This window comes from Panthera pardus, unplaced genomic scaffold (genome assembly GCF_024362965.1).
Source record: "Panthera pardus isolate Hobbes unplaced genomic scaffold, ASM2436296v1 HiC_scaffold_2, whole genome shotgun sequence".
NCBI classification, from domain to species: Eukaryota; Metazoa; Chordata; class Mammalia; order Carnivora; family Felidae; genus Panthera; species Panthera pardus.
Window position 1 is genome coordinate 95,901,016 of NW_026526765.1, and position 133,016 is coordinate 96,034,031.

Genomic DNA, 133,016 nt, shown 5'->3' on the forward strand with positions numbered 1-133,016 from the left:
ACAACACTTCATACACAGTCCCTGTTTATCAATCAAACACAGAGCTGCTGTGGTTGGAGCAGGGTGAAGGGCCTATAGATGGGGTTTCCCATACACTAGGATGAGATGGCTTATAATTGGGAAATCTACCCAGGGGGTCCTTGGGTGGATTTTTAGAAACTCTGTTTAAAAACCCTGGAATAGGGGTGCCTGGGTGGCTCAGTCGGTTGAGCGTCCGACTTCGGCTCCGGTCGTGATCTCACAGCTGGTGAGTTCAAGCCCCGCGTCAGGCTCTGTGCTGACAGCTCGGAGCCTGGAGCCTGCTTCGGGTTCTGTGTCTCCCTCTCTCTCTGCCCCTAACCCACTTGCATTCTGTCTCTGTCTCTGTCAAAAATAAATACACATTACAAAAAAAAAATTAAAAAAAATAATTAAAAAAAACCCCTGGAATAGCGGGCAAATTGTGTATATGTATATTTTACACTGCATTTTATACCCTTTTGTTAAATTTTGCCAGAAGGCAGTGACCCAACTCCTTGCTCTTAATCAATTTGATATTCTTCTATGCTTCTTAAAGCTGCAGAGCTTCTCAAAAGCATAACCCCACTTAGACTCACATGGGGGCAATTAATATGGATTCAGATTCCCTATGCCACTCCAGATCCAGCAAACCTTAATTCTTTGCTAATTCCACTGGGTACAAGAACCACAATTTTTGGCATAGACTTTAGTAGGAGAATTAGTCCACTTAAAATAAGACAAAAAAAACTCAAGAAACAGAGGGCCAAGTGATAAACATGTTGTTTCTGCACTAATAAAAGTAAAATCAATATCAGAGCAGTTTCTCTCAAACTCCTCTAATGCATAACTTAAAAAAAAAATGTGACTTATAAAATTGAAGCTTGTGGTTTAAAAAAATTTTTTTAATGTTTATTTATTTTTGAGAGAGACAGAATGTGAGCAGGGAAGGGGAAGAGAGAGAGGGAGACACAGAATCTGAAGCAGGCTCCAGGCTCTGAGCTGTCAGCACAGAGCCGGACATAGAGCTCAAACTCACAAACCGTAAGATCATGACCTGAGCCAAAGTCGACGTTTAACCAACTGAGCCATCTAGGCGCCCCTCAAAGCTTGTGGTTTAAATAAAAACCTTCTTTTATTTACATGGCAGAGTTTGCACAAAGGTAGCTTATCATTAATATCAGCTTGGCTCAAGAAATATTCATTGAGTTTAACCCAGCAAGCTGACCTTAAGAAACAAACCATAGAGGGGCGCCTGGGTGGTTCACTCGTTTAAGCGTCTGACTTCTTCAGCTCAGGTCATGATCTCATGGTTTGTGGGTTCGAGCCCTGCTGACAGCTCAGAGTGTGGAGCCTGCTTCAGATTCTGTGTCTCCCTCTCTCTCTGCTCTGCCCCTGCTCGCACTCTGTCTCTCTCTCTTAAAAATAAATAAACATTAAAAAATAAAATAAGAAACAGACCATAGATATATTTTAAAACCTCATTCTTGTATCTTAATTATTCCATTGTGTTCCTTAAAACCCTTTAATGGCAATGCTTCCCAAAGCATGGTTCACCTTGCTATCACCTGGGGACAATTATAAATATGCAGGTTCCTGGACTCACTCACAGACCTAATAGATCCAAATGTCTAAGTGGAGGCTGGGAACCTATAATTTTTAACCGACTGCTGGTACAATAAAAATTTGAGGACTACTGCTGTTTTAGCTTCCCGAGCCTACTGAATTCCTCCCTCCCTTCCTTCTTCCTTCCTTCAGGGGTAGAACACAGCATTATTTCTACATTTATTTGGAAATATGAAAGTTGTGTATATTTTCTGGGTTTAACAGTGTGACTATAGCCCTCTTCCTTTGAATACTATTTCAGGATAGTGTGATTTGAACACAAAATTTCTGTACTTCTCTAGCAGAAATAGAGAAGTTATTATCTAGATATTATATAAGATATTATCAAGAGAAGAAACAATGAATTTAATAATAGTTAATACTTGTAGTGTTTAACATGCATCAGGCACTATTTTAAAGACTTTATATACAACTTATTTAATTCTTATAACCTTTGAAGTAGATGTCAATATTATCTCAGTTTTATAGAAGAGGAATCTGAGTCCCAGAGAAGCTAAGTAATTTCCCCAAGGTCACACAGCCTAGTGGCTGTCAAAATTTGATTCAATTAGCCTGAATCCAAAATCGGTATGCTTAATTGTAAAGCTGTACTGTCTCTCAGTTTATATGCTTTGTTAGTTTCTATCCCTTATCACTGAGTTCACTGAAATATGCTCTTTAATAAACATTAAAGACAACTGTTCAATCTGTATAATATTCACAAGAAATTTTCCTCCAGTTTCCTCTGAAAGAGTCCACTTCTTTCACAGTGTTGACTACTGTTAGCTGTCCTCTGAGACCTTCTCTAGGAGGTGCCCTAAGCCAAAGGGTGCTTCTTTGCCCAGGGCCTAAGCTCTCTCCTACAAGAGGAGAGGGTTGATAGTTCGCATGCAAAGCTTGGTCTATTGGTAAGGAGAGAACAAAGATCCAGCTCCCCGGTCTCAATTTGGGGGTACTCTGAAGCACCTGTCCAACTCCAGAGCTTCCTGAGGAATTGGCCAAAGCCTCTGTTACAACTGCATTACAGTGTAATTCCTCCCTCTGCCCAATCCTGCTTCCCTCACTCCCTTAGAAGTGTTATTTCATAAATGCACTCCTCATTAAAACTCCTGAGCACAAATCTCCACTTCTGGCCAGCTGGTAATGAGTACCTAGCTCATCATGGGCGACAGAGTTCCCAGCATGCTCTAGTGGTACAATTGTTTAAAAACTTTCACCTGTGGTGAACTAGAATGAGATGCCCTTAGACGGGAATGTACTACCAGGTGTACTATCTCAAATGTTTGAGAGGTTCAGAGGAAGTAGTAATTATAAAGACTTTAGAATCGGATGGCTATTGTTGGGTACCACCAACATACTGGAGAAAGGCAATGAAAGGTTAAGGGTGATTCATCACCAGTTCAAGACAACGTCTGAAAGTCTGAGGATCTCCTGGGTGGTATATAAAGAAACACCTCTTGTAGCTATAGCAAGCAGAAAAGCTGAGGATCTGGCCCAGGACTAAATTATACAGGGAGCAGAGAGTCAGAGAGGTTGAATCATCAACCACAGAAGGCTTCTACTGCCACAGTCAGGGTCTGATCAGGAAGACAAAGGACCCTGAGATTGGGGTGAAGACATATGGGTGGATTCACTCATAACCTTAAAAACCCAGATTCCTCCCTGAACTCTCTGGGACTGCAGAAGTGGCCCATTTCTCTCTTTTAAAGATTAATGTTTGGGGCACCTGAGTGGCTCAGTTGGTTAAGGTTTGACTCTTGATTTTGGCTCAGGTCATGATTTCACGGTTCTGAGGATAGAGCCTCGCATTGGGCTCTGTGTTGACAGTGTGGAGCCTGCTTGGGATTCCTTCTCTCTCTCTCTCTCTCTCTCTCTCTCTCTCTCTGACCCTCCCCTGCTCTCACTCTCTCTCAAAATAAATAAATACACATTAAAAAAAAATAAATGAAGGCTTCCCCCTTGCTTTAGGTTGATGCAGAAGCCTTGTAAGACAGCATTATCTCCCTCATGTTCCATCTCACCTCCCCTCTTTGTATGTCCCCGTAAGAGATCTGTGGTCAAAAGAGTAAAGTGAGAATAAGGTACATGGGTATGGGTGCAGGGCAGGTAGATAGTTGAACTTAAATAGGATGGGGCTAGTATATAATGCATTTAACTAGTTGGCAAACGTACAATGGAGGAGGGCTTATCTACCAGACGGTGAGTGATGCCGTGCCATGGAACTTAAAGTGGGTAAGGAGGGGGGATGAACACGTGGGGACAGAATAGATAATAAATGCTGACATGGAAGGGATGAAGGACTGAGAATCTTGGTGAGGCTGAGGAGTGGGAGAATTAGAGTCGGCAGGAAAGATAGAAAGAAGGTGGTGGTTAGAAAATGGGGCCCTCGTAATTGAGATTTCCAAAGCAGACAGCTAGGGGTGATGGCAAGGTCTAGGAGTGCATTGCTGAGGTGGAGGGTGGAGGAAACGTTCAACTGGAGATGAGATCAAGGCACTAACAGGAAGAGTTCTGGACAGATCATCTGCATGGACACTGAACTCACCCCAAGTGGTGAGGGAGGGAAGGGCAGAGAGGAAAGCAGTGAGCCAGGTTCTACACTCACCTAGAGCGAGGGGCAGGAACCAAGAGGCAAACACAGGTGACAGCCACAGGAAGGGCCATTGCGATCATCCAACCTGTGAATCTATACTTACATGCCTAGCACAGTGCCCAGCAGGCAATAATGAATGTTGGACAATGTGCCACGAATGTCTGTGTTTGATGGCATGCTCCTACACTGGTCGATGTCGCATTCTTTTATGAGAACTTAGAAGAGAGCTATATGCACCAACCTGCCTCTGGGTGTTCCACTGTGGCTTCTGGGGTCCAGGGGCCTGCCTTCACATAGCCCCTCTTCTCCAGTGCAAAGACAAACCCTCCATCTCCAATCACAACTTCTCCAGCATTTAAACGTTCTAGGATGCCCTAAAATTACAGATGGGGGTGGGGGGCAAAGGAAGGGAGTTACTTGAGTTTGAGACAATTTTCTATTTTTAGTACTTTTGCTATGGTATTCTTGAGAAGTGTGATTTCTTTAGAATTCACAGAAAGTACATGTATTTATAAATCCAGAATGCTCGTATAATGAAAATATGAAAATATGTGTATACATGTGCTAGGGGTGAGGGTCTTTCAGAACACAATAAGAGTTTTGAAGAATGTGGTGGGAGGATGTTATCTTTGAAGAAATAGCTACAGAAGGATTAAGTGAAAATATTTTATTGTAAAGCCTCAGATGAATACTTAAGCACACATTCTTAAAACGGTGAAAGCTAGTTTTATTCTAACAGCCCCTACATTTGGCCTGGCCCCATCTGTCTGTCAGTCCCTGGGGCCCTCTGTCAGCCAGGCGGGGGCAGGGTACTTTGACACCCAAGGGTCAAGTATATTGCTTCCTCCCTCCAGCCCCAACCATAGTCCCACAGTCCGTCTGTTCCTCCATCCATCTATCCATCCACCCCCCCCCCCCCCACTCCCCAAACTAGCCCAAGGCAGACAGTCTGGACTGGAACGCTCATCCCAACTAGGAAAGAGATAGGCTTGTCGTTAATCAGGTGGTGCAGTTGCTGGGTTTTGGTTTTTCAATCTTTTTAACATCCCTTACTCAATACCTTACAGCCCCTGTGCCCATTTTTTTTTCCGAGGCTTGAATGGTTGATTTTATTGTGATCACAGAAATCACACTGCGGGTGCAAACTTACCATGGCCCACCCAACGCGTGAGCCTTGGGGCTGCGGCGGGACCCGGACGGCGGCGTACCCCAAAACGCGGCAAGTAGGCGGCCCCGGGGCCCCGCTGCACCCGTCGAGGCGCGGGCACGAAACGGTCTGGCAGCCGCGGCCGCGCGCCTCCCTGGCCTGCCCACGCAGGGCGCAGAGGGGCGCGCCCGGCGGCGCGGGCAGTGACGCGGGGTGGCCAGGGGAGCCGGAAGCCACCAGGAGCTCCCTAGTCCCACCAATGTCGGGAAGAGAAGTCGTGCCTGTGGGTCTAGGAGCCACACCTCTGAGGTAGTGCTCTGGTGCGGGACTCAGAAAACGTTGGGAGTCTTGGAGCTCTGGGGGTGTCCCCCCGGGTCACATAGATCTAGGGCGCGCTCTGGATATGGGCAGGGGTGTTGGGGGGAGCTCAGAGGCACCTTGGGGTCCTGCCCGAGAAATTCTGAGAGCACCTGCTGGTCACAGCCGGGCTCTGGGGACCCCTCTGCACTTCCTGACGCTGGGTCGCGGGGCCGGTGGGTCGAGCCTCAGAGCCACCGCTGGGATGGAGAGCGCCCTCGGGTCCCCTGTAGACTCACCCTCTTGGCCTTTTTGCCCCCAACGGGTGCCATTTTCGAGGTGTCCGGTGGATAGTAGGCACGGATGCGGACAGACGAGGGGAGCTTTACCCCGCGCGAAACCGGGAGCTGCCCCACCGCCGCAGCCAGGCTCTTTATATCCTGTTCTGGGCGCGGGGTGGGTTTCCCCAGCCTTGGCGCGTCCAACGCGGGCCTTGCGCATGGGAACACGCCCCCCCCCCCCCCCCCCCAGCTTTTTTATTGAGTCCCGCGGCTCGCTGGGAACTTGCCCTGTGGAGGAGAGGATCGAGATTGTTCTCTCAAATTGGTGAGCAAACAGACAAGTAAAATAAAATAACGAGGTTGCCACTCGCTCAGGTTTCTAACCTACCAATGCACGGTACCCCCCCCCCCCCCCACCTCACCCCCCTCGCTCGCATCGAGGGGTTCCGACCCTGATTTATCTCTCTCTTGTCTGGGATCATGCACCGTTACCCACTTAAGTCACCAGAGTTGGCCCCTAAGAATTCCATTCATGCACAAATATTTGTCAAAGGCCAGGATACAAGGTTATTGAATGAGGAGGCGATGCCCTGGGAAGAAGTTCAGTCTGAGGTGTGATCTGGGCGAAATGCATCCGGGAGTTATGTAACGGAATACAAATACAGCATTTACAGAACGTCTAATACTAACTCTGAATTAGTGGGTATGTTTAAAATGACCTTCTGCCATTATATCCAAACATGCCGTGCAGTTCCTAATAACACAGTAGTTTTGTAGTAAGAATATCTTTGCAACATATAACCAGGACAGACTTTTAACATCTATATATGACAGTGGAAATACACCTTGGACATTTCAAAATTCAGTTCGAAAATTGTGTAAAGACATACAGGTATTAGAAGAACTGGGAGGAAATAGAAATGTTAATAGTAGTTATCTGATGATGGTGGAATTAGGGCTTGCTTTTATTTTATTATGCTTTGTTGTATTTCCCAAAATATCTCTACACTAAGAACACATAGATTTTAAAATAATAAAAGCATTAGTTTAACAAATGTACACCACCACAGTAAATATCCTAGAGAACAGAGTTAAAAATCCTGAAACAGAGTTCAGAACCTTTTACCCAAATAAAAGCACATAAGGAAATTTTGTATGTGGAACAGTAACTTCCATTTCAACACATGCAAAGAAGGAAATTATTGTAGCAAATGATGAGTTAATAGAAATTTAATTTTTAAAATGATGTGCACTTGAGATACAATTGAGAAAGTAGAAAAGTCCTTTTTCTTGTGATAATTGTCGAGTTTAAAATGGGAAAAAAATGTAAGGATGATGGATGCATATATTGTAATTTAAATAATCGAATGTTTCAGTTGCCCAGCAAGAATGAGGAATGAGGTGAAGTCATCCTTCCCAGGGTTTAGATTTTCGACCATTAAAGCATTGGAGTGTCTGAGAAGCTAATAGTTTAGTTAATGAATTAACTACTTATGGTTGTACCCTGATGAGTATTGGAGAAACACAGGTTCAGGGTGAGCCCGGCCGTGGCTGCAGGGAGTAGCTGTAGTGGCGGGTACCAGGCGCTAGGGGGCGGTATCAGGGCTCTGACAGTAAAAGCCGAAAGCCGCCTTCTGCAATTTCACACGGTTTCAAATTTAGCAAAATTTAGGAGAGATCTTAAACCATTAGCACTTAATTTAAAAATGAATTGTGAATTTTTAGTAGATAATGGAGATACAATGCAATAAATACAATACAATAAAATTTTAGTCTTTCCCTAGCTACTATTCCCAGTACAAGCGCTTCCTGGAGGTAACCACTTTCCCTATTGTTCCAGAGGAACTCTATGGATATATTTAAGTATATACACATATACCTAAGGATTTGCATTTAAATGGAGGACATTTTAGTTATTTATACATCTGTCCACCTCTACCTTTTCCAAAATGATTTATGGGCAGTTGTTGAAATATTTTTGTTTTTTCCACAGCTTCTCAATTTGCTATCCTACTTCTCCACCCCCATCCATTTAGGGCTGTTAATAAGAATGCATTCACCAAAAAAAAAAAAAAAAAAAAAAAAAAAAAAAAATGCCTTCGCCTACTATTTCCACAATAGATAAATAATAGCCACAGTTCACTGGGTGTTTACTATGTACCAGGTGCTACATTACATCTTTTACATACGCAATATTATTTACTCCTTACAACTCTGTGAGGTGGGCACCCCCACTTTGCATTCAAGAACCATGAAATTAGGAAGTACAGCAGTTATCTGCATGACGTCTAAAGTTCCTTTGCCCCATTCCCAAAGGACTAAGTCCGCTTGGATACCACCTGGGGAGTGAGTTCTGTAATAACTGTTCTTGGGAGGCTGCCCATGTCCTCTGTTGCCTGCTAGAGCCATGAGATGACGAAGGTCATAATACTGAAGTCTTTGGCCTTTTACAGGCTCATTTGGGGTTAAAAATAAATCCTGAAGGGAAGAAGGAGGGTTAGAGCTGAAGATCCACCCTCCTGAGTTTTATGACTTCCAAAGAGAGGCTGTCTGTCTTCTGCTGGTGCTTTGCTTTACTTGTAACCCCATTTGTTCATTTAATAAACCTTTAAATGTTTCATTCATACAATGTTTCAAACACTATGCTTGCCGCTGGAGGTACAGGATATCTCCTCCTTTTTTTCCAAGCGGGAGATAGAAACCATCTCATGTAAGAGTTAAACTGTCCCCTTTATCGATATGTAGATGGGAAAATGTGAGGACTTTTCATTTTCCGTTCACTTGGTATCGTCTTCAAAACGAAACTGTCTTTTCTCAGGTCGCTTCAGAGTAAAAATGTTGCATTTAGCCTTTAAGCCTTTGAAGATGTGTCATGTTTTAACACCATGTAGAGAACAGTGTTTACAAACTGGTGACATGGAAATGTAGCCAACCTCTGTGTTTCCTTTGGCAAGGCCAGTGTTTTTAGAAAATGGAAGTTCCTTTATGTAGAGCCTTCCTGTCTGCCAGTCCGCCCCACATGCCTATTCTCTTCTTGTTCACATAGTTACCTTATCTTGAAGGCATTTGAATTTTCAACTCCTGCTGTCAATAGAAGGTATAGTTGGGGTTATTAAAGACTTATGAGATGTTCTTCAGTTTGAACTCTCCCAAATGGTCCCCAAATTGAAGATTTGACTTTCATTCCTATTTTTCCATGGCTATAACCCCCAGCTATTTTCTGTTGCCACTGCCCAGGATCAAAATAAAGGGATGGTGGTGGTGGGTTTTTCATCTACAACCCTCTCCCCCCGGTGCACAGACTTTCCTCACTTTACGTTTTCTGGTACTACTTCATTCCCTCTGGCCTGGGAGATGGCCACACACAACACACCAGGCATACCAAATCACCTCACACAATTATCCCCTTTTTAAGAGCCTTGGTTTATTCATATGTAAAATTCAAGTTGAAACTAGGTGACTTTTCACTTTGTTTTTGTTTTTGTTTTGCAGTTGGCTTGGCATAAACTTAGCTTGGCATATACTAGAGCACAAAATAGCCTCTTCCCACGGTGCTCCCTCTGCCTTCCCCCTTGTGGTCATCAAGCATTCCCTTAGGTTGGCTCAGAAAATTCATCTGGCTCCTGTGCGTGCCCTCCAACTTTAGCCCCTTCCTACTTTCTGGAGATACAGCAGAGTATCTCTATTTTGTTTTTTTCCTAGACTATTCAGGGCTTCCTTCTACCACAAGTAAAAATGTTAGTCTCAGCGCTGGTGGATGGGCCAGCTTGTACAGAGTCTTCTGGTTTCCACAGAAGAGTCCTCCAGCCAATGTTCCTGTGAACTCTGGACACACCCAGTTTCCCACACTATCCTTCCAGCATGGTAATCCCACCCCAAGTTTTCTTTCTAGCTCTGAAATTTTCTCTCTTCTCTCTTTCTCTCTTTTTAATGTTTACTTATTTTTGAGAGAGAGAGAGTAGAGGTGCAGTGGGGGTCGGTTGGGGGAGGGGCAGAGAGAGAGGGGACAGAGGATCTGAAGGAGGGATGCCTAAGTGGGGCTCCAACTCACAGACCCTGAGATCAAGATCTGACCTGAAGTCAAATGCTTAACCTACTAAGCCACCCAGGCACGCCTCTCTCTTCTCTTAAACTTTTCTTTTAACACTCTCTTCTGCAGTCATGTGCCTTTAAAAAACAAACAAACCAACCAACACCTAGATAACTGTAACTTTTTGGGCACCTATTATATGGAGTTAGCTGTGCTAAGTGCTTCAGAGGCATTATGTAACTAACCTTCATAATAACCCTAGGGGATGGGGACTTTGCCATCCCCATTTTACTGATGACAATATTAAGACACATAGACTTAATGGTGACTTTCCCAAGATCACGTCAATAGTAAGCATGGAGCTGGGAGGAGGGTTTTAGCCTATGCAGGATGAAGCCAAAGGTCACACTCTCCAGAGCTACTCTATATTTCATTTTCAGTAAACGGATTTTCTGAACATCTTCCCAACTCTTTATAACCTCATCCAGTTCATGCCTGCCCTCTCCCCACCCCCTACCAGCACACACTCACTTGACCCAACACAGAGGTCCCTTCTCTTGTCAGGAGAAGTTCAGATTCACTGGATGTATAATTTGTCATCAACAGCAAATAGTCTGCCCTGCGCAGATCATCTCCCACAAATACACCATGACTTTAGGATTGTGTCCAACCCTTGGGTTGTCCAGTCACTCGGAAACTTTATTATTTTCAACGGGTTTCAGAGAAGAGAAGCCATGATTTCCTGAGATGATCCATCAAACCTTGGTTTCTGTCATCTTTGTGACCTACTGAAAGATGAACTACCTCTTTGAATGGGAAAAGGTGGAGTAAAGGCTACAGATCCCCTTTTTCTCATGGGGCCGCCACAGGATGTCTTTGTAGTATGTCAACTCGAGTATGTAGCTCCCGATTTCAATCCCATGTCCTGGTTTAGAACCTGTGGGGGCTATCACACCACATTGCTGGTTGTGGTGGTATGAGATAAGGTGTCCAGCCCAGGGAAGGGTTAGACAATCACAACATATTTCTTTTTTCTTTCAAGATTTTAAAATTTATTTATTTTAAATCTACTTTTATTTTTTTATTATTACCATTTTTTTTAATGCTTATTTTTGAGAGAGAGAGGGAGGGAGAAAGAGAGAGAGAGAGAGTGAGCAGGGGAGGGTCAGAGAGAGAGGGAGACACAGAATCTGAAATAGGCTTCAGGCTCTGAGCTGCCAGCACAGAGCCCGACACGGGGCTCAAACTCACAAACCGTGAAATCATGACCTGAACCGGTCAGAGGCTCAACCGACTGAGCCACCCAGGTGCCCCCAAAGTTTATTTATTTAGTTTGGAATAGAGAGAGAGAAAGGCAAAGAGACAGAGAGGGAGAGAGAATCCCAAGCAGGCTCCACACTGTCAGCACAGAGCCTGATGCAAACCCATGACCGTGAGATCATGCATGACCTGAGCCAAAATCAAGAGCTGGATGCTCAATTGACTGAGCCACCCAGGTGCTCCAATAACGTGTTTCTAAGTAGCAAAATTGGCATCACCCACTAGATTCTGAACCTCAAGAATATAGTAATATACTGTATTTTTCAACTTAACATACACGTACAATAAGAACGCCAAAGAGTAAAAAAGGGCATATATAAAAAATAAGTGTCTCTCTAACTTCCACTTCTCTAGTTTCAACTTTTTTGGTACTTATAACTTAGCTTAAAGGATTAAAAAATATATATATGGTACACTTTCCAATGATACCAGTATACATGTACCAGAAAAGCTGAAATAAAAAATATGAGCTGCTAGGGCAGATGAAGAGCCCCCGGTACTCTCGCCACTGTTGGTAGGAGTATAACTTGGTACAACTGTTTAGAAAAAATTGTTTGGTAGTATCTTTTAGAGCTGCACATATCTACATCAAGCACTTCCACTCCTGGTTGGTATGTAAGTTTTCCTCAAAAAGCGCTTACACGATTGCTCATAGCAACCCATTCATAAATGGCCCAAACTGAAAACTACCCAAACACTTATCAGTGATGGAATCCATCAATGAATTGTGATGTAGTTACACAATGGAATGCTACGTGCAGTGTGAACAAATTCACTTATAACTACATGCGGAGATATGCATGAATCTTACCAACAGTGTCGAGTAAGAGAAACCAGACATGAAAAGGCAATACAATAAGATTAAATTTATATAATGTACAAAAACAGGAGAAACTAAGCTATCCTCTTAGAAGTCACAGTATTGATTACTCTCTGGGGAGGGAAGAGTGACAAGAAGGGAATGAGGTTGGGATGCTTTTGGGATGCTGGTAATGGTCTTTTTTTTTTTTTTTTTTTTAATCTTAGTGTTGTGTACCTAAGCGTGTTCAGCTTATGACTATTCACTAAGTTGTACCTTTATGAATACACACTGTTATTTGTATGTATCTTACACTCTAATAAAAATTAAAAACAGCTTCTTGGACTTTTGTATATCCTACAAAAAGCCCAATAAACTAAATAAACTAAAAAAGTCTAAAATAAGCCAATTTAGAGGTGTCTGGGTGGGTCAGTTGGTTAAACATCTGACTTGATTTCAGCTTAGGTCATGATCTCATGGATTGTGAGATTGAGCCCTGAGTCCCTAGCCCAAGCCGGTCTCTGTGCTGACGGTGTGGAGCCTGCTTGGGATTCTCTCTCTCTCTCTCTCTCTCTCTCTCTCTCTAAATAAATAAATAAATAAATAAATAAACAAACAAACAAACAAACAAATAAACTTTAAAATAAGCCACTCTAGGGGCGCCTGGGTGGTGCAGTCGGTTAAGCTTCCGACTTCAGCTCAAGTCACGATCTCGCGGTCCATGAGTTCGAGCCCCGCGTCGGGCTCTGGGCTGATGGCTCAGAGCCTGGAGCCTGCTTCCGATTCTGTGTCTCCCTCTCTCTCTGCCCCTCCCCCGTTCATGCTCTGTTTCTCTCTGTCTCAAAAATAAATAAACGTTAAAAAAAAAAATTAAAAAAAAATAAAATAAAATAAGCCACTCTAAATTTTGAATACAGCCATTTTACTGGTCGTAGGGAATGATTCAGGCAGACAAAATTAACTCTGATTGTTTTCTTGTTATAAAAGTAATCCATTTTGAAAAATAAATTCAGTACTTAATATATACATACGGTACCCAAAATTCAAAAGGTCATTAATTGTTAATGAGATTAAGTCTACCAGCATGATCTAGAATAAACAAAAAGAAAAAATTAAAACGCTATTTCAGGGTGTCAGTTTCATTTTATTTTTAAATGACTGTTACATCAGTATTGCATAATGTGTAAAAATCCATTTTTCAAAAGTTAATTTCGTTTTAATTAATGAGTTAATTAAAATAGATAAGACATTCACTTGGTCCAAAATTCAAAAATTAAAAAAGGGCATCCTGTCCTTCAGGTACCTGATTCCTCCAGTCAACCAATGTTCCAGTTTTTGGGGTCTATTCAGAAATATTTTATGCACATACAACAAATATGTATAACCATTTTTTGCCCCCCCCCCCCCACTTAACCAACCAGTAGAGCACTGTTGCTATCTTGCTTTTTTTTTTTTTTATTAACCTAAAAACCTATCTTCTCAATCATTTCACATTAATAGACAAGGAGCTTCTTCTTTTCTTAATGGCCTAATATTTTATTGTACAATATGGCAGGATTTATTTCACCTATCCCTATTGATTGGTAATAACATTATTTCCATGCTTTGCCACTTCAAACTGAAATGAACAGCTTCCACCTATGTTATTTCATATATTTGAATAAATATCTACCTAGTAAATCTAGAAGACAAGTTAACTCTGAATCATCAATATTCATTTGCTTTCTCCACTTAATCATTTTAGTTTTGAACTTAATCAAAAGTGAGTTCTAGAGTTATAATGTTTTTCAGGTAGAGATTGATTGACCCATGTACTCCTTAATTTCTTCAGCAAATAATTATTGAGTCCTACTTTATTCTCCCTGATGAACAAAAGATGCCACATTTCCTGCTGTCCTGGTGTTTACATTCTGGTGTGTGTGTGTGTGGAGGGGTGTGAGTAGAGATAAGAGACAGATGGCACCCGAAATGAATATGTTATATACAGGTCAGGAAAGATTAAATAATGCTCTGTAGAAAAATAAACCAGTGATGGGGAGTAGGTCATGTCAAGAAGGATGTCGAAAGAAAGAAAAGAAAAGGAAAGAAAGAAAAAGAAAGAAAGGAAGGAAGAAAGAAAAGGAAAAAAAGGGGCGCCTGGTGGCTCAGTCGGTTAAGCACTTGACTCTTGATTTTGGCTCAGGTCATGACCTCACCATCATGGCATTGAGCTCTGCATCGGGCTCCATGCTGGGCATGGAACCTGCTTGAGATTCTCTCTTTCCCTCTGCCCTCTTCCCCGCTTGTACTCTCTGTCTCTCTCTGTCTCTCTCTCTCAAAAAAGGAAGAAGGGTGTTGCAACTTTAAATAGGGCCAAGGGGGCTCCTGTAGGGACTTGGCATTTGCCCTGCATAAGCTGGAGGCTGTTGCAAGATTTTCCCCACTGTTATGTTTTTTCTTTTGTTTTAAAAAATATGGTTTTTATTTTGAAATAGTTTTAGGTTTATAGAAAAGTTGCAGGAGCAGCTGGGTGGCTCGGTTGGTTGGGTGTCTGACTCTTGACTTCATCTCAGGTCATGATCCCAAGGTCATGAGATTGAGCCCCATGATAACTCCACACTGAGCATGGAGACTGCTTAAAATTCTCTCCCTCCCTCGGGGTGCCTGGGCAGCTCAGTCGACTGGGCGTCTCACTTTGGCTTAGGTCATGATCTCACAGTTTGTGAGTTCAAGCCCCACGTCATGCTCTATGCTGACAGCTCAGAGCCTGGAGTCTGCCTTGGATTTTGTGTCTCCCTCTCTCTCTGCCCCTCCCCTGGTTGCTCTCTCTCTCTCTCTCTCTCAAAAATAAGGAAACATTAAAAATAAAAAAAAAATTTTTTAAAGATTCTCTCCCTCCCTCCCCGCCCCACTGTCTGTCTCTCTCTCCCTCTGCCCCTCTCCCTCACTTGTGCTCTCTCTCTCAAAAATAAGAGACAGAGCACAAGCCAGGGAGGGACAGAGAGAGAGGATGACAGAAACTGAAGCAGGCTCCAGGCTCTGAATTGTCAGCACAGAGCCCAACACAAGGCTCAAACCCACAAACCGTGAGATCATGACCTGAGCCGAAGTCAGACACACTTAACTGATTGAGCCACCAAGGTGCCCCTCTAAAATAAAATTTAAAAAAATTAGTTTTAAAAAGTTGTAAAGACAGTAAAGGTAATTCATCTTTTCATCCTAATCATCTAGGTCCTAAGAAGAGCACAGAGCTCTTTATAACTTAGCTGTGAGGATTTCTAAAAGCAGGCTGACTTACCCAGTTTCACTTTCTCCTGATGTTATTATCTTACATTACTGTGGTGCTTTTCTTGAAACTGAGAAACCAACATTGGTATACTCCTATTAACTAAACTCCAGACTTCAAAAAGTTTTCACCAGTTTTTCCATTAATGTCCTTTTCCTGTTCCAGAATCCAATCCAGGATACCTCATGGCATTTAGTTCTTAATGCCTCCTTCATGTCCTCTTATCTGTGACAATTTCTCAATATATCCTCGTCTTTAGTGACCTTGACAATTTTGGGGAGTACTGATCAGGTATTTTGTAGACCGTCTCTCAGTCTAGATTTGTCTGATGTTTCCCTTATGATTAGAGTGAGGCAATGGATTTGGGGAAAGAATACTAAAGAAGTGAAGTGCTCTTTTCCTTACAACCTATTAGGGCCACCCGATATCCAGCCGGGGAAGTGATGCTAGCCTGGTCACTTGGTTCATGTGGATTCGGGTGGGTTTCTCCCCTATTACTTAATATTTTCCCCTTTCTATTCCTTATTCTTTGGAAGCTAGTCACTAAGTCCAGCCCACACTCAACTGATGTACATTTGAGAAGCCTTACTCTGGTTGCTTGTTGAGACTAGATTGTAGAAAGACAAGGGCAAAAGCAATATACCAGGTTGAGCTGGTGCACTGGAACCAGTGCAGCCACATGAGAAATGCCTGGCTTTCATTTCTTAATTTCTGAGCTGGGGGATTCTGAGCCAGTTATGTAAGGACGTGAGGATACATAGGAATGTAACAACAGACTACCTGAAATCATTTCATTCTTGCTCCACAGGGCTGGGCTTGGGACTTTATTTCGTTCCCTTTGCATGTTACTTGAAGAAGGTTTTCACTGTAGATGAGAGTTACTCTCCAAATTTCATAATTTATATGAAGTGCAGGGATACAGAAGTTCTTTTTTTTTTTAATATAATTTATTGTTACTGAGAACAAACTGAGGGTTGATGGGGGGTGGGAGGGAGGGGAAAGTGGGTGATGGGCATTGAGGAGGGCACCTGTTGGGATGAGCACTGGGTGTTGTATGGAAACCAATTTGACAATAAATTATACATATAAAAAATAATATAATTTATTGTCAAATTGGCTAACATGCAGTGTGTAAAGTGTGCTCTTGGTTTTTGGGGTAGATTCCTTTGGTTCATCGCTTACATACAACACCCAGTGCTCATCCCAACAGGTGCCCTCCTCAATGCCCATCACCCATTTTCCCCTCTCCCCCACCCCCTCATCCACCCTCAGTTTGTTCTCTGTATTTAAGAGTCTCTTGTGGTTTGCCTTCTTCCCTCTCTGTGTTTTTTTCCCCCGTTCCCTTCCCCCATGGTCTTCTGTTAAGTTTCTCAAGATCCACATATGAGTGAAAACATATGATATCTGTCCTTCTCTGGCTGACTTATTTCATTCAGCATAATACTGTCCAGTTCCATCCACATTGCTGCAAATGGCATGATTTCATTCTTTCTTATTGCCAAGTAGTATTCCATCGTATATATAAACCACATCTTCTTTATCCAGTCATCAGTTGATGGACATTTAGGATCTTTCCATAATTTGGCTATTGTTGAAAGCACTGCTGTAAACATTGGGGTACATGTGCCCCTGTGAATCAGCACTCCAGGGATACAGAACTTCTAAATAAATGATACTTTTGTACTTGCTAATATTATTTTTCACTTGCTCAACAATTATATATATATTTTTTGACGTTTATTTATTTTTGAGACAGAGAGAGACAGAGCATGAATGGGGAGGGGCAGAGAGAGAGGGAGACACAGAATCGGAAGCAGGCTCCAGGCTCTGAGCCGTCAGCCCAGAGCCCGACGCCGGGCTCGAACTCACGGACCGCGAGATGGTGACCTGAGCTGAAGTCGGACGTTTAACCGACTGAGCCACCCAGGCGCTCCAACTTGCTCAACAATTATTAATGGAAAGTCTATTGTCTATTTCAGGTGAAAGTAAGTAATAATTATTGGATGAAAACATAGCACAGTGCCTGGCTCTCAGTAAATACTTGTTAAATCAGCCAGAAGAAATTAGGCAGCAACTGACTGACAAAAGAATGGCCACTCTTGCCCAATGACCTTGGCAGGAGCCCCAGAACTCCTCTACTCCTCTCAAGGTCATCACTTGGAATTTCTGCTCTTCTTCTCCTTTTCCTTCTAATAGCTGCTTTTTAAGACAATCCCTTCACTTTCATCCCATGTTGGGTCAGATGGCTCTGGAGTTGGTTTGTTATGCTATAGAAAGCAAAAAGCCCTAAAGAAACGGCATCACTCATCCAGTCTTATTTTCTTCTGAAATAAAGTGAATCTTAGTTTGCTTCTTCACTTTGAGTCTCTAATAATCTTCCTCTGGGGGTGACAGAAGAGTTATTCTTTTTTATCCTAGAGAATGAGAATGAGCATGAGCTGGGGAGGGGCAGAGAGAGGGAGACAGAGGATCTGAAGCGGGCTCTGGTCTGACAGCACAGAGCCCGATGTAGGACTCGAACCCACAAACCGTGAGATCATGACCGGAGCCGAAGTCAGACACTTAACTGACAAAACCACCCAGGCGCCCCCACCCCCATGGTTAAGTTTTAAAGAGCTGGGTGCTTGTATTAGCCCCTGTATAGTTGGGGTGAAAGCTGAAACTGTTCTCTGTTCTGTTGTTCTCCTACCTACAGTGGGCTTCTTGTCCTTATATTGCTGGGAACCCAATCACATTCTGAAGTAGGAGAATGTTTGTCAAGTCTCAAAGTATTCATAAGTTTGTAAACATACTTTAGAACACAACTACCAATTGCTTATATTTTTAAAAATGGTAAGCTATAAAATATTAAAGAAATTAATATAAAGTACAGATCATAATGATTTTTGTTTAAGGTTTGTTTTTATTTTTATTTTAAGAGAGAGATAGAGAGCAAGCAGGGGAGGGGCAGAGAGAGAGGGAGAGAGACTACCCTAAGCAGGCTCCTCACTGTCAGCTCAGAGCCTGGTGCAGGGCTTGAACTCATGAACTGTGAGATCATGACCTGAGCTGAAATCAAGAGTTGGATGTTTAACTGACTGAGATATGGTTTTGGTTTCAGGTAGTTTATCTGGGACGTGACTTAAGGCAGCTGAGTAAAGAAGTGGGAAGAGTAAGACAGGGAAGGGGTAGGGTTCCTGTGTGGTGTCCTAGAAAGGTGTCCTAAAGGTGCTGCCTTTAGGCAGTGGGGTTGCATTGCCTCTTCTGTAGCACCTCCTGATAATCATTCAGAATATCTATTGGACTTCTCTGCTTGGAAGGACAGGATTCTGGAGCATGAATCCACTGGACCTGTTTGGCACCGATTGAAGGTTGCTTTGCAGATGTTAACTCCCTTACACTTTTGGTCGTTTGCCTGTGGGAAGAGAGGAGGCATCGGTACAGGTGGGGGCCCTGAGCCATAAGCAGGATGATTGGGGCAGCACTAGAGGAGGGTGCTGTTGGTGGCAGGTGAGTCTGAGGCGCAGCTGAATTTCAGTCAGAGGTGTGGAGGGAATGGGACACAGGGTGCTGGAGCTGCCTGCAGTAGTTCTATGAGGAATTGAGTACACAGAATGGTAGGCACTGCTGTGACTTGAAATTCTGGCCTGGGGCTCCTTACGGTATCAAATGGGGGAACTAGTTCTGGGTCCTTATTACTATTAACTTCTTGTACAAGGCCTCAGGTCTGATTGCATAACAACTCTGTGAGATATTCCAGGCAGATGTTGTTCTCCTGACTCTTTTTTAAAAAAAATTGTGGTTAGGGGCCGCCTGGGTGGCTCAGTCGGTTAAGCGTCCGACTTCGGCTCAGGTCATGATCTCACGGTCCGTGAGTTTGAGCCCCGCGTCGGGCTCTGTGCTGACCGCTCAGAGCCTGGGGCCTGTTTCAGATTCTGTGTCTCCCTCTCTCTGACCCTCCCCCATTCATGCTCTGTCTCTCTCTGTCTCAAAAATAAATAAACGTTAAAAAAAAAAATTTAAAAAAAAATCGTGGTTAGATATCCATAGCACAAAATTTGCCATTTTAACCATTTCCATGTGTGCAATTCAGTGGCATTAAGTACATTCACATTACTGGGTAGCCATTACCACCCTTCATTTCTAGATCTTTTTTAATTTTCCCAAACTGAAACTCCACACCCATTAAACAGTAACTCCCTGTTCTGCCCTTCCCCTATTTCCTGGCTGCCACCATTCTGTTTTCTGTCTCTATGAATTTGACAACTCTGAGCCCCCCATACGAGTGGAATTTTAAGTATTTGTCCTTTTAGGACTGGCTTATTTCATGTAGCATAATGTCTTCAAGGTTCATTGATGTTATATAGCGTGCATCAGAATTTCCTTCCTTTTTAAGGCTGAATAATATTCCACTGCATGTATATACCAGATTTTATCTATCCTTCTGTTGATTTCTACTTGGATTAGTTTTACTTTTTGGGTATTGTGAATAATGCTGCTATGAACATGGGCATACAAATATCTGTTCGAGTCCCTGCTTTCACTTTTCTTGGGTATACACCCAGAAGTGGAATCATATGATAATTCTATTTTTAATTTTGTAAGGAACCACTATACTGTTTTCCACAGAGCTATACCATTTGCATTCCCACCAAGAGTTCACAAGTGCTCCAATTTTACCACATCCTTGTTAACACTTGTTATTTCTAATGGGTGTGGTTTTGATATGCATTTCCCTAATGATTAGTGATGTTGAGCATCTTTTCATATGCTTGTTGGCCATTTGTATATCTTCTTTGGAGAAATGTCTAATGAAGTCCTTTGACAATTTTAAAATCTGGTTTGTTGTTATTTGAGTTCTTTAAACTCTGTAGGGGTGTGTGTGTGTGTGTGTGTGTGTGTGTGTGTGTGTGTGTATTCTGGATATTAACCCTTAATCAGATATATAATTTGCAAATATTTTCCCCCATTCCAGTTTGCCTTTTCCCCTGACTTTTTGTTAAAAAAATTATTTTTAATGTTTATTAATTTTTGAGAGACAGAGAGGGACAGAGAATGAGTGTGGGAGGGGTAGAGAGAGAGGGAGACACAGAATCTGAAGCAGACTCCAGGCTCTGGGCTGTCAGCACAGAGCCCGACATGGGGCTTGATCTCATGAACCATGAGATCATGACCTGACCAGAAGTCAGACACTCAATTGACTGAGCCACCCAGGCACCCCTGTTTATTTGTTTTTTAAGTGTTTACTTATTTATTTTGACAGAGAGAGAGAGAGTATGTGAGGGGGGAGGGACAGAGAGAGAGAGGAGAGAGGAGAGAAAGAATCCCAAGGAGGCTCTGTGCCGTCAGTGCAGAGCCCTACTCAGGGCTCAATCTCATGAACCATGAGATCGTGACCTGAGCCAAAATCAAGAGTCAGATGCTTAACCCACTGAGCCACCCAGGCCCTGTTTGTTTTTAAGATATTGGGGCTTAGAGTGATTTAGTGACTTGTAAAGTTCGCAAATATCATATTGGAGCCACTGGGACTTGAACCCCAGTGTCCTACCCTTTACCTAGTCTCCTTTTTTTACTGTCTCACTCCACTCCCTAACATTTGGTCACATCAACATAGGGAGTAGTTTGTCTTGTATAGGCAAAGTACCAAGTAATGCAATTCAATTGGTCCTTTGTATGACCCAGGCTCTTGCTGCTCTCCCCAAGTAGTCCTCCTCTCCCACCATCCTGGTGCTGATGCTTACAGAGAAACAGAACACACCTGGGTGCCTTTAGTTATGTTAATTAGCCAATTAATTAAATTTATTTTCTTCATTGCTTCCACCTTAAAATGCTCTATTCTGTTCCTTAAAATGTTTTTAGGAATCAGAACATGTTTTCCAGAGGCCATTTTATTTACTTGAACAACTGCTTGCTATTTTACAATGAAGGCAGCTGATGGGTTTTTCTACCACCTTTAAAGAAAAGACTTATTAGATGGAGCAAGTTTCCATACATTCCAAATTAATCCTAAAGCATTGCTGCTAATAAATGCAGGCCACTGCTGAGTAGAGTGCCTGACACAAAGTAGGTCTCCAATAAACATTTGTCAGATGAATGCCACGATGCCACAAGGGGGGAGGATTTATAGGGGGAGCAGGCTCAATTGTTTGATTTGGCAGGGGAAAAGAAGCAGTATTTTCTACATTATGGCTTCTGTGGAAATTGGTTTTATTTGTCTCATTCTTCATGTCTGAGGCTGCGGGACACAGCATCCTCAGGAGGGGGCAGGAATAAATCTCTGCAGAAGAACACAGCAAGCTGAAGTAGCCTTTCTGGATGGATGTTTCAGGGATCCTAATCGTGGGCCCTTTAGATCAAAGCGTCCTGCTTCCCCACTGTATTGTGGGAAGCTCTGAAAAAGGATTCTTGAAAAAACAAGGCAACTGTTTGGACTTTCAACATGATTTCTTTTCAACAAAGACCCTTTGAGTAAATCACTAAACTTTCCTGGGTCTGTTTCCTTTCAGCAGCAATAATGGAGTTGGACCAGAGGAGCTACTTTCCTGGGGCTCTAAGACGCCATGTTTCTAGTTTAGTATTCACTGTGCAGGAAAGTCTAGAAAAAACAACTTGAGCAGGTCTGAGAGTTAAATGTACATATTTTAATTTTTTTAATGTTTGTTTATTTTTGAGAAAGAGACAGAGTGTGAGTGGGGGAGGGGCAGAGAGCCGGAGACATAGAATCTGAAGGAGGCTCTAGGCTCTGAGCTGTCAGCACAGAGCCCGATGCGGGGCTCAGACCCAAGAACTGTGAGATCATGAGCTGAGCTGAAAATGGACGCTTAACCAACTGAGCCACCCGGGCACCCCTAAATGTACATATTTTAAATCAGTTCCAAACTGTCATGGAAGTTTCTGGAAAACTTAAACTGATCATTTTGCCTGCTTTTTAGTTTTTATTTCAACAATTATCTCCAACTTATAATCTCAGCTTATAACTTCACTTATGCGTTAAATATGATTAATATCTTATGCATATGATTATATTTGAGTGTGATAGCATCGTAGTTAGTCCATGTGAATACTTGATTTCTGTTTGTTAATGTGGTAATGTTGTCTGGCTGCCTACCTGTCTTCAAATATCCTTCCTATGTTTTGGGGTAACTTCCCACTTTAAGAGGCTTGTCCCCCCAAGGCAGAAGCCCTAACACTCGCTTCCCCAGCTTTCCAAATGGCAGCTAGGATGTGGCAGCTTTGTGACTTAGCTGCTCGGACACAGGAACTTGAGAGTCTGAGAAGCAAGCAATGTGATGGGATATGCCTCAACATTTTTTGTCAGTAAAAGAATATGACTGATGCTTTAGTAACAGTTATTTATTCATTCAACAAATCTTATACTCAGAGCTGAAAATGGTATGGTGATTAGTTAAGATACAAGCCCTGTCTCTGAAAGCTCACCTGTTTTAGTATGTATGTATGTATGTATGTATGTATGTATTTATAATGTTAATTTATTTATTTTTGAGAGTAAGAGAGAGAGAGAGAGAGCAGGTGAGGGGCAGAGAGACAGGGAAAGAGAATCCCAAGCAGGCTCTGCACTGTCAGCACAGAGCCCCAGGTGGGGCTCAAATTCACAAACTGTGAGATCATGACTTGAGCCAAAATCAAGAGTTAGAGGCTTAACCGACTGAGCCACCCAGGCACCTGTTACCTCTGTTTTAGAGCTAAGCATCTATCTTTGGGTGACAATAATTATAAAAATACTTAACCTTAACGAATATTTGCCCTGCCCCAGGCACATGCGTTAACTCATTGAATTGTCCCAACAACTCTGAGAGTAGGTACCCTTACTGTTCCCAAGTTAAGTGACTTGTTCAAGGCCACATAGCTACTAAGCAGCATAGCTGAGACTCAGAGTCAGGAGTCGGAGCCCAGACTACACATCCTTAACATCACTCTATGGCAGTATGTTCATGTCATGCAAGAATTTTGATTCAGATGACACCATTTATATTTTTCATGTTTGAAACTACTCTTTCATGATAAAATTGAGAAGGAACAGTCATAATTGAACCAGGAAAGAGTAGAGATTCCTCCCCTTTTTTAAAACATAAAACTGAGCCCCCAAAAGAATTGTAATCTTTCTGTCAATTTCCTTGGACAAAGCTGAGAGGGACTAGAACTTTGAAAAGACAATTTTAAGGGGCTCCTGCCTGGCTCAATTGGAAGAGCATGAGACTCTTCATCTTGAGGCTGTGAGTTCAAACCCCAAGTTGGGTGTAGAGATTACTAAAGAAATAATAATAATAATAATAATAATAATAATAATAAGACTATTTAAATGCTACACTTCCCTGTCCCATTGTTTCCTCTTTGTGGCTTATTCTTAACACAGCAACCAAAATGATTCTGTCCCTTCCTAGGTCAAAAACCTCCTGTGCCTTCTCATATCACTGAGGGAAAGTTGAAATCCTTGCTAAAACTGTCATGTCCTCACATAATCCAACTCCTTGTTTCTCAGGTCTCATGTCCTGTGATTCTCTTCTCTCTCACTGTGTCCTCAGCAACTCTGGCTTCTTGGCTGTTCCTTGTGCACATCTGATAGGATAGCTGCCTGCCTCAGGCTTTGACCTTTCTGGATTGCTCTTCTTCAAGAAATGTATGTGGCTATTGTTGTTATCTAATCCAGGTCTTTTCTTGAAAATAACCTTTCTAGCAAAGGCTTCTGAGGTCCCTCTCTATCTAAAATCTCAACTCTGTAGGCTCTGGCATGGCCAACATTGGCCCAGGAGAGAGGGCTCTCCCAGCACACAGGACTTTCAGTGCTAAAACTGGGTTTGCCCTGGGTAAACCAGTCCAGTTGGTCACCCTGTAGCGTCTCAGCACTTACAACAATGCCTGGCTTGTAACAGCCTTAATAAATATTTGTTGAATAGAAGGAGTAAATGAATAAATGAATGCGCAAGTAGGTAAAAGAAAGACATATTTTTAGTGGGAATATGTGGGGGGATATGTATTGCCCCTAAAATCAGAGTGTATATATATATATATATATATATATATATGTATATGTGTGTATACACACACACACACACACACACACACACACACATATATATATATTCATCATAGCAACTTGTAAGGCTTCTTCAGCATGGAAAGAAGCCCAGCTTTCATGAATGGGGGATCAGTATTTCTTTCTTTCTTTCTTTCTTTCTTTCTTTCTTTCTTTCTTTCTTTCCTTTTTTTTTTTTTGGAGCGGGGGTGGGGGGAGAGACTAGTGTTTCTTAATCTCCTAATGAGAAACATAATTGACCAATTTTGCTGCTACTGAAAGTGGTTTGGAATACAGTGTTCCACACTCATCTTTTAGAAAAAGTTAAAATGGCTGTATTGGCTTTATTGTTTTTGTATGTTAAAATGGTTTCCATATTTTAAATGGCAGTGATGCATTTTTAAATGTGCACTTTTTCCATTGCTAATGATCCCGGGTCCTAACTCCCTCCTCTATCCTAATGCTTCCTTCAGCTCTTGCAACCTGGCCCTTCCTGGGGTTGCTCCCTGAGCTATTCTGTTCACACAGCCTGCCATTCCATTTACTGATGCCCCCTATTTCCTCCCACCAGTCTCCCTAACTTCAGCTCCTTTGAATCAGCACAATCTAATAGTGGTCTGTCATACATCATGTTCTTGTTCTTCAAAATGTTTTTGCAAGAGGGTGCCTGGGTGGCTCAGTCATTAAGCATCTGAAGTTAGCTCAGGTCATGATCTCACAGTTTGTGAGTTCTAGTCCCACATTGGGTGAGCTCGAGCCCTGCTTCGGGTAAACACAAGCCCTGGGTGAGTCCTGCTTCTCCCTCTGTCTCTCTCTCTCTTCCTGTCTCTCTCTGCCCCTCGCTCACTTGCACCCTCTCTCTCTCAAAAAAAAATTTTTTTGACAAGAGAATTCAACAAGGCAGCATAAGACAGTGATGTATTCCTCTTTGCATCCCTTGACCCTACTATGGTTTATACATTCATTTATTCATTCAACACATCTTTTTTGAGTCCTACAATGTGCTAGATACTGGGAGTACAACAGTTAACAAAATATTTTCTCTGGTCCCTCAAGTAGGGTACAAGCAAGGAATGATCAAGAGAATATTGACATTACATTGTGCTTATTTATGATAAATATTGGGTACTATCAAGCATATAGGAAGGGTGCAGAGACTATCATAGGTCAAACACTAAGTAAATGTTATTTGAATCATGAATGGGTGAGTGAGTGTCTGAGTGAATCAATGAATGACTGAGTGGATATAATTGTTATGAGAGCACAGAACCCTCAATGTAAGTCAACTGCAAAGATGATTCTCCAATTTTTCTGTTTGGAAGAGGCCAGTTCATCTGTATCTGTATCATGGAAAGTACAACTTTTCTTTCCCCTTCTCTCCTCTTCTCTCCTCTCTGCTCTGACCAAATAACAGTGTGAAATGAAAGGCGCCCGCAGAGCACCAACAATGCCAGTCAGCACACCCCATCTACTTTGCTCAGGACTCGTTAATAAAAGAACTCTGGTGTCAGGCAAAATTGTACCCTTCTGAAATTCTTTTCAGCATTTTCATTATTGACTAAACAAAGTATGTGCTGGTCTTCAAGGCAGCTGATTGTACAGCCAAAATGGGTTGCTTAACTTTGCTTACGATTTTGCATAGGGGGATCAAATCCTGTCTGTGCTCATCGTGAGGTGGGAATTGTTTTTCCAGTGAACTTCGCCCCTTAGTTTCCGCACATCTCTTCCCTCCCTTACAGCTATTTGCTGGTTCACATTGTTGATTCTACTGCAGCACAGCAGGGTTTATCAGAGGGCCATCTACTCTTCTCAGTAACTCCCTAGTACAGTAAACATCTGCTGTGGAGCTGGAAAGAGCTGGTTCAAGCCAGTTTTTCTTCATTGCACAGAGCAGTCTTAACTTTTGACAATCACCTCTTTCTTAATTTCCCCCTACCACATCAGAACCTGTAGAAAGTTTGTTTTTTAAGGAAACCCTCACTTTTATATATTAAAATATTTAAAGTAAATTATAAATAGGAATTATAACATTTTAGAATGCATTCAAAAATTAATAAGTATCTCTAATAAGTGAGGACATTTTCCTACGTAGCCATGATTAATTCTGATTCCTTAATACCCAGTCTATATGCAGATTTTCCCAGTTTGTACACAAAAGGTCTTTTATGGTAGGTTTGTCAACACTAGGATTCAATTGAGGACTATGTATTGCATTGGTTTGTTATATATAGATGAGTTGTCCCAAGGTACTTGATGTGGGAAACAAAGGCAGAAGGAAATGGCAGATAAAATTAAATTTCCTTATAACCTGCAGCCCATTGACAAATACTTGAGGCTGGTAGAATAAAACTTTTCTCCAGGAACTCCCTATTGTCTTAATGCTTTGCAGGAGGGAAAAACAACTTTAGTTTGACAATGGCCAGGCCTCCAGTATCCAGCAGTCTTCTTTAGCACCTGAAAGTCACTTTGGAATCTTCCCCTTCATTTTACCTCCTCCAAACTCCCAAGTGTATAATCAGTCTCTCTTCATGGTCTGGGGCAGCTCTTCCTGCCCACAGGTCCTGTCCCTAGGCTTTAATAAAATCACCTTTTTTGCACCAAAGATGTCTAAAGAATTCTTGGGCATTGGCTCTGGACCCCACCATCACTCCAGAACCCCCTCAGTACTGACCGGTGGAACAGACCAGACCAGCTCTCCTGTAGCATATATGATTCACCTGATTGCTTCCTTCTGGTGTTATTTACCTTATTCCTATATCACTTGTATTCCCTCTGAACTGAAAGTGAAATCTAAAGACTTGTTTAGATTCTACTCAGGGACTTTTGGCTGCTATACCATCACTGATGATGCAGTGTTTCTAATTCTATGTCACAACAGGAAACTCCTGATGTCTGATGATCTTGTTGCAGGACTCTTTACCTCAATACCCGGAGTTTGTTGTCCCACCACTTTGAAGAACGAAGAGGTAAACACAGAATAAAATGAGCAGCAGGCAAAAGTTTATTGGAGTATAAGATTAGAAAGTAGGAGTAGCATGACATCTCTCTTTACTGAGAGGGGGTGTTTGAAAGTTAATGCCCAGGGGGTGCCTGGGTGGCTCAGTCGGTTAAGCATCTGACTTCGGCTCAGGTCATGATCTCGCGGTCCGTGAGTTCAAGCCCCGCATCAGGCTCTGTGCTGATAGCTCAGAGCCTGCGCCTGTTGCAAATTCTGTGTCTCCCTCTCTCTCTGACCCTCCCCCGTTCATGCTGTCTCTCCCTGTCTCAAAAATAAATAAAAGTTAAAAAAAAAAAAAAAAAAGTAAATGCCCAGGACAAAAGGCAAGGGATTTTCTTTTTTAAGGTTTTGGTTGGCACCTCCCTTCCCTTCCCCCTTATTCCTTCTCCCCTGTTTCTTCTCAGGTCCTATCCTTATTGTCTAGGTAACTCTAAATGCCAAGTCATTTCTTTTTGATTGGCTCATTTCCGTTGTATGAGGCATGGTTTATGGCCAAATCAGTCCTTGTGGGTCATATGTTTTTTTTTTTTTTTTTTTTTACATTTTTTTATTTTTGAGAAACAGAGTGAGACAAACCGTGAACGGGGGAGGGGCAGAGAGAGTAGGAGACACAGAATCGGAAGCAGGCTTCAGGCTCTGAGCAAGCAGTCAGCACAGAGCCCGATGCGGGGCTCGAACCCACGAACCGTGAGATCATGACCTGATCCGAAGTCGGACGCTCAACCGACTGAGCCACCCAGGCGCCCCTGGGTCATATGTTTTATGGTCTAACTAAAGATAGGTCTTTTGTCAAATTCCTGAGGGAAACCTGAGGGGGAGTAGGTGGTGTCCGTTAAATTCTTAAGAGGAAACTTACGCCCTAGGGGTTTTGCTGTGGTCAGATGCTCCCAGCATTGTTCTAAAATATGTTTTTCCCCACCCAGGAACCTCAGGTCCTAACTTTTCCCTCTCTGCCTATTTTATCCTATATTTTTCCTATCAATATTTATCCTCTTGCAATTAGAAATCTTGATATAAATTTTGTTAGTTTTTCTCTTTTTAAGTTTATTTATTTACTTATTTTTGAGAGAAAGGGAGAGCATGGCAGAGAGAGGGAGAGATAGAGAATCCCAAGCTGGCTCTGCACTGGCAGCGTGGAGCCCTACACGGGGCTCAAACTCACAAACCTTGAGATCATGACCTGAGCTGAAACTGAGTTGGACAGTTGGACTGACTGAGGCACCCAGGCACCTCAATACAAAGTTTAAAGTTAATTAATTTTTTTGAAAAAGTATTAATAACCACCCTTATTAACACATTAAGATACTAAAAAAAGTATCAGAGAAAAGGAAGTCTTCCCACTACACCATAGTTTTGTTAGGGTAGGCAGTAGGTTAGGTTCTAAAAGGTTACCCGGGGGCTACCAAAGAGGAGGTCATGGGCAGCTATTGGGAAAATCAGAGCTCTGTCCTGGCAGCACTCCACAAGAAGCCAGATCAAGCCAGACAGGCCCAAGATGGTGGGTGCCACGACAGGAAAGAAAGGAAAGTAAGGAAAGAAAGGACACCCCTGCTTCCAAGAAATCCCTGCCCCAGGTAATGAATATTTCATCCCTTAGTTAAAGACTGTCAGTGAAAGATAGAAACCCAAACCCCAAGGCAAGAGTTCTCTCTTGAGTTCTCCACTCACATCTTAAGAGTGTACTTTTGCTTTCACAGACTTTGTGTTGCGTGTCTGTCCTTGAATTCTTTCTTGTGATGACACCTGGCATCTCCCCAGTTCACCTGGCAACAGTTTCAGTCCCTAGTCTCCTTTTCATAGGAGGGAAGGATTCCTCCCGGAAATATCCTCCACAAACACAATAGGAGCACACTTTCATTTAATAGTATATATAGGAGATCTTTCCATTTCAGTACGTGTTGACTTAGCGCATTCTTTTAATGGCTCCATGGTTTATTGTCCTGTAGATGTTCCTTAATTCACTCAACTAATGTTTCATTATGGACATTTTGGTAATTTCCAGATATGCACTTTTGCACAAATAAGAAAATAAATATAGGTTACATTCCTAGAAATGACATTGCTTGTTTAAGAGTGCATGAATTCTTTGCCTTTTTTTTTTTTAATGTTTATTTTACTTTTGAGAGAGACAGCATGAGCTGGGGAGGGGCAGAGAGAGAGGGAGAGAGAGAATCCCACGCAGGTTCTATGGTAGAGCCCTGCCTTAAGGAATGTGGTGAAAACCTCAAGACAGGGGAGGGCAATCTGGCTCTATGTGCATATGTGACATTCCTCATAACTCTGTAACATAAATTGCCCAATCAGACTATATGTCTCTATGTTACCATGTACAGGGGACAAAGAGGTAGAAATTGTATAAAAGGTTACATATACCGCCCCCCTACCCCCAAGCTTGGGGCTCAGTATTTTGGGTACAAACCCACTGAGCCTGTGCTGGTACAAATAAAGTTGCTTTCTGGAAAGAAAAGCCTCAGTGTCACGACTCTCTGTATGAACCTCAGTCCCATTACAGTTCCACGGTGACAGCAGCAAGCCTGATGTGAGGCTTAAATCCATGAACCATGAGATCATGACCTGAGCCCAAGTCAGACACTCAATCAACTGAGACACCCAGGTGCCCCAAGAGTATGTGAATTCTAAATTTTAATAGACGTGGTCAATCTTTTCAAACAGTTTGTATTAGTTTACACTTCTACAAAAAGCCTATGTGTGGTAGTGTCTTTTTCACTATGCCCTCATAACCATAAGGTATTATCAATTTTTTGCTTTTTACCAATGGTAAGTAGACAAAGATATTTCATTGTTTTAATATGCATTTATCTAATTCTGAATGTGTTGTATATCTTCGTCAACATTTCATAGGTGAAGGAAATGTATTTCCTAATCTACAGGGTAAGGAAATTCTCTCCTAGTTTATCTAATGTATGCAATATTTGTGGCAGGATATTAGCATTCAGATTGCTTTAATCTGTAAATTTATTACCCCTTTCCCTTTTCCTGCACTGCAAAGATATAAGGCAAATATTTTCCTACCTTCAATAAAGATGTCTTTTAGGAAAATGAACCTCATTTTTCTCTTGATTTTGGTCTACAGTCCTATTATAACCCTTAGAGCAAGAGGAAAAGAGGGTTTCTCTGAAAACCTTATAATGTGTGGGCATTGAGGGAAATGGGGAGGAGGCCATATGATGTGCAAGTGGGCGGGGCAGGAGCTGAGAATTGATCCCCAGAAGTTGCCCAGCAAGGGAGAGGATCTGCTGCCTGGGGAAGGAAGAGTCAAGTTGGTCCTGCCAGGTACCACGTTATGAGATAATGTGTCAATGTTCAGAGCTGTCTGAACTCTCGGCCAGTGCCTGCAGACCCACTGCCTAGAACCTCACCTCTACCAGGTGCACTGTGCTTCCTGGGGCAGCTGATTCACATATCCTATCCTACACTGGAATAGTGATTGTCAAGCAATGGTGATGATGCTAGTGCTGACCCCAAGCTTTGCTTGGCCCCCAGCTGCATACATCTCCCTCTCATAATTCTTGCAAGTGCAAGAAAATGCGGTGAAATGGAGTTCTGGATGCCAGTCTCATAGGTGAGCCCCACCTTCACGTTATCTGCATGCATGGGGAGAGGGTTGAACTAAGATAGCTCAAGACCCAGTCCTGCAATGGCAGTTATTAATCCTTGTTACACATTATTCCCATTTGACTTCATTTTTGTTTATAAAGTATTTTGGGTTTTGTGCATACATTTAAATTTTTTGTTTGGTAAAATTTATGTTTTTCTTCTTTTATGGATTTATGTTTAAAATGTAGATCAAGCATGAACTTGTTTTAAGAGTTTCAACTTTTTCTTTCCATATGATTGACCAAATATCCATCATTACTAAACAATCCAGCTTTTCCTCACTAACCTGAAATGCCCTCTTTATCGTACATTAACTTCCATTGATCTTTTTTTAAAAAAAAGTATTTATTTTTGAGAGAGAGAGCGAGCATGAGCAGAGGGGAGCAGAGAGAGGGAGAGACAGAATCCCATGCTGTCAGCACAGAGCCTGACGCAGAGCTTGAACTCACAAACCATGAGATCATGACCTGAGCTGAAATCAAGAGTCAGGCGCTTAACCACTCAGGCACCCCAGATCTTTATTTTTTTTAATGCACATATCCACCTATGTTACATATAGCGATTATTTGGCAAGGCTACACCTTCCTCACTACCTATCTTTTTCTAATTTTCCCATAACCCCTATTTTTTTCCCCCTAATATGAACCTGAGAGTTTGCATGTCTATTTCCCCTCAATCCTGCTGATATTTTTCACTGGGATTATACAGCATTTATTAATCAATTTAGAACAACTATGCCTCTTACAATATCGTGTCTTTCTCTTTATAAGCACGTATAGATTTATTCGTATTTATGTATATTTGGTCTATAGACCACAGTTATTAATCTGCAAAGTAGATGAATGACTTTCCTCTTCCTAAAAGCCTAAATGGACTGCTCTTAGCATATATGGTTCTTAAGTGATTTTTAGTTGTTACAGACTGAGGGACCCAGGTTTAATGTCACCTCTTTACCACCTACCATATATAATTCATGTTTATTTGTTACATTGCTTCTAAACCATATGGTCTGAAACAAAATGAAGGTTTTAATTGTACGGATGTAGACCCAAGGAAGGGGCTTACAGTGAAAGATAGCTCCCCTTCCAGATGTAGCCTCTCAGTTCTTGCTTTTTGCCTGATGCCATCCACTTTCCTTTTCACATAAACTTCATCTGTCAAACAAGCTGTTGTCCAAGCATCCGCTCCTGGAGTGTGGTGTTCAGGACCAGGCACTAAATTTATGCAGAGGCTTTGATGCTGGAGTGTGGCCAGAAGAGAGTCACAATGAGGATGAAGGGATTGGAAACAAAGTCACGTAATTATATTACACTACACAGTGTACACTGAGTGCTTACTATATTCCAGACACTGTTCCTGTCTCAATCCTAACTGTTCACTCAATCCTCATAGCACTCCAATGAGGATGGTTCTATTGTTATCCTCATTTAACAGAGGAGGAAATTAAGACAGAAAAGTTAACTGTCCACTATCACAGTGCTAGTATGGCAAGGCACATCTTACAAGTCTATGCCTTCGGTTGGAGGAAATGAGGAGGAGTAAGTCTAGGGAAGCGTGACACTTACCTTTAAATTTTTGAAGAGCTATCACATGGAAGAGACCACCCATTTGTTTATAGTCCCAGAGACTAACATGTGGACAAACAGGCAAAAGTTGTTGATAAGTAGGTTTCCGGTTAATGAATACAATAATTTCCAAAGAATGAAATATATCTTAAGAAAGAATATGTGATCTTGCACGGTAGTGAGTTACTACTGGGAAAGTCCAAACAGAGACTGGCTGGTCCTGGTTGGGGATGCCAGCAAAATATTCGGGCACATATTTAGTGATTTTTATTAGTCATCCTCAAGGACCCCCAAGGCCTTGAGATGATGGTAAATGGTTCACCTTTTAATTTTCAGCATGCTGGGGTTATGTATTATGGGTAGAGTGGCAACATTTTATTTATTTATTTATAGAAGGAGAGAGTGGGAGCAGGGGAGGCACGGGGGGGGGGGGGGTGGGGACAGAAGGTCCCAAGCAGGCTCCAGACTGACAGCAGAGAGCCTGATGTGGGGCTCGAACTCACCAACTATGAGATCATGATCTGAGCTGAAGTTGGATGCTAACTCACTGAGCCATCCAGGTGCCCTAAAATGGCAACATTTTAATGAGTTCCAGGTTATCTACTTTACAGAAATAGGATTGAAAGGCTGATTCATATTAAGCAAAGCTGATAAAAATACATGAAACTTAACAACAGAAAAATTTGGATAAAAATCTGATAAAAGCAGCCACTGTGCACGTGATAGAGGTTGTGAAGTATAGTAGTTGTGAACATGGATTCCAGAGCCACACATGTAGGTTCAAATCCTAGTTCTGTCGTTTACTAACTGTGTGACCTCAGGCAAGTTAACTTAGCTCTAGTTTCCTCCTACATAAATTACTGTGTTAAAACCACGATCTCATTATTTAATCCCTGTAAAGGACAAATGAATGTGGATGAATGGATACACAGATAGATAGATAGATAGATAGATAAAGTGCGAGAACAAGAGTGAAGCAATAGCCTGGAACATAATAAGGAATAAATGTTTGCTATTATTTTCCAAAGAATGTCCATGATGTTTTCAATATTCAAACACTATCACAGGTACATTATTTTTAATTTTACTAATTGTCACAAATTGATACATTGTTTTGGAAAAAGCAGAGAGATATTGGCACATGGCAACTAACACAAACATAAGTCAAGAAAATATTAGACCAAGATAGATTAGAACAGACTTTCTCAAAAGTCTTCTAAAACCGTTGATTTATTTTTACTCATTTTAACAATCAAAAATAAGAATTTCATTGAGCATCTATTATTATGCCTAGCACAGTGCTAAATACTTTAAGGAAAAATATATGAAGCACAGCAAATTGTCCTTGTCTTTAAGTAATTTATAATTTAGCTGTTTGTGATCATAAAGACACATTTAAGAACATTCTAGATCCTAACACCTTTTTTGTTTTTAAGGACCTAACACCTTTAAGTAAAATCATTTTTGAAAGTAATCACTTACTTCAATAACCCTGCCATTGCTCAAAACATTTTTTGCTTCTCTTCCTTGGGATTGCCCTTGGAGTCATCATACAAATCATGTAAGAGAAGAAGACTCATTGTTGTTCTATCTTCCTCAAGCACCTAGCTTGGTTGCCTGAATGAATCAAAAGGTTTGGTGTTCAGTGACTTCTGGTTATTTTAAAATCTCAAATTCACCCTAAAAACAAGTTTCGCTATTATTCTTTTTTTAACGTTTATTTTTGAAATAGAAAGAACCCAAGTGGAGTAGGGACAGACACTTGAGATGGGCAGAAGATCTGAAGCGGGCTCTGCACTGACAGCAGAGAGCCCGATGTGGGGCTCGAACTCAAGAACCATGAGAGCCAAAACCAGATGCTTAACTGACTGAACGACTCAGGTGCACCACGTGTTGCTATTCTTGATGACCTTCCAAAGAATGTAGCACAGCATTACTGGACAGTAAGGAGCTGGAGGACCTCTATGCAGAGGCCCTTTCCCATCACCTCTGCATCTGCTGCAGCATCCAGCTGGGTGTTTGTCCACAGTGGGAGCATAAGATGTGTATGTTGGACGGAACCCAAGGGCCAGCAGCACATTAGCTGTTCAGCAACTGGAGACAGCAAGGTGGGCTGGGGGTAAAGGCGGGGAACAGTTCCAGACAGGGGCGGAGGGGGACTTCCTTCTGTTCTGTTATTCTGAAACAGCACTACTCCTTAGACGTCCGGCTGTGACAGTGAAGGACAGAAAGGTCTGCCCGAAGCTGGCAGCAGATTTTCCCAATACTCCCTTCTGGCCCTGTGTTTAAAAAAAATAATTAAAAAATGCGTACCTGTTTCATAAGTCTAATATGTGTATATATATATATATATATATATATATATGCGAATATAAAATAAATTAGTACGTATGCATGTATGTATTTGCCAAATACACATAGGCTTGGTAGATGATCAGGCAGAACTTCAGTTTCAACACACAGACTGAAAAACTATGTCCATCAATGCTTTTCTCACATTTCTATCAAAAACAATCACTGGGTTTCACAGCACCTCTCAGAAAAAGAATATGTGTTTAAATTTTACATGTTTTGGTGAACTACATGTATTCTGAACTTTCTAGCAGGGTCCTTCTAGCTCTACTCAATAGTTTTATATAATGACAAATATATGAAGACGGGGTTTTAAAAAAATGGTTATTTATTTTGTGTGTGTGTGTGTGTGAGAGAGAGAGAGAGAGAGAGAGAGAGAGAGAGAGAGAGCGCACAAGCAGGAGAGGGGCAGGGAGAGAGAGGGAGAGGTTGTAAGCAGGCTTCACATGGTCAGTGCAGAGCCTGACGCAGGGCTCCAACCCATGAAGTGTGAGGTCATGACCTGAGCTGAAATTAAGAGTTGGCCGCTTAATTGACTGAGCCACCCAGGCGCCCCAAAGCTGGTTTTTAATGTAAAAACACAGTGTAAGTCTTCAAAAGTAACCAGAAACCGAATACAAATTATTTTGTTAATATTTGTTCTTGTTTTTAGACAAAGAAAGAAGCGTACAAAGGTTCCTGGTCACAGACCTTTGTAGTAAATATATTTATACAGTTTTTTCCACTTTATTTATGAAGCAATGAATATATTGACATTTTTTGGATGATGAAAATGTCAGAAATCTGGGATGTCTATGGGTTTTGGTGTAATCACAAATTGTTGTGAACATCAATATGTTTGGGAGTTCAAGGTACAAGGAATGTCTGGCTTTGTTCTACAGAAAAATGTTTTCTCTTTACCTGGTAATGAATTTTAAGGATCCCTAGATAATAATTAAAGTAAGCCATATCTCACTTATTTGAACTATTTTAATCATCGCCAAAGTTTGTTCTCCTCATCTTTTAATTATATTTGTATTACTTTGTTCTAAGTATGATACCTATAAAATCAATTTTCTCTGATAAGCATCCATATCTCCCAGAAGAAATGTTTGGCTAAATGATTTCTTGCCTGCTTTTACAATCTAAATAAATTTACGCTAGGGATGTTGTTTCAGGTAAAAAATGAAGAGTGTTCTAAATCCCACTGAAGGGGCGCCTGGGTGGCTCAGTCAGTTAAGTGGCCATCTCTGGATTTCGGCTCAGGTCATGATCTCATGGTTTGTGAGATCGAGCCCTGCATTGGGCTCTGCACTGACAGTGTGGAGCCTTCTTGGGATTCTCTCTCTCCCTTGCTCTCTGCTCCTCCCCTGCTCGCGCGTGCACACATACTCTCTTTCTCTCAAATAAATAAATAAATAAATAAACATTAAAAAAATCCCGCTGAAATGCATAAAGAAATAAAAAATGGGTTAAATACATAACAGCACTGAAGAAAGACGAGGAGACAGCAGAGACTTTGGTTTCTAAAAGAGGGAAACGGGATGGCATTGTATAGAGATAGACGAGCGAGAGTCAGAGATGCAGTGATTCATAACACAACAGTCATTCAAGAGGTCCTCAGAAAAATGTCTTCAATAACAAAGTGCACTGACAAAAAGCATGATTTGTAACAATTTATAACAAATAGTATAATTTAGAACTTGGAAGACCTTAGAGAAAGTAAAGGCCTGTTATTCATCTTTCAACAATGACAAAGGAAGTTAATTAGAAGTTCCTAGAAAACCAAATGTTGTACAAAGAAAGTCACAGTCTAAGTATGAAACAAATTAAAATATGGCATACATGTGCACTACAGATGAAATGAAATATGACAGAAGGGAATTGATTTGAGCTTGATGCTTGGAACATTCTCCCACAAGAGGCTCAAGTGTCTTTAAAAAAAAATTTTTTTTTACGTTTATTTATTTTTGAGACAGAGACAGAGCATGAATGGGGGAGGGTCAGAGAGAGGGAGACACAGAGTCTGAAACAGGCTCCAGGCTCTGAGCTGTCAGCACAGAGCCCGACGCGGGGCTTGAACTCACGGACCGTGAGATCATGACCTGAGCCAAGGTCGGCCGCCCAACCGACTGAGCCACCCAGGCGCCCCTCAAGTGTCTTAAAACAGAATTATTTCTCTTTCTCCATAGTTCCATGCTTATGTCTTGGTTCTAAGTGAACATTTAGAAAATCATTAATGTATCAGGATATTAGACTGGGTCTTATTGGCAGCACCAAGATATGGCAGACATGAGGTATCAAGGTCATAAGACAGACACTCTGCAGAAGTTTCAAAGGAGGTGGCCAAGAGCCAGTCCCATGGCTCACCTGACTCTACCCTGGACAATCTAGCTCACAGACCAAAGGGCCAGCTTCTCTGATTGAGAGCAAAGAGGGTGCCATTAAATTGGGATCAGACCACACTCTCATAGTTTGTTTACATGAGGGAAGAGTGAAAGTTCCTCCAGTCAGTTGTGGCCCCCAAGTGAAAGAGAGCCAGCCTGGAGGTGTTGAAAATCCGGAGGTATTTAGAATCACCAGGAAGGACGATGAGACCTCTGAAACAGGGTGTTATTTGGAGTGACCTGCTGAAAAAGCCAGGATCTGAAGGGGGAAGTGGCAGTGAGAGAAAGCGATGCCTGTGGCATCCCAGGGGAAGGCTGTGAGGAACCATGGCAGTGCTCAGGAAGACCTGTCAGGTCCAGAAAATGCAGTCTTCCTGTTAGGCTGCTGGGCAAGGAGGAACAGTTAAGTCCCCTTTCCATCCTCTCTCTTCTCCCTTTCAATCTGAAGAGGTCAGGAATCATGGTTAGCAAGACGGGAAGGGAGGATTGAAAGCCTAAGAGAGAAAGAGAAGGACCAGCCTGACTTTCCCTAGTTTCCTGCCTATTGAAGGCAACCAATGGAAAACAGGAGGAGATGTAAGCTTCATGTGTTCCAAGTTTTGATTTTACATGGAACTGTACACTTTAATTACTGAATTAAGACTGTGTGTGCTAAATAAAGTGGTCGCAGGGCTTTCTGTTCCCTAAGACTACCCAACAAAGTCCTGGGGCATGTCCGTATTTTTAAATAGGGACAGAGGAAAGAATGAGCAGGTTTAAAGAGACAGAGGGAGACAAAAATAAAGTTGCACTCTGATTATTACATTTCATGAATCCCGTTTGTTTAGTATGACAATTACAATAATAGTGTAAATGTTATTTACTAGATTTACATTTTTTTAAAGTTTATTTATTTTGAGATAGAGAGCGTGCAAGTGGGGAAGGGGCAGAGAGAGAGAGCAAGAGAGACGGAATCCCAAGCAGGCTCCGCATCGCCAGTGCAGAGCTTGGCACAGGCCTCAAACTCATGAACCATGAGATCATGACCTGAGCGACATCAGACACTTAACCGACAGAGCCACCCAGGCACCCAGCTTTACAGCATCGAGCAGAACTCAATGATGTAACTGTCATGGAACACCTTAAAGAAGCCAAGCGGTAGATGAGGGAGAGAGAGTAGAGGGGAGCAGAAAGAGTTAATTGTTTAAAAAAAATTTTTTTTAATGTTTGTTTATTTTTGAGAGAGGGAGAGATGGAGCACGAGCTGGGGAGGGGCAAAGAGCAAGAGAGACACAGAATCTGAAGCAGGCTCCAGGCTCTGAGCTGTCAGCACAGAGTCCGATGCGGGGCTCAAACTCACAAACCATGAGATCATGACCTGAGCCTAAGTTGGATGCTCAACCAACTGAGCCACCCAGGTGCCCCGAGTTAATTCTTGTTTTGCAAAGTGGAATTAAGAGATACTGCTTTATAGCAGTGGATTAAGAAATAGATGGCTAAATAGAAAATTCAAATTTATAAAGGTAACCAAAAGAAGAAATAAAAATGTAATACATCAAAATTGGGAAAAGTAGATCAGGGAGAAAAGGGGAATATTCTGTGATTTAAATGCCTCAGTTTTTTAAAGGGTTAGCAGTAATTACAGCTTAAAATTGCTAAACCAGAAATAAGGTCTAAGATTTCAAAACACAAGGGAGGGAGACAGAGGATCTGAAGCAGACTCCATGCTGACAGCAGAGAGCCCAACATGGGGCACAAAGTCACAAACCTGTGAGATCATGACCTGAGCCGAAGTCAGATGCTCCACTGACTGAGCCACCCAGGAGCCTCTAGTTTTAATTTTATATACTTGTATATTTTTTCAATTTTTACTGCATGCATAGTGTTTCTAACAATAAATAAAATGAGATTCGAGCAAAATAGTAATGTCAATTAGAAAATTCCTACCTGGCTCTAATCCAGGGTTTGGTGTGCATATTGAAACTGCTTCCCCAACTCCCATGTTTGTCAGAAGCAGGAGGCCAAAAGCCCCTTTCTGGGGCCAGCTCCTCTGCAATCGCCCTGATGTGGTAGGGTTCAAATCCACAGCACCCGCCAATGTACCTGACCCCGAGTTTGTAGGCCTCTCTGGCATATTTCTGAATATCCCATCTGGTTGCAGCTCTGGGCTCCAGTCCTGCAACACAACCATCACAGCATTGCTGTTACTGTCCTTGTATTCAAATCACAGGTGCTCTGATGGGCATTTTTTACAATTAGAAAATCACAAACTTTAGATTCTGTTCATTTTTCATTAACATTGAACGTTTTTGTCTTATGCGGTCTCTATTTGTAAGACCGTACCATAGCTATTTATTATGGCCGTTTCCATGCTGTCAGCACAAGAAAACGCAAGGACCTCTAATATGTGGCTGGGCTTACCAGAGGGATATTCTGGGAGATCCACAAACCCTCCTTTGCCACAGTCCGGTGTATGGAAGCCTAGGGACTGCACCATCAGATGCGCCTCCAACCCTGCAGCCTATAGGCCCGCCTTCATGAGTTTCATCGTCTTCAAGCTGGTGCTGGGTCCAAATCGGCAGTTCACGCCCACAATTGCAGCCCCTAGGCAAAGAAATAAAGGACTTATATATTTTATTTATTTTATTTTTTAGTAGTTGGAAATTGCCTTAGAAATTAGTTATCCTTCTCCACTGCCCAAGTTTTAGAAATAAGGAAACCAATTCCAGTTAATTCTGTTAGCAATGAACTGCTCTCACAATATTAAGCAACCTTTGTTAAATTTTATAAACAATAGCTGAACTGCTAATCACACGATGCATCCAAATTACCTGCCTTCACCAGCTTAACGGCACATTCTCCAGGTGACACACCATGCATGTCTCCGTCTGGGCCTATGCACATGGTAGCTGCCACAGGTTTACCCAACGCTTTTAAGACTTCCACAGCCCACATGGCTTCTTCGGCATGCTCAAAATACTAAGAGAAATTTCACCATTTCTATTGGTCCAAATGTAAAGCAGATTTTGAAAGGTGGAATGCAAATGTTGCCAAATAGTTATAAAAATAAATAAATATATGTGGTAAAACTTGCTAGGAACAGGTATTTAGCAGACTAAAGAATACTTTTTTTTAAAGTTTATTTATTTATTTTGAGGGAGAGAGAGAGAACTCGTGCGAGCAGGGGAGAAACAGAGAGAGAGAGAGAGAGGGAGAGAGAATCCTAAGCAGGCTCTGTGCTCAACACAGAGTCCAACACGTCACTCGATCCCATGTCCCTGGGATCGTGACCTGAGCCAAAATCAAGAGTTGGACACTCAACCAACTGAGCTACCCAGGCACCCCTAAAGAATGCTTTTCTAAAGTACACATTTTAATTCCTTTAACAATAATATATAGATTTTCATTCGGGGATCATTGATTCAGCAAGATGATGACTGTTAGGAAAAAAACAGAAGCAAAAACCACAAAGGTTTTTAAAGTAATTGAGTATTTAAATTCATAATTTTGAAGGAATTTTATTAATAAACTCTTTTATGGAACTGGGTTAATCTCCAAAAAAAATTATGAATAGTGTATTATGCTTAATACTTCAAAGTGATTTTATATTCACTTCTAGTTAGACGTTCATAAGTGCTCCATGAAGTAGGGAGAAATATGATTTCTGCCTGGCGAGAACGCTGAGGCACAGAGCAGCGAGGAATAGCTACCCAGTTTCTTTGCCGAGGGTGGACAAGACACCTTGTCTGGTAAACCCAGGCCATTTGCAGGGGTGCTTCCCAGGAATCTCTTTAAGGGCCATCATTGAAAAGCTGACCTTAAGTAAGTGAAGAAAAGTCAGCAAAAATCTCCCTGTCTTCTTCCTTCTTGACTTAGATTCTGCAGAATCAGTGTGTGGGGAATGGCAGAGGGAGTCCACAGAGAGGTTCTTGCAAAACAAACTGGTGTCCTCATCCATCTGGAGAACCTATCAGGTGGGGTTGGTGACCGTCTCTGCAGATGATTCTTGCCAGGTGTGTCTGTCAGGCTTGCTGGCCCTGAGCCTTAGGAAGGTTGACCAAGCAAGGTCTTCAATAGGTTCAGAGAGTGGTTAGGGAAATAGCGGTTGGGAGGCTATTGTCCTTGTTGAGGGTAGAGATTTGGGTTGAGAGCTTGACTTTACACGGTAACAAAGGTGGGAAATGGGGAATGAGGGCTTTTTTTTTTTTTTAATGTTTATTTATTTTTGAGAGAGAGAGAGAGCGCAAGCCAGGCAGGGGCAGAGAGAGGGGATCCAAAGTGTGCTCTGTGCGGACAGCAGTGAGCCCAATGTGGGCTCGAACTCATGAACTTTGAGATCATGACCTGAGCCGAAGTCAGATGCTCAACCAGCTGAGCCATCCAGGTGCCCCGGGAATGAGGGCTTTTTAATTTTTGGAAGTGGAAGGAAGAGAATGTTCTCGGCCTTCATGTCCAATCAATGATCAATTCTTATTGATTTTTTCTTCAAAATATCACTCACATATCATAGCTAGAGGGAAAGCCGAGGGATTGGGGTAAGCACAGCATGAACAGAGGAGGGCAACGAAACTACTTGGTACTGAGTATTGTTAGTGGGGCCTGCATGAGCCCGAGCAACCATCTACCTCCTAAGCTTTGCTCTCTCACAGCCTCTAGCCCATGCACACAGCCCCTTCCTGCCCTGCCCCTCCCGCAGGAGAGACTGCTTCCTGAATCACCGTCCCCTTCTCACCCAACATTGCATGGTCCCCTGTGAGTCAGCTACTACAACCACCCAAAAGAACACGAAGGCTACAGGTAGGCCTGTCCTGGGTCTGCCCTTCGGCTTCACACAGAACCTAGCACACAATTGAGAGGATGTTTGCCTTGATTACAGTGCATTTAAACAAACCTTTGACCCTGTACCCTGAGGAAACGAGGGCACAAAGCAATCCAATACCCTCCTGAAAGCTGAAGACTATGCAGTTGTATTTGTCAAAATAGTGTTTCCCTAAAACACGAGACTTACCTCGGCAATCAAGAAGTCCACATTTTTCCTGGCAAAAACATCTAGCTGGCGTTGAAAGAGTTGTTTAACTCTAGCTTCATCCTTGTGGTGTGTGTACGCCGATGTCTGGCAGATCCCCCCCTGCCACCAAAGCGTCACCTTTTCCAGCCACTTCCCTGGCAAGGTCACAGGCAGCGGCGTTCACATCTTCCCACTGAAGTTGGAGAGCAAGAGTTCAGATGGTGAGCCTGGCGTTTTAGAGGTAAAATATTACAAATAACCAAAGGGGCAATGAGCAAGTAAGATGAGTTCAAGGTATGGCGTAAAATGCACGTTGGGAAGACCAGCAGAGTTGGGTACCTTCTCCTCTACTACCAGTGAGCTTATAGTTCCATGACTGGACTTGCCACACTGGATCTTAGTAAATGTTTGTTTGCCTCCCTCACTTGACTGTGAGCCACTTAGGAATCTGGTCTGTGGCTTTCTTTCATCTTTGTTTCAAGCATAGAGATTGGACTATAGCAGGTACTCAAGAAATGCTGGTTGGTTGAATACATGGGCATGAACATTTGCAAGTATTAACACTTTTCACGTATGGAATATCTCACAATACTTCCGCATTCTTCTCCTTATCTACTTTTCTCAACGACCCTATGCATTTAAGATAAATTATCTCTATTTGCAGAGAGAAAACCAATGCTCCCTGCAGTCAAGTGTCTTGCCCAAAGTCACACACCCAACAGATGGCAAAGTTGAGTATCAAACCCAATTCTTCTCATTCCTAGGCCAGTGCCATATTCCCAAGGACCACCCTGTCTCCAGATGGACAAGTCAGAAGAGAAGACAGTGAAATAAGGGAAAAAGGCATCTATAAAATAATAGCACAGAAGGATGACCATGTCCTTCCAATGGCCAATTCCTTCCCAGTCCTATCCTCCCCACATACCCCAGCTAAAGAGGCAGAAAAAAAAGCTCATTTATTTAGTATATATTCATTTACATAATAATTAATTCTTTAATAGACATTTTGTGTGGAGTTTGTAGCAAAGTATAGTAACACATCAGGTCAATTCCATAGCTTCCCGTCAAGAGGTTACTTTTTTTTTTTTTTTTTAAACGTTTATTTATTTTTGAGACAGAGGGAGAGAGAGCATGAACAGGGGAGGGTCAGAGAAAGAGGGACACACAGAATCTGAAACAGGCTCCAGGCTCCGAGCCATCAGCACGGAGTCCTATGTGGGGCACAAACCCACGGACCGCGAGATCATGACCTGAGCTGAAGTCGGACACCCAACCGACTGAGCCACCCAGGCTCCCCAAGAGGTTACTTTTATTACAGATGATCCCTGACACTTTCCTCCTCCCTCCCTTCACACCTGCCCCCACACCAAAATTACCTTGCTCTCTTTATTGTCCTCACTGGCAGAAAAGGTGAAAGTCTGCATGACATTTGATCCTGCTCTCAAGAATTCCATGTGAAGTTGACGAACTACAAGGTAGATTTTGAATTAAAATTAAGAAGATAAAAACCATAGGAGCTTTCATTTATAGCAAAAGTAGCTTACCCACTCGCATCTCTTTTAATCAGACACATTTCAAACCTTGTACTTATAAAAAATTGCAGATTACGGTCAGTAGAATTCAAGGACAGAACAAGGCAGAGTCAATACCAAACTGGGGCTATTTGGAGTAGCCTCATGTTGCCCTGTCGATGGGCCTCAACAGCCTGGTGCAGTCGCAGGCAGAGATTAAGGCCTGGTTGGCCAACTGCCCCCTCAATCTTTTGGTCTAGAGAGGGTTTATTCATTTGCCTGTGTTGTGAGGGATGTGGCTGATCTACTTATAGTCAGCACTGGGAGCCCTCAAAAAAGGATGAGGAAATTCTCAAATTGGACAGAGTGTATGTGGGTTGTGCCCCCATCGAACTGATTCAACAGCAAGCGGCTGCTAAGGTGCCATCAGAGAGCTTTTGTTGGCCTATCAGAACACCCTTTCCTTCTCTCTCTTCATCCTTGTTATTTCAACACTTTCTGGTTTAGCAGAAGAATCTTCTAAAATGAAGAACAGGGGCACCTGGGTGGCTCATTTGGTTGTGTTTGACTCTTGATTTTGACTCAGGTCATAACCCCAGGTTCGTGAGATCAAGCCCCTTGTCGGGCTCTGCGCTGACAGCATGAAGCCCACTTGAGACTCTGTTTCTCCCTCTCTCTCTTTGCCCCTCCCCTGCTTGCATGTGCTTGCACCACGTGCTCTCTCTTTCTCAAAATAAATAAACTTAAAAAAAATAAATAAAATGAAGAACAAGTTCTCCTTGGGCCAGATGAAAACTTCATGCTAAGCACCAGAGAAATAAAACCTGGTCCCACCACATAACTCTGGGTGTTGGATGAAACAATGCAAATGCCATCAGGGACTTAGGACACGTGGGACCCTTCACACCGGTTAACTCACAAGTCCTGACAACTAGCCCATCTCACACCCTCATGTGGCATGGATCAAGAAACTGACCCTTGGGAAAGTCAAATGACTTGTCCAAGGTCACACGGCTGGTCGGCAGAAGAACCAGGACAGGATCCCAGGCTTCTCAGATACACCGTGCATATATGAATAAAATCAGAGCAAACTGAAAGTTCCGTTCCCAGCTTGTATCCATTTCATTCTTTCACTTTATCTTCCCCTTTAATTTAGGACCTTGCTCTCAATAAAGAGTAAAAACAGAATTAAAGCTCCAGTTTTGATGTTACTCACCAATCCCATCCCAGTTTCTACCTCCAGCTCTTATTGTTTTTTGGGGTTTTTTTTCTAGCTAAGGGGATGAGGTGAAACTGTTTATTTCTTCACACCCCTCTCCCCCAGCAACCCCCAAATGTCTACTCTCTATGCTCTGTTAATCTGGTGGTTACCATTAATCATCTTTACCAAACACGGTTCTAGTATAATAAGCAAATTAGCCAGAAGGATTAACGTGAAGCCATAACACATGAGGTTCAGGAAACTCTTGACTATCCACAAGGTGAATATTCATGGAACAAATATTAAGGTGTATAATTTAACACCTCCTATGTATGAAGATGCAAGCGTGTGGTGGTGGGCGGCGGGGAGGGAGAGGACATTTTATTCTATGTGCTTCAGCCATGTACTGTCACCGTCCACATCTTGGTGATTCTGGCAAGGGAAACAGTCCTTAGAAAACACTGAGAATTATTCCTTTATATTCTCTCAGTCAGATTTAAGCAAACTGTCACCCAGATAAACGCCGTCGGGGCTGCTGGCACTGACCTGCATTGGGATATTCCACCACCGCTTCTGGAGTCCAGAGCCCCGCCTTCACGTAGCCCCTCTTCTCCAGAGTTAGGAGAAAGCTGCCGTCTCCAACCACAACCTCCCCATTCTCCAGACGTTCCAAAATACCCTGAAGAAAAGAAAGAAAAATCACCCAAGATGCCTCTTTTTTTTTTTTTTTTCCCCTTAAAGCAGTTTCCAATTTTAGGAAAGGTGGTCCTATGTTCTTATAGATCCAGTTCTGTCAAAATCCTTAATGTCTAACAATATTCTAGAAAGACTGAGTATACTATATTTCCTGGACATTCCAGGTACTTGTGTTGTGCAAAGTGCTGTGACTGTTTTTTCTCAAATAATGTTTACGCTGAGTCAAATTATAGTGAAAGTGCTGATTCTGCGATATACTGTTTTCTCAACATGTTTGTGGCAGACACTGATAGTTGCCTAATTAGTATGTATTTCCTCTTCTCTTCTTTGTTAATGTATTTCGTTTGGGGAGACAATGTCCTCAACTTAAAAAAAATTCTCTGGCAGAGGGGCAGTGCATGCCTGAGTGGCTCAGTCGGTTAAGCGTTTGACTTCAGCTCAGGTCATGATCTAGCAGTTTGTGGGTTTGAGTCCTACATTGAGCTCTGTGCTGACAGCTTAGAGCCTGGAGCCTGCTTCGGATTCTGTGTCTCCCTTTCTCTCTGCCCCCTCCTACTCCCTTTCTCTCTCTCTCTCTCAAACATAAACAAACATTGAAAGAAAATTTATTAAAAAAATTCTTAGGACGCCTGGGTGGCTCAGTTGGTTAGGCGTCTGACTCTCGGTTCCTGCTCAGATCATGATCTCACAGTTTGTGGGATTGATCCCTGCATTGGGCTCTGCAATGACAGCATGGAACCTGTTTGGGATTCTCTCTCTCCATCTCTCTCTGCCCCCCCCGGCTCACACTCTATCTTGCTCTCTCTCAAAATAAATAAATAAACAAAAAAAAATTCTCGGGCTCCCTTCCGCTGGGGGGAGGTGGGTATATTACATAGAGCTGGCCAATGAGACATGGGCAGAAGCCAGTTAAAGATTTCTGGCAAAGTTTTGCTTTCCTGATATAGATGGGCACTCTCTTCCATCGTGGCACTTTTTCTCTTTCCTGACTAGAATGTCAATATAAGCCCTAGAGGTATACCAGTCATCCTGCAGCCATGCCATTGAAAGTCACACACTAAGCAGGTGGAGCCGACTGACAGTTGCTGTCACTCACAGCCGCAGGTTTTTTTTTTTTTTTTTTTAATTTTTTTTTTTAATGTTTTATTTATTTTTGAGACAGAGAGAGACAGAGCATGAACGGGGGAGGGGCAGAGAGAGGGGGAGACACAGAATCGGAAGCAGGCTCCAGGCTCTGAGCCATCAGCCCCGAGCCCGACGCGGGGCTGGGACTCACGGACCGCGAGATCGTGACCTGAGCCGAAGTCGGACGCTTAACCGACTGAGCCACCCAGGCGCCCCCACAGCCGCAGGGTTTTTTTATTTATTTATTTATTTATTTATTTATTTATTTATTTATTTTTTATTTATTTTTGGGACAGAGAGAGACAGAGCATGAACGGGGGAGGGGCAGAGAGAGAGGGAGACACAGAACCAGAAGCAGGCTCCAGGCTCTGAGCCATCAGCCCAGAGCCCGACGCGGGGCTGGGACTCACGGACCGCGAGATCGTGACCTGAGCCAAAGTCGGACGCTTAACCGACTGAGCCACCCAGGCGCCCCCACAGCCGCAGGGTTTTAATGGCATCTTTGCGTAGCTGCAGCAGCCATGGATTGTTAGGCCTCACGTTAGGGGAGAAAACTAGCCTCTTTTTTTTTTTGCATAAACCACTAAACATAATCCTAAGGGGCAGAAAGTTTCATAACTATGCCCCTACATTTTCCAGCATGTTCATATATGTTTTCATTTGGTACTCCCGACAACTCTGTGAGCTAGGCAGGGCAGATGGTTTTTATTCCCATTTTATAAATGAGGAAACTGAGGTTCAACGAGACTAAGTGACTTGTCCAAGATCACAGAGCTAAGAAAGATTACAAAGCTAAAGTGGACTTCAGATCTTCTAAATTCCTAATCTACTCTCTTTCTAATCCCACTTTTCTGTTTGGCCCACCCATACTTGAATAAAAGGCTGTATCCAGAGCAGTTCTCCAAGGGCTTACAGTTTCCATTGTCTAAAATGTGCCTCCCCCAAATACCCGCCTCCCCCAAATACCTGCATGGCTCACCGTCACATGCCTTCAGGGCTTTGGTCAAGGGTCATCTTTTCAGGGAGGCATTCCCTGACCATCCTATAGGAAAACTGCAAACACTCCCATGGTGACCCCTACTCCTCTTGTAAAGATTGCATTAGCTGAAGATACAATCTTTTACTGAAAATACAAGGCCAGTTCACTTCAGCCCTGTCTACAGCTAGACACACAGCAATGCATGAGTGGGAGAGAAATGCCTCCAGTTGCCCCTTCTAACCAGCCATATCTGCAGCCCAGGAAGGTACATTAGAAAGAGTTGCAGTGGAGGCCGTCATATCTAGAACATCTCCATTTTTGTGTGGAGGGAAGTGAAATGGAATACAAACTGTGTTAGCTATATTAACCATAAACACTGCTTTGACTCTGGTTATTTTTTTCCATATTTTATATCTAAAGATGAATTTTAGTTGAATGTGGAAGAACTGTTAATATTTATTATGATTCTCACCTAGTTCTCTATTCCTTCCAAAATATGCAATTTGCTCTTTCAATGTTGTACTTTTGAAACATAAAAAAAGACTTCAGCTTTAAATTTTCATGAGAACTTTCCACATGCCAGGTACAGTTCCAGGCAAGAGGGATAAACATTGGACTAAGACAAGGTCCCTGCCCTCGAGAAACTCAAAGTCTGCCCACTCGGGGGAAGGCTGATGGGTCAAAAAATCATCACAACGTATGTAAGAAAGAAATGCTGCAGAGGAATACAGAACAGAAAATCAGAGGTATAGTCATCTGTATAAAATCTCATCTTGGAAATCTAACACTTCAATTATAAGCTAAGATTCAAATTTAATAGTATACACCAAACAATTCTAGAGGGGAAAAACACTGGCATACAGTTTAGGTGTTATAGGTTAGTATCTCACCTACCACATTCAACCTGTCTCGGGGTTATGCCAAGTGTATCTATTTAACACTTCTTAGATACATACCTACATCCTACTGTCCCTGGATTATTGAAATGGCCTCCAATTCACTCCCACAGCCCACTCTGTTGTATCTTCCACTGCTGCAGACCAAAGCCTTGCCTGTCTGACTCTTACTTGTGATTACTTCCTCCTTTGTGTTCTGCTTCATGTCAAACACCCTCCATTCCTGCATCTGTCACCTGTAGCTACAGTATCTGGTTACTTACCTGTCCCCTCTGTTTGGCTTTAAAATGCTTGAGGCTCAGGTGACAAATCTCATTTGTCTGTATCCCTACCACCTCATACAGCACCTAACAAAGAGTAGGCTCTTAACAAACCATGCCAAGAGTCAGCAGACAGATAAGATTTTTGAAACTGTCACTTGTGTCTTATGTGCTACAAGTTTAGTCCTGAGGAGAGAGAGAGAGAAAAAAAAAATGACACTCTTTAACAGAAAATTAGCTAGCTAGGGTTTTAAGAAAATTATAGTGCCTATTTTGATTGTAATCTTCATGATAACAAGTTAAGCCATTTTGATCTGTTATCTAGATGTTTGTCCAAAATTTTAAATTTTGCCAGTTTTCTTAAAAAGCCATTAGCAAAATAGCTATATTATCAAGACTTGAATTCAGAGCACCTTTAAGCCTCTCCTTCACTGCTCTATCTACCACCCTAGTTAATTACTACACCAGCTGATCTAAAGACAGCTCCAGAATGACAGGGGACTCTGTAAAATAAAGAGCAATGTAAATTAATTTGCAGTACATTTATATTTTCATCCCATCCTCCCTTTCAGTTTGGCAGTGAATCTGCCTTGGATCTGGTAGTGAGCTCTGAGAGGCATTTATGCTTCCTTGTTGCAGATATCAGTATCTAGACTTCTGGATTTAAGGTATGGCTTCAGGGCACCTCTGATCAGACAGATGAGTAGACCAACTTCATTCACCCTCGGCCAGACGCTGCCAGGGACCCAATATGCCTGAAGTTGCCACTAGGACTGCTCTTGGGGATTAATGAAGCGATTGGAAGTGTCCCCTGTGGCAACTAAATGAATTCTAAAAATGTACCTGTTGGCTGACAGGAGAGGTGAGATTAGCTGCTTCCCACTAACATTTTAACTCCCAGGTACACATTAACATGGTTATCATACGATAACCTTGGCGTTGCAAGAGCAGAGGCTGGGAAGAAATTGAACAGGGACAGCATATTTTAAAAACCTTTTAAAAAGTGAGCCAAAGGTGAACACAGTAATACAGAAAATTTAGAGAAAGAAATCAGCACAATGTCTTTATCTTTTATTAAGCTCATTTACTTCAATGCCCATATTTTACTTTTATAAAACATATCCAAAGATTTTTTTTAATTGTTAAAGTCATATTCCACATCTTATGCAACTATTACCATTATTATTTCTTTCCTTTCACTGCATATATAAATATTTACATAGTTGGGGTCGGTCTGTATAGTATAACTCCTTTTGTAACTTAACTATTGTCAAAGCAGTTTGCTTGTTCTCAAACTTAGCTTCTTAATTGGCTGCCTAATAACTTATTAAGTGGATGCACCTATATTTAGGGAGCGCACCATCATTGGGCATCTTGATTGTTGCTAACTTTTTAGGAGAAAAAGATCAGTGGTGCATACTTACATGCCTATATAGCTTCTCCCTTCCCCCCTCTGAGTTTCAGGGCACAGCTGGGTTGCTTTGAGGGATCCTGGAGATGTTCTGCGTCCAAGTTCATGCCTTTCCTAATTTTGTCACCCCTTCTCCTCACCAAGAAACGTTGGGGGGTGGGGGGACAAAGCTGACACTTGGTGAACAGAGAGGGAAAGAGGCCTAGAGAAGGAACCAGAAAGCCGGTCCTACTGAAAAGGCTAGGCAGAAGGCCGCTACCCCACTAACCTGCGCACTTCCCCACCCGCCCCCACTCCGCGGTGGGGGTCTGGGAGCATCTTGCACCCCTGGTTTCAGGCCAGCCCATCAGTTGCAGGGCCAGGCTGCTACCCTTCCCAAAACGCCAGAGAACCAAGCTCTGGGGCTAGTTGAGCCCAAGACCTGAGGTAGGCTGAGGGTAGAAAATGTGAGCGCGGCGCCTGAGTCCGGAGCTAGACTTCAAATCCCCGCTCCACCCTGGACTAGATGGGTGACCTTGAGCTAGTGGCCTTTCTGGGCCTCAGTTTCCTCACCTGAAAAATGGGAATAATTGTGCGCAGTCCGCGAAGTGTGGGGCACCGAGTCCGGGCTCAGTAAATTATCTAATCCTCACGCCAAGGCGGTATTGTCGCCCCGGGCAAGTGGCGATCGCGTATACTGAGACACAGAGCCCTCCAGGTGCCGGGCCAGGGCCGCAGAGCTCATTCAAGGGTTGAAGTGGGGTCTCAACTCAGGCGCCGGGAGCCCCGCGGCCGGGAGCGCTGAGTACCTCGCCGACTCCCGGAAACTCACCTTTTTGGCCCCGGGGCCTCCGGCCGGTGCCCTCGCCGCGGCTGTGCGGCCGCCGGGTCCGCGAGAGCGCGCCAAGCTCTGGAACCCGCCCCTCGCCCGGGGGAGGGTCCCCCAGCAGAGCCGCCGGCCCCGCTGCTCCAGGGTGCCCGGTGTCCTCGGAGCAGGCTCCCGCGCCCGCGCCCTCGGCCTTCTCGGCCTCGCCATGCTCCGCCCGGGCGCGCAGCGGGGCCTCCTGCTGTCGAGTCTCCGGCTGCAGGGCTCCCCCGGCCGCCCGCGCTCAGCCTGCGGCCGCCAAGGGTGAGTGGGGGCCCGGCCGGCGCGGAGGCCCGCGGATGGGCTGCTGCCTGGGTGGGAGCAGGGCCTGAGGCAGTCTGCCGGGTCGGGGGAGCCTGGGCCTCTGAGAAATGGGCATTCGGATTTCACGCGCTGGTGGACAAAGTGAAACAGTATCAAAGGGTTCCCAGTGCGAAGTTACTCTTACCCCCATCTCCCAGTCAACTTGTTAACAGTGTCTTCTGTATTTTAAGCAAACATAGGAAGATATACACCATATATATATATATATATACATATATATATATATATGGTGTATATCTTCCTATGGTATATAGAGATATATATTCCTCTTTGCCTTACTTACACCTTGCTTTTTACAACGTGTCCTGGAGAGGCCCATGATCCTGCTAGGTAGAAAGTCACGCAAATAAATATATGAGACCACTGAGCAGTAACTATAAAATTAGAGGAGGCTGTACGTGGTGAGGAAGTTAAACGAAGAACATTTTACTCCGTCTGGCTCTCCGCAGCCTGGAAAGCATTGGATGGAGGAGATGATCCAAGACTTATAGGAGCTAAAGTTCATAATAATGGTTTTTCATGGAATAGAATGATTATGTGTGTTCTCCAAGTAGACTGAAAAAAAAACTACTCTTTAACTCTTTTGGGGAAAAAAAAAATAGAAGTCGTGTTCAATTCTTTAGCTATATTTGTTATCTACAATGGACCAGAATTATATGGAACGGGTTTCAAAGTCCTCCTCTTTCCTCCCTTAACCAGGTTGCTTCAATCAGGGTTTAGATGCCCCAATGACTAAATCAGCGCTATGCAACCCTCATGGGCACTGTTAAAATACTAGAGAAAAAAGGAGAAGAAACAGGAAACAAGTCAGAAAAACTACAGCTACCATAGCCTAATAAAAATACCATTTACAAAAATTGTCTTCCAGAGAGGAAAACGCACCTTTGTCTGCGGAAACAAGATGGAAAGACAGAGCAGAAACTGTGATAATTGGAGGTGGCTGCATTGGTGTGAGTCTGGCTTATCACCTGGCCAAAGCAGGGATGAAGGATGTGGTCCTCCTGGAAAAATCAGAGCTCACTGCTGGATCTACCTGGCATGCAGTAAGAAAAGCCCCTCCACACCTTTTGGGATGAGCACCGGGTGTTGTATGGAAACCAATTTGACAATAAATTTCAAAAAAAAAAAAGAAAGAAAAAAGAAAGAAAAGCCCCTCCAAACCGTCACCTGCACTGAAGTGTGTGAACCAGTGCAATCAACTTTCTTCCCATCACAACTCCCCACTTTGAGCTCTTTAGAGTGAGTGTCCCTTCAATAGTGTTGGAAAGTGCAATTGCAGTTTAGTGATCAAAATATATAATATTTTTATCTTGAGCCTATAGCTTCTGGATTCACTCCTGGCTCTGCCATTTTCTACCCATATGACTTTTGGTCAGTTTCCCTTTCCTGATGTGCAGAAAGGAAATATTAACAGTACCTCGCTGACAGGGTTGTGATGAAGATTGAGTTAATATGTGTAAAGGTATTAAACACATGGTAAACGTTTAGCAAATGTTAGCTTTTGTCTGGAAGGATGTAGCTGGATGATTGCACATATAGCCAGAGACCTGCACTGAATTCCCCTCACCTGGGTTTTGTGGTCTTTTTAGTTTCATTTATGATTTTAATGCTGCACTGTGAGACAACAGCTTGGTGTCGTGAGGCTGAGAACTGTGAGGGCTGAGAACATGTGATGTTGCTTTTGTGTTGTAGTAAATTAACACGCAACCTCTTCCGTTGGGCAGACTTAATAATACAAATAATTGTTCCAGCACTACACAATAATTGGGCTTAAATGGAAAGTTACTCAGGTGAATGAAGTGACTGACACTGCTCTCATAGCATTATGCCATATCAATGATTTCTGAAGTCAGTTAAGGAAGAGAGAGGAAGTTTTTGTGACTGTCGGTACACATTTCTTTTGGAGAAGGAATTGGGCAGTGTTAGCCACTGCTCACCGTCCCTTTCTGTTGTGAGTTTTCCTCTGCTAAGTCAGGAGGAAATGCTGCTTTCCAGGGACTTTAGAATCTAGAGCCTGCTCAAGGTTTGGGGGGTGTTAAGCAATGAAAGGGCTGCCTATGTGAGATCAGGGGAAACCGCAGCCCAGACTTAAGCCCACCTGGCCACTGGGTCCTGTGGTCTCAGAGTCAGACTACACTTATGGTTGGATGGAAGCTCCTAGAAAAGTCACACCAAGCCCAGTTCCTCTTCCCTGTCTCCTTTCCCTCCAGTCCCCTCATTTCTGGGTCTGAGAGGGAGGTCCAGGCACCTGGTCCTCCCTGAATGTAATTTCAGAGCCTTTACAGGCATACTGTCTCTTGTTTCACCCTGTCCCTCAACTCACTTCCTCCTACCTGGAGAGAGGGGTCTGCGAAGCCACCAAAACTCCGGGCCCTTCTCCCCTCCCCGAACTAGACTTTCTATTCAGGCTTCACATTATCACGCAAAAAGAAGCCTGAATTTCTCCTGTAGTTCTCCTGGCACTTCTCCTTCGTGGACAGTCACTCAGCCTTTCAACAAATACTCACTGAGAGCCTATATTGTGTCAGACCAGCCCTGGTCTGAGAGGTGGGGACACAGCAGTGAATAAAGCTAAGTCCCTGCCCTCATGGAGCCACATTCTGGTGTGCTAAACAGAAGACAAACAATGCCTGGGAGTAATCGGTGCCTCGAAGAAGAGTAAACTGGGGTAGAGGGGTGAAGGAGTCAGGAGGCTACCTTGAGGAGGTGACATCTCAGCAGAGACCAGCAAGAAGGGAATGAGGTGCTGGTGACACTGTCCAGCAAAGAGCATGTAGGCAGAGGGAAATTTAAGCAAGTGGAGATATCTTGAGAGGGAGGCTTATATCCTTTTAATACTTCTGGGTTGTTAAACAGGGCATACACCTTAATATTTTAATTACTTATTTGCTCATTTAAATTTCATTGATTTGATGTGACCTACATTTTAGAATAGATTACTGGATTCCCTGCATTATTACTTCTTAGACATTTCATGAATGAAAAAAAAAAAAAGCAACATACTCTTAACCTAAGTTTTTTGGAGAAAAGTGGGCAAAGTTTTTAAGATGATAGCTTCTGGTTAAATGTTAACTGTGCCAAATATGTCTTCTTTAACCAGAGAGCTATCAGAGTGAGTGGAAAAGGCATTCTCCCGCTTTGTGCACAAGGTTTACGCTATGGTTTACAAAATGAGATTCATGCAGTGCGAGCTCAAGATGGACTTGGGCATCAGAAGCCAGGTTATTTGGCCCACTGGGAATAAAGGAAAAGGAAAGAGGGTTGCCCTGGGAAGTCGGTCCCGGGACCTTTTGCAAGTCAGGGAAGCCTACCTGTGAGGAACAACATGAAGAAATTCTACATATTGGGAATTTTTAACATAGAAATATTTGGAGCAGATATGAGAATGTAGAAGTTTGGGGAACCAGCTAAGGGAGCAGACTACAAAAATCAAGGCAGCCTCACTGAAGTATAACATGTACTTAAGGTTTATATCTGCAAAGTGCAGGAATCAAGTGCTTAGTGAGGAAGGCACAGCTTGCAAAGTGAATATTAAAAATGGAGTCACACTGGGGCGCCTGGGTGGGTCAGTGGGTTACGGCACCGACTCTTGATTTAGTGTCGGGTCATGATCTCACAGTTCGTGGGATCGAGCCCCAAGTTGGGCTCTGTGCTGACAGTGCAGAGCCTGCTTGGTATTCTTTCTCCCTCTCTCTTTGTCCCTCTTTGTCACTCTCTTGTGCTCATGCTCTCTTTCTTTCCCTCTCTCTCTCAAGGTAAATAAACACTTTAAAATAAAATAGGGGCACCTGGGTGGCTCAGTTGGTTAAGTGTCCCACTTCTGTTCAAGTCAGGATCTCACAGCTCATGAGTTCGAACCCTGCATAGGGCTCTGTGCTGACATCTCAGAGCCTGGAGCCTGCTTCGGATTCTGTGTCTCCCTCTCTCTCTGCCCCTCCCCCGCTCATGCTCTGTCTCCCTCTCTCGCTGCCCCTCCCCCGCTCATGCTCTCTCTCTCTCTCTCTCTCTCTCTCTCTCTCTCTTAAAAATAAATAAACATTAAAAATAAAATAAAATAAAAATGGGTTCACAAATCTAAAAACCCTGAGGTTTTGCCATATTTTAACAACACTGCTTTGTCAGCAGGTAACACTACTACCAATGTAGAGCATTTCATGTAGGATGGACAGAAAGGGGAGAAGATGGAGCGAGAGGCAGCTTTGGAGCATGGGATCCCCAGGAGAGGCAGCCCTTGGGGATGGTGCCAACATGAATGTTTTGGAGAACTGAGGACTGAAGATCTACAGATGCAGGATGATCTTTTTGGGGTGTGGGAAGACAATATTGGAACTTTCTGTTTATTTTTATCTACAAATGTAAGAAAGGGAGGAAGCTTTACTAGTCTTTATAAATAGCCTTTACCTTTGATGCAGGTGACATACTGGGTATGATTTCAAGGCTGGCTAAAAGAAAGGTTGGCACACCACGACAGAGGCAGCCTCGTACTTTCTTTTGTCTTTCGTCTACCTTGACATACTGCAGATCACGTGCTATAGGACATCATCGTTGCAATGCATTTTATAGAGACAGGGCTTTGAGACAGGGCTTTAAATAATAGAATTTGTGATGAAAGGAAGAGGGAATGAACTGGAAGGTGTTGTGCTCCATGGAGGTTTGTTGTTTACTCATGCAGTAATTAAAAGGGTTAGTGAAACAAAGTTTTTCTTTTACAAAAAGGCCAGTGTTTTAAATTTGGCGACCTTTATAGTGATTCAGATGGCTACCAGTCATTAGGAGATACATATAAAAAATACCACATAGCAGACACATACAAGACAATAAATGCAATCTATGCTTTCAAAGTAAAGCTGATGGTATAGGTGAGAAATGACTGCTTTTTGCAAAATAGTCCTGTTGGAAAGGGTACATTTTGAAAAGGAATATTTGGAAATGTTGGTATCATCAATAGATTTTCTGGTCAAAATGATATGCATCATGTAGAAAAACTCTCATATATACAAGAGATAAATTTTTTAATGTATCTAAAATTTTCCCAAATGGTGAGTTTAAGTGGGGTTTGTACCCATTTATTTAAAATATAAAAACGTGGGGCACCTGGGTGGCTCAGTCTGTTGAGCGGTTCCTGGTTTCCGCTCAGTATGATCCCAGGGCTGTGGGATTGAGGGCACGTGCTGAGCGTGGAACCTGCGTGAGATTCTCTCTCTCTTCCTCTGCCTCTCTCCCCTGCTTGTGTGCTCTCTCTCTTTCTCAACAAAACAAAACAAAACAAAACAAAACAAACAGAAAAACCCAATACCTTCCAATTTGCTTATAACAACTGATAGACAAGAGAACATGAAATGTTAATAGTCAAGTTTCAAAAGAAACCTTTGTGTGAGTGGTGATTGGGGTGGAGGAAGTGGTGTCAGGATGCACAGAGTACAGCCCAGAGAGTCTCCTTATCCCAGGAGACTCTACAAAGTAGACCTTTGTATCATTGACAGGTAGCGTCTTCAGCCATCAGAGCCATTCAAATCAGTCTCAAAATAAAACAAACCTAGGATTAGGCATTCAAGTTGCTGTTTTACCAAGGTTCATCCTGTATATATTTTAGTAGCAAAGCATGTTAGTGACCTAGATTTACTAAAATATTAATAAGTAAGTTGACTATTCAAAAGCTTTTCCATATAATAAATTTTAAAAACTCAAAACCTTTCTTAAATAAGCGAATTTTTAAAATTTGAAAGCTTTTCTACACGATAAATAAAATGAAAATTATTTACAATATTTAATTCATTTCAAGTTGTCTTTGTATGTTTTATGATCTCTGTTAATATAGTAATACATACTTATATATCACGTGAGAACAAAGATATACACGTATTTTAGTGGGTATGCTTAAACTTAAAAAAAAATTTTTTTAATGGTTATTTATTTTTGAGAGGGAGAGAGTGCGAGCAGGGGAGGGACAGAGAGAGAGGGAGACAGAATTCGAAGCAGGCTCCAGGCTCTGAGCTGTCAGAACAGAGCCCAACGTGGGGCTGGAACTCATGAACCGGGAGATCATGACCTGAGCCAAAGCTGGATGCTTAACCGACTGAGCCACCCAGACGCCCCTGCTTAAACATTTTTTTATTTTACGTGGGTGCATGGAGATGGCTTGAGGTCAGTCACTGGGCTTTTTGAGGTTGTAGAGGTTCACGAAAGAGCAGAAAGGATTATTAAATACATAGAGCATCATTGGCTTTAGTGACAGTTGATGGTTTTCTAATGCCATGTTTCCTTTCATATTTATTCACTGTTAGCCTACTATAAGGAAGAGATTTTTCTTCTCCCTATTTATTTGCGTATGTATTTATTTAATCAACAAGGATTCATAATTCTTATTTTATTCAGAGTTATAGTTCCTAATGATTATTCATGTCTCTGATTCATCTTTCCTCTTTTATTTTCTCTTCCAACAATAATCATTTTCTTTCCTCAAATAAAAGGTAGGCCCCTTCCTGTCCTCCTTATAGACTTGTGGCTATTCTAGCACCTTCTCTTCTCTCAGTTTTTAGGTCTTTCTCTAAATGCTCTGGCACTTAATCATGTGCTCTTGATTTCATTGTTTGGTACATGAAAGTTTCAAGACTTCAGTCAGGCCATAACATCTTGAAGGATAAGAACAATGTTTTCTTCTTCAAAATTCCCATTTAATATATCCTTGCTGAAGCCCAGAACACAAACACATTGTACCCTTCTTACATTCCATGTCATAGGATTGGCGCATAAATTAACAATAAATACCATGCATGATACTACATTCAGATATCTTACATTAGGGCACCTGGGTGGCTCAATTAGTTGAGCATCCAACTCTTGGTTTCAGCTCATGTCATGATCCCAGGGTTGTGGGATCAAGCCCCCTGTCAGACCGTTTTGGGCTTGAAATTCTCTCCTCCTCCAACTCGAATGCTCGTTCTCTGTCTCTAAGAAAAAAAAAACCTTACAATAAAAAGCACAGATATATTTGACCCCAGATTTTATTACTAATTAATTAATTAATTTTGGAGTTTTATTAAAAAAGTTTTTTTATTCTCAAGTTAGTTAATGTATGGAGTAGTCTTGCCTTCAGGAGAAGAACCCAGTGATTCACCACTTACATATATCACCCAGTGCTCATCCCAACAAGTACCCTCCTTAATGCCCATCACCCATTTACCCCACCTCACACCCTCGCACCCCCATCAACCCTCAGTTTGTTCTCTGTATTTAAGAGTCTCTTATGGTTTGCCTCCCTCTCTGTTTTTATCTTATTTTTCCTTCCCTTCCCCTATGATCATCTGTTAAGTTTCCCAAATTCTACATATGAGTGAAATCATGATATCTGTCTTTCTCTGACTGATTTGTTTCACTTAGCATAATACCCTCCAGTTCCATCCACATTGTTGCAAATGGCAAGATTTCATTCTTTTTCATTGCTGAGTAGTATTGCATTGTATATATATACCACATCATCTTAATCCATTCATCAATTGATGGACATTTGGGCTCTTTCATAATTTGGCTTTTGTTGGTAGCACTACTATAAACATTGGGGTGCATGTGCCCCTTCAGATCAGCATTTTTGTATCCTTTGGATAAATTCCTAGTAATGCAATTGCTGTGACCCCAGATTTTAAACACAGATTAAAAGAGAAAAGCTAGCTGATAAAAAATACAGGGTACAAAAACATTAGTAAAGGGACTCCTAGCTGACTCAGTCAGTGGAGCATGCGATCCTTGATCTCAGGGTTATGAGTTCGAGCCCCACGTTGGGTGTAGAGATTACTTTAAAAAATAAAATCTTTAAAAAAAATAAGTATAATTTTTATACCTGAGAAACAAATTAAGCCCAGCACTTACTTCTGACTGTCTTAGCAGCAAGGAAGTGAAGGGAGTAGGAATTGTTCGGTAGAAATAAGTATACCATTTTAGTAAGAGTGATTAACTTTTCCTTAACTAGGAATTCTAGAAGAATTTGTTCCCTAAATAAAGTTCATTGGGCTAAATGTCTTGAATAACAATTTTGCAAAAATTAACCCATGTGACTCTTTCCAATGCAAGATTATTAATTTATAATTCTATGAAGATAGCCTTCTGGGTGAGGAAGAAGAGGACTGATGTAGTGTAGATATACAATTTTTTGGTGGTCTGGTTTACCCCAGGTTAAGCTCAGAGGATCTTGAGTATATGGTGAATGGAACCCTACACCACTGCTTATGAATATCATTGTTTTCAACTGACAGGAGATATACGGAAGACTAGCAAACGGGTATCTAGCAGACACCCGAAGGTTAGGGATTCTCCATTAATGATCTGGAAAGTCTTGTATTCAAATGAGATAGCTGAGCATGTAAAGGAGACTGGAATATTTGAGAGTGAAAGAGCCTGACTTGCACTTCCGTTAGAATGGCACTTGGCTGTGAGAGCACCTTGAAGCTCAGCCAGGATCTTTCTCAAGAAAACAAAAACAAACAACAAACAAACAAACAAAAAGCTGTGCATATGTTCAGATGTATGAACAAGTATTTAATAGAAGCCCCAGGGTTCTGGCCCATAAAGGACGATTAATGAACTATCAACGGGGTGCTTTTGAGTTCAGGAGAACCAAATAACCTACCACTATCATAGAAAAACCTTATAAATCCTTCCTAAACAGATTTTATTTTGAACAGACTGTGTTCTGATGAGCTTTCCCGGGTAAATTAGCTGCAAAATGAGGCCCCAGATACTTAATTGAGAGAACCTGCTTCATATAATTGCTTAGAATTCTTTTTTTGGATACTACATTGCATTTGCCAGAATTAATAAAAGGGGTTTGGCATGCTACTATTTAGATATTTTTTGTGACTGTAATTCATAAGGATTTTTTCAGCAAATATTTGTGGCATATAATCAATGTTTATCACACAGGTTAACCTTCAACAAAAGTCTGTTCACCATTTATCCAGGCTCTAATTCTCAGGAATTTTCCAATTCTTTTGAATTTTCTTTTCCAATTTTCTTGAATTTTGGAAATTTCGGGAAAGGGAACAGGAGGGCTGTTCCATTTAAGGGAATGGCGGGGATTGGGTCAAGGAAAACTTTGCCAGTCCATGTTCCTTCTCCTCATGGGAACACACATGATTTGCTGGTTTGGGTCCATGTTATATACCCCCCTCCCCATATTCTTCTTAGCAGCATATATTACTAAGCCTCTCCTCTAAATCATCCCATTTCTGAATCTGCAAACACTCTTTCCTTAGTAAGTTTTAGGGACTTAAAATATATGTTCATTGGCTGACTCTCACATTACTTATATGGTTCAGATTGGTTCTCATAACTCTACCATGAGTTTTATGCCCCGGTGTGCTCAAACTGGAGCTGATGTGTTCTCATGTCAAAGAGCTGGCTCGTGCTTCTCAGTTTCTTGCCAGCAATAAATTACTGCTTAACAGATAAAGTACTAAAACTTAGAGAATGTTGTTGGCAAGGATATGGACAAAAGCAAACCCTTGTGCACTATTGGTGGGAATGTAAATTTGTATAGCCACTGTAGAAAACAGTATGGAGGTTCCTCAAAAAATTAAAAATGGAAATGTCATATGATCCAATAATTCCACTACTAGGTATTTACCCCAAGAAAACAAAAACACTGATTTGAAAAGATATATGCACTCTTATATTTATTGCAGCATAATTTGCAATAGCCAAGATACAGAAGGGTGATGTATATATATATACACACATATACATGCAGTGGAATATTAAGCAGCCATAAAAAAGGATGAGATCTTGCCATTTGTGACAACATGGATCGACCTAGAGGATATTATACTAAGTGAAATAAGTCAAATGGAGAGAGACAAATACCATGTGGTTTCACTTATGGGTGGAATTTAAAAAAGAAAACAAATGAGTAAAAAGACAAAAAGCAGAAACAGATCCACAAATGCACAAACTGATGGTTGCCAGACAGGGTGGGAGTAGGGGGAGGGCAAAAGGGGTGAAAGGGGTGAAAGGGAGTGAGAGATACAAGCTTCCAGATTATGGAATAAGACGTGGGGATAAAAGGTACAGTGTGAGGAATATAGTAAACGGTACTGTAATAGTGTTACATCGTGACAGATGGTGGCTACACTTGTGATGAGCAGAGCAGAATGTATAGAGTTGTGGAATCTCGATGTACACCTGAAACTAATGTAACACTGTGTGTCAACTATACCCAAATAAAAAAATTAGAGAATGACAGGTTTTTTTTAAAGTATTTTCTCTCCTTCTCGTTTTAAGGCAGGTTTAACAACTTACTTTCATCCTGGAATAAACTTGAAGAAGATACATTATGCTAGCATCAAACTTTATGAGAAATTGGAAGAGGAAACTGGACAGGTAAATGTATTTAACTTGAAATTTCTTTTAGGTCGATTTCTCAGAAATGTGTAAGATTTCTGAAGAATTTGGACTTATTATCATGTGTGTAGTGACATTAATGGCATGTGAAATGTTTGATGTGGTAGAGAAATCTAATGAATGTGTAAGGTAAGAACCCCTCGAGTTTGCTCTGTTTTTGGTTTAATTTCTTGAAGTACATTTCCCATGCAGTTCACCACTCTTCTTGATTTTTTAAATAAGGAAAGGATAAAAAGCAGCTTTCAAAAATATCTTTCATCAGTTACTATATCTAGAAACTCAGAAATCAGAGTATTTCAGCAACTGGATTACAAAGGATCTGATAGCCGTGCCTGAAGATTGTCACACAGCTTTGAAAAGTACTTCACTAAAAGCCCCTCACTTTTATTTTTATCTCTTCTCATGCTTACATTAGTATTCTCAAAATAAAGTCACAGGCAAACACTACCCATAGGCTAAGATGGAAGTTTACTTACATTTTTCATGCTATTTTTCCTTGCCTAAAACTATCAGAGGGCCCACAGCCAAAAGCCAGAGGGGGAGAGTCTTCATCAAGTGAACCCTGCTTGCCTTTCCAACATTTTCCCTTGCCACTCTTTGCTATGCTCATACGCTTCAGTTAATCTTAATTACATATAGCTCTGGAATGTGCTGGGCTCTCTGCCTGAAACAACATTTTCTCTGGCCCCATCTCAACACTCACCCTTTACCCTTCCCTGAGGTCACCCCCTTTGAGAAGCTGTCTTTGACTTCCCCCACCCACCAGTCAGGACAGCTAAGGGCACTTCTCTTGGTTCTAACAACATACGTATGTTCTTACAACGTTCCTTTAACACGAATCTCTCCCTCCTGCCCCCCCCTCCCTGTTGTGGCATTTGCTTTACTGGTTGATCTTCCCTTGAGACTATGAAAAACTTGAGGGCAAGGAGAAGATCTTTTATTTCTGTAACCTAGGGCCTAGCTGAGTCCTTGGCCAACTGAAGGACATCAAGAACTGTCGCATGAATGTTGTTTTCACTTCACATGAGATCTCATCACTGCAACATTCTGATTCTTTACATTCCTTCCTCAAATCCTTTGTCTTTCTCTTTGTCAGATAGTTTTCTTTTACTCTGTACATGAACACTATCCTGTGTTATTGTAATTGTGCTTTCAGCTGTCTGCCTTCCCTGTAGACCATAAACTCCATGCAGGCAGGGTCTTTGCTTCTTGTTTCTAACTGCATCTCTGCGGCTTAGCATGGTGTCTGACACAGAGGAGACAATTAGTAAATAGTTGCTGAATGAGCGTCTTTTTGTAAGAGGCAACTATTTGATACAGTTATCTCTTGCACGGCATAGACCATCTCTTTTCTTACACACTTGCATTTTCATCGTGCAGAAGGAGAACCATGTTTGAATGCCAAATAATGATTATGTATGTCTTGGCATTATTGTCACAGGTGGTGGGGTTCCATCAGCCAGGGAGTATCAGAATCGCTACCACTCCTGTAAGGGTAGATGAATTTAAATATCAGATGACTCGGACTGGCTGGCATGCAACAGAGCAGTATATTATTGAGCCTGAAAAAATTCAAGAGATGTTTCCGCTACTCAACATGAATAAGGTATTTATCTTAAGGGTGTTTTCGCCATCCATTAACTTGAATTAAGAGTAGAAAAAGTTACTTTAAGAAGCTTATTAAAGGTAGAAAAACTTTGTGCACATGTCTTGAATGGTGAAATCAGATGGTTAATGCTAGAATTTGGGTACGTAACAAGGTGGGCTATTACGTATGCCAAATTAAATAAAAAAGTAATGAAAAAATGTTTTCTACCTGGGACAACTAACGAGACATTTTCAATACCTTTTTATTACTATGTCCCCCAGACCTAGGGGTTTCCATACATAAGCTTCTGTTGAGAACTTCAGAGAAAACAATGACCTGGTATGATAAATATATATAGAGAAAGGTTGTCTTATTGAAACTTTTTACAAAATCAAATTTAGAGGTGCCATGCGATGTTGCTCTATAAATATCTTCTAGCTCATAACTGTACTGCCAATAGGCTCCATACCAGATATTTATCTGGTTTTAACCATTTTTTTTTTGTTTTGCTAGTCAATACTCCCGTTCGAATAGTAAGAATGGCTAACACTGTATTACATAACACTATGGCACAGATTTATGTACCAGGTACTACTATGCTAAGCTTTTCATAGGCATAATTTTATTAATATTCACAATAATATTATACAGTATCTATTATTACTAAACAGGAAACTACAGTGTAGATAGTTTACATAATGGAACCAAGCTCATCCAGCTAGAAAGAGCTGGAGCAGAGACTTGAAGCCAGGCTCTCAGACTCCCTTGTACTCACTACTCAAGTATACCACCAGGTGAGGCTGTCGAGGAACATAGAGGCTTAAAGTTTCTCCCTAGTGACTGCCTGTAACATCTTTGAACTGTAGCAGCACCTTGTATCACTGAGGGGGTGCTGGGGCTGTCTGCCCTCCTGAGTCTTTATAGGCTGCTGGCACTCTCTTGTCTATAGTTTTGTGTGATGACAGCGTGGTGGCAGAGTGATGTCGCGTTGCATCGTCTGCATTGAAATTCCACCCATGTAAGAATATGTTATATGTGTTTATATGTCACCCTCGGAGTGCTTTGCTGGAAGACCTCACCATCACAGTGTTTTCTCAAAGGTATTGGACAATGGAAATACGTGGGAAGAGTATTCTCTGGGTCTGGGGCAGGGTGCCAAATCAAATAAATACAGGATTACTTCAATGAGGACATATCCATTATAAAATACCAACATGACATTTGGAAGTCTACAGTAATATGAATTCCATTAAAATCAAAACAAGTCTCTTGCACTAAAACTATAACAAGAGATTGGATTAGTATAATCAAAAGCTACCCACAAAGAAAAGATTAGGCCCAGATGGCTTCACTAGTAAATTCCACTAGACATTTAAAGAAGAATTAGTACTAATCCTTCACAAATGTTTCCAAAAATAGAAGAGAAAACTTCCCAACTCCTTCCATGAGGCCAGTATTACCCTGATACCAAAACCAGACAAAGACATGACAAGAAAAGAAGGACATATTGTGAATATCGGTGCAACAGTCCTTAAGAAAATACTAGCAAACTGAATTCAGCAACATTTAGAAAGGATGATGCAGCACGACCAAGTGGAATTTATGCCACGGTTGCAGGGTTGATTTAACATCTGAAAATCGATCAATGTAATATGCTACATTAATAGAATAAAGGACAAACATGCACGATCATTTCAATAGATGCAGAAAAGACTCTTGACAAAAGCTCCTTGTTTGGTGCTCAGTAGACTTCTGTTGAATGGATGAGACCTAAGTATAATACCGCACAGTGTTCCTTCTATCAACTCGGTTCATCAGACTGTCATTCTTCTTTGTTTCCACATGGTACCCAGACTGAAGTCCTAGCATAGCATAGGTATTCAGGTATTAAGCTGTTGAATGACTAAATCAAGTATACATTTTCCTGACACTTACATATATTTAACAAGTGAATTTATTAACAGTATTAAACAATTCAATATAAATAATTGATCAGTTAGTATTAGATTAACTGAAAATGTTAGAAACCAAAATGATAATGCTTAGACAAGATAGAAGATAATTTCTCTTTCAGTAAAGCAGTGCAGGATTTGAATGATGGCTATTTTCCACAAAGACTTCAGGAACCCAGTCACCTTCTAGATCATTGCTGTTATTCCTAGGGTGTGACTCTTGTGTTCTTATTCCAAGATGGCAGCTAGAGCTCCAGCTGTCATGTCTGCATTCCAGACAATGGGATTGAGGAAGGGCAAAGAAGAAAGGACAAACGGCATATGCCAGTGGCTTTAAAAAAAAAATAATTCATGAAAGCTGCCACATGATGCTTTCATTTATATTTCATTGACCAAAACTTAGTAATACTTTTAGCTACCAGTTGGAACTAATAACTGCCAACTATTGGAAACTGTTCTTAGTGGCCATGTGTCTACATAAACATTCAGTTTACATTGCCATGAGGGTTGGGGGTGAGAATGGATGTTGGAGACAATTGCAAACCTCTATTAAGTAGCCTGTCTACTTAACATTCAGTGTGAATCCTGCCCTAGTTTGAGATTTGATAAAGGGAAAAGAAGTACAGATTGATCAATCTGATGCCATGATACACTTTTACAGTCCAGTTTTACACAGAATAATGGATATGTATTTGTTTAAATATTGACTCTTTTATGATCGATTTAGATTTTAGCTGGACTGTATAATCCTGGAGATGGTCACATCGATCCTTACTCTCTAACTATGGCCCTAGCTGCTGGGGCTAGGAAATATGGTGCCCTTTTAAAGTATCCTGCCCCGGTGACTTCTCTGATACCCAGGTCAGATGGAACATGGGATGTTGAAACACCACAGGGATCTATGAGAGCGAATAGAATTGTGAATGCTGCAGGTAAGCATTATATATATAATTCAATATATGTGTAATTAGTAGGTTTTTTTCAAGTGGCAAAGAAATAAGATATTTGGCCATAGAGTAATATCTAATATTTTACATTACGTACATTGTTAGGGAACACTGTAACATTCCCAAGGTGAACATTTTGTCTGTTTCTAAGCTACAAAGCCCTCCCTCCATCACTTTGCTTTTGGTGTATGAGATGCCACCCTGTCCTTGGTTACCCATAGAAAGTTGGTGTTCTTCTCCATTCTCTGTTTTCTTCTGCTCCAGATCATCTTTTGCTAATGATGCTGCTTTTTCTATGTTCACTCATTCTTTATTCTAATAGCCAAAGTCTAGTGTTCAAATTCGTGAGCATCCTTTTGTTCTCAGTTTACTTTTGGGAGCAGATCTGATCATTTGTGTGCTCTCTCATCCTTTTCTGATTCATTGACTTCAGTCAAAAAACGTTTAACTCTTTTCCTTTCAGAACATTATTAAATCTATTTCATAACCTTGATTTTTTACATTGTTCTGTTACAATTTAGACTCAGATTAGTGAAGTCAAAAGGGATATTTGAGTTAATCTCACAACCCACCCATTTTTCCACTGTGGAGACCAAGTTCCAGAAATGTCATGTTACTTGGCAAAGCAACAGAGTTATGTTGGGGCCAGGTTTTGGACCTGAGTCTTTTGATTCCTGAGTTAATACACTTTCCAACAGGTCATTTACCTGTGAAGTCATTTTCAATTATCAGACATACAAAAGTAAGCTCTTGTGCAAAGGAAAATGCTTATGCAGTCTGAACTGGACTAATAATTTGTATTTACCTGTAGTTCATAGTGGTTAATTTAAAACCCAAAGTAAGCAAGAGCCAGTAACTGATTTTCTTGTGGTCTGTTCTTGGAGTCATTACTTAAATTATAAAATGAAACCAATCTTTATTATTTATCAGATCAAATTATATTTAAGAGTTTAAGTTAGTATTTTTGAATTTTTCTAATCCATGCCCTCCATTTGAAAAGCGTAAAAATCTTATGCTTTCTTTAATATGATTTGAAATTCAAAATAATGTAAAAGGACTTGCCTACACAGTAAAAGCAAAGGAACAAAACATTGCTTTGTTTTTGAGCTTTGCCTCCCACCCCACCCCACCCCAATCCCTATCTGGTAACCCATCACCATCCTTGGGCACCACTGATCTAAATTTTGTGAGAAGATCTAAGGCAATGAAATCATTCATATTTTCTTCTGCATGTAGCAAGGATTGCTTGTAATCTTGTAACTTTATGGTCTCACAAAATTATTGTCTAAATCCATCAGACTGTTTTTATAGTGATAGCAAACGAAACAGATGAAACACACTCTGACCTCCATACCAGACATCACTAATTGATCACTGCACTTATTTCAGATGGGCTTGGGCGTGTTCTCCCATGTCTCTCAACACAGTGCTTCAGGCAGCCACACACTCCCAACTGATATTTTGAGAAATAATGTAGAAGAACTTAATTTAACATATTTTTTGATGTTTTCCTAAGATGGTAAGCTTTTATTTACATAATTCATTGCCACTGTAATACATTTTTCTTTTTTTTTAATGTTTATTTATTTATTTTTGAGAGAGAGAGAGAGAATGCAAGCTGGGGAGGGGCAGAGAGAGAAGGAGACACAGAATCTGAAGCAGGCTCCAAGCTCTGAGCTGTCAGCACAGAGCCTGATGTGGGGCTCGAACTCACAGACCATGAGATCATGACCTGAGTCGAAGTCAGATGCTTAACAGACTGAGCCACCCAGGCACTCCTGTAATAAATTTTTTCTAAACCATAAACTGTGAGGAATAAGGAATCACTGAAGATAAAGATAGAATAATTCTCAAAGACATCTGACCTAAACCCAGGGCAGTGGTTACCAGGTGAAGTTTTCTATGCAACTGTGAAATCTTGTGTGGTTGGGTGGGGGAGGGCTATGGCAGGAGGTCCTGGAGTACAGCTTTTCTGGTGCCGGCCTGGGAAAGAAATCCCTGGAATTAGGTTGACAGTGTGGCCCTGCATTTACTGCTCCATGGGACCTAATTTTCTCCAGCCTGGATTGTTCTCCAGGATGCCCTTCTTTGTTCTTTCTTCTGGAGGCGTTTTACCTGGCCACATCTACTCCCTCTCGCATCCTCAGGTTTTGGTAAGCCAAGCAGCTGCTTCTTGAAAATTGTGTGAAGAACTGTGCTGTCTCAGTGTTCAATTCTTTATCTCATGCATATCGTATCTCTGGCCCATAATCTTGTTTTTTTTTTTTTTTTGTTTTTGTTTTTGTTTTCTTCCTCGACCTCTTCTCTTCCACTGGGTAAAAGTTACTGGAGAAAATCTAACTGATTGCATATTTGTAGTCCATGGAAGGTGTAGAGAAGTGTATGTTTAATTATTTGTAAGTCTGCTTAAAAAAAAAAAAACACCTTATTTGCAGTATAGAAGGTAAGCCTCAGTAACTGAGGGCAAAGGTTTGGGTATGCTCGCTTCTAGAACTGAAATTAACAGAGATCAGTTTTATGAATAAAGCATCTGCAGAAAGCGTTGTGTTAACGTGATTTGAGAATGCGTGGCTGACAGATGTATCCCAGAGTTACTTAGTGAGACAAGGATGTCTCACAAATTCAGGCAAGGCCTTCAGGCTAGCTCTGAAATCTAATTAAAGCAACCAGGATATAGACTTGGAAATGTGACCGAAATATAAAAGACGTAAACACCATTATGGTACTCAACTGTACCATAACCTGCTAGAAGTTTCTTTATGTGAAGTCGTAACAGAAGGCAGCTGAGTCTTTAGTATATTCATGAAAAGGAAAGTCTAAAAGTAAAAATGTGTCCGTTTGGGGTGCCTGGGTGGCTTAGTTGGTTAAGCATTGGACTTTGGCTCAGGTCATGATCTCGCAGTTGACAAGTTCGAGCCCCGCATCGGGCTCTTTGCTGACGGCTCAGAGCCTGGAGCCTGCTTCGGATTCTGTGTGTCCCTCTCTCCCTGCCCCTCTCTCGCTTGTGCTCTGTCTCTCTATCAAAAATAAATAAACATTTAAAAAATTTAAAAAAAATTTTTTAAAAAATGTATCCATTTGCTGATGTGTTTCCAGCATTGTCCAGGTCTATGGGGCTCTCTGGCCCAGAGACACATGTATTGCCAGCCATGTGACCTGGGCAAATTACTCATTTGTAAAATGGAGAGAATAGTTCTCATCTCAGAAAGCTGTTATGACTGGTAAGTAGCTAATAATGTAAAGTACCCTGAACAGAACCAATACCACACAGTAAGCACTAGAAAAAATACGTCTAATAATTATGATTATAATTGTTTCCTTGAAATCCTATCTGCCCCTCCCACCACCCCATCCCGGGAACACCAGCATCAGTTTGCTATAACTTCTGGGCACAGGCTTTTAACCTTACCCACCTCCTTTCACTTGTTCCATTGTCACACAGCACCCATTCTGCTGGTACATTTGGTTCTCAAACTGATGTACATATGAATTGCTGTGGAAAGTTTCCCAGATTTGAAAAGATTCTAATTTAAGTGATCTGAGTGGGGACTCAGAAGCTCTATTTTAAGCAAGTACTCCAGGTACTGTAGTGTCTGTTCCAGATGGTCTGCAAAACATCTTTAGAGAAACACTATTACATAGATGTTCCTAGAGGAGAGAGAACGTAGTAACTTTATTCTTTTACGTTTTTTTTAACTTTGTTTTTTAATGTCTATTTGTTTTTGAGAGAGAGAGAGAGAGAGAGACAGAGCACAAGCAGGGGAGGGCCGAGAGAGAGGGGAGACACAGAATCTGAAGCAGGCTCCAGGCTCTGAGCTGTCAAATCTGTCAGGCACAGAGCCTGACGCTCAGAGCCCGACGTGAGGCTTGAACCCAGGAACCACGAGATCATGATCTGAGCCAAGTCGGAAGCCTAACTGGCTGAGCCACCCAGGCACCCTGTAGTAACCTTATTCTTGAGCAAGCAGAGCTGAAAACTAGTTTTGGACACTTCTGACCTCTTGGGATAAAATAGTCTAACTTGCCTTTGGTACCTGAAACTGCTCAGGACATGAGCAGAAGATATTTTATTATCATGTAAGTTTTTTCTCTGCATGGTGAAGAATGTTTCTCTTGACTCCATTTCTTCTTGACTCATTAAGCCTGAGATAACTTTATAAACTTCACTTAAGACTTTTCTTAATATGGTAAATCAGAAATATGATTGGATCATGCCAACGTGAAGCCCAGTGTTCGGCCAAAAGAGAATTGCTTAATTTTGCCTGACACTCTGCATCAGAGAATGCCACTGTATAAACCATCACTGTCACCGTATAAACCACCTTGTACAAGTAAACTTGTCTATGAACCTTCACTCTTCATTTTAACTCTATTTCTATTAATCATTGCATTAAAAAAAAAAAAACAGAAGCCTTTTCCAATAACTATTTTTATTGACTCTTCTGTTGTTTCTCAGGTCATAATGGTAGATTTGAGTGATTTTTCCATATTTGTCTCTCTTACCTTTGAACTTGGTGGGTGGGTAATGTAGCGAGAGTTGAATTATAACCACACCAGATTTAGGTTAACTTGCTTGACAGAAAGAGGAAGAAAATGCCAACAAACACCACCACCATAGGGTTAAACAGCATTGGGCTTGTTTTGGAGTGTAAAATCATATAGTTCTATAATACTTATGCATATGTTCCCACTGTATTTTAATGATCAAGTGCATTAATAAGCAAGCAATTAGACTCAGAGATTCATAAATATGTTTGAATAGGAAGGAATTTATTTTCTTTAATTTATGCTTTTAATTGAAATAAGTGTATTGAGGATACTGGAGTGGTTTGAATTGCTAGGCTAAATATTTTGGCTTTTTATATTTTAAATCTGCTGTGGTGCATATAACTAGCATTTATGGCTTTCCTATATTTTGTTACAAAGTCCTTCCATTGAAAATTCACTTCTTCCTACTAACAAAAATAAATTAAATCCGTAAATTATTAAAAGACCAACAAGAGGCTCTAATGCCCACAAGTAAGATTTTTGGTTTGCAAATAGACATCCGGTTAGGGGGCTATTAAACAAGTATGGCCAGGGGACCTGGGTGGTTCAGTCAGTTAGGCATCTGACTTTAGCTCAGGTCATGATCTCACAGCTCGTGAGCTTGAGCCCCACGTCAGGCCCTGTGCTGACAGCTCAGAGCCTGGAGCCTGCTTCAGATTCTGTGTCTCCCTCCCTCTCTGCCCCTCCCCCTCACCTTGTTTTCTCTCTTTCTCTCTCTCTCTCTCTCTCTCTCCCTCTCTATCTCTCTCTCTGTCTCTCAAAAATAAATAAATATTAAACAAACAAACAAACAAACACTTATGGCCAGTTAAGCCATCAGGCCAAAACAAAACAACAAAGCCCAAGGATGACGTTTAGATAGTAAAATAGAAATAATTAAAAAAGAATTTTTTTAAGTTTATTTTTGAGAGAGAGAGAGACAGAGTGCAAGTTGGGGACGGGCGGAGAGAGAGGGAGACAGAGAACCTGAAGCAGGCTCCAGGCTCTGAGCTGTCAGCACAGAGCTTGACGCGGAGCTCGAACCCACAAACTGTGAGATCATGACCCAAGCTGAAGTCCAGTGCTTAACCGACTGAGCCACCCAGGCACCCCAGTAGAAATAATTTTTGACACATAGGGTACATAGTCTGGGTTCCCAGACTGATTCATAATCGATGATCCTATATTTAGCTCTGAACCTCATAATGACATAGGCTTCAGAACTCTTTATTAGATTCCTAAAAAAAGCAGAAACAGAAATGGTTAAAAAATTGAGTGCAACCTCTAAAGAAATAACTTAAATAAGATTCTCTAATCATTTGAACAATTACTCAAAATTATTCTGAAGCAAACAAGCAAATAGAACCTCCTTCCCCCAAATAATCTGCTGATGGGTCAGGCAACACCATGTCCCTGCCAAATAATCATTCTAGATTCTAAAATACCTTTATGCAAGTGAAGGTGTCTTGGATTTTTAAAACAAAATCTTCCCATAGGAAGAAAACCAATAAGGTATGATGATTCCAAGGTCTCCCATTGTGACATTGGGCATGTCTCTTTCCTTCTCTGGACTTTAGCTCCACGTCTGTGTACTGAAGAGTCAGCTGGGGGAGAATCAAGGGTCCTTTCAGCCACAATCTGGTTTTTTCTTTTGCAAAGGTAAAAATAACATTCATCCCCACCGGTAAGACAGTCTCAGTATGCACTGTGAACTGAGATACATTCTCATATAGGTACTCCCACTTACTGGACTCATGGTTCCTTCATGCCCGTTGCAAGAAAGGATCTTACAGATGTATTCTAGCCAAGCGTTTACAATAACAGATAAAACTTACTGTGCTATCTCTCCCAAAGTATATACATTTTCAAAACTTAAGTTAACAGAACAATTCTGTATTTGTAGAATCTTAGGCATCAGTAATGTGGGGAGAGGAGGGTCTGGGGGATAGAGGGATTGACTTGGAAGGCTTTCTTGTGCACAATTATTATACCGATCAACACAGGCCCCTTTATTGTTTGATCATTTCTGTTTCAGGAGTAGGGTCAGTCCATTACTGTCTTTCTTATCAACATTTGTACACTTTATATATTTGGGTTGTTTGGTTTGTCCTTCAAATAAATGTGTTGTTGTTTTCCTGCCTGCCTCTGCTTATAGACAAAATATTTTTTCAGGAATTACAAACTCCTGAAAAACAAGTATGTATCTGTTAGATTATAGGTGTCTTCAAAACGCTGGGGCAGGTAAAATACTCTTCCCCCAGGTTCAGTTTTGTAATGACAAAAAATTTAAAGTTGTTATCACATTCTTTAGACTTTCCACGAGTACTGAAGTCTTCTCAATATTTTATCTGAAAATAAATTGCCATATCCGTGTCAGGTGTAGTATGTTTACGTATGTGGTAACATTTTAAAATGACTTTTTTTTCTTTAAGGATTTTGGGCTCGTGAAGTAGGTAAGATGGTGGGACTAGAACACCCTCTCATTCCGGTCCAGCATCAATATGTTGTGACATCAACTATCCCTGAAGTGAAAGCTTTGAAACGAGAACTCCCTGTGCTCCGTGACCTGGAAGGATCCTATTATCTGCGACAGGAAAGGGATGGGCTTTTATTTGGTCCATATGAAAGTCAGGAGAAAATGAAAGTGCAGGACTCGTGGGTCACCAATGGAGTCCCTCCAGGTGGGTTCCACAAATGCAAGTGTGTGCAGGTCAGGCACATATGTTTTGTCTTCTCTGTGGCGGGGGCTGGCTGTAGACTAAGATGACACCGTAACATTAGACTACTGGATACCTGGGACGCTGGAGGTGAGGGGTTTGAGGTCAGCTCTGTTCTCATGTCCCTTTCACCAATCACAGCAGGAAGTAAGGAAAGAGAGAAGAGGCAGTTGGTGATGGAGAAGCTGAAGAAACATATCTTCCGCTTCCAGGTAATTTTTCACCTGCCCGCACCAACCTTCTTCCTCCCCACTTTTTCCTCACTCTCTCACCTGCCTGGTCTAGTTTCCAGATTAGGATATAGCCGATATTGTGCTTTGACAGTTGGAAACATGGCTGGTAGTAGAGACAGGATATCCGGCCTACTAAGAAGGAAAGCGTCAAGAGTCTGTCACAGAGCAGGATAGGTTGCTCCTGCAAACTGATGCCCTCCCCTACTCCATAAATAAATGTAGAAAAGCCCTATGCGAAGCGGGAGGAACCATAGTTTCTGTAAGGGAGGTGGACCCGTTTTGTTTTTCATGAAACATTTCTACAGAGCTAAATTAAAGATGGAGGTTGCCTAAGGAGGTAAACAAAACAACCTATAGAAAGTACTAAAATGTCATTGGGGCACTGAAATATTATAGGGGATATAAAGAAATGGAGGAAATTGTACTTCCTAGAATTATACTTTGATAAGCTACTTGGGATAGGGACTGAAGTTCTCCCGTACTCCTCAATACACATATGCCCATGTGACCACGAATGATCACTAAACTGCCTTCCAGAGAAGTTGGGCCAACTAGCTGAAGGCTTTTGTTTTGTTGAGTTGGCTCTGCACATTTGGGCTTGCATGGAAGAGCTCCTGATCTCAGGAGGGCTGACGGCCACCTGAGAGCCTTCCTTTCTGTTCTTCCCTCATGCTGGCAGCCTCTCTTCCAAATAAATGTTTTGTTTTTTTTAAATTTTTTTTATGTTTATTCATTTTTGAAAGACAGAGAGACAGAGCACAAGCAGGGGGTGGGGCGGAGAGAGAGGGAGACACAGAATCCGAAGCAGGCTCCCAGCTCCGAGCTGTCAGCACAGAGCCCGATGCGGGGCTCGAACTCACAAACCATGAGATCATGCTCTGAGCCGAAGTCGGATGCTCAACCGACCGAGCCACCCAGGCACCCCATCTTCCAAATAAATGTTGAACAAATATTTAAATTTCCAAATTCCAAGTTGGAGGGAGAGCCAGGTTGTTAGCTGGCCCTGGGCGCGTACATGTCCTGGTCCAACCCTCGTGGTCTGCAGGCCTCCGTGCAACTGACCCAACATGCTTTTCACAGGAGGAACAAGAAGCTGGCTGGCTGCTGTGTGGGAAAGTCACCAGTATTGGTGGAGAAGTTCTTTTACAGGCTCATCTGTGGTCCTGCCTTCAATCACAGTACCTTTTACGAATGAGGAAATTATTGTGTTTCAAGACCCTGACTTTTTTCTAAGAATCTAGCTCTCAAATACGTATGGGAGTGGGCGTGAGGGAAGAGGCCTCCATGCCATTCTTTCTCTGCTGAGAGCTAAAAGACATCTAGCATCCATTATTCTAGATCCTGGAGTAGTTTTCTGTTTATGCCCTGTGTCCTGACATGACTTTGCAAGCTCCCATTTGCCCTTAACTGGGAGGATAGATCAGACTTTTAGGGTTAATTAAAAGATAAAAGTTCTCTCTTGACAAACCAATTATTGTTTGTTTTTTAAAATTATGATTGGTTTACATGTTGAAAACTGTTGATATACCTAGATTTATATTTATTATTAAGAGGATTAACTTTCATGATTTTATTATTTCAACAAAAATAAATTATTATTCTCAGAAATGTGATGGGTACTTATCTGTTGATAGTGAATATTAAGTTTAGACTTAAAAAAAAAAAAAAAGAAGTACCTTCCATAAGACCATCTTTAAATGTAAACTGATTCAGACTTAAGTCACTTTGGAATACCTGTCAGGGCAATTGTGGCATCCTGACCACAATGGTATGTCTCTTCAGGGTTTGGAAAGGAGCTCTTTGAGTCTGATCTTGACCGAATTATGGAACATGTGGAAGCTGCCATGGAAATGGTTCCAGTCTTGAAAAAGGCTGATATCATCAATATCGTCAATGGTCCTATCACCTATTCTCCTGACATTCTGCCTATGGTGGGGCCCCATCAGGGAGTCAGAAACTACTGGGTGGCTATAGGCTTTGGGTAAGTATCTCTTTTATTATTTTATTTTATTTTATTTTATTTTATTTTATTTTATTTTATTTTATTTTATTTTATTTTTCAAGAGAGAGAGCACAAGTGAGGGAGAGGGACAGAGGGAGAGAGAAAGAGAATCCCAAGCGGGCTTCACGCCGAGCATGGAGCCTGATGCGACGTTCTATCCCATGATCTGAGCTGAAATCAAGAGTCGGGTGTTCAACTGACTGAGCCACCCAAGCACCCTGAGTATCTCCATTTAATTCAACATTTATTATAGAGTCAAGTATCTTTTTTAATAGAGTCAAGTATTATAGATAAGTCTTGTCTCGTAATCTCAGTCCAAAATGGAAAATGAGAGAAGGGCAGAGTTTTCTTCCTTAAATGACCATTGAGATATGAGGAATAAGATATTTCAATCTTCGGGTGCCTGGGTGGCTCAGTCAATTAAGCGTCTGACTTCAGCTCAGGTCACAATCTCTCAGTTGGTGGGTTTGAGCCCCATGTTGGGCTCTGTGCTGACAGCTCAGATCCTGGAGCCTGCTTCAGATTCTGTGTCTCCCTCTCTCTCTGCCCTAACCCGGCTCACTCTCTGTCTCTCTCTGTGTCTCTTAAAAATAATAAATAAACATTAAAAAATTTTTTTTAAAAATTCACTTTTATGGGGCGCCTGGGTGGCTCAGTCGGTTAAGTGTCCGACTTCAGCTCAGGTCACGATCTCGCGGTCTGTGAGTTCGAGCCCCGCATCGGGCTCTGGGCTGATGGCTCAGAGCCTGGAGCCTGCTTCCGATTCTGTGTCTCCCCCTCTCTCTGCCCCTCCCCCGTTCATGCTCTGTCTCTCTCTGTCTCAAAAATAAATAAACGTTAAAAAAAAAAATTTAAAAAAAAAATTCACTTTTAAAATCCTGACTGTATAATGGTTTAATCACTTGTATAGATTTTAAAGATGATCACATAGAAGGGCAGTGATTTCCTGGAAACCTCTCTTCGCATATTTCCTGCCATTTCCATTATTCCTGTCTCTTTTCATGCTGTGTATGTTCATATTGGTCAATTTGCCCCAATTTTACAAGGCTGTTTTCATAACACAGTGTGACAAACATAATACCGAGTATCAAATGAATAACGTATATGATACCTTTTTCACCATAATTCAGGTTTATCCAACATAATTTGTTTCTTTATGATTCCTCAGGTTGCTTACTATTTACGATTCTGTTACCCATTTGATGCTTCATCCTTAATATTTGTCCCATTAATTTGTTGAATATTAATGTCAAACCCACTTTACTATCATATCACAGCTTCTAATATTCTATTTTTCTTCTCCATTTTATTTGGCCATGTATTCAACTAATATCTCATGTTTGCCAGCTCTGTACAAGGTCTCTTTGCTAGGCACTGGGCTACAGCTAAAAACAAGGCAGTGAGGTCCGGCCAGAGGTGTGTGACTGCTTGGGGTGCTGTTCTGCCAGTACAGTAGAGGGGCTGTGGTCTGAACTGAGGGAGCAGCAGCAGGGACTGAGAGATAGGAGATAAAATTATTTAGACTTGATGATTGATTGCATTAGGTCTTGAGGAAGAGAAAAAAAGCAAACGATGGCTAACTTTCTAACTTGACCCCTGGTTGGATGCTGGGGCCATGGGGACAGAGAATCAGGAAAATAATGGGTTTCATTTTTGAAAGGTTGGGTTTGAAGTGTTAAGTTGATATCTTTGGGACATCTAGAGGGAGAAAACCAGATGGAGACAGAGGACCTGGAAGGTATAAAGTAACTGAGGGTTTAGGTAATCAATAGCATCCGTATGCAGGCATGTGTATGTAGGAGTGTTTCTCGTGTACATTACTTGAATATCTTCTTTAGAGGAATGCTTATTCATATACTTTGCCCATTAAAAAAATTGATTATTTGTCTTTCTACTGTTGAGTTGTAGGAGTTCTTTATATGTTCTAGACATAAGACCTTTATCAGATACATGATTTGCAATTTTTTTCTTCCTTTCTGTGGGCTGTCTTTTCACTTTTTTAATGGTGTCCATTGAAGCATGAAGGTTTTTAATTTTGATAAAGTCCAGAATGCGTATTTTTTCTTTTTTTGAGCATGTAGTTCATATATAAGAAACCATTTTCCAGTCCAAATTCATAAAGATTCATACCTATGTTTTCTTCTAAGAGTTTATAGTTTTAATTCTTTCATTTAAATCTTTGATCAGGGGCGCCTGGGTGGCTCAGTCGGTTGAGTGTCCGACTTCAGCTCAGGTCACAATCTCTCGGTTCGTGAGTTCGAGCCCCGCGTCAGGCTCTGGGCTGATGGCTCAGAGCCTGGAGCCTGCTTCCGATTCTGTGTCTCCCTCTCTCTCTGCCCCTCCCCCATTCATGCTCTGTCTCCCTCTGTCTCAAAAATAAATAAACATTAAAAAAAAATTAAAAAAAAATCTTTGATCAATTTTGAGTTAATTTTTGTATATGATGTGAGGTAGGGGTCCAACTTCATTCTTTTGTGCATAGCCAGTTGTCCCAGCACTGTTTGTTGAAAAGACTGTTCTTTGCTCATTGAATTATGTTGGCTTCTGTGATATCTTTTTTCTGACACCACTTCTGATACCCACATTCAATTTTTCAATTTTCTAATTCTCTGATACCAACTGGGTGTCCAACAATTCAATTCAATTCTGAATTCTTAACTTCCAGAGTTAGTGGTTAAGGACTCAGTCCCACAAAACTGCCTCCACTTCAGATACCAGTTGCAAGTCCAGGGGGTACTTCTGACTGGCTGTAACTTTGTGAGTTCCTACAACCCCCTTTTCAGGCTTGACAGTTCACTAGGATGGCTCACAGAAATCAGAAAAACACTTCCTTTTACCCATTTATTATAAAGTATACAACTGAGGAACAGCCAAATGGAAGAGATGCACAGGGTGAGGTGTGAGGGGGAGGAGTGTGGCACAGAGTTTTCATGCCCTCTCTGACACACCACCTTCCTAGCACATCAGTGCGTTCAGAACCTGAAAGCTCTTTCAAGTCTGTCATTTAGGGGTTTTTATGGAGGTTTAATTACATAGGCATAATTGATGAAATCATCGACTATTGATGATTCAACTTCTTGAACCAGCCCCTGTTTAAGCCCCCAGGTATCACTCACTCCACCTTGAGTCATCTCATTAGCATACAAAGACTATAAATTCCAGAGGTTTTAGGAGCTCTGTGCCAAGAATTGGGGACAAAGACCAAATATTTATTTTTTATTATACCACAACATCCTTGACAAAAGTCATTTCACCGTATGTGTATGGGTTTATTACTGGACTCCCAATTCTGCCATTACCACATTTTTTTTTTTTAGCCTTTATTTTGAGAGAGAGTACTTGCATGCATGTGAGTGGGGGAGGGGCAGAGAGAGAGAGAGAGAGAGGGAAGGACAGAATCCCAAGCAGGCTCTGCACTGTCAGCACAGAGCCCCACACAGGGCTCTATCTCACGAACCATGAGATCACCACCTGAGCTGAAATCAAGAGTCAGATGCTTAACTGACTAAGCCACCAGGCACCCCCACACTGTTTAGATTACTATAGGTTTGTAGTAAGTTCTGAAATTGGGAAGTGTGAATTTTCGCTCTTTTTCAAGATTGTTTTGGCTACTTTGGGTCCCTTAAATTTTCATGCAATTTTTAGGACCAGTTTGTCAATTTCTGCAAAGAAGCCACCTAGGGTTTTGATAGGTATTGCATTAAATCTGTAGATCAATTTGGAGAGTATTGTTATAACAATATTAAGTCCAATTCATGGACATGGGATGTCTTTCCATTTATTTAGATCTTTTATTTATTTATTTATTTATTTATAAATTTTTTAATGTTTTTATTTATTTTGAGAGACAGAGCAGGAGCAGGGGAGGAATAGAGAGAGTGAGACACAGAATCTGAAGCAGGCTCCAGGCTCTGAGCTGTCAGCACAGAGACCAGTGCGGTGCTCAAACTCACTAACCATGAAATCATGACCTGAGCTGAAGTCGACGCTCAACTGACTGAGCCACCCAGACGCCCCTGTTTAGGTCTTTTAAAATTTCTTTCAGCAATGATTTGTAGTTTTTAGAGTACAAGTTTGCACTTCTTTTGCTAAATGCATTCCTAGGTCTTTATTATTTTTGATTCTGCAGTTGGCTGAATCATAGAATTATTGATTTAGTCAACAAATATATGTGGATCATTGACCACGAGCCATGCTCTGAACAAGCAGACAGTATCCCTGGCCTTATTACATTTATATTTTAATGGAGCATCTGTTACTACTTGCCAAGGAAATTAGGAAGTTGATTTCTTTAGAATACCAGTTACTTATTACCTAGAAATTGTATGTACTTGCATGGGGCTAATGTTGCATTCCTGCTCTGATTGTTCTGGGTAATTTTCCCAGGTTGTAGATGTTGGGAGATGGGTAGGGAAGATGACAGGTGAGGGGCAGGCAAAGTGCCTCACACTCTGACAGATTTGGTCTGAACAAAGGACTTGTTGCTATCTTGCTAAGATATTTCTTGTGTAATATGGAATGCTTACATTGGCTGCCCCTGCTGGCTTGCATCAGTGATCCATTCCCTGGTTCTGGAGGCCAGTGGTTTCCATACCTGGCTGAGCAGGAGAATCACATGCCCATGTTAAAAAATAATCTCAACCTTGTGATTAGTCACTTATGTATGTTTCATCCTCCTTTACATCGTATCTGTGTAATTCCTATTTGTCAGGAGAACCCATGAAGTTGTGTTGAATTGGAAAACTATAAGCAAATGGATTCCCAGACACTACTCCTATAGGTTCTGAATCAGTGGTCTGGGGAGAGGCCCAGGGATCTGCATTTCGATGTGTCTGTTATTCTGATACAACCGTCCAGAGAACTTGGGGAACTTGCAAACTGTGTACATATATGCCAGTGCTCATTTACCTTACTCACAGATCACCCTCAGTCAAAACTCTATTACTTTTGTTTTGTCACAATTCTAACAAAAGGTTTTTTGCTTCTAGGTGACACCATGTCAACCAACATGTTTAATGGATTGTATTGAATTGAATCTAGTTTTCTTGGCTTAGAGCACATTATAAACAGGAAACTTAAGGAGGGGAGAGTGCCATAAGATATAACATCTGACAGTTTAACGGAGTTATCCTGAAAAGCAGACACAAACATTCAAAAAGCAGAGTCACTGGGCCATTTAGAAGCGGGTTCTACAGATTAATGTTAGCGACAGAAGAACCTAACTCTCCTTTCCTTATAAAGTTCCCTTCCACTTCCATGCCACACAAATTACTTGGTATGAAAATCTTATCAACTGGGCATAGGCATACTCTGTTACTAGTTATATAGGGGCCTAACAGCAAGCATGCATTGCTGGCCTACTATGTGCTTTCAATGTCATGCCAATGTTCTCCACCAGAACCATAAAGGAAGTGTGCATGAAAGAAGACTAAAGCTCAGGGTGGTCACACAACTTGCCCATGGTTACACAGTTAGTACTGGCAGGAGTGAAATCATACCCAGAGCTCTCTTACTTTATGCTTGCTTTTAACTACTAAGCCAGGGGCTCTCAATACATGTTTCATAACACTCAGTAGTGTGGCGTTTGACACATAGCTTGTTAATGGTTAGAGAGCTGAAGTTTGTAAAGTAAACACTTTTTGAAAACAAATTATCCTTCATTCAGGATTCTCCCCAGTTGACAGCACTCAGCCCCATTTGTTAGCTCATATACACTACTGAAAGGGAAAGAACATGATGGCATAGCAGTGAGGCCACAGGAAACCAAGCACAGTCCTGGCTATTCCCAAGAGCCTGTCAAGGATGTGAACGCTGTCTGTCATGTGTGCCTTGGCTGAAAATTGGGAACTGTTGAAGAGGTAAAGTTTAGTAAGAGAGAGTGTATGCTGAAGTCAGTTGATGGAGTCTGTATCCTGACCTTTATTGCAGTGTGACCTTATTTAATCGCTAAGCGGGGACTGGCTTTCCCAGTGGTAAAATAAAATTGCTAAAGAATAAATCATCTGGTACATGTTAGGTGGAAACAATGCCTGGCAAATAGCAAGCACTCAATAAATGTCAATAAAACACAATTTCAAGTCTTATAAACAGTATCTCTAGATCTCAAAAATGACAGCTTTTGTATATCATACATTGGGCCTGGTTAAGTGAATTTTAAGCATACATTCAATAATTTTTCTTGCTTTCTTGAAACTTAGTGAGATTGTTTGTGGGTGATTTGGATGACCAATGTCTTTTTTTTTTTTTAACTATTTGGAGAAGTATATAAATTGTCGCCTTTTTATTCTACTTGAGAAATATCCTCATAACAAATTTAGTTACTCATTTTTGTAAAACGGCAATACTGGTATCTTGTGGGAAAATAGTTTTTAACATTTAAAGTCTTTGCTCAGGTGCTCCCAAGCTCTCAGAACCCGTGAGTCTGGCTGTTAAGTTGTGGTCATTCACGATACTGGAATTTCTTGCATTTTGAGGTCTGCTCATGTAGCTCCATTTCTTGGTCATCCCTCACATGACTTTCTGCTCATCTAATTCCTCAGAAGCTTGTCTTGACTTAAACCACAGATAAACCTATAGGAAAGTCCTTCACTAGGCAAGAGGGAGTGGTTAGTACTGCACATGGCCAATGTTAAACTGTGAATCCTTCATCTGATAGCAAATGATTTGCCACAGTGATGTTCTTGGTTTTAAAGCATCATCATATAGAAATAGACAACAATAGACCCTCATCACCAAGTGACCCATTAGTTGCAAAATACAGGGGACAGTGTTCCTTTTCTCTCCTCCCCACAAGCCCCTGGGTGAGTGCCTCTTCCCCTGAATGCTTCTAAGATAAAGATTCAAGGTCCTTGCACAGAGGTCATCGCCTAAGGGGACCTGAACTAAGTTGAGTCTGAGAAGAGATGTGTCACTGGGCAGTGTACGGTTTCTCCTGCAAGGTTCCCATCAGTCAGGATAATTCTAGATCAGAAGGGCTGCTAAGATAACCACATCTTCCTCTTTTCTTCCTTTCCTCCATTTTCCTAAAGTGAGCATCTTTTCTAGCTAAGAGTTGTAGGCTATTTTGCAGGTATGCGTCTCTTGAAACTGTGGAAACAAACTAGCTATCAAGTCAGGTACATTTAATTTGGATGCCCAAACATGTATTTTTCCCGAGGAAAAAAACTATAGTATAAGCATTATGTTGACTGTCTGCTCTGAAGATCACAGAACACTCCAACTTGGAGGCCCCGTAGAAGAGTTGGACATGTTTCATTATTGGAAGACAACATGTGTTCATAACAGGGTGTTTATCTCTGTATTTGAAAGATATGGCATAATCCACGCCGGTGGGGTAGGGAAATATCTCAGTGACTGGATCCTGCATGGAGAACCTCCTTTTGATCTGATAGAATTGGATCCTAATCGCTATGGCAAATGGACAACAACTCAGTACACTGAGGCCAAAGCAAGAGAGTCATATGGATTCAACAATATAGGTAAAGTGCAAATTTACTATTGTCTGTAAAGTGTGTACAGAATTGACTTGCAGTGCCTCTGATTTTAGATCTTTGTTATTCTGTGCTTTGTGGTGGGAGTACTTAGGGATTCTAATAAGCATTATGCCTCTAAGACACAAGAAGGAATCTTATATGAGTTTGTATATTTAATGTGTGGAGTGTTTCTGTGATTTTAAGTTTTTAAATTTTTTTAATGTCTGTTTATTTTTGAGAGAGAGAGACAGACAGACAGACAGACAGAGCATGAGCTGGGGAAGGGCAGAGAAAGAGGGAGACCCAGAATCTGAACGAGGCTCCGGGCTCTGAGCTGTCAGCACAGGGCTTGAACTCACAGACTACGAAATCATGACCTGAGCTGAAGTCGGATACTTAACTGACTGAGCCACACAGGCGCCCCAAGTGATTTTAAGTTGCTTTTTTTTTTCCCCAAGTGATTTTAAGTTTTAAATTTACTTTTACTTTATCCTTGGATAGCTATATGAATGACAGTCTGGCTTTTTTTACATAATTTTAAAAAATTGCAGTGTAGTTGATTATATATGTACACGTATATGATATTATGTTAGTTTTAGGTGTACAACATAGTGATTTGACTTTTTTTAAAATTAATTTATTTATTTTGAGAGAGAGAGAAAGAGAGAAAGAGCACATGTGGTTGCCTGTGGGAGCGGGGGAAGAAGAGACAGAGGAGAGAGAGAATCCCAAGCAGGTTCCCTGATGCCAGCGCAGAGCCTCACGAGGGCAGCTGGATCCCATGAACCCTGAGATCATGACTGAGCCAAGATCAAGAGTCTGACGCTTAACTGACCGAGCCACCCAGGCGCCCTGTGATTTGACATTTGGGAACATTGTGCAATGTTCACCCCAAGAAAGCTAGTTACCATCTTTTACGTAAATTTCATACATATATGTGCTTCTGGATGTTAAGAACTATGTTTTCTACTTTCTGAATCCCTTTGAAGTTTTTTACAGTTTTGATTATATGGTACTTAGGTACTAGTTTTCCTTTTCCAGTTGGTTATCCTAAAGAAGAGCGATTTGCCGGGAGACCAACTCAGCGAGTCAGTGGGCTTTATAAAATCCTGGAGTCTAAGTGTTCCATGGGGTTCCATGCAGGCTGGGAGCAGCCACACTGGTTCTACAAACCAGGCCAGGATTCTCGGTATAGGTAAGTGAATGGCATGACCTGCCTGTGGCTCTGAATGTAGAACGTGATTTTGGAAGTTGAATGGAGGGACGTCGGAGAAGCGCTGCCCCTGCGCCCCCGAAGAAGTCACTCTACCCTTTCCAAAGAGCATTGAGCCTTTTCCTACAAAAATGATTTTCTGGCAATGGAGGCATTAGTCTATCCCACATGACATTGGCTCACATCTCTAGGACCCATGTGGCCTCCAGAGTCCTACAGCCAGCTCAGGTGAAGCCTCCACTTGGCATTTTCCAGGAGCTCAGGGGAACCTTCCCCATCCCCTCTTGATCCCCACATGGCTTCAGGTGGCTCCTAAAGATGTGTCCTGCTTTAGGATGCCTGGTCGAATCATGTTGTATGGAAATAGTCTAGAAATGTGGATTTTCTATTTATCAAAGATAGTTCACAGCAACTGCTTTCTAGTGTGTGTGCACTGAGTCATGCAAAATATATGTACCATTGATAAATTAGGGGAAAGGATCATTTACTTAGCATTTTAGGTTAAGCTAAAGCATAAAGCATGTCACTGAAACAATCCTCTGAATTCCTCTAGTGTTGTTACCATTGTTATACTTGGATTTTGAGCCATTGTTGTCATTTGGGGTTAATAATGCTTATATATTTTTTTCTCATGAGAATCCATAAACCAAGAGAAAACAAATAGCAAATCCAGAAATTGTTACCTCTTTTTTTTTTTTGGACTTGTCATTTTGCTTACTAAACAGGTTTTGATGTCTACTTTAAGACCAGATCTAAATGGTACAAAGTATAGTAGAGGCCCAGTTGTTGATTAATGAATTTGGGCTCAGTAGAAAGTCTAGATTATCTGGGGGCAAAATACTGGTTTGGTTTTTCCTAAACGACTTGGATAAATGCCAAATCTGTTCTTCACCTTTGCTCTTTGGATCTGACTTGTTCCTTCCATTAGTTGAATAATTAAACAACTGAAAACTCATTTATCAGACAGAATTCTGCTCTGCAGTTAAAATACCACATTAGAAGTTGACTTTGCGGAGTGGGAAGAACCGTGAATGAGTCAGTAGACTTTTGTTCCAGGCCCAGCTCTGGCATTTACTAAGATAAAGGCCCTGGAAGTCACCTTGTACCTTTTCTCTAAAAAAATGCAGATGTTGGACCAGGTTCTTGCTTGTAACAACATGAATATCACTTGGGAGACTGTTAGAATGCAGGATATAGGTCTCCACCCCAGACCTGCTACATTAGAATCTGCATTTTAACATTTGTAAATGATGTACAGTTTCATGAGTGTTTGAGAAGCACTGGACAAGATAGCTCTACCCCGTTCTATTCTGATTTAATTAGGTCCAGAAAATGGGTATTTTTTAAAATGCTCCCCAGGTGATTCTAATATTCAACCAAGACTGAAAACCTCAGGGCTGGTAGACTTCTATGCTTTCCTCCAGATCTGAAAGCCCACATGTCCTATCTTAATTTCTAGTTAATTAATACTTCGTTCACTACAAAATGGGTCAAAGGAATAGAAGAGTAACTTTAAAAAATCAACTTCTACCATATATGTATCATTCAGAGAACAGAATTTTAGATGTTACTTCTTTTCCCAAATAGGATTTTCTAGATCTATAGGTTTATTCAAATACTCCGTAATTTTCTGAAAATGAATGACAGTTGTTTTACCACAAACATTGTGTTTTAGGCCAAGTTTTCGCCGCACAAACTGGTTTGAGCCTGTGGGATCTGAGTATAAACAGGTTATGCAAAACGTAGGGGTTATTGACCTGTCACCATTTGGCAAGTTTAACATCAAAGGCCAAGACTCTGTTAGATTGTTGGACCATCTCTTTGCAAATGTCATTCCAAAGGTAAATAACCTTATATGGGTACAAGGTTCAGGATTCCTGCCTGCCTAATTCTCCATCCTCTCATTTTTAAATTTCTTTTTTTTTTTTTTTAAATCTTTTTTTTTAACGTTTATTTATTTTGAGACAGAGAGAGACAGAGCATGAACGGGGGAGGGGCAGAGAGAGAGGGAGACACAGAACCAGAAGCAGGCTCCAGGCTCTGAGCCATCAGCCCAGAGCCCGACGCGGGGCTGGGACTCACGGACCGCGAGATTGTGACCTGAGCCAAAGTCGGATGCTTAACCGACTGAGCCACCCAGGCGCCCTAAAATTTCTTAAAATGTTTCTATTTATTTTTGGGGGGGGGGAGCAGAGAGAGAGGGGACAAAGTTTCTGAAGTGGGCTCTGCACTGATAGCAGAGAGCCCAGTGCAGGGCTTGAACTCACAAACTGTGAGATCATGACCTGAGTGGAAGTTGAATGCTTAACTGAGCCACCCAGGGAACCCTCATTCTTAAATTTTATTTATTTATGTATGTATGTATGTATGTATGTATGTATTTTAAAGTTTATTTTATTTTGAGAGTTTGTGTGTGCGAGTGAGTGAGGGAGGGGCAGAGAGAGGGACAGAGAATCCCAAGCAGGTTCCATGTCGTCAGCCCGGAGCCTGATGTGGAGCTCAAACTCACCAACCCTGAGATCGTGACCTGAATTGAAATCAAGAGTTGGGTGCTTATCTGACTGAGCCATCTAGGCACCCCATCTATCCTCTCATTTAAAACAAAAACAAAAAAACAAAAACAAAAAACCCAGTATGTTATTTTAGTCCACCTAATGGTTTCTGTATGAATGCTATAGTTCTTTCTTCAACAGACCATGAATAAATATTCTAGCTGATTTTCTAATTACAATTTTTGTTGAATGAATTGTCATCCAAGGACTCTATGACTTTGCTAAATTCTGTCAATAGAGAACTGCGAAATTGACTGAAGTGTAATTTTGATGACAAATAATTATAATTACCCAAAATTAATCTTGGGTTTAGGTTTAAAGATAGTTCACACGATTGATATAAATGATATGATTCAGATATGTTTCACTGACACTTGTTTATTTCCATGTTGTGCTAAAAGGCTATGTAAGATTTTAATTTTATATTGAGGTAATTTTAAATTCTTTTGTGTAGGTGGGTTTTACAAATATAAGTCACATGTTGACACCAAAAGGTCGAGTGTATGCTGAATTGACTGTTTCTCACCAAACTCCTGGGGAATTTCTACTAATAACTGGTTCTGGATCCGAACTTCATGATCTTAGGTAAGTGCACAGCTAATAAGAAAATTTTATATGAATTATATATTGATCTAAACTTTCACTGAGCTTTTCTTTTGCCAGTAGTTGAAAGTACAACTTAAATTCTCAAACCTTATTCTTTCCAATAAACTTCGTGTCTTTTATAGGAAATTATTTGAAGTGAGGGACCCTGTCCCCACTCCTCCAAAAGGTAATTCATCCATAGGGTTTACTGGTTCTAATATTAACTCCTGATTATTAGGCATTATCAATGTGTCAGAACTCTTTTTAGACATTATCTCAGTTAATCCTCTTAATAGACATATCTTCCAGGTATATATTATTCCCATTTTCATGTGAGGAAACTGAAGTTTGGGTTAAAGTAACTTGCTTAAGCCAGTCCTTTTGATTCTGATGCCCACATTCAGTGCACTTCAGTGAGCTGCCTCCCTGGGTTATCTTCCTCCTTTGCCGTGCCTTGTGCCCTCTGGCCCACAGCTAGATCTAAGTCTTTGAGCTGCCAAGTCAATCCTTCACATGAATCTTTAGTCTGTGATTTTGTCTACTATAAAATCTGTAGTTTTTAGTATTCCAAAAATATTTGGAACATTAATGTTTAATAAATGTCTTGCTCTGAGATCCTCACTCTGGCTGTAAAACGATGCCAATGATATCCACCAATCCAAGATGTATCTTAGTAGCTAGCTTTGTGTAAATCCAGATGATCATTTCATGTAGCTCCAGGGACTACTCAATAAATTATAAACAAACCCTAAGACTGGGTTCCAATAACTCATCAAGACTTAGAAATTGAAACCAGTCTTTAGAGTTTCTGTCGTTTCCTTGTGATTGCCAAAGCAGTTAGGTGTCTGGTGGCAGGCACATTATTAACCTTTAGCAGCACAAATGTGCCTCCATGTATAGGTATTAGAGAAAATTTGGGTTTAAATTGATTTTTGAAGATTGAATCATTAGTTTAAATGCAATAGGGCTGTCACTCTTTAGAAGAATTATATGGCAGAGCTTATTTAAATTGAAGGATCCTTCTGTACTGTGAAAAATTACCCCCCAAATTTATGAGTGGGTGGTTTAAAGAGAATCACTTGACATCTCTGGGACTCAGTTTCCTCAGCTTAATAAATTAGGTTATTATATGAAATGACACTCTGGGGACTTTCTGGTAATTCTAGACACAGAGCATGTCTTCAGAGAAATAATATGTTACCAACATGTGTTATTCAAGCAAGACTTAACACAATGTTTATGACTCAAATGCAGATGGATTGAAGAAGAGGCAGTCAATGGTGGATATGATGTTGAAATTAAAAACATAACCGATGAGCTTGGAGTTCTTGGGATTGCAGGGCCCCATGCAAGAAAGGTTCTTCAGAAACTGACCTCTGAAGATCTTAGTGATGATGTTTTCAAGTTTCTTCAGACCAAGTCTTTAAAGGTTTCAAACATTCCTGTCACTGCTATTAGGATATCTTATACTGGTAAGAATTGGAAAACGATTCTCTAAAATTTAAGAGAAAGTCTCTGAAATTCAAAAGAAGCTGCCAGAAATGAACCTGTGCACATGCGTGTGCGTGCGCATGCTCACATACACACTGACTTTTGTCAGTATAAATTTGGAGGAAGATTTCTCCTGTCCAACTCTTACAGGCTATTCACTCCTATGCTGGGAGAGTCATTTCCCAGATTTCCAGTTGTTGTTCCAATCTCATAGCTACCTACTACTGGGAAGGATGGATAAAAAAGTTGGAGGAGGATAGCTGCTAGAATAGTTGGAAGGGTTGACAGAGTATTCAGGTCAGCAGACTCTATCTAGGAACATTCAAGGTGGTCTCCCATAGATAGAATCTCTCCTAGAGACCAACTTAAATGTATCAGGCACCTGTCTTAAGGCATTACCACTAAGACTCTTTAAGTGCATTAGGGAAGTCTTCATGTAGCAGCTTCTAGACTTTCATTCTAGACTCTAAGTGCACTAGGGAATTCTTCATATAGCACTTAATCTTGTACATAGTAGGTATTTGAAATAGAGATGAATTAATGTTCTTCAGTTCCCCATTGGTGCTGTAGGCTCACTTCCAACTTCCTCTAGACCTCCGTGCTCTTTCATAGAAAGGGTATTTGGTGCCCAGGCGTTCGTTCAATTACATGTTACTCATGTTCTGGTGGTGTCCTTGAAAAACACATCACCATCAGCCCTCAACATTGGGGAACAAGGAGAACGCATAAAGTATGAAGGCTATTGCTCTTCTCTGGGCTTCTGCTGTACACTTTCTCCCTCCTTCTTTCACCTGACCTTGGCAAAATGGTGACCAGAATAAAGCATAAGCAGAATAAAAAATAAACAAGACTATTTGGGTTGGGTTTCATTTCATTTGGTTTTAGCCCACAGCTCTAATGATGAATAATATGACCAAGTGGGGAAGAAGAGGGATATGGGGGAGCATTAGAGATAATGGTTATCCCACAAAAAAGACCATATGAATAATTGTCAGTTGCCTATATTTTTAAGACTTGTGATTTGGAAGAAAGGAGTTGGGGGTTGAGATTTCTAAACGTTGAACCCTTTGTAATGATAAACTAAGCCATACTAATATGTAATTAGTCACATAACATTATGAAGCTGAGGCAGGAGTCCAGATAAATTCCTATATTAACATCTTTCTGTGTCATGAGAAAAGGTGTCCCAGTTACCACTCTCTGGGAGATAGGATGGGGCATGAATGCATCTGTGATATGGCAGGCTCCTTTGTGGGGAAAGGGGTGGGTATGGTAGTTGCAGCTTTTTTGTGAACTGGTCTTTTAAAACTCAGCAATGTCTGTATTGCATACGTGGAATCTCCATTTATTTTTGTTTCAGCTGACGCGCATTAGACCTGGTGATCACTGTTCTTACCCTAGTGTGGTACTTGTGGGTTTGTTTCAGGTGAGCTGGGTTGGGAGCTGTACCACAGACGAGAAGATTCTGTAGCCCTTTATGACATTATCATGAACGCAGGCCAGGAGGAGGGAATTGACAATTTCGGAACATACGCCATGAATGCCTTAAGACTGGAGAAAGCTTTCAGAGCCTGGGGGTCAGAGGTTTGAAATGCCAGCAACTTCATTAAAATTTTGTTTACTGTATCTGATTTTTGTATGAGGGCTAATTTTAATTGCATTAACGTTGGCTCTGACTATACGAGAAACTATGTGTTATTAGATAACCCTATTTAATTAAGTGAAGATGTTTTTCTCCTCCATTTCTCAGTTGAAAGTTCAGTGGAATTATGGCACACTGTTTATTCTGCTTTAATTCCTCCTGCATTGCAGAGAGCCCTGGACATCCATCTCTGTGTGAAGCTGTGTCTGCTTTAGTGGAGCCTGCTGACCCTACAGTATTTGAGGAGCACTTTTCAGATTCTTCCTCTTACTCTGTCGTGTTGCCCATCCCCATTTTCTTCTTATCATGTAGCTTTTGGGGGAAATAGCAAGAAAAAGTGTCTTTCTGAGGAGCAGGGTTGGTGGTCTAGGATGTGTTGGTCCAGCCTACTTCCACCATTGATAACAGGAACTAAGGGTTTCTGACCAAGTTACACACCATTTTCATATGCATGATTTATTTTACCTTCTCAACTCTTCCTGAAGGCGGTATTATTGGTGGGTGCCTGGGTGGCTCAGTCGGTTAAGCGTCCGACTCAGCTCAGGTCATGATCTCCCAGTTGGTGGGTTTGAGCCCCAAGTCGGGCTCTGAGCTGACAGCTCAGAGCCTGGAGCCTGCTTCAGATTCTGTATCTCCTTCTCTCTCTGTTCCTCCCCTGCTCATGCTCTGTCTCTCTCTCTCTCTCTCTCTCAAAAATAAATAAAGATTTTAAAAAAAAAACTAAAAAAAAAAAAATGGTATTATTGGTGATTTTTGGGCAAGGAGTTCGGAGTTGGAGGCTATCTAAATCATCCCAATTCTATATATAATCACACTAAGAAACAGTAAATAACTTGGTCCAGATAACACGAAAGTGGCCCAACTATAGTTTAAACTGTGTTCTGTTTGATCTCCAGTGACAGGCTATCTGTGGATACCTAAATTTTTTCATATTCCTACTTGTTTCCTTAGAAGTTGGTTCCTTGAGGTTTGAGGCTTGAGCAGTGACATAAAGGATATTAGTAACAGATATACTTCAGGGTGGGGTTTCTTGGGTTTGAATTTATCCTCCATCACATATTAGCTATATGGACTTAACCTTCCAGAGCCTCTGTTTACTATTCTTAAAAATGAAGATAATCTTTATCCTAGGGAGTTACTGTAGATATTAAAGTGCCTAGCATGTGATAGAATGAATTTAATTGGAGGGAAAAGTGGGTTTGAAAGCGGGGGCCCTTGGGACATTTAGACTGTGGGCAGAAACATGTGGGAGAAACAAGGTGGAGAGGCAGTGCCCTGGAGTCACTGAAAGAACAAGGGCTCTGGGGCAAGTTACCGGGTTTTATTTTGCAGGGGAGGCGCTCTCCAGGGGGATTCTCAGCCTTAACCTGGGGCCTTCAATGAGGCCGCTGCAGGGAGAGAAATAGAGGACAGCTCTGTCCCCAAACTCCTCAGGGAATGAACCGCTGATGCAGCCTTTGGGAGTTAGCCATTTCTCCACTCTCCTGCGTTTCATTTTCTCAGCTTGCTCCCCTGAGCCGTCTTCTCCCTTAGCGTTTCTTCCTCCCACATCCCTCTGATTTCCCAGCAGTGCCAGCACGCCCTCTAGTGGCGTTACAGCAATCTTCTGTGCTGTGTTTTATTTTCTTCCTGGAGAAAATCTGAAAATACAGTAGATAAAAAAATCAGTTTACAGTTGCTCAGATTGATTAGGAAATGTGAGACCAAATTTTAGAGCATATAAAACAAGTTTATATTACTCATATAATTTATATGAGTTCTGTGTTGTCTTTTAAAAAGTTTGGCTGCTTTTTATGGAGTTTAGACCAGTTCTCTTAGCACAAAAGGGAACAATAATAACAAAACAAAAACTATCAACTGCAGGTCTAGTCTCAAATAGAGGCTCTAGCTTAAAGTATATTGTAATTACTCAACCTTATATGAAAAGATTTGAGATGCGATCTCTGGTTTCCTTTTCTCTTTCCTGAACTCTGTCGAAGCCAATTTCCCACCATCTGCTTTCTTGTCTACTTGTCCTGATTTCTGGCCAATTGTAAGATAAGTAAATTACTTAATAATTTTTCAAACCTAACTATGTAAAATTATTATATAAAAACACAGTAAAGTCTTATTTCAGGGAGGAATAGCCTGTTATTTTATCCCTCCAATATTTATTATCAGTAAAAGAGGGGCGCCTGGGTGGCTCAGTCGGTTAAGCGGCCGACTTCGGCTCAGGTCATGATCTCGCGGTCCGTGAGTTCGAGCCTCGTGTCAGGCTCTGTGCTGACAGCTCAGAGCCTGGAGCCTGCTTCAGATTCTGTGTCTTCCTCTCTCTGTGACCCTCCCCCGTTCATGCTCTGTCTCTCTCTGTCTCAAAAATAAATAAACGTTAAAAAAAAAAATTATGATCAGTAAAAGAGCCGTGGAAACAAACTGAATTTTAGTGTCTAATATGCTATTCAAATAGTATTTGCTGACAGGCTACATTTAAATTTCAGAGTAAAAAAATTACTTTTGGAGACCAGTCTGTAATTTTCCTATCAGAATCTATTTTCACAATCCAAAAGTGTTCTCTTCCCTAAGAAAATAATATATGAAGGTGATGTTACTGAAATGATTTTCACTCGTCTAAGATTTAAAATGTGTGTTTCCAGGGGCACCTAGGTGGCTCAGTCAGTAGATCATGTGACTCTGGATCTTGGGGTTGTGAGTTCAAGCCCCGTGTTGGGGCTAGAGATTACTTGAAAATAAAATCTTTAGGGGCACCTGGATGGTCCCGTTGGTTATGTGTCCAACTCTTGATCCCAGCTCAGGTCTTGATCTCAGGGTTGTGAATTAAAGCCCTGTGTTGGGCTCCATTCTGGGTGTGGAGCCTGCTTAAAAAAAAAAAAAAAAAAAAAAGCTTTTTAAAAAACTGTGTGCTTCCCTTTTAGATGAACTGTGATACAAATCCCTTGGAAGCTGGACTGGACTATTTTATAAAGCTAAATAAGGTATGTTTATACTCTGAAGGGTACTTGAAGTACATCTTAAAATTATGATGCTGTTTCGTGACAGAGCTATGCTTTAAAATTTAACCAAGTGTGATTATAGGACAAATGAGTTGAACATAAATACTAAGCATTGCTCATATGCTTTGTATTAAGCTTTTGTCAAAATTAGGTATCAGTTCAAGCCATTGCAGTATGCTCATAGATGTAAGATAGCAGAATCCAGCAACTTCAAAGACTAAAGCTAAATTCTGGGATAAAAATTAGTAAGGATAAGATGTCAGTAGACATTCTTGTAAATCCTGGTGATTTGTGAAGTCACACGTTAGCTAATCACACATAGAGCATTAAGTGACTCTCCCTGGGTGCTCACAGCATAAAGCAGCCGTGCCAGCAGATCTTCCCATCTGCTTATTAAGCACTTTCATGTGTAACTGCGCCATCTGAGTGTAAGCAAATGACACATTTCAAGTGTTTAGCATAAAATGAGTATTTACTGAGAAGCCAATACAGGTATGATAACTGAAATTCACATTCCAAAGGGAACCCCTGCATTAGGAGCTCTCACCTCAGACAGATAGCATCAGCATCATTTGGGAGCTTGTTAGAAATGCAAATTCTCAGATCCCACCCCAGATCTGCTAAGACAGAGTCTCTGGGGCTCAGGCCAAGAAACCTGTGTTTCAACAAGCTGCAGGGGAGTCTGATGCATCTAAATTTGAGAAGCACCAACCTACATAATTATTGTGGAAAAGTGTATTACGAAGCCAATTTCTTACAGCCTCTTTCGTCTATACAAGTCCTGCAACTATACATGAAGTGATCCTTTTGTTATGGACTGAATGATTGTGTTTCTCTAAAATGTACATGTTTTAGCCCTAACCCCCATGTGATGATATTTGGAGGTGGGGCCTCTGGGGAGTGATCAGATGATCAGGGTGGGGTCTCCACGATGGAATTAGTGTTCTTTTGAGAAACAGGAAGACAACAGAGCTCGCTTTCTGTCCTCATCTTGAGGCTATGGTGAGAAGGCGGCTGTCTGTGAGCCAGGAAGAGGACACTCACAGGGGAGCTTAATAGGCCAGCACCTTGATCTTGGACTTACCGGCCTCCACAACTGCGAGAAATAATTTCTTGTTGTTAAAGTCACCTAGTGTGTGATATTTTGTTCCAGCAGCCCAAGCTGACTCAAATACCCACCGGGTAGTGTTTTAGTTACCGTAAAAGAACCTAACAGAGATGCAGTCAGTGGTAATATTGAAGGATAGGACAGCAGCTGCTGCTGTGTAGGATCCTTGTTAGAATTTCAAAAATAAATTGTCCTGTTTAGGTGCTAGTCAGCTAAAGTAAAGGCCGTTTTCCCATTCTATGGAAATATGTGAACATATGCATATGAATCAGGCTAAGAAAACTTTTTAAATGCCCCTGCATCAAGTTCCCAAATTCTAAGCTGAGATATTAACATAAACATGTATATTTATAGTATTAGATTTTAGGAAAACGAGCCTCCTTAAGGGTTTTAAAGGGAATATCTTTCTGCGCGTTTTCCCTATGACTTTTATTTTTATGATGTACCATCTGCCTCCAGACCAGAGAAAGCAGGTGCTTAGAATTTGGGCAGACCCTTACAGCAGATTGCTCCTTCTGATAACAGAAGTCTTCGTTTAGTTGTTTAAAATAAGGATAAAAATGGCCTGACTCTTCAAAGCACTAAAGTTCTGTTGTTGGTCACCAATAGATAAATAGGTAACTGACTCTCTTGCTTCACAGTGTTTGGGTATTATTGTTTGGGGATAAGGCATAGATAAATGAGCTCTTCGTGCTGAAATTGGGTTTTTGGAACTCCCTTTATGATTATAAGCAGGTGTGGATTGTGTATTTATTAGTTCCTTTAAATTAGTTCAATAACCCAAGCTGAGCTCAGAATTAAGTTGTTTAACAGATGATGATTTTGATTTATGGTACGTTTTTTATGATTTCTGAATTACTGGTTTTCATTCTGGTGTCACAGAGTTAATTTCTAGTGATTACGTTGGTTGACGTGTGGTGTAGCACCAGGACCTGGACCTAACTGAGCTAGTCTTTTTCAATTATGTTGACTTGGGTGGTTCATGGGTGTCACTGTGATGCTAGCTAATCTCTAAGACTGGGGAATAGGTTGGATCAACTTTTTTCAGATTGTGTATGGTGGTTTCACAACTTTATCTTTGTTTTGTAGCAGTCTATAAAATGAAACAGGTTTCTGAAAAACTAATTAACATTATAAACTAAACGATGTAATTTGATACTTCACGTTCTATGCCTAAAAATAAAAACGTTGCCCAATCTGGTTTCATACTACATTTTAAAGAATATGTAATGCCAGTTCATATTGCTTTGGAAAGTTGACAGTCTATGAGAACTGAAGCAGCAGTTAAGACAGAGGAATATTTTTTTATTCCATAAATACACCAATGAAAACAAAATTTAAAAAAATCCTGGGCATTTCACAATTGTTTAAAATCCTTTTCTTTCTCTGGCACCTGGGTGGCTCAGTCAGTTAAGTGTCCAACTTTGGCTCAGGTCATGATCTCATGGTTCATGAGTTCAAGCCCCATGTCGGGCTCTGTGCTGACACCTCAGAGCCCGGAGCCTGCTTTGGATTCTGTGTCTCCCTCTCTCTCTGCCCCTGGCCCCACTCACATTCTGTCTCTCTCTTTCAAAAAAGAAATAAACATTAAAAAAAATTGGTTTTTAATAAAAATAAAATCCTTTTATTCCTTTCTCTTTGAAGCAAGCATGTAGAATTCTCCGCTTGGCCCTTGAGTGTTTACACAATAATTGTATAAGCCATAATATTAAAAAATTGTATAGGACATAGGCTGTGTTGGAGCTAGGAGACCCCTGAAGGTGGCTCAGTACCCCTTCCTCATTTATGGGTGAGGAAACTGAAGCAAGGAAAGGTGTAGTGACCTCTGACCTCACCACAGTGCTCTCTCACCCACCACTTTCCCCAACAAAGTCCTTTGCTTCATGGGCTTTTCAACCTTGAATAACTGCCCAGGAATGTTTTTCTGGCAACATATACTAAAATATGCATGGACTATGTTTTATTAATTGATGCCTCCCACAGTCATGTTTTTGTTGTAACTGATTTTGCATTTTATGTTAGGATCAGAATAGCTGATTTAACCACATTAAGGAGGAAAATGGGTGTCTGAGGAGATGGGCCATCAGGCCTCTTTGGAGACAACTGCGTTGTCGTCAAAACCAGTGTAAAAGTAGGGAAGAGAAAAAATGGAGTATTGAAGAAATCTTAGATGCCAAAGGAAAAAGTGCATGCTGCTTGTTTTCCTTACTTCTGAGAGTTGTTTGAGCTGCAGCCTTCCCATGGTGTTGGCTGATGTTGATGAGGTTTTGGTGTGATGGTGGTGGGGGTCCAGAGCCGACAACCAAGAAAGAATTCTTGAAGACATCTTTGGTGCAAAAAGGTGATTTTATTAAAGCATGGGGACAGGACCCATGGGCAGGAAGAGCTGTGCTGGGGTTGTGAAGAATACCTGGTTTTATACTATGGAGTTGGGGAGGTAAAGTCAAAAGGGAGGCCTCCCAAGGGACTTTGATCTGTTAAAGAGGGCTCCTAAGATACCTGAGGCCTTACTATGGTCAAGCTAAGGTTGTTTTCCCTCTAGTAAGGCATTAACATTAGGACATTAGGGGGTTCCTGGAGAAATGTTATATTCTGTATTTGCCTCAAGCATTTGTCAATGGCCTGCAGGTTATAAGGAAATTTAATTTTACCTTCTTGCTTTTGTTCCCCATATCACTATGGAGGGGTGATATTGGGGCTCCAGGAAACAGTCTACAGGCTTCTGGAGGCTGGCCTATTGATACAATTGCCTTTTTCTTGTAATTTACTAAGATATTTGTGCGTTGATGGAGACCCATGTTCTGCATGACTCTGATCTCTATCAATTGGCCATTTGTTTTCTTTCCTTTGTCCTTGGGCAGCCAGAAGTGCCTGAGGAATATCACACACATCCCATTTGGTGGTGGTGATGGTGATGTGTGTGTGTGTGTGTGTGTGTGCACGCGCCCATGCGCACACTAGCTTGCACTTTGTCCTCAGCCTGCCCCACGCTCCCTCATCAATGTGAAGTAGTTGTGCACAGGCTCAGTCTCCTTCTGAGTTAACATTGAGTAAGCACCATTCATTAAATACCTTGCTAGGACACAGGTCTAACAGTTAACGACATAACTCCTGATGGCTCTCCTATCTCATGACGTTTGAAGCAAATGGCATTTCAGGAACTGAAACTGTAGGAAACATTCTTAATACTCTGAAAATATCGATCCAGGAGGATCGTTTAGCAGTACACAACAGTGCCATCTTGTGGACAGTGAGCATAGAGCCTGGAAAGGAAGCATTAACCAGAAGCGCAATACAAGTAGAAATAATTAAATTATTTCTTTAAAATCTCAACTAAAATCCCTTTACCCCCCAAAAGTTATATCATTGCTATTAGTGGTATTAGAATTTCAATAGAAGCTACTTTTTGGGAAAAATTAGTGGTTCTGGCTTTTGGTTTTTTGTTTTAGAAATAAAATGCATTAGTCAAGAGCAAAAGGAAAATCAGCTGCCTTAGAATGGAATCATAAATTTTGGAATTTTCCTCCTGGAAATACTGAGTCTATGTCCATTTAGAGACAACTTCTGCCAAGATTCAGAGACTGAAGTAACAATGTAACATGTTGAAGCAGGTTAGGAGAATTTTTTCTTTTTGATGTTTATTTTTGAAAGAGACAGAGTTCCAGTGGGGGAGGGGCAGAGAGAGAGGGAGACACAGAATCCGAAGCAGGCTCCAGGCTCTGAGCTGTCAGCACAGAGCCCGACGTGGAGCTTGAACCCACAAACTGTGAGATCATGACCTGAGCCGAAGTGGAATGATTAACTGACCGAGCAACCCAGGCGCCCCAATAATTTTTTAAAGATCCTTCCCACTCCCAATTTCTTCCTTGGCTTCTCTTTTCCTGTCATGGGCTTCTAACCAGTAGAGACAGAATAAGGTGATAATAACCACAAGTGAGAAGACAATGTTGATAGAAAATACAGAGTCTGTCTTTGTGGAAAAATTATTTAAAGCGTAACTAGTAGGTAAAACAACACAAAAACAAAGAGGCAAAGCACCACCAGGCTTACTACATTCTAAGTATTCAATAAATATTAGCATTATTAAAATACCAGAATGGAAATAAATAATTACTCACAGACAAGTCAGAAAGGAGTTTCTAATATGTTACAGTGGTATAAGTACCCAACTCTGGGGAAATTTTAGGTAAATGGTAATAGGCATTGAGGCAGAAAATTTTCAGTGACTCTCAGTCTTGGCATACATTAGAATCATCTGGAGTATAATTCTTTTAAATCATGAAATGATTAAAAAATTTCTGAGGTTCATGCTGCAACCCACATCAATTTAAAAAGAACCTCTGGGGGGCGCCTGGGTGGCTCAGTCGGTTGGGCGTCCGACTTCGGCTCAGGTCATGATCTCTCAGTCCGTGAGTTAGAGCCCCGCGTTGGGCTCTGTGCTGACAGCTCAGAGCCTGGAGCCTGTTTCAGATTCTGTGTCTCCCTCTCTCTCTGCCCCTCCCCTGCTCATGCTCTGCCTCTCTCTGTCTCAAAAATAAATAAAAACATTAAAAAATAATAAAATAAAAAGAACCTCTGAGGGTAGGAATTCAGGCATCAATTTTGTTTTGTTTTGTTTTAATTCTCCAGGTGATTCCAAAACAGATGGAGAGGGATAGTGCTAGACCAACGCTTTTGAACTGGCTGTACATCACTAACTTGGAGAACTTTTTAAAGATTGCCCTACCCTCGGTGGTTCTCAGCTGTGGTTCACAAACTGGTAGCATCAGTGTTAGCTAGGGATTGGTTAGAATTGCCAGGTGTTGAGTACCATCCTGGAATCGGAAACTCTGGGGATGGGCTCAGTGATCTGCTTTAACAAGCCCTCCAGGTGATTCTGATGCTCCCTCAAGTTTAAGAATACTGACCGGAAACCAGTCGGATTAGCTCTGCAGGGAGGGTTTGGGTTTCTTGGTTTTGTTATGCAATGAAGATTGAGACCCGCTCTCTGAGTTCTTTACCTTTATGCCTTCGTGGTCCTGTAAATAAACAGAACTTTAAAACAAGTGGTTTGGTTAAAGGAGGGTGCTATGGAATTGGTAGTGAATTGGAAGTAAGTAAATCTGTCACCTACTCTGGCTAGGCTAATACATTCTGCACCAAATTTCTCTCTCTGTCTCTTTGGAATTGGACAGTAAGTGAATGTTTTTTTTAAAGTCACCAAATTTTAGCTGTGTGTCCTTGGGAAAGCCACTTAGTTTCATTTTGCACCCGAGACTGCTAGTGTATAAAATGAGGGCTCCTTACATGTCTAAAACCCTAAGAAATACCACCTAGCGGAGTAATTGAGAATGTTGTTACGGTTATCCATATGAACCACATAACTGTAACACTTTAATTAAGCCATCCTTATTCCCTTACCCATTTCCATTGCTAAATGATAAAGGAAAAATGAAAGAAAAGAAGTAAAACCTAGGCTGAGATAGAGTTTATCATGCCTAAAACATTTATCAGAGCATATTAAGCTACCAGCTATTGAATCAGTATCCTCATATGTATCCAATTTCTGTTAGGAAACAGTGTTCTATTTCCACCCTAAAAGTGTAAGTGTGCTGTTTAGATGCCCGCTTTAAAATTTGGAAGTCTCTGGAAACTCAGGACTAGGAATAAGTTGAAATAATTCTTTAGATTGCTTTTATTATATTTTTATTTTAACAGCTTAACTAAACATGCAATAAATGGACATATTGAAAGTGCACCATTTGCTAAAGTTTTAAAAAATATTTATTAATGTTTATTTATTTTTTGAGAGAGAGAGACACACACACACACACACACACACACACAGACAGGGGCAAGTGGGGGAGGGACTGAGAGAGAGGGAGACACAGAATCCAAAGCAGGCTCAGGCTCTGAGCTGTCAGCACAGAGCCTGACGTGGGGCTTGAACCCACAAACCGCAAGATCATGACCTGAGCCAAAGTTGGACACTTAACCTACTGAGCCACCTAAGTGCCCCAGGTTTTTTTTTTTTAATGTTTATTTATTCTGAGAGAGAGGGAGGGCATGAACACATGCACCTGGGGCAGGGGCAGAGAGAGGGGGAGAGAGAGAGAGAATCCCAAGCAGGCTCTGCACTGTCAGTGTGAAGCTGGACACTGGGCTTGAACCCACAAACTGTGAGATCATGCCCTGAGCCAAAATCAAGAGTGGGTCCCTTAACCCACTGAGCCACCCAAGCGCCCCACCATTTGCTAAGTATTAATGCACGTATACACTTGTGACACTACGACCACAATTGAGGATGGTAAGCCTATCCCTCTTCCCAGAAATTTGTTCAGGCCTTTTTGTAGTCCCTACTTCCCAACCCTCCCTATACCCTCACCTACTTCCCAAGGAACTTTTTGTCACTATAGACAATTTTGCATTTTCTAGGGTCTTATATAAATGGAATCCTATAATATATTTATAATATATTTTGTTTTGGTTTTGTTTCTCTCACTAAGCATAATTCTTTTGAGACTCATCTGTGGTATTACATGTATTAATAAGTCGTTCCTTTTAATTCTAAGTAAAGGATTCCATTGTATGTATATAGCACAGTTTGTTTATATACTCAGTGAACTTTGGGGTTGTTTCTAGTTTACAACATTTCTCTTGGGTAAATAGGAGTGGAATGGCTGCATAAAATGGCACGTATATGTCAACTTTGTAAGGAATTGTTTTACACAGTGGTGAATCATTTTATATTTTACATTCCCACCGCTAGTTAATGAGAGTTTCTGTTCCTCCAAATCCTCACCCAACACCTGTCATGGTCAGTCTTGTTAACTTGAGTTACTCTATGAGGTAAGTAGTAGGGTCTCATACTTTTGATTTCCTCGGTGACTTGATGTTGAAAATCTTTTTATTTGTCTGTCCACCATTCCTATCTCTTCATTTATGAAGGAAGAGCGAGTATGCACAAGCGAGTCAGGGAGAGGGTCAGAGGGAGAGAGAGAATCTTAAGCAGACTCCACACTGAGCATGACTCTGGGGTGACTCTGGGCTGGATCCCACGACCCTGGGATCATGACCTGAGCCAAAATCAAGAGGGGGATGCTTAACTGACTGAGCCACCCAGGCACCCCTCTTTTACTCCTTTTTTTTTAAGTTTATTTATAGTGAGAGTGAGAAGGGGAGGGGCAGAGAGAGGGAGAGAGAGTGAATCCCAAACAGGCTCTGCACTGCCACCAAGGGCCTGATGTGGGGCTTGAACTTAAAAACTGTGAGATCATAATCTGAGCTGAAATGAAGAGTTGGGTGCTGAGTAACCCAGGTGCCCCTCTGTTACTAATTTAAAAAAATGTTTTTTTAATGTTTATTTATTTTTGAGAGAGAGAGAACGAAGGAACAAACGAGTGGGAGAGGGACAGAAAGCAGGTTCCAGGCTCTGAACTGTCAGTACAGAGCCTGATGCGGGGCTCGACCTCACAAACCACGAGATCATGACCTGAGCTGAAGCTGGATGCTTAACTGACTGAGCCACCCAGGCGCCCCTTTTACTCATTTTTAATGGGGTTGTTTTTGGTTTTTTTGTTTTTGAAAGTTCCTAGTGTATCCTAGGTACAAGTCCTTTATTAGATACATGCTCTGCAAATATTTTTTCCCACTCTGTCTTCTTTTCATCCAATACATCTGATAGTGTCTTTCAAAGAGAAGTTTTATTTATTTTATTTTTTTAAAGGTGCCATTAGTTAAGGTTTATTTATTTTGAAAAAGAGAGAGTGAGTATGAGCGGTGTAGGGACAGAGAGAAAGAGAGGGAGAGAGAATTCCAAATAGGCCCCATGCTATCACTGAACCCAATGTAGGGCTTCAACACATGAACTGTGAGATCATCACCTGCGCTGAAACCAAGAATCAAATGCTTAACTGCCTGAGCCACCCAGGCACCCCAAGGGCAGAAGTTTTAAATTTTTTAATATTTAAAGTCCTTATCAACTTGTTCTTACCGATGATGCTTTTGGTGTCGTATTAAGAAATCTTTGCCTAACCCAAAGTCGTAAAGATTTTTTTGCTGTTTCCTCCTAGAGGTCTTATCAACCTTTTACATTTAGGCCTATTATTTATTTTTAGTTAATATTTATATCTAGTGCCAGGTATGAATTAAAGTTTATATGTGCGCATATACCCACGGATTTGTTTCCATTACCATTCATTGGAAAGGCTGCGCATTCTGGACTGTATCACCTGTGTACCCTTGTCAAAAATAAGTTGTCTATAAATGTTGAAGTCTCCTTCTGGACTCTTTTTTTGGACTCTATTGACTTATATGTCTTTCTTGATTCCTGTGCTGTATTGATAACTGTGGCTTAAATCAGGTTGTGGTAGCCTTGCAACTGTGCTCTTTTTCAGTCATTTTAGCTATTATAGGTCCTTTGAATTTCCATGAATTTTAGAATTTATAAAAACATGGGAATTGTGTTGCATCTATAGGTCAATTCAAGTCTCGCGCTCATGAAAAACACATATCCCTCCATTTACTTAGGTCACCTTTAATTTCAAAAATATTTTGTAGTTTGCAGATTTTGCATATCTTTTTGTAGATTTATCCTTAAGTATTTCATATTGATAATGTTTAAATGGTATTTTTGATTTTCATTTTACTGCTAGTATATAGAAAACAGCTGGTATTTATGTATTGATCTTGTAATTTGCAACTTTGCTAAACTCAGTAGTTCTAGTGCTTTTTTGAACTTTTTGTAGATTCCATGGACAATCATGTTGTATGCAAATAGTTTGTCTTTTCTAATTTAGATGCCTTTTATTATTTATTTATTTATTTATTTATTTATTTTTCTTGCATTACCACAGTGACTAGTTCCTCCACTGGCTGAACTTTCAACAGAGTTAAATAGAATTGTTGCTTGTTCCTGATCTTAGGTGGAAAGCATCGAGTATTAAGTGTGATGTTAGTTGTATGTTTTTCATGGATGCTCTTTATCAAGTTAAGGACATTCCTATCTATTCTGAGTGCTAAAAGTTTTGTTTTTAATCAGGATATCAGATTTTGGCAAATGCCTTTGCTACATCTACTGAGATAAACATATGGTTTTTCTTTTTTGCTTTGTCGTATAATGAAGGACATTTACTAATATTAAAATGTTAACTCAACTTTTCATTTTAGTGGCAAAATCCACTTAGTAATGATGGGTTATCTTTTTCTATATTGTTGGATTTCACTTGATATTGTTATTTTTTTAATATTTATTTTATTTTTGAGATAGAGCATGAGCTGGGGAGGAGCAGAGAGAGAGAGGGAGACACAGAATCTGAAGCAGGTTTCAGGCTCCGAGCTTTCAGCACAGAGCCTGACATAGGACTTGAACTCACGAACTGTGAGACCATGACCTGAGCTGAAGTTGGCTGTTTAACCAACTGAGCCGCCCAGGTGTCCCTCATTTGATAATTTTTAAATTAAAAAAATATTTTTAACGTTAATTTTTGAGAGACAGAGAGACAGAATGCAAGTGGGGGAGGGGCAGAGAGAGAGGGACACAGAATCCAAATCAGGTTCCAGGCTCCGAGCTGTCAGCACAGACCCCGACCCGGGGCTTGAACCCACAGACTGTGTGATCACAACCTGAGCCAAAGTCAGTTGCTTAACCAACTGAGCCACCAGATGCCCCTATTGATCATTTTTAAAATACATTTTGCACCTGCAGTATCTTTCTAGGATGTATCACAGCTTACAATTATTTTTTTTCCTTTTTCTTTTGAATGGAATGTAAGCTTCTTGAGTACAAGTTCTGACAGGACAAAATACATTTTGTTTACTTTTTTATTCCTAACACCCAGCTCAGGGATGGCATATAGCAGGTGCCCAGCAAGTAATTTGCTGTTGAAACTAGTGTCAAGAGTTGATGCTGGAGAAGTACTGAGACCTCGTCATGAAAGGTCTCATCTGCCAGGCTAAGGAATTTGGAGTGAATCCTGGAGACACTGGGGAGCCACTGAACAATTTTGTGTAAGGAATGACCCACAGATGACGGAAAATAGACTAAAAAGGAACTAGCCTGGTGACTGGGAGAGCATTTCCCAATTACTGAAGAAATGCAGTGGAGTGATGTTGAGGGCTTCAACTAAGGCATTGGACACAGGATGGAGAAGAAAGAGGTGTGAGTGATAGGAAGAAGGTAGGATGGAGACCACGTGAGGGACACTATGTGAAGGGAGTGGAGAAGAGGATTTAGGATACTGATCACGAATGGGGAAACACAAAGGGTGTAATTGGGAGGCTGGAAGGACTGGTGGGGTTGAGGGGCTGTGGGACAGCCAACCGACAGCTGCACATGTGTTTGGGGACCTCTGCTCTGAAAGTATGGATTTGGATTGTTCATGTATGGGTGGTAATGAAAGCCAGGGGAGTGTTGTGAATCCCCTCTTCTTCTTCTTCTTTTTTTAAATGTTTATTTATTTTGAGAGAGAGAGAGAGAGAGAGACAGCGTGTCAGTCGGGGCGGGGGGGGGGGGGGGCGGGCAGAGCGAGAGGGAGACACAGAATCTGAAGCAGGCTCCAGGCTCTGAGGTGTCAGCACAGAGCCTGACGCGGGGCTCGAACTCACGAGCTGGGAGATCATGACCTAAGCTGAAGTCGGACACTTAACGGACTGAGCCACCCAGGCACCCCTGGGAACCCGTGCTCTATAGCATGCTGTACTTAGCTCTGTAGTGATACTTGGTATATCCCATAATGTCAGCTGCTTCAGCTAGTCTGTGAGCTTCTCCAGGACAGCTGGAGAATCCTTAGACTAGTGCTGTGTCTGGTCATTAGTAGGACCTGAGTATTTGGTGAAGGGTTTGAGTTATGGCTCTGCCACTTGCTCTGAAAGTAAACAAGTTGCTTAACCTAACAACACTTCAGTTTTCGTATCTGTAAAATGAAGAAAATAGCGACCTCATTTGTTTATGAGAGGAGTAAAAAACATGTGGTATCTCAATAAAAGTTAGTTTGTTCCATCTTAGTGAAGTGAATATAAAAGTATCTAGGGAAAAACAGCTGTAGAGAAAAGCCTTTCCATTTTTTTAAAGACTCCAGCAAGAAAGATCTTGTGTCCCTATTGAGGACTCATTTATTCATGTGTTTCTTGTTGTATTTAATAATTATTTACTTTTCATTTAGGCTCGAGTGCTAAATGTGAAATACCAGATGGGTAATTGTTCTTCGCTTGAGTCTAAAGATGAAAACTATCATGAAAAGTCTATATCGTGATTAGTAGTAACGCAGTGAAACATAAAAGTACATCTGCCAAAGTCACAGGTCTGTTGCATTCCATGGCTGTCCTTTCGATTATTGGACTCCAAAACTGAAAAGTAAATATTGGGGGCACCTAGGTGTCTCAGTTGCCTAAGTGGCCGACTCTTGATTTTGGGTCAGGTCATGATCTATGGTTTGTGGAATCGAGCCCTGCATTGGGCTCTGTACTGACAGTGTAGAACCTGCTTGGGATTCTCTCTCTTCTGCTCTCTCTCTTTGCCCCCCCACCCCAACTTGAGTGCGTTTTTTTCTCTCTCTCTCTCAAAATAAATAAACTTAAAAAAATAGAAATGTAAATATTCTTGTTAAAATGGAATCTAGTAAAAGTCCTAACATAAATGTAATGGGGGCTATTTCAGTTTTGAAAAATTTAGTTTGGTTTGAATGCTAACTGTAACCTAATTCTTGGCCTGGCTTAATATTATAAATAATATTTTAAATATTTTCTCTAGGTTTCTGTTTATCCCCAGCTTTCTTTTAGTTAAGAGAGTTGCTTTTCTAGTTATAGTAAATACTTTTTTCGAGAAAGAATACTTAACTGATTAGTACTTTTGTTGAGAAAATGCTAGATGAGGGGGGCCTGGGTGGTTGAGTCAGTTGAGCATCGGACTCTTGATTTCAGCTCAGGTCATGATCCCAGGGTGGTGTGTGTGGGATAGAGCCCCACGTCGAACTCTGCCCTGACAGCTCAGAGCCTGCTTGGGGTTCTGTCTCTCTCTTTCTCTCTGTCTCTCCCCAGCTCACTCACGTGTGCGTGCTCTCTGTCTCAAAAAAAAAGAAAGAAAGAAAGAAAAAGAAAAGAAAATGCTACTTTGTTTTACGTTGCCAAGGGCAAAGAATGAAAACTGTGTAGGTAGGAGCCAATAATAACAGATGTAAGTTTCTAAACTAATAACCTAACATTTTGCTAATAAAGAGATAGTGAAATTGTAGTCATTATAAACATACACGGAATGTTACCAAGCTCTGCATAGTGGAAAAAGAGTCAAGAGTTGAGAAGCTTGGGTTCAAGGTTTGGTACATTCATCACCCCAGGAAAGACCCTTATGTTTTCTGTCTGCTTAAAAACTGTGATTCTAATGATGAGAAGGTGAAAGGAATGATAGTCTACTCTGTCTTGATGGGGTGGTGGGTCAGCTGATTCATCCCCTAGATGAATGCACCCGTATACAGTTTTATCAGTTGGACTGTGAGACAAGCATAGATGTACCTGATATTCACCACCTGATGGAAGAAAGTTAAGATTTACATAAACGGTCAGTTAGTAATGGACACATGCCCTGAGAGGGAGTCCTATCGGGACTGTGTTTAAATGATGGTCCCTGAGCCCCATTTAAAATAAGAAACATTTCTAGAAAGTACTGGGGGACAAGTGGCAGAAATCTGTCACGAGGATTTCCATCTCCACTAGGCCACTTACATTGACAATTGACTAACTGTTCTCTCTGCAACCCTCTCCATCCCTGTCAAAGCAAGAACATGATTTTCCCACTAGTGCTGCCCCTGGTTTCTAAGGGGAGCTTTCTTGGGACCCAGGATGTTACCCCAATTATTGTATTTAGTCTTCAGAGACTTTAGATATGTAGGTTTCAAGGATTTGGGACAGTTAAATGAAAACGATGACTTCCTTGAATTTTCTACCCTGACTCTCCATATCAGAGCCTTCTTAGCACTGCTTGTGTTAAATTCAGATTTAGCTACATCTCGGCCAACTGTGCATTCACCTAAGAATCACAACCAAAACTATACTGGTTTAATTTATTTCATTTCCATATGCTTTGAGGTAATGCAAGTGCTTTTAGTAGAGCTAATAAGATGAATAATTTTATTTCACTTAAAATCTTAATGTTATCATCTTTGTGGATGTTATATTTAGTATATATTACAAATAGCTATTTTAATTGCTTTTACCCTTTCGTAAAGTTGGTAGATTAAGAAACATAAGCGAAGACTCTTTTTGAGCTATATTCTCAGTGCCCCCAGAAATTTGTGTTTCTCAAAGATATTAACAGCTGTTTATATAATTAAGTTGGCAGTGATTCACTAAATATATTTTGTTCTCAGGTCATCCTGATAGCACCAATTTTAATCATAGCATTTATCTTCAGACATATTTTCTTCTCTCATGTATAAAATCTACAATCTTGGAAGAAAAGCCAAGTAAAGGAGAATGAAATGCCACTGCCCTATTTTAAATCTTTCTGCGTCAGGCACAAGGTTAGCTTGGGAAAAGAGAATTGTCTCCAGGGAGAGGTGTTACCTTTTATCTGTGTTTTAACTGTGTGTGCCTTACTTTTAGTTAGGTTTTTGTTGTTGTTAGAGTATTTTCTTTTTTTTTTTTAATTTTTAAAAAATGTTTGCTTGCTTATTTATTTATTTATTTTTAGAAAAACAGCATGTGCTCATGGGGGAGAGGCAGAGAGAGAGAGGGAGAGAGAGAATCCCAAGCAGGCTCTGTTGCTGTCAGTACAGAGCCTGACGTGGGGCTCCATCCCACAAACTGTGAGGTCATGACCTGAGCGGAAATCAAGAGCTGGATGCTTAACTGACTGAACCACCCAGACGCCTCACCATTACAGTATTTTCATTCATATCTGAGGACAATATTGCTGACCAGATCAGTTCCTGATGTAAGGATATACAGATACAGATGTCAGATTTCATTAATAGTAACCTTGACAGTGTTTTCAAATCCTCCTTGGTAGTTCAAAAATACTGTGTAGTGAACATCCTTCAAAACAGGTTCAGAGTACCCAGAAATAATTTAAAAAAAACATTCTTTAGAGGATTTACATATCCTAGACCTTCCAATGATAGACTCTAGGTATAGTCACTTTAAAAAATACATGGAGGGGTGCCTGGGTGGCTCAGTCAGTTAAGCGTCAGACTTCGGCTCAGGTCACGATCCCGCGGTCCGTGAGTTCGAGCCCCGCATCGGGCTCTGGGCTGATGGCTCAGAGCCTGGAGCCTGCTTCCGATTCTGTGTCTCCCTCTCTCTCTGCCCCTCCCCCATTCATGCTCTGTCTCTGTCTCAAAAATAAATAAAACGTTAAAAAAAAATTAATAAATAAATAAAAATAAAAAATACATGGATAAAATCTAAAAGTGAAGTCTTGTGTGGCCATGTAACTGAGCCTCAGGAAAGACCCTTAACTTTGTTGGGCCTTTCTCTCTCATAAACAGGGGATAAAATTCTTTATCTCATAGGAATGTCATGAGGATTAAATGAGGTCATTCAGCATAGTGTCTGGCACATAGCAAGTGCCTAATAAATTGTAAATAGTATTGAATATTTATTTTCACTGAATTTATTTTTCTCTTTTAAAGAAAGTTTTCTGAGGCCCCTTCCCTGCTTTTCCTATTTCTTGTGATGAGCTGATACCTTATGTTCCCTCTTAGACTTTGGTTAAATTGTGATTTTGGCGAAGGTGGAGTTAGGCCCCTTCTAGCACACCTTTTTCCTCCCACCCCTCAGCACATGCCTCAGGAGATCTCGTCTAGCATCACAAAGGGACCCTTTTTTTAATTTTTATGGTTTAACAAAATTTTTTTTTCTACATTTATTTATTTTTTGAGAGACATAGAGACACAGAGCACAAGTTGGGGAGGGGCAGAGAGAGAAGGAGACACAGAATCTGAAGCAGGCTCCAGGCTCTGAGCTGTCAGCACAGAGCCCGACGCGGGGCTGGAACTCACGGACCATGAGATCATGACCTGAGCCGAAGTCGGACGCCCAACTGACTGAGCCACCCAGGTGCCCCATGGGACCCTTTTTTTATAATGTGAAAAAATTTATATTTATATTTAGGCAGCTGGACACAGTATAGATGATCCCAATTTTGTTTGCAACATCCAAAACATCATAGTCAGGAGCCAGTCGAACATATGCCTTCTTCTCTCCATCAGCCCTGATCAAGGTGTTGATCTTGGCCATGTCAGTGTCATAGAGCTTCTTCACAGCCTGTTTGATCTGGTGCTTATTGGCCTTGAATCCACAATGAACACAAGTGTGTTGTTGCCTTCTGTTTTCTTCATGGCTGACTTGGTATAAGGGGGAACTTGAGTGCATCATGGTCAAGCTTGTTTGTCCTGGGGGGACCCATTTCTGAAAGCTTTGGTCATGGCCATCTTTCACCACAGCCACTCCAAAGGTGTAGCAGATACTGGCTTAAGTAGTTCAGGACTGGGCATGTTGTGATGTGGAGAGAAGGAATGACATCTCCTCAGGGACCTCCTAGAAACTACAAGAACATATCTATTTATCTCTGTATGCCTTCTGCCTGACGCAGTGTCTGAACACAGCAGGGGGATAGCAACAGTTGAGTAAATAATTGAAGGAAAATTCTCTTAATATGGATGCAGGAAGACCCAAAACCTTCAAGATCTAAATGAATCTCTAATGGGAAAGATCCAGATTCCATTGTAGGAAAGTATGATCTCATGGCACTCCACAAATCATACAAAATAGCCCATTTGCCTCTCAGTGTTGTTGTAAAATGCTTCTCTACACAAAGTGTGAGACTTTTTTCCCCATTTTATATTGATTGCTATATAGACAAGAACTCTAAATAGCACCCCTTGTTGGGGCACCAGGGTGGCTCAGTCAGTTAAGTGTCTGACTCTTGGTTTTGGCTCAGGTCATGATCTCATGGTTCATGGGTTTGAGCCCTACATCGGGCTCTGTGCTGACAGCATGGAGCTGGCTTTGGAGTCTCTCTCTCCCTTTCTCTGCCCCTCCCCGACTCATTGTCTTTCCTTCTCTTTAAACAAACAAACAAACAAACAAACAAACTTTAAAAAATAAAAGTAAGAGAGGCACCTCAGTGGCTCAGTTGTTTAAGCGTCCTACTTGGGCTCAGGTCATGATCTCATAGCTCGTGCGTTCAAGCCCCACGTTAGGCTTGCTTTGGCTTATGTTTCTCCCTCTCTTTTTCTGCCCCTCCCCTGCTCACCCTCTGGCTCTCTTTCTCTTTAAAAAATAAACATTAAAAAAGTAAATGCAAATAAAAATAGGAAAAATTAAAAGCACCCTTGTCACTATTTTTCCATGATAGCAAGTTGTCTTTGAAAACGATTGTAAAAATTTGTTGAAGTTCTTTCTCTATTTAGATAGACATGTTTTAAGTATAATGAACTATGGTTTTTGTTACCGGACAGAACCAGTTCTGAATTCAGCACCCCTGAGTGGCTGCTTGCCACTCAAAAATCAATAATGGAGAGACAGGGATGGTGGGAAAGGAAAAGTTGCTTTATTCAGGAAGCTGGGAACCTGGGAAGACAGTGAACCGAAGTCCCAAAGACCACCTTCCCTGTCTTGGCAAAAGCAGAGGGTCTTAGAGGGGAAGGCGAGGGACATGGACGGGCGTGAGTGGGCTCCCTGCAGTGGAAGTGGGTGCCCAGGTGGTTAGTTGTGTGTGAACATGACCTCAAATAGATGTGCTAGCATGAGCAGTGGCTTTTTGCAAATGTGGTTAGTTCTTCTCTTCCGGGAAAGTCTGGTTCTTCACTCCTAAAGGCCTATGGTCTGCAGATCTCAAGGGAAGCAGATTAGTTTGGCTACAGACTACGGGACTTAAATCAGCAAGCATGGGGTGCATAAACTTGAAGCCACTTAACCCTTAAGATGGATTGGAGGGCTGTTACAGTTTGTTATTACTTGTTACCAGGAATTTCTCTTACATATGAATTCAAATGAATCAGGCTTTTTCTGTGGGTTGGTGGTTTTGTTTTTTCCCCACCAGTCTGGACTTAAATAACATCGGGTCCAGCTGTCTTTGAATTTTTATCTGGCTTCATAATAAAGCTTTATAGTTGGTTCTCACCATCTGGATCACACTGGGGAAGGTAATCGGACTTTCATTTTGCAATTATTTTAACCTTGGCCAGTGGAAACTGACAATGGAAACTTTCAGTTCCTGTGAAGGTCAGCAATTTAAACTTGCAATATCTATAGAAAGCATACTTCATTGTGGGCTTAGCCTAGAAGATCTGAACCAGTAAAGGAGTAAACTGGGGGTTGGTCATCAGGCAGAGGGTATGTGAGAACCCCTCCCACTGTTTCACTGAGCAGTTAAGGGGATTCAGTGCACCCAATCCTAAATGTTTTGTGTGCAGAAAGAGCTGTGTAAATCCTAAATGTTGATGGCGGAGGACATTTTTGGCATGAGATATTATTTCCTTTCTTCTTTGGCCAATGAGGAAATTAAAATTGTTTGCTTTCTTCTTTCAGAGAATGGTTAGTCTGTATATGGGAACTCTTTTGAGAATTTCCCCTCTCACATTATAATCTCTAATTAAATCTCCTTCATAGAGATGTGATTTGTGTATCACAGATACCCCCTTCCCCTGGTAAGATAAGAGATGATTTGGGGCTCCCTCAAGTAGAAACCTTAATCCACACCCCTCCTGGGTCAGCTTTCCCTCCTTCCACTGACACTGCTCTTGGCCTCTGGCTAGCTTTTCAGTCTTACCTAGTATCCCTGGCATTCTGGGTAGGTAGAATTGTGCCTCCTTTATTAGCTAAGTGTCTCCACTGAAGAGTCATCACTAACCTGTTTGTTGTGAGGTGTGTGAATGGACTGGAGGTTATCCCTATAGCCATGTCACTGTCACTTGCGTTGCATTAGGAATAACTCTGAGTGTGACCAGGGGAACATATTAGGAATAGGAATGTCATCTGTCATGTGTTGCATCGAAGGAGGAAAAACAAGCTTGAAAAGCATTGTGTTAGACTTTTGATCAAAGAGCTTATTCTCTATCTACTTTTATAATCCACACAGGGGTAAGCATGTCTCACACATAGTATGGGCTCAATACATTCCTGAATGAACCGAGTACGACTCAACAGTTGGTAAATTTCTTGAACCATTATTCTGAGAAAGAAAGAAATGTGCAGCGTTTTGGGGTTGTTCTGACATCACGCATCAAAAACATGAATTTCCTTCTTGTAAGTGTCCTACTGTAGGTGGAAATTGAGTAGTGCTTTGCTCACCACCAGCCAGTACTGCTGTCCAGAACCATTAGATACAAGGGTCGCTTTCATAATCCACCATTGCAATATCATGCCTTATGTTTTTCTGCCTAGGTGGTTCTGGTAAAATTGTTATCACAAGTTATTACCTTTCAGTCTAACCTATCTGAAGGAAAAGCTGGCTGATACTGTCATTTGAGGACTAAGAAATATTTGTCTAGACGTTTGATCCAATCTGTATTTTTATTTGATGTGTAATTGGCGAGAAAATCGCAAAGACAAATTTAAATGCTTGCATCTCTAACCTTGTCACAGTGTCTGAGCATTCATTCATCATCATTATCTTGGATTCCTGCAGCCAGCAGACTTCATAGGAAAGCAAGCACTGAAACAGATTAAAGCCAAGGGGCTGAAACGGAGACTGGTCTGCCTCACCTTGGCAACGGACGATGTTGATCCGGAGGGAAATGAAAGCATCTGGTATGATGGCAAGGTGAGTGCTGAGGACCTTGTGGCTAGGGGCCACTGCAGCTTTTCTGTACCAGAAACTCTCCTTGTCTCTATTTCCTTTTAGGATTTTGTTTTTTGGTTTTTGTTTGCTATTTACCTATCTTTTGGTTGGGTCATACACTTTGATTTCTGAGCTGTCATTCAAGAAGCAGAAATCATTTAACTGAAAGGAAAATGAAATGCTACTCATTTTAAAAAACATAAAATTCTCTATGCTTTGATTAAAGAAAATAAAACCAAGGGCTTAAAATTCAATGGGCAATGAGGAAGGTACGAGTTAGAGGGTAAAATGATCTACATGCTCACTCCACATCCATATCTGTGAATGCAAGAGATGAATTTTGTAAAGAATTTGGCATGATGGTTTAGCTTCTAAGACATCTTTGAGAAAGAGGTAATTCTAACCTGAGCACATCAGAAGAAAAAAAAATCCAAATGAAAATATCCATGACAACAGCGAGTAGAGCCTTGGAAAGTAAAGCGAGCGGTAGAAACCATTTAGTTCTTCAGAAAGAGTAAATGTGCCTTCTTCCCATTTGGGCATGTTAGGTTTTATTCTATCAGCATCCAGTAAAACCAGATAACTTACCAATTGAACTTCATTTCTTTGACTTTTTACAACTATTTGTAAAACCCAGTTTGGTTTAAGATTTTGCTGTGTTCTGGCCGGTGTTAGCAGGCAGATGTGGGACTCTGCTTAGACCACGGGGTAAGCACAGGGCCTTCAGAGCTCATCCAAACAGCTGCTCCATATTGAACAAGATCTGCTTGGTTGGTCCATACCCAAAGATTCAGAGATTTGGTGCCTGGGTTTTTTCTCAAGCACTGCAGCCTACTTGATACTTGTTTCCATTTTCTTCTTCTCTTCAGTGACAAAAAGAGCCCTGGAAGTGAGGAGAGCCATTGGCATAAAATCTCAGCCTTTGGGATCAATTGGCTCTCAGCCAATGGCCATTTGGACTGAGGCATGGGTTCATTTGATGTAGAACTAACATCTGCAAAGTTTCTACTATGTGCTGGATATTTTTTGTGTACTACTCTAATTTTATAACACCCCTCCTAGATGGGTATGATTATCTCAATTTAGAGTTTAGACTTTGGGGTTCAGATCCCAACTAACTTGCTTGAGGTTGCATAGTGACTGACAGAGCTGATTTCTGATCTGTGTATAGGCGGACTTTGAATTGCTTACCCTTTCTCCTAAGCCATGCTGAGTAGGCCAATTTGCTCTTGTCTCTGTCTCTGCTGTCCCACAGTATTCTCTTCAGCACTTAACCATAGACCCACAGTTCTTGTACATCCCAAAGCAGGTGGATGTTATTAGACACAATGAAGCCAAAGATTTTTTTTTTTTTTTTTCAGATTTCAAGTTCTTTCTTAAGAACCTCTTCACCTTTAATTGTTCTAAGGTTGTTTACCTGTTTCAACCATTCTTACCTCACTGTCTCCCCCCTTCTTTTGGTTCTAAATCTCTGGTTCAGATTTTTTTTTTTTTTTAAGTTTATTTATTTTGAGAGAGCGGGGAGAGGGGCAGAGAGGGAGGGAGAGAGAGAATCCCAAGCAGGCTCTGTGTTGTTAGTGCAGAGCTCCACACGGAGCTCAATCACACAAACCAAGAGACCATGAACTGAGTTGAAATCAAGAGTCAGATGCTTAACCTATTGAGCCACTCAGGTGCCCTGAGACCTCTTTTCTTAATAAGCATTTCCTCCAACTTCACATTCACCTGCAACTTTCAACTGATACACACCTCTGCCATTAACTAGCTGCTTGACCTGATCTTAGCCTCTCTGGACTTCCATTTTCTCATCCTAGAAAATGAGCCGTGTCAAGTTTCCCCCACCCCATCTTCTGTTTTTCCTGTTCTCACTCTATTTTCATCCAGCTTTCTAATATGGTCCACGCCCACCCTTGCGCTGGCTTTCCGTTTTGGCCGTAGGTTGCAGATTATGCCATTGTGTTCTGTATGCAACCCCAAACCAACCCTGATAAACATGGTGTGAGTCTTAACACCCAAATTCAAGTTAAAAAGCCTGGAAACTTGTACCTTAAACTTACACAACATTACACGCCAACTATATCTCAAAGCTGGGAATGGGGGACCTGGAAACCCCAGTTCCTTTTTGAATTTTACTTCCTTTGCTGTTTCTGTGCACTGAGTTTACATCCTATATTCTTCATCTTTCTTCCCATATGCCATCTGCTTACAGAGCTGTTAATCCAGTTGTAGTTGGCTTTATAAATCAAATATCCCTTGAATTTCCTGATATCCACTTGTCTGCTCTTTGTTGCTCAGTAGGGTGATCGTCTCATCCTGCAGATGAATCTCCTGGATCCTCTTTATACTCTGGAATGAGATGACATACTTTTTGTTCTTGCTTCCTGACTTTGTTGAGACTTGTACTGCCTTTGGTATTTGGTATTCTATTCTTGCAAATATTTTCTAGGCAGTGGGGATGCGGCAGTGCATAAAACAGACAAGCATCTCTGCCTCCATGGGTCTTACGTCCCAGGGGAGAGAGAGTAGACAACGAACATACTAAATGAAATAAAATGGCACATCTGAGAGTGATGAGTGCCCTGGGGAAAAGTAAAGTCCAATTGAGAGATGGGCAGTGATGGAAGGAGAGATCAGGATTTTAAATAAGGTTTAATTTTTGAAAAAGAGTGGGCATGCAAAGGGCTTCTGTTATAAAAGCAGCTTTGCTGGGAAGTTTTAAAGATGCGTGGTAGAAATGAAGTTTGGAGAGTTGAGAAAGCTGTCTTTTTTTTATTATTTATAAACAAAAACACACAGAGACAGCCAAAGAAACACCATGTATCATCCAACTTAAATTATGTTCTCTCTTTCAAAGGCCATCTACCATGTTACCTCCCCTAAGCCAGAGGTGCCTTTAATTCTCACAAAGGGAGGAATGAGACAAGGCTGAACAAAAATGAGGATTGCTTATATTGGTAAAAGGAGAGCCTGTGATTAACAAAGAATATGAAAATCTACTAGGCAGAAGGTGGGCACAGGTTGTTCTTGTGATTCACTGAGCAAAGAGAAGAAATAGATTTAATTGAATCTGGAATATTTTAAGGTAGAAGGATATAAAACTGTTGCTAGGGAAAACCTTTCCTTAGAGATTTCGTAATGAGATAAAAGGAAAGGCCAGACTTGGGAAATACTCGGGTTACTCGGCATTGAATTAGAGAGAAATGAAAGGGGAAATGAAAGTAATCTAGCAGAAAGCAATGCATTCAATAAATATTTAAAAAAAATAGCACTCTTGCAATAAATACACTATTTCTTTACGTTACTCATGCAGGCATAATTGCAAGATGAATCACTGCTGGGATTTTAAGAGATGGGAAGGCCTGGGGAATCTCTGAAGAGGGATGGTGGGGTTTTGACCCATTGAGTTAGGGGCTTTGGCCAAGAGACTTGGTCTGACCTCTTCTTATATTCTTAAAATGCCCAAGCAAATCAGGTCACCTCTCCAGGGCTCCAAACACAAACCTCAGGCTTACAGACTAGGAAGTGAAGCCAAGATTACCAAGAAAGTCTTTCAAGGAGCTGTGATTAAAACTCCAACCTTCCTGACCCAAAGCTCTGCCTTACATTACTTAACTATGATCTAAAAGAGAAAAACCATTTTAAAGCATATGTGTTCTCTCAGCAATACCTTGGCAGTTAATAACCTGCCAGAGAAACAGCTTTTACTAATGAATGCTTTCATGTTTGTTTGTTTTTTAATCAACCAGTTCTCCCCATAATAAGCTCAGAAATGATACGGAGAGGTTTCTGATTTGGGGATTCAGTGAGATAATTACAAACTGGGACCACAGAGCTAGGAGTCTGTACTTACTGTCATAAATGTGTCAGCATCTCAAAGACTAGAAATGCTATAATAAGACTGTTGATTGTAGTGGACTCTTTGCTGAGGCAGCTGAAAGATCACTGGCCGATTCATGTCCATGAATATTTTTCAGCACCAGCTACAAGCAGCCCGCTGTGTGAAACAGGGAGGCTGTAAGGATTAGTGCAACGCTGTGTAGCCAGGAGAAGCCATTTTGAGTAGGGCTATTTATCATATTTTGCTTTTGTTGTCTTCCTTTTACATTTTTTCAAATGTGGTGTTTTAACCTGATGTTGTTGTATTGCTTTTTTTTTTTTTTTTTGCATTCTACTGTTTCTCTTTCATCTTTTCCTTCAGATCTAGTTTCCACTCATTTTCTTATCTTTGTAACAAGCCTGATGAGATTTTTTTTTTTTTTTTTTTTTTTCTGCATAAAGGCTTTGTTTTCATCTCCTAGGTTTTGTTTGTTTGCTCAGTGCTTTTCTCTGGTTTACCATCCCAGTTTATTCCATTTCATCCTCCCTAATTTTGATTGCTCATGCCTAATTCCATGTCTCCACTCATCCTGCAAAGTTTCGTCCCCCTTATATACCTACTAATTCCACCCACCTTCAAAATGTAGAACAAATCCTGGCTTAATTATGTTGACTTTCTTGGCTTCCTGGTTATATTTTCCCGCATCTCTGTGTTAATTTCTCAGCTAGGCTAGAAGCTCGTGAGGGTAGGAACCAGACCTCAGTCATTTTCTAGAATGCCCAGCAAAATGTTTTGTACCTGGTAGATCTAGAGAGGGCAAAGTTGACATTAATTTAAGGGCCTCGCCATCTCCAGGAATCGCTAAATGCTATATATTCATAGAGAAAGTTCGCCTCATATTGACTACTGATGTATCAATAGTTTATTTCACCACTATTTTGGCAGGCCGTATCCTAAACCACAAGAGGAACACTTGAGTAAATTTACATTTGGATTATTAGGAATTTTCCCTTGTATCTATTATTGCCATGCTGGTTGGAAGATAATGCTTTTCAAATTTAAAGCAAAAATATTTGAGTCTTCCTCCCATCAGATCTCTTGCCACCAAACTGAGCAAAGTAGTGCCAGCTACTCAAAAAAACCAGGTGTTCTTACCTAAAAGTGAGAAGTGTGAGAGTACTGTTGATGATGTATTTTGAGAATTATTTTTCATAATTTGTAAGCCTGAATTCACTTACAAGAATATTTTCTGCCCGCTGTTAGCCCCATAAACAGTATTCCCTAAAACTTTCAGATTGTAAGGCAAACCTATTTTTTCAGAGTTCAGTCTGGAGAGGAGGAGCACATGGCTGTGGCCAAGCTGCTGAGGATGGCTGGGTCTTGTTTTTCAGGTGGTTGGCAACACGACGTCTGGAAGCTACAGTTACAGCGTCCAGAAGAGTCTGGCGTTTGCCTATGTGCCTGTTGAGCTAAGTAAAGTAGGACAACAGGTGGAAGTTGAACTGTTAGGCACAAATTATCCAGCAACCGTCATACAGGAACCCTTGGTATTGACAGAACCAGCCAGAAACCGGCTTCGGAAGAAAAATGGAAAGGACAAAATTTGAAAAAGACCCTCAGCAGGCAATTGAATTATGTTTGCTCTATGACTACCAAAAATCATAACTGAGTTTTGGGGGGAATACAAGAAACCAATAATTCATGGGTTCATTCAAATGAGTAATTTGAATAATTCATTCAAAATCATCAAAATCTAGATTTCTCATCTTAATAAAATAACAATTCTGTTCTAAACAAGGAAGAAAAATGGATTAGTGATGTACTTTGTTCTTTCAAATGAAGGTATTTGAAATGAATGTTTTTATTACCCTATATTGTTTATGAAATTCAGCAAAACATTTAGGTGTTTGCGAATATACAATCACTATTATAACTGAATTAGAGGAAATTATATAATTGTAAGAGCATATGCATATGGTTCTTGTTACCTGACAACAAACTAACTGTTCTACATAAAAACAAATGCAATACTATTCATTGATGTGTTTCATTAGGAAACAGTAGTTGAATAAGGGATAGTTTTAATTTTTATAATGTATTACAATGAAAACAGTAAAATTTAATATTGATACATAAATTGTTATTCAACTCTCTGAAACACTTATTTTCCTAATGCATTCCCTGAAAGCAGTATTATGGGACATCATTATTGTCCTTCCAAAGGTTGTTTTAAAAGAGTAGTTGCAAAAAGAACAGGCTTCCAAAGGAAGCATTGCTTGAAGACCTTTTGAAATGAAGCTGAAACATAGATTGTGCCAGTAAAAACACAGTTTGAATACTGAACACCTCTCTTTGGGAAAGAATTAATGCAAGTTGACATCACATGTGCCGTTCTGAATATCATTTCACGAAGCATCTGACAAAGCAGGTCAAACAAGAGCTAAAGAGATGACAGGATGGCCCTTAGCACTATGTACAGCAAGAAAAAAATCCATTTAGACATAATTCCCTCATAAATTTTTTGAAATTAAATTCAGTGGACTGAACAAATCAACCTTTTTTTTTGTAAAAGGTAACTTATCACTTAAAATTTGTTACACACACATTTGTTAAACGTTTATTGAGCTTTTCCTGGGTATTAAAGTTGGATGTGAGACGTAAAATTCTGTAATTAGAACAGATTATAAAATAATTTCTTAACTTGTAAGTGTTGCAAAGATGCCAAGCGTACATACATTTAAAATGTTTCATTAAAGCAATCATATATTAGAATTCCAGCAGACCATTAATTTCCCTTCCATGTATCTTTATTTTATATGAGAAAAGAGGGAAATTTTCTTGGTAACAAAATTTGATAATCTTGATAACTTCCTAATTATCAAGAATATTATCTTGGTGCAGTCACTATGGAAAACAGTATGGAGGTTCCTCAAGAAAGTAAAAATAGAACTACCGTACCATATAATTTCACTTCTATGCAGAATCTAAGAAACAAAATGAACAAACATTACAAAACTCAGATACAGAGAACAAATTGGGGGTTGCCACAGTGAAGAGGTGTTGGTGGGGGGCAAAATGGATGAAGGGGGTCAAGAGGTACAAACTTCCAGCTATGAATAAGCCTTGGGGATGTAATGGAGATCATGGTGAATAGTGTTAATATAGCATGGCATATCTTAAAGTGGCTCAGAGACTACCTCTTAAGAGTTCTTATCACAAGAAAAAAATGTAACTTTGTACGGTGGTGGATGGTAGCTCAACTGGTGGGGATATTTCACAGGGTATATAAATAGCGAATCATTATTTGCACACCTGAAACTAATTGTATGAACCAATTATTCCTCAATTTAAAAAAACCCTCCAGATCCACTCTCTCAGTTTGGATATTAGGTGCTGGCTAAACCCTTTACCTGGGAGATTCCACTTCTCATTCTCTGTCTGTAGCCCTGTAACCATTAAGGTACTTATTTACCATCTCTGAATTTCTTCTCTGCAAAATAGACAATTCCAGGAGTTTTTTTAATGCATTAATTAATGATGAAAGCACAACATTGAATTCATGTCCTACTAATATAACACTAAAGCAGATCAATAAAAAGCATAGAAAATTTAGATGAATATTACATGTTTAAAGAAATCCTGCCCAGGAGCACTTGGGTGGCTCAATCAGTTAAGCATCTGACTTTAGGGCAGGTCATGATCTCATGATTCATGGGTTTGAGCCCCACTTCGGGCTCTTTGCTGTGCTGTGCGTCTGAGCCTGGAGTTTGCTTTGGATTCTGTGTATCCCTCTCTCTCTGCCCATCCCCTGCTCGTGCCCTGTCTCTCTTTCTCTCTCTCTCTCTCTCTCAAAAATAAATAAACATTGGGGCGCCTGATGCTCTGTTGGTTAAGCATCCGATTTTGGCTCAGGTCATGATCTCACAGTTTGTTGAGGTCGAACCCTGCATCAGGCTCTGTGCTGACAGCTCAGAGCCTGGATCCTGCTTTGTATTCTGTGTCTCCCTCTCTCTGTCCCTCCCCTGCTCATGCTCTGTCTCTCTTTCTCTCAAAAATTAATAAAAGCATAAAAAGAAAATAAAAAATAAACATTAAAAAAGAAAAGAAATCCTCATGGTATAAAAGAAATGTATTTCCTGATTTCCTTAAGAAGTTGTGCTCTTTCTTTTGTGGTATGTTGGGTGCTATTAAGTCACCCTGGCACTCCCACACCAACCTAGCCAGTGGGCCTGGCCTAGGTGCCAGGTTTGGCATCAGCCAATGCACAGGCTGATGTGTTAATGACCAATTAACACAATGTGGCCATGAAAAGATGGACCAAATTAACCAGACTTTATCCCATGGGAGTTTCAAGTGTGAAACATCCAAATAAAATGATTAGGACTGAAAGCTGAAGTTGAAAAGATGAAGAAAAGAAGATGAAAGAGAAGCCTTGGGGTAACCAGAGCTCCTGAGAAGAGGAGTGGCCCTGAGAGAAAGACCAGATTCTGAAGCTTTCAGTTCCCAATGGCCGGCCCATCAGCCAGTTGGTAGGTGAACACCTTGACTCAAAAGAGCCACACTAAAACCACCAGCTGCTGGAGACGGGACCATATACTGAGAGAGGCCTCAGAGGAATTGTTCCAGGATTGGTGTCAGCCATGAAGAGCAAACGACCAGCATGCTTCAAAGTACGCTACTGATGTGTAGAAGTCCGTGTCTACAGCTTAGGAAAGAATGTTCAAGAATGAGATGGTGAATGATGGGCGCTTTCTTCCCTTGAGCCAGGAAAGCTTCTTAGAACTGCAAAGACACTTTCTAGTCAACACATTATCAATACATTTATGGACGTTGTTATGTTGCCAGTGTTCACATCTAACTAATCTATGTCTCACTCCTTTTCTATTGATGGGAAAGGTGACAGATACACCCATTTTTAAGTATGCCATATGGCACATTAAATAGCAAACAGATTTTGGAACGTTACTAAGAGGACTTTATGCATGTTTGAATTGAACAAAAAGATTGACATTATTAGGAAACAAAGCACCTGCGAGAGGAAGAAAGTTTCATTTATACAAATAGCATCCTTTAGCCAAAGTTTCATAAAAACAACCCTAAATCAAACTCTTCTTCTGATGAACCATCATGTAAAAATAAAAATTATCTTGCCTTTGCTTATCTGTTTGGCATTAACGAATCTCCAGAGTACTTCAGTAGTTTATAGAAGCTATTTTAGGAATTATAAAGGGGTAACGCATTACTTAATTACATATTCTCTAGGTATAGATTTTGCAAGTGTTAATATGCCCTGGAGCATAGGAGTGGTTACTCCTGGGCACCTGGGTGGCTCAGTCAGTTAAGTGTCTGACTTCAGCTCAGGTCATGATCTCATGGTCTGCGAGTTCAAGCCCCACATCAGGCTCTGTGCCCACAGCTGAGAGCCTGGAGACTGCTTCGGATTCTGTGTCTCCCTCTCTCTCTGCCCCTCCCCCACTTGCACTCTGTCTCTCCCTCTCTCAAAAATAAAAACATTTAAAAAATTAAAAAAAAAAAAAAAAAAAGGAGGGGTTACTCCTACACATGTTCACTGAGTACTTTCGCCAGGCCAGGCACTGGGAAAGCAGTGAACAGACATGGTCCCTGCCTTCGTGGAGTTTATAGACCAGAGAGGTCAAGCATTTAACTAACAAAACCAGGTGTATATTTACTTACATACTGAGGTATCATGAAAGCCAAGTGAGAGAACATTTTGAGAAGGAGAGGAGGGCAAACGGTGTCCAAAGATACCAGATGTCACATAAAATTAAGGGCCAAAAAGTGCCCGTAAGGTTAAGCAATAGAACATGGTTGGTGCCATTGGCCTGAGCTATTTCAGGGGATTGGTGAGGGCAAATGGCTGACTGTATTGAAAAAGGACAAGGAAGGGAGCACCTGGTTGGCTCAGTTAGAAGAGCAAGTGACTCTTAATCTCGGGGTTGTGAGTTTGAGCTCCATGTTGGGTATAGAGATTACTGAAATAAACAAACAAACAAACAAACAAACAAAAAACCGGGGCACCTGGGTGGTTCAGTCGATTGAGCATCTTGATTTCGGCTCAGGTCATGATCCCAGGGTCATGGTATTGAGGCCCGCATCAGGGTCCATGCTGAGCATGGATCGTGCTTTAGATTCTCTCTCTCTACCCACCCCTCATCCCTCTCCCAAGTGCTCTCTCTCTCTCTCTCAAAAAAAAAAAAAAAAAAAAGAGAGAAGGAGAGAAAGAAAGAAGAAAGAAGTGAAAGAGAGAGAAAGAAAAAAAGAAAAAGAAAGAAAAGAAAGAGAAAAAGAAAACCAAAAAGGACTAGGAAGTAAGGAGTTGGAGATATGGAACACAGACTCTTATTATCTAGGAGCAGTTTCCTACTCAGGTACAGAAGGTATCAGTTTGGGAGCTTTCAGCTGCAAGTAAGAAAATAGCCCACGAACAGCAGTTTAAACAATCATTTTAATAAATTGCATAGTGAGAAGTTTTTTTTGCACAGTAAGAAGATGAGAGGCAGGCTCAATGACACCATTAGATATCTCAGTTCTCTTTATTTCATTATGTCAAATCCTCTTCCCCCTAAAAATACTGTTTTAGGCTAAATCATTTGTTGTTGCAGTTATTGGTGTTTTGATATCTATCTACTTCAAATCGGTGCAATTTTATTACTTATCTTTTTAAACATTGTGTTCCACATGGAAATTAATTTAGAGAAGTTTCAGTTACACCACTGGCCCTTATCACTAACAGACTTAGCTGTGTGTGTTCATTCCAAGAGTAAGTTCTTTACTGCTGAAATCGTTCAAGCTTACTTCACGCACAGGTTGGGTCTTCATTCCCTGTGGACCTGGTTATCCCACGCTGAAACAGTTGAGTGCTTGTAAATACAAAGCAGCAGAAGTTGAGTGTTTTCAATTCTGTTATTCCATGTGATCACTGAGGGTTTCCACTGATGTTTATTATGAAACAGAGGGCAAATTGTGAGGCACAATATCGTGTTCAATGAGTGCAGATTTTAGTTCACACATGAAATACTTTAGTGGTTTGAATACTATCTTTAAAATTCAGATTTCTTCTTTTTAAACTGTTAATCGTTAAAGTTAAAGACAGAACTAACAAAATATAGGGGAGCCTGGGGGGCTCAGTCCATTACGTGTCCAACTTCAGTTCAGGTCGTGATCTTGCAGTCTGTGAGTTTGAGCCCTGCATTGGACTTTGCGCTGACAGCTCAGAGCCTGGAGCCTGCTTCAGCTTCTGTGTCTCCCTCTTTCTCTGCCCCTCTCCTGCTCGTGCTCCGTCCTCTCTATCTCTCAAAAATAAATAAACATTAAAAAAACTAAAAAAAAAAAAGAAAATATAATCATCAGTGGCATAGTTTATTAGTTACCTATGTTGTGACTTCTCAGTAACTTATTAGTTACTGGACAAATTATTTACATAAAATATTATTGTGTCAGACTCTAATCAAAGCAGCAATACATAAAAGTTGTGGATAAGGTAATTGACCATGCAGTAACAAAATCTCAGGAAATGGTCATTTATTCAGAATAAACAATCCAATTTCAAAGAACGTCAGGAGAAACAACAAAAGGTATTGGTCATACATTGCTGGAAGAAATCAACCAAGCAGTATTTGAGTGCCTTGATCTTTTTCACCAATGATTGGGCTCTTGTTTTAAAGCTGCAGATCAAATAATGTCAAACTTTATTATCGTTCATCTGTTTGCTCTGATTTTAGCAGATGAAGAAAAACCATGTATAATACTTATATATATAATAGAATAGAAATATAATAATATATAATATATATAAAAGAAATGTGTGATGAATTTTCTGAAGATATTTTAGTGGAAAATGTATAATATACATAATAGAAATGTATGACGAATTTTCTGCTGAAAATATTTTAGTAGAAAATTTTCAATTGCAGGGATATTTGAAAACCAGTATAGTTGTCCCCAAAGAAACAGAGATAGTCCTGCCATTTCTGGAGTTTGCTGTGAAAGGGGATTTTTATGAATTTCTGTCAAACTTATTATGTTAAAGTCTTTTCCTAATTATTTGTACATCTGTTGCTCATGTAAAACAAATGTTTGAAATTTAAAACCTTAAAATATGTCCTTCAATCAACTATGTGCAGAGTTAACTGGACAAATCTGGTTATACTGTCGATTAAACATTAATATATGGAGAAGATTAATTTCAGTGAAGTCACTGCAAAGTGTAAGGCTTAAAAACAGAAAAGGTGACTTTATTATTCACAGATAGCAACCAGTTTATTATAACAGACCAATATGTTGATATAAATACTTTCTTTTTTCAGGGGCATCTGGGTGGCTCAGTCGGTTAAGCATTTGACCCTTCACTTCAGCTCATGTCGTGATCTCACAGTTCGGTTGTTGAGTTTGGGCCCCTCACCCGGCTCTGTGCTGACAGCGCGGAGCTTGCTTGGCATTCTGTCTCTCTCTCTCTCTCTGCCCCTCCCCTGCTGGCTCTCTATCTTTCTCTCAAAATAAATGAAACTAAACTTGAAAAAAATACTTCCCATGGGGGCACCTGGGTGGCTCAGTTGGTTGAGCATCCAACTTCGGTTCAGGCCATGATCTCATGGCTCGTGAGTTTGAGCTCCGTGTTGGATTCTGTGCTGACAGCTCAGAGCCTGGAGCCTACTTCACACTCTGTGTGTGTCTCTCTCTCTGCCCCTACCCCGCTCGTTGCTCTTTTTCTCTGTCTCTCAAAAATAAATAAACATTAAAAAAGGAAGAAAAAAACAACTTTCCTTTTCCAAAAATACATTAATATAATTTAAAAATATTAACTCCTTGCTTTACTATAATATTTACTTAACTTCTATTTTTCCTATTACTTTTATTGGCATGATGCAAAGTTTAATAGAAAATTCTCACTCTGCGTTTCTTTTCTGGTTAGTTTTTGTCTTATTTCATGATTATTACTAAAAAATAATTGTGTCACATAAAAAGAGGCAGGGTTTTAAAATTTTTATTATTATTATTTTTAAATTTTTTAATGTTTATTTTTGAGAGAGAGTGCAAGCAGGAGAGGGTCAGAGAAAAAGGCACAGAATTCAAAGCAGGGTCCAGGCTCTGGGGTGTCAGCACAGAGCCCAACGCGGGGCTCGAACTCACAAACTGTGAGATCATGACCTGAGCCAAAGTTGGACGCCTAACCGGTTGAGCCACCCAGGCGCCCCTTTTATTATTTTTTTAATGTTTATTTACTTTTGAGAGAGAGAGAGAGAGTGAGTAAGGGAGATGCCAGAGAGAGAGGGAGAGGGCTGCCAGTGCAGAGCCCCACACATGGCTTGAACTCATGGAACTGCACGGTCATGACCTGAGCCCAAACTAAGAGTCAGACGCTCAATCAACTGAGCCACCCAGGTGCCCCAGAAAAACTTTTAATATTTAAATTGTATTTATGTATGTATAGACTATCTCTGGAAGGGTAACACTAATATTCCTGGAGAGGGATTGAAACCTACTTCTCACTATATGCCCTTTGAATTTAACGTATTAAAAATGATACGTGTTTCACTTAAAAAAGTAATATAGGCCTATAAATTAGTTACATTTTCTAATCTAGTAAGAGTAGGTTCTTATTTTTTTGTTGTTGTTGTTACACAACATGACTTTTTAATTTTTGAAGTGTTCACATTGGTTTGAAGTATTTAAGCATGGTTAGAAAGTACTGATTTAGAACTACTTAATAAATTGATATGCAGTGTTCAGTACACAAAAAGTGAATGCAATTCACTTGTTGGAAACAGTAAATATTGTGCAAACATTAAGTCCCAGGCTGTATGAAACGTAGAGGAAAGGAAAGAAGAAATGAGATAAAATGCAATACCAACATCCTGTGTAGTGGTTACATGGGTGTTCACTTTGTGAGAATTCATTGACTATATACACTTCAGTGTGCTGTCTTAGTATTTTTCTTTAAAGATTTTTTAAAAAAATAATCTCCACACCCAACGTGGGGCTCCAACACACAACCCCAAAGTCAAAAGTTGCATGCTTTACTGACTGAACCAGCCAGGCACCCCTTAGTGTTATGCACAAAAAAATGCTCTGCCAAAATCTTTTTTTAGGAGTGGCACTATTTTCCACTGTCTACTTTCATCTAGTTGGTTTCGAGGAGATAAGAGGTGATAAGCAATGGTAAAGATGAAGGAGTCAAGAGAGTTTCAATGTGAGTTGGCTATAGCTGTTCTTATCTAGACTATCAATTTCAGAAATCTGGAGCCATATATATATATATATATAAAATTATACTAGACCTAAGAGAAATCTTTCTTCTTTTTAAAATCTGACCCTTTTTCTTTCAATACATGTACATATATTAACACACCAAACAAAACCAACAATGAACTGAGGAGACTTCTTATACGTAATTAGCTTCCTACATACTTGATGATTCTTATTACAGTGATAGTAGTTAGCACTGATAATAGTTAATATAACTTATAAATGTAAGTACTGGTGACTAGAAGAAGGGTGAAGACATATTAAAAACAGTCATCTGCTGGGTGCCTGGGTGGTTCAGTCGGTTGGGCATCTGACTTCAGCTCAGGTCATGATCTCCTGGTTCGTGGGTTCAGCCCCGTGTCGGGCTCTGTGCTGACATCTTGGAGCCTGGAGCCTGCTTTGGATTCTGTGTCTCCCTCTCTCTCTGCCCCTAACCCACTTACACTCTGTCTCTCTGTCTCTCTCAAAAATAAATAAAAAATTTAAAAAATTAAAAAAAAAAAAGAAAAAACAGTCATCTGTAAGTCTGGTATATGACGTTACAGGCCTTCAAGAAGACCATCTCCCCCTCAATTAGCTATGGTAGAAACAAAGTCATTCTAGATCATTTTCCAAAACTAAATGTATTGCAAACATTATTTTTTATTTGAGACACACACACAGGGGGAGAGAGAGAGAGAGAGAGATCACACATGAGCGGGGGAGAGGGACAGAGGGAGGGAGGGAGGGAGAGAGAGAGAGAGAGAGAGAGAGAGAAAGAGAGAATCCTAAGCAGACTCCATGCCTATGACCCTGGGATCATGACCTGAGCCAAAAGCAAGAGTCAGACACTCAAATGACTGAGCCACCCAGGCACCCCAAAGAGCTGACATCTAAAATAACAAAGTTTGGATATTCTTTCTGTTGTTCAAGTCTATCTCCTTCTGGACTATGTGGGGCATAAGGGGGCGTTGAGTAATACCAACCACGGTTTACCACATTTAGTTAGTGAATTTCAGGTTTTCTATCTGAAGAAAGACTTCTTGGCGTTCTTATCTCTACCTCAACCGTTACACATTTAGAGATAAAGTGTTTAGAAATGTTTAACCTTTGTATACAATGTTTATCATATTCAAAGATACTAAAATGAAACAGGTTGAAAGAGGATCAAAACACAGGTATCCTGACTTCTCAGCATACCTTGTAGCCAGTTAGTACCATGCCAAGAACCTGGGTCTGTAAACTGGAGAAATCAAGAGGCACGGCAAGAGCTTCTGTGTGACTTTCTTATTTCATGACCTTGGAGCTTTACAAACATGTTCACTGGGGAATATTTGTGCTTAGCACTCTGTTCACAAAATGGATGTTACTTTTTTGTTTAAATGTAAATTATGTTATTACCATTAATAATATTATTAGAAATAGATAATATATGTATAGAGTTAAAAATTTATAAGGCATAAAGGATATGTGGTGAAAAGTTAGTATTTCTCCTTTTCTGCAACCTGTGTACCCAAGGACAATCAAAATTATTATTTCTTCTGTTTCCTTGAGATACTCCATCAATGCATAAGCATCTCTCTCTCAATATATGAAAATACATGAATTTAGATACATATGCACATCTATACATGTATTTTTAAATGAAGGTGTACAAAGCATAATGTTTTTTTGCCTTTTAAAAATTAATGATATATCTTAGAGATTATTCCATATCAGCCTTTTGAATGACTGCTTGGTATCCCATAATTAATTTGACCAAGCCTTCTTATTTGCCTTTTTCTAATAAAAGTAAAATTAAAATCACTATCTTCATGCATATGATATTTCTCACATTGGGTGTATCTGAAGGATAAATCCCTATAACTGGAATTGCTGAATTAAAGTGTATGTGCATTTTGAGAGATATGCAAGTAGATATTGTTTTCTTAGAGGTTATGCCAAATTTCACTTCTGTGATGAATGCATTAGAGGGTTTGTTTCTTTTTTTTTTTTAATTTTTTTTTTTTAACGTTTATTTATTTTTGAGGCAGAGACAGAGCATGAACGGGGGAGGGGCAGAGAGAGAGGGAGACACAGAATCGGAAGCAGGCTCCAGGCTCTGAGCCATCAGCCCAGAGCCCGACGCGGGGCTCGAACTCACGGACTGCAAGATCCTGACCTGAGCTGAAGTCGGACGCTCAACAGACTGAGCCACCCAGGTGCCCCGAGGGTTTGTTTCTTTATACCACACCCAAAGCAGTGAGTTACCACTAGTACCAGTGCCTTATTATTGAAGTTCCAATTTGTATTTTTCCTCTTGAGCGAGGTTGAACATCTATTCATTTATTTAATGACTGCTTGTATTTCCTTTTCTGTAAGCTATTGTTATGTTTCTATATTTTGCCCATTTAAAAACTGTTGGTCTTTTTCTTATTGACTTGAGGAGTTAAGAGATTTAACTATGGGTTAAATAGGTTTTGTATGGGTTGGAATGCAAACCAGGTATTATGTATACTATCTTTTCTATGTAAAAAACATAGCCCAAGTTCCAAGTTCTCCACCTACCCCCAAATTAACTTTTATACCCATTGCTGAGTTGGGAGCTGCCTTTATTTCAGTCCTAATTTTTGCATCTTCTAACTGATTGGAATGGCTTTTATCAATATGATTATGTACTGGAAACACTCTTAAAAATCAATAATTAAACTCACACAAACAGTCAAATAATTCAGTATTCGGCAGAATATAAATTACCATGCAGTAACCTTCATGTCCACAAATAATAACCAGTTAAAGGAGATAATGCTACAGAAAGCCCCATTTCAATAGCAACAGAGAAGATAAAATACTTAGGAATAAATTTAACAAGCAAAGCACAAAACTGGTATGAGGACAATTTTTAAAACTTCTACAAGACACAAAAATAGACTTAATAAATGGAAGATAACCTTTGCTTTTAGATATGGCAACTTAATATTATAAATATTTCAGTTGTTCCTAATTTAATTTATAAATTTAATGCACTTCCAATAAAAATACCAACAAATTAAAAACATTTAAAAAATATTTATTTATTTTTGAGAGAGAGAGAGAGAGAGAGAGACAGAGCACAAGTGGGGGAGGAGCAGAGAGAGACGGAGACAAAGAATCCAAAGCAAGCCCCAGGCTCTGAGCTGTCAGCACAGAACCCGACACAGGGCTCAGAGTCATGAATCACAAGATCATGATCTGAGCCGAAGTCAGATGTTCAACCGACTGAGCCACCCAGGCACTCCCCAGCAAAAATTTTTTTAATGGAACCGGGCATGTTGATGTTAAAGTTCATATGACAAAATAAGCATACAGGAATAACAAGGAAAACAGTAAAAATTAAGTTATGAGGAGTCACTATTCCTATCATACATTAAAACATATTGAAAAGCCTCTGTAACTGAAACAGTGTGGTACTGTTATCTGGACAGGAAACCAAGAAATAGACTCAAGTATATGAGAAAATTAAGCTTATAATAAATGTGGCATCTCATAGCAGTGGGGCAAAGATGGACTGCCTTTTTAAAAATATTTTTTTAATGTTTATTTTGAGAGAGAGCAAGAGACAGATTGCAAGCAAGGGAGGAACAGAGAGAGAGAGGGAGACACAGAATCTGAAGCAGTCTCCAGTCTCTGAGCTGTCAGCACAGAGACTGATGCAGGGTTCAAACCGATGGACTGGGAGATCATGACCTGACCCGAAGTCAGCTTAACCAACTGAGCTACCCAGCTGCCCCAAGATGGACTTCTTTATTTTCTTTATGAACGGTGCTAGGATAACTGGGTAAGCATTTGGAAAAAGACAAAATTAGATCCATATTTCACATCATACACAAAAATAAATCCTAATGGATGAGGGATCTAAATGTGAAAAGTGAAGCCACACAAAAACTAGAAGAAAACATGGGTGAATTTAACTTTGGTATAAGGAAAGTCTAACCATGACTCAAAATCCAGATGCAATACAAAAAGAATTGATAAATTTGACTACATTAAAAAAAATGACGGCATATCAAAAAACACCATAGCAAAATATTTGACAGTTGACAAACTGGGAGAAAATATTTGTGGTACATATCATAGTATCATACTCTCTGAAAATGCACATACACTTTAATTCAGCAATTCCAGTTATAGGGATTTATCCTTCAGATAGACCCAATGTGAGAAATATCATATGCATGAAGATAGTTAAAGAGGTAACATCTCTAATATATAAAGAACTCTTAAAATTGAGGGGAAAAGGGGTGCTTGGTGGCTCAGTTGGTTAAGCATGTGACTTGATTTGGCTCAGGTCGTGGTCTCATGGTTTGTGAGTTTGAGCCCTTTGTCAGGCTCTGTGCTTGCGGCACTGAACCTGCTTGGGGTTCTCTCTCTCTCTGCCCCTCCCCCTCTCGAGTTCTCTCCCTCTCTCTCTCAAAAGAAACAAGTAAACTTAAATGAAAATTGAGAAAAAGACTGAACCTAGTCAAAAATGACACAATTCACAAAATTGATGTAAAAAATAGCTCTTCAAATCTCAAAAGATGTTTAAACTCATAAAGATGTTTACTCATAAATATGAAACCAAAAACTATCCTAAGATACCATTTCTCATATCAGATGGCAAAAAATTTAAAGTATAGCACTTTAATGGCTGCTAACAATGAAAACTGGTACTACCCATATATATAAATATGTATATATATATATATATATATATATATATATATATATATATACATTTGGGGGAAAGCAGAATTGGAGGTATTGACTATAAACTCATGGTTTTATATCTGTATGTATGTGTCAGTATGGTATATATATACACTTATGTATGTGTGTGTGTGAATACATACATCTAGTTCCTATCTTTGTCTGATGAGAGATCCTAGAACTAATGACAGCCCAGAGGCAACCAGCATACCTATAACACAGACACTGGTTTCTAGATGTCATCCTCCACTAAAAGGAATCACAGTTCCTAGGAGAAATGTTAATTCCACAGTTAGGGAAGGAAAAATACAAGATGAATCTAGAATATCTCTTTGCACCAAAAAGTAAGAGAGTGCTCAGAGGTTAAAGAGGATATGCCAAAAGGACACAAGAGCTAGAATGAAGGGGCTCCCATTGGGTAAATCAGAGGAAATCGGAGGATTGAAATAATTATAGTAAAGTATTATAGCACAGTGATTAAAACAAGAAGCCATGATTTCGTAGTAATTTATTTATTTATTTATTTATTTTTATTTAAAAAAAAAAATTTTTTTTTAACGTTTATTTATTTTTGAGACAGAGAGAGACAGAGCATGAAC

General features: G+C 40.8%; 3 protein-coding genes across 5 annotated transcripts in view; 1 reads left to right on the plus strand and 2 right to left on the minus strand.

The window, feature by feature from the left end:
- LOC109274945 (betaine--homocysteine S-methyltransferase 1) overlaps positions 1 to 6,153 on the minus strand; it is a 17,465-nt gene extending 11,312 nt beyond the window's left edge. The window contains exons 1-2 of one of the 2 annotated variants that reach the window (XM_019462921.2): positions 5,939 to 6,153; positions 4,437 to 4,569 (exon numbers count right to left, since the gene is read on the minus strand). In XM_019462921.2, coding sequence (XP_019318466.1) covers positions 4,437 to 4,569; positions 5,939 to 5,971 — 166 coding nt within the window. In that variant the 5' untranslated portion in view covers positions 5,972 to 6,153. Of the gene's footprint in view, positions 1 to 4,436; positions 4,570 to 5,345; positions 5,710 to 5,938 lie in introns of those variants that run through there. The other variant, XM_019462922.2, reaches the window with a different exon arrangement.
- Positions 6,154 to 33,589: 27,436 nt separating this feature from the next.
- On the minus strand, positions 33,590 to 51,327 carry LOC109274944 (S-methylmethionine--homocysteine S-methyltransferase BHMT2-like). Its single transcript, XM_019462920.2, is given in 9 exon segments — positions 33,590 to 34,807; positions 39,173 to 39,401; positions 39,647 to 39,829; positions 40,057 to 40,204; positions 42,234 to 42,353; positions 42,355 to 42,426; positions 43,610 to 43,701; positions 45,492 to 45,624; positions 51,124 to 51,327. Coding segments are annotated over 9 exon segments (1,263 nt in total). The 3' UTR covers positions 33,590 to 34,725.
- On the plus strand, positions 51,313 to 119,498 carry DMGDH (dimethylglycine dehydrogenase). Of its 2 annotated transcripts, none has more exons than XM_019462915.2 (16): positions 51,313 to 51,420; positions 52,349 to 52,523; positions 61,753 to 61,851; positions 63,314 to 63,478; positions 66,140 to 66,344; positions 73,319 to 73,567; positions 75,619 to 75,817; positions 83,123 to 83,316; positions 84,352 to 84,505; positions 86,199 to 86,364; positions 87,530 to 87,660; positions 88,915 to 89,132; positions 90,578 to 90,735; positions 93,706 to 93,765; positions 113,496 to 113,630; positions 118,857 to 119,498. In XM_019462915.2, exons 1-16 carry the CDS (start codon positions 51,326 to 51,328, stop codon positions 119,070 to 119,072), a joined length of 2,619 nt encoding a protein of 872 aa, XP_019318460.2. In that variant the 5' UTR covers positions 51,313 to 51,325; the 3' UTR covers positions 119,073 to 119,498. The 2 variants fall into 2 exon arrangements, with proteins under 2 accessions (XP_019318460.2, XP_019318461.2); XM_019462916.2 differs by having other exon boundaries at positions 83,147 to 83,316.
- Positions 119,499 to 133,016: the final 13,518 nt, after the last annotated feature.

What these genes read in the sequence shown, in the direction of transcription:
- DMGDH (XM_019462915.2), top strand. Translation starts at nt 51,326, where the DNA reads ATGCTCCGCCCGGGCGCGCAGCGGGGCCTCCTGCTGTCGAGTCTCCGG. An exon ending in TGGAAGAGGAAACTGGACAG is followed by an intron (nt 61,852 to 63,313) that starts GTAAATGTATTT and finishes TTATTGTCACAG; the next exon opens with GTGGTGGGGTTCCATCAGCC. An exon ending in TATTAGGATATCTTATACTG is followed by an intron (nt 89,133 to 90,577) that starts GTAAGAATTGGA and finishes GGTTTGTTTCAG; the next exon opens with GTGAGCTGGGTTGGGAGCTG.